This window comes from Sorghum bicolor, chromosome 2, assembly GCF_000003195.3.
Source record: "Sorghum bicolor cultivar BTx623 chromosome 2, Sorghum_bicolor_NCBIv3, whole genome shotgun sequence".
Taxonomy (NCBI): Eukaryota; Viridiplantae; Streptophyta; class Magnoliopsida; order Poales; family Poaceae; genus Sorghum; species Sorghum bicolor.
In genome coordinates, this window is record NC_012871.2 from 5,179,103 (window position 1) to 5,296,579 (window position 117,477).

At 43.6% G+C, this 117,477-nt stretch overlaps 12 protein-coding genes and 1 pseudogene across 17 annotated transcripts; 8 read left to right on the forward strand and 5 right to left on the reverse strand.

Moving 5' to 3' along the window:
- Positions 33,996-36,550, forward strand: LOC8056618 (ABC transporter F family member 4). The gene has a single exon (XM_002459384.2). It carries the CDS (start codon positions 34,194-34,196, stop codon positions 36,333-36,335), a length of 2,142 nt encoding a protein of 713 aa, XP_002459429.1. The 5' UTR covers positions 33,996-34,193; the 3' UTR covers positions 36,336-36,550.
- Positions 40,123-44,335, forward strand: LOC8060743 (pyruvate kinase isozyme A, chloroplastic). The gene is made up of 6 exons (XM_002459385.2): positions 40,123-40,822; positions 41,645-41,735; positions 41,814-42,007; positions 42,299-42,420; positions 43,027-43,505; positions 43,619-44,335. The coding sequence occupies exons 1-6, from the start codon at positions 40,259-40,261 to the stop codon at positions 43,918-43,920; spliced, it is 1,752 nt and encodes a 583-aa protein (XP_002459430.1). The 5' UTR covers positions 40,123-40,258; the 3' UTR covers positions 43,921-44,335.
- Positions 46,141-47,408, reverse strand: LOC8060744. Its single transcript, XM_002461503.2, has one exon. It carries the CDS (start codon positions 47,275-47,277, stop codon positions 46,198-46,200), a length of 1,080 nt encoding a protein of 359 aa, XP_002461548.1. The 5' UTR covers positions 47,278-47,408; the 3' UTR covers positions 46,141-46,197.
- LOC8056619 (transcription factor UNE12) lies at positions 50,036-53,142 on the reverse strand. Its single transcript, XM_002461504.2, has 7 exons — positions 52,849-53,142; positions 52,620-52,718; positions 52,384-52,503; positions 51,644-51,709; positions 51,199-51,264; positions 51,021-51,095; positions 50,036-50,509 (listed from the first exon to the last, which is right to left on the reverse strand). The coding sequence occupies exons 1-7, from the start codon at positions 53,020-53,022 to the stop codon at positions 50,276-50,278; spliced, it is 834 nt and encodes a 277-aa protein (XP_002461549.1). The 5' UTR covers positions 53,023-53,142; the 3' UTR covers positions 50,036-50,275.
- Positions 55,991-59,618, forward strand: LOC8056620 (tryptophan synthase alpha chain). The gene is made up of 8 exons (XM_002459386.2): positions 55,991-56,268; positions 56,922-57,068; positions 57,161-57,335; positions 57,580-57,656; positions 58,388-58,465; positions 58,964-59,041; positions 59,148-59,207; positions 59,305-59,618. Exons 1-8 carry the CDS (start codon positions 56,056-56,058, stop codon positions 59,437-59,439), a joined length of 963 nt encoding a protein of 320 aa, XP_002459431.1. The 5' UTR covers positions 55,991-56,055; the 3' UTR covers positions 59,440-59,618.
- Positions 63,807-68,265, forward strand: LOC8060745 (regulatory protein opaque-2). Of its 2 annotated transcripts, none has more exons than XM_021454259.1 (6): positions 63,807-64,765; positions 66,519-66,570; positions 66,701-66,896; positions 67,007-67,082; positions 67,195-67,320; positions 67,674-68,265. In XM_021454259.1, the coding sequence occupies exons 1-6, from the start codon at positions 64,283-64,285 to the stop codon at positions 68,079-68,081; spliced, it is 1,341 nt and encodes a 446-aa protein (XP_021309934.1). In that variant the 5' UTR covers positions 63,807-64,282; the 3' UTR covers positions 68,082-68,265. The 2 variants fall into 2 exon arrangements, with proteins under 2 accessions (XP_021309934.1, XP_002459432.1); XM_002459387.2 differs by having other exon boundaries at positions 63,809-64,765; positions 66,704-66,896.
- Positions 73,295-75,390, forward strand: LOC8060746 (annotated as a pseudogene).
- Positions 74,763-78,923, forward strand: LOC8060747 (regulatory protein opaque-2). The gene is made up of 6 exons (XM_021454260.1): positions 74,763-76,285; positions 77,372-77,423; positions 77,619-77,742; positions 77,852-77,927; positions 78,042-78,167; positions 78,334-78,923. Exons 1-6 carry the CDS (start codon positions 75,887-75,889, stop codon positions 78,739-78,741), a joined length of 1,185 nt encoding a protein of 394 aa, XP_021309935.1. The 5' UTR covers positions 74,763-75,886; the 3' UTR covers positions 78,742-78,923.
- On the reverse strand, positions 78,295-80,317 carry LOC110432953. Of its 2 annotated transcripts, XR_002450293.1 has the most exons (5): positions 80,240-80,317; positions 80,071-80,123; positions 79,742-79,951; positions 79,082-79,148; positions 78,295-78,963 (listed from the first exon to the last, which is right to left on the reverse strand). XR_002450293.1 is itself a non-coding variant. In XM_021454261.1 (4 exons), the coding sequence occupies exons 1-4, from the start codon at positions 80,249-80,251 to the stop codon at positions 79,100-79,102; spliced, it is 324 nt and encodes a 107-aa protein (XP_021309936.1). In that variant the 5' UTR covers positions 80,252-80,310; the 3' UTR covers positions 79,068-79,099. The 2 variants fall into 2 exon arrangements, 1 of the variants encoding a protein (XP_021309936.1); XM_021454261.1 differs by lacking the exon at positions 78,295-78,963 and having other exon boundaries at positions 79,068-79,148; positions 80,240-80,310.
- On the forward strand, positions 81,560-83,406 carry LOC8060748. 2 transcript variants are annotated; one of them, XR_002449931.1, is made up of 3 exons: positions 81,560-82,053; positions 82,982-83,141; positions 83,249-83,406. XR_002449931.1 is itself a non-coding variant. In XM_002459390.2 (2 exons), the coding sequence occupies exons 1-2, from the start codon at positions 81,925-81,927 to the stop codon at positions 83,081-83,083; spliced, it is 231 nt and encodes a 76-aa protein (XP_002459435.1). In that variant the 5' UTR covers positions 81,561-81,924; the 3' UTR covers positions 83,084-83,406. The 2 variants fall into 2 exon arrangements, 1 of the variants encoding a protein (XP_002459435.1); XM_002459390.2 differs by having other exon boundaries at positions 81,561-82,053; positions 82,982-83,406.
- LOC8060749 (guanylate-binding protein 1) lies at positions 86,024-93,249 on the reverse strand. The gene is made up of 17 exons (XM_002461505.2): positions 91,419-93,249; positions 90,227-90,329; positions 90,027-90,096; positions 89,901-89,939; positions 89,695-89,812; positions 89,542-89,599; positions 89,391-89,455; positions 89,288-89,294; positions 89,152-89,212; positions 88,567-88,626; positions 88,398-88,417; positions 88,245-88,310; positions 87,757-87,924; positions 87,410-87,667; positions 86,905-87,117; positions 86,447-86,718; positions 86,024-86,344 (listed from the first exon to the last, which is right to left on the reverse strand). The coding sequence occupies exons 1-17, from the start codon at positions 91,508-91,510 to the stop codon at positions 86,203-86,205; spliced, it is 1,812 nt and encodes a 603-aa protein (XP_002461550.2). The 5' UTR covers positions 91,511-93,249; the 3' UTR covers positions 86,024-86,202.
- LOC8056621 (pentatricopeptide repeat-containing protein At5g64320, mitochondrial) lies at positions 93,461-98,461 on the forward strand. Of its 2 annotated transcripts, none has more exons than XM_002459391.2 (4): positions 93,461-95,829; positions 96,250-96,448; positions 97,652-97,894; positions 97,993-98,461. In XM_002459391.2, exon 1 carries the CDS (start codon positions 93,648-93,650, stop codon positions 95,706-95,708), a length of 2,061 nt encoding a protein of 686 aa, XP_002459436.2. In that variant the 5' UTR covers positions 93,461-93,647; the 3' UTR covers positions 95,709-95,829; positions 96,250-96,448; positions 97,652-97,894; positions 97,993-98,461. The 2 variants fall into 2 exon arrangements, with proteins under 2 accessions (XP_002459436.2, XP_021308687.1); XM_021453012.1 differs by having other exon boundaries at positions 97,998-98,461.
- On the reverse strand, positions 102,589-105,833 carry LOC8060750. 2 transcript variants are annotated; one of them, XM_021454501.1, is made up of 3 exons: positions 105,746-105,833; positions 103,988-104,368; positions 102,589-103,859 (listed from the first exon to the last, which is right to left on the reverse strand). In XM_021454501.1, exons 2-3 carry the CDS (start codon positions 104,312-104,314, stop codon positions 103,065-103,067), a joined length of 1,122 nt encoding a protein of 373 aa, XP_021310176.1. In that variant the 5' UTR covers positions 104,315-104,368; positions 105,746-105,833; the 3' UTR covers positions 102,589-103,064. The 2 variants fall into 2 exon arrangements, with proteins under 2 accessions (XP_021310176.1, XP_002461551.1); XM_002461506.2 differs by lacking the exon at positions 105,746-105,833 and having other exon boundaries at positions 103,988-105,723.

Genomic DNA, 117,477 nt, shown 5'->3' on the forward strand with positions numbered 1-117,477 from the left:
TGACAGCAACTCAGTGGCTACTAGAGTGTTCTAGTGAACCATACGCTGTAAACACAAGCAACATTTGTTAGGAATTGCTGATAAAGCAGTTTACTAAACCATATGTAATTTAATGTGATTTGTTATAAACATGAGTTGCTGGTCTGTGAATGAATACAAGACGATTATAAAGCTGTTACACATTCTTGATAAACAGAATTGAGGGTTATTTGAGGGTTACACATCCGTTGAGGGTTCAAATAGCCCTAAAGTATCCAAACATGAGGATTAGATTGGGGTTATTTGTATCTAACCCACTCCAAAAAACTATCCCCCCAAAGAGATGCTTATTTGGGCTATTTAGAGCTATTTGAGGCGGGGCCCACAGAGAAAAGGATCGGCTGTGTCACACGGGATCCCTACTCGCGATGTATCCCAGCCACGACCCCTTCCGGTTACCAGCATGCCGCCTCCCAGCTCGCCTCGCCGCCGCCTCCCAACCGTGTAGCCGTCTTCCAACAATGGCAAACAGTCCGCAAGGTACCATATAGAGCAATGGCAAAATGGCCCACCGCTAGCAATGGCAAAACGACATGCAAGGTACTATATATGTGGAGCAATGTCATTTGTGAGCGGAGGGAGACCACATAACAGCCGGCCATACCAAATCTAGCTAGGAAGGAGCCAAATGAACGAAAAAGTACATTTATTATCAATCTAACCTCCAAATACCTCTTTGGTTAGAGTTAGTTGAGGGCTAGCCATGAGTTAGAAAATAACTCTAACCTCTAACTTAGTTAGAGTATCCAAACAGGGCCACGGCTGACCACTCAATCATAACTAACACGCTAACACCCCCTCAGTCTGTGCATTAGAGTGATGAATGCAGAGACTGTTTCCGAACTCTTGGAACAAAGACGTAGGCAATCCTTTAGGCCTTGTTTAGTTCACCCAAAAAAAACCAAAAACTTTTTAAGATTTTCCGTCACATCAAATCTTACGGCACATGCATGCAGCATTAAATATAGATAAAAACAAAAACTAATTATACAATTTGCCTGTAAATCGCAAGATGAATCTTTTGAGCTTAGTTAGTTCATAATTGGACAATATTTGCCAAAAAAATGAAAATACTACAGTAACAAAAAAAATGGAAATTGAACAAGGCCTTAGTTCCAATGAAAAAACCAAAAACTTTTCATCATATTAAAAATTGCGGCAGTTACACACATTGACTATAATTTACAAGACAAATCTTTTGAGTCTAGTTAGTCCATAATTAGACAATAATTACTAAATAAAAAATAAAATACTACAGTACCAAAAAATTTCCTCCCACCAACTGAACAAGGCCTTAGTCATGATGTCTACAATTTGATGTTGTGTGGGAATATGCAGAACTCTAAACTTAAGGATGAAAACGTTCGGTCGAAAAACTTCTAAACTGTTTTCTACTTTTATATATGAAATATGAAAACAAAAATGAAAACGACAAAGTCAGACACAAAAACAAACGCAGACTTACTAAATATCAAAAATTCCAAAAACGAACCAATTCGAGCGGATTTATATCGAACACGGTGGATATACGAAAACTCATTACAGAATACCGACCCGTAGTACCAAGTGCACGACTAAGTACATGCACGATCAAGTTCAAGTGCATATAATAATTAAAAAATACATGATATCCTTGTTCTTAGGTATTTAATACAATAACCTATATATAAATACAAGTCTAGAACAAGCAACTAATAGCTAGCAAGATAATAGAAATTAAAATTAGATGTAGCAACTAGCATACCATTTTTAAATATGAACTAAAATTAAATGTTATTGAAATATGAACTCAACTGAGAGAACAACACCTCATAAGGTCAAGGCAAATGAGATTGTGTGTTGTCCATAAAAGAGAGGACAACTTGCCACTAGTAGAAAGAACACAGCTGCATGATGAGTAGTCTGTACTGGGCTTTTTGATCATGCAGTTGGCTAAATTTGGTTTAAACCAAATTTTGAATTTGAAATATTTCAAATTAAAAGTAGAAAAGTAAAAAAATAGTCGAAAAATATCTAAACCGGTTTCTACTTTTACATTTAAAATACAAAATATCTAAAATACGAAATTGAAAACTGCAAAATCGAACAAGAAAATACGAATTCGATCAGATGAAATATAGGAAATGATACGGTTCGATTCAGGATATTCCGCTCTGTTTTCATCTTTATCTAAACTGACAAGTTACACTTTTTCTCCGGTAAAATGGATATCAAGGTCAATGTGTTTTGTCGGCTCTCAGAAACATATACGCACAAACATTGTCACAGTAGATGGTAGTGGCCTTGTCAATGGCGACATAAAGCTCATGGAGCAGATTGCGCAAAAAGTTTTCAAGATTTCCCGTCACATCGAATCTTGCTTCACATATATAAAGCATTAAATATAAACAAAAATAAAAACTAATTGTACACTGTAAATCGCGAGACGAATGAAAGGTCCAAGTGGCTAGAGAGGGGGTGAATAGTCTATTTAAAATTTCTACAAACTTCAACTAGACAAGTTGATTAGTAAAACAAAAGGCGACGCTATTCTAGCACTAGCACAACTAAGCTATGCAAGCCACCTACACAAGTCTAGCAAGAAAGCTAAACACAAGTTACAACAAGAAAGCACAACTACAAACTTGCTACACTCCTAAACAAGAAGACTAAACTAAACAAGCTAAACAACTAGCAAGATAAACAAGTAAGTAAAGAAGTGGAGAGTGATTGTTATACCAACGTTGTAGAGTAGAGATATATCCAACCAATCACTCACAATCACAAGAAAGACCTCGGCAAGAGATGACACAAGATTTTTTACCGAGGTTCACTTGCTTCCCGGCAAGCTACTCCTCGTTGTGGCGATACACCCACTTGATGGATCACGAGCTAATTGGCAATCCAAAGCCAAACCCTCAGCGGGTACCGCACATCCACTCACAAGATGGGGATCCTCCAAGCCACGAGCAATCCACTAGAGTAACCAATTTGCGATCTCCCGCGGGGAAGGCTCAAGAACCCCTCACAAATCACTTGGTGAGGCTCGAAATAATCTCCAATCACGAGCTCAACACCACCGCTGCTCCAAGCTATCTAGGGCGTCGGGAAACACCCAAGAGTAACAAGAAATCTGTAGCAAACTCAAGAATCAAGTGCCACTAAATGCAACTCTCAAAGCAATGCACTTGAATCTCACTCAATCTCACTAGGATTAGCAATCAAGCAAGGAGATGAGTGGAGGGAGTGTTCTCTAGCTCAAAGTATGCCTCAAGTAGTCAAATGTGCAAGAGAGAACCCCCAAAGCCGGCCACCAACTATTTATAAGCCCCTCAAAGAAACTATCCGTTGGTCACTTTCACTGGGCTGAAATCGGGGGCACCGGACGCTTGTAAGTGCAATCAAGCCTATTGTGGGTTTTGGCGTTGATGACCACTAAATTAGGGAACTAATGAGATTTGCTGAGATGACAAGCAGGGAATATAGCAAAGAGGTTGTTGAATACCATGGAGGATCCCCCATTTCTAAAGGATGGCTTTCCTAGCTCTAAAGGAGGTTTAATTCTTTTTCGGTTTGAATTTGAGTATAGGAAAAGCCGTACTATAAAGAGGGAATCCAAGGTTGTTAATCAAATTGTGAACCAAAGGCTCAAAAACTCATCAACATCCTCAGACCCAAGCCTAGCCAGCATATCTTTCTCTACACTTTGGTGTTTTCAGGCTGGTTCAGGCAAGGGCGGCACTGCCGCCCTACCCTGTGACAGTTGGAGAGGTGGGTATAAATACCCTTTCAGACCGTCTCAAACGGTAACCTGCTCGTCTTCCTCGCTTCCAACCGTTGCAAACAGACCAGAGCTCACTTCTCTCTCCCTCCATTGTTGCTCCTCAAGCCCCCAAGCCAATCCTTGATTCCAACCATCAAAACTTGAGGGAAAAGGCAGCAAACTTCGATTGGAGAGCAGATCCATTGATTTCCAGCGTCAAAAGAGCTTTTGGTTCATGTTTGGCCGGCAGCCTTGAGTTTATTACTCTTGGAGCTTGCTCCTAGCCGGCTAGGCGTCGCCCTAGAGCTTGCCAACTTGTGTGGCAGCCAAGGGAAGGTTTGTAAGGTTACCCTTGCAGCTAATACATTCTTCACTCTTTGCAAGGGGTAAAATCCTTGCTTTGAGAACGAGGAGAAGGTAAGCCTGTGTGGCTAAGCCAAGTCCTAGTGTGGGCGCCTCAACAACGTGGAGTAGGCCAAGCCTTGTTGTGGCAATAGCTGAACCACGGTAAAAATCGTGTGTCTTGTGTGCTTTCACTTGTGTATGAGATTGTGTTAGGATTTGAGGCCGATCTACTTGGTGGAAAGGCTCCAGCGGATTCTAGCTACATACTCGTGCTCTACTATCTTGCAGGAAGCTTGGAAATTTAGTCGATCTAAATTTCCCTGGGTAAATTTTGAATCAATTCAGTTAAGCTTCTGTTTTTTTTTCTGTTGAGGCTGGCAGTGCCGCCCTGGGAGGGCCTCACTGCCGCCCTTGCCTGTGTGACTGATAAACTTTGCTGAAAAAGCTTAAACGGGCCTATTCACCCCCCCTCTAGGCCACTTCCTGTACGTCCAGAGATCCTACAAGTGGTATCAAAGCTAAGTTGCTTCGTATACGCTTCACCGCGTGAAGTATGGAAGTTGCGAGAAGCTCGGGGGCGAAGGATAAGTTCATTCCAGCTGCACAAGCTGAGGATGTGCTGGTTGAGAGTGATAGCAGTGAGCTATCAGTCTCAACAGCCAGCAACTCCACCCTCAAGCCTGATGGTGGTATGACTACCGACCCCGAGAGAAGGCAAAGGAGGCAAGCAAGAAGAGAAGCTAAAGCAAAAAGAAAAGAAGATGAAAAGCTAGCTGCCAAGAAGAAGAGAAAAGAAGAAAGAAAAGCCAAAAGAGAAGAGCGAGCCAAAAGAAGGGCAGCAAAGAAAGAAGAAGAGAAGAAGAAAGAAAAGGAGGTGTATGATGCATCATCAAGTGAGCTATCATCTAGTACAGATGATGGTGATGATGATGAATCATATAACCGCTCCAAAAAGGGCAAATCAACGAAGGAGGACAACAGCAGCAAAAAGAAATACTCCGCTGTATCCTTTAACTATTCTTATTTGTCTAACCGAGACAAGAAGTGTCTTATCAACGTGCCCGTTGGCAAGTTGCCTCATTTCGATGGGACCGACTTTGCTAAGTGGAAGCATTTGATGAGTCGCTATCTTGGAGCTCTTCACCCCGGTCTTTGGGATGTTGCTTGTGATGGATTTCAGGAACCTGCAGATCCAGAGAATCCAACAAATGAAGAAATGATTGCTGTCCACTTCAATAATCAAGCCACAAGCATTCTCCTTAGTGCTCTCAATGGAAATGAGTACAACCGAGTGATGAATGTGAATGTGGCCAAGCAGATTTGGGATACTTTGGTTTTAGCTCATGAAGGTGTTGACAAAGTGAGGAAGGCCAAAATTGATTTGATGATGGCCAAGCTCAATAGGTTTGTGATTGTTGGTGATGAAGGGCCACAAGAAATGTTTGATAGGTTGATGGTGTTAGTTGGAAAAATTAGAGGCTATGGTGGTGACCTTGATGACCAAAAAGTTGTGAAAGTAATGTTGGAAGCATACTCACCAAGGAATGAGACCGTGGTCACTCTCATTAGGGACAAGAAGAATTTCGAGCACTTCACCCCAAGTGATGTGCTTGGAAGATTGTTGACATTTGACATGCAAAGAGAAGAGGCTAATGAGAGAAGAAAGCTTGGCGAGCTGCAAGCCAAGTTAGAAGGCATAAAGGTCAATGATATAGCACTCAAGGCAAAGCAATCAAACAAGCAAGGTGGCTGCAGCAAATCCAAGAGCAGCAAGCAAATATCAACAAGTCAGCCCAAGAAAGCAAAGCAAGTTCAAGAATGTGATCCATCTTCATCCTCTAGTGATAGTGATGGTAATGATGGTGATTATGAGAAGATAGATGATATTGCCCTCTTCATAAGCAAGCATAGACGGGGGCTGAAGCAACATGGATTTAAGTTCACTCCAAGGAAGTTCCAAAACAAGAAGAAGAGATTGTGCTTTAACTGTGGCAGCACTGAGCATCTTGTTGCAGAATGTCCAGAGGCAGAGAAAAAGAAGGAACAAAGGCATGACAACAAGAGAAATTACAAGAGGGTTGGAGAAGCACACATCGGGCATGAATGGGACTCAACTCAAGAGACCTCAAGTGAAGATGAGAAGGTGGCTACCATGGCTGTCCTCAAGTCAACATCTTCACCAAGGCTTTTCCATAACATGACCGATGATGAGCGAGATGGCAACCCCCACATTTGTCTTATGGCAAAAGGTGGGAAGGTACAAATCAAATCCAAATCTTCTCCAATCCCCAAAGAAATCTCTAGTAGTGAACTAAGTGACTCCTCTAGTGATGATGACTCTAGTGATGATGAATTTAATGAAATGACTAAAAAGTGTGACCATAAAACTAAAGTCTACATCTCTAGGCTAATGAAGGAAGTACTAGATCTCAATAATGAAATTGATTTAAGAAATGATGACATCAAGGAGCAAGCTAAGAAAAATCTGGCTCAAATTAAAGAAATTGACTCATTGGAGAGTGAGGTGGCTGCACTAAAGAAAAGTATAAAGAAAGAAAAAGAAAGCCACACTCTCACAAAGAAGGAAGTAGATGCACTCAAGCAAAAGTATTATGGCTTAGATGAAAAGCATAAAGGTCTTGAGCAGCAATACAATCTTCTTTGGGAGAGTACCTCACAGTCCTCTAAGTCAAATGAGACTAGTACTCACTCCACTAGTGAAAGTTGTGGAAAATGCAATAATCTTGACAAAAACATATATTCCACAAATCTTGCAAACATGGAGGCTATGAAAAAGGAGATCACGAGGCTCACACATCTGTTGAACACCAAGTGTGAGAACAAACCACAAGGTAAAGAAGTTCAGCAAAATAGGCCAAACTACAAGGATGGGAGAAATCCCAAAGTCAAGGATGGACTTGGTCACACAAAAGGAGGAAAAACCAATGGAAGAAACCTGGTGAATGGCATTGAGTGTGTTAAATTAACAAGCAAAGGTAAGGTTGGTGCAGAGCAGCCTGCACAGAAGGGGGCACAAAAGCAGCCCCGAGCCCACTGGCTAGCCAAGGGCGGCAGTGAGGCCCTGAAGGGCGGCAGTGCCGCCCTCCCCAGACAAAGGTAGGCTATCAACCTCAAACCTGAGCTTGTGAAAGCACAAAAGAAGGTATGCCAGCCTCAGGGGAAGTCCCAGCAACCCAGAAAGCAGAACAGAGGGACTCCAAAGAAAAGTTTCTATCAACCAAAGGCAAAGATACAAAGCCCAATTGTGAATACTTCCTTTGTGTTGAAAAATAATAGCAAAGGATAAGTGATTGCCAAATATGTTGGCAAGGGCAGAAATGTGTATCTTAACACTTCCATTTGGGTTCCTAAAATTTTTGTGACTAACATGCAAGGCCCCAAGAAAGATTGGGGACCTAAACCAAGGAACTAAACTTGTTTTGCAGGCATACTCCTCCGGTGGGTCAAGTTGGGTGCTTGACAGCGGCTGTACAAATCATATGACCGGAGAGAAGAGTATGTTCTCAACATATTCCCCAACTACAAATTCAAAAGAGTCTATCATATTTGGTGATAACTCCAAGGGGGAAGTCGTCGGTCTTGGTAAGGTTGCTATCACAACAAATTCTTCCATTTCAAATGTCTTGCATGTGGATCCGTTGGGATACAACTTGTTATCAGTTTCACAATTGTGTGAGACTGGTTACAATTGTCTCTTTACGGAGAAAGGTGTGGAAGTCTTTAAGAGGGAGGATTCCTCTATTGTCTTTACGGGTCGCTTGAAGGGCAAGCTTTACCTGGTTGATTTCAACAAAGGTAAGGCAAAGCTTGAGACTTGTTTAATGGCAAAATCTAGCATGGGCTGGTTATGGCATCGCCGTCTAGCACATGTTGGCATGAGGAACTTGGCCAAACTCCAAAAGGACAACCACATCATTGGACTAACAAATGTTGAATTTGAGAAAGACAGGATATGTGGTGCTTGCCAAGCCGGGAAACAAGTAGGTGTACCACACCCACCAAAGAGTATCATGACAACCACTCAACCATTGGAGTTGATACATATGGACCTCTTTGGACCGGTTGCCTACCTAAGCATCGGGGGTAACAAATATGGATTAGTTATTGTTGATGATTATTCTCGCTTCACTTGGGTATTCTTTGTCTTTGAGAAATCTCAGGTACAAGAGAAAGTAAAGATCTTTGTGAGAAGAGCACAAAGAGAGTTTGGGCTGCCCATCAAGAAAATAAGAAGTGATAATGGCAGCGAGTTCAAAAATACCCAAGTTGAAGAATTTCTTGATGATGAAGGCATCAAGCATGAGTTTTCAACTCCATACACCCCGCAACAAAATGGTGTGGTAGAGAGGAAGAATAGAACACTCATTGACATGGCAAGAACAATGCTTGATGAGTATAAGACTTCGGACCTATTTTGGTGCGAAGCAATCAACACCGCTTGCCATGTAATCAACCGCCTCTACCTACACAAGAAACTCAAGAAGACTTCATATGAGCTGCTAACCGGTAACAAACCAAAAGTGTCATACTTTAGAGTGTTTGGGTGCAAGTGTTTCATACTCAATAAAAGGCCCAAAACCTCTAAGTTTGCACCTAAAGTTGATGAAGGCATTCTTCTTGGTTATGGATCAAATGAGCATGCCTACCGCATCTACAACAAAACCTCTAGTAGAGTTGAAGTTGTTGTAGATGTCTTATTTGATGAGTCTAATGGCTCTCAAGTAGAGCATATTGATGAAAGTGTTGCAGGAAAGGAGAATCCACTATGTGAGGCAATCAAGCAATTGGCTCTTGGTGACATAAGGCCACAAGAAGAAAAAGTCACTGCTCAGGAGGATCCCCGAGATGCTGCTGACAAGTCTTCCGCTGATGCACTCGATGCAAACGTGTCAGCCACACCTGCTGCTCAGCAACAGAGCGGCAGTGAGGCTGTCCAGGGCGGCAGTGCCGCCCCTCCCTCTGCAGCAGCAACCTCCTCAACACCTCAAGGGCTGGATCTTGCACCAGTTTTTGAGCTTGAAGCTGATGAAGAGTTAGATGAAGAACAAGACGGTGTTGAGCATCCAAGACTACGTCAAACAATTCAAAGAGATCATCCTGCCGACAACATCCTTGGAAGTCTTCGAAAGGGAGTGTTGACACGTTCACATTTAGCAAGTTTCTGTCAACATTTCTCTTTTGTGTCTTCCATTGAACCAGATAAGGTAGAGAAGGCGTTGGCGGTTGAGGACTGGGTCTTGGCCATGCAAGAAGAGCTCAACAACTTCGAGAGAAACCAAGTGTGGACTCTCGTTGAAAGGCCTAATACCAATGTGATTGGCACCAAATGGGTCTTTCGCAACAAGCAAGATGAGAACAACGTGGTGACAAGGAACAAGGCAAGATTGGTGGCTCCAGGTTACACTCAAGTAGAGGGCTTGGACTTTGAAGAGACCTTTGCTCCAGTGGCAAGACTTGAAGCAATTCAAATGCTTTTAGCCTTTGCTGCCCATCATGACTTCAAGCTGTTCCAAATGGATGTCAAGAGTGCATTCCTCAACGGCCCTATACAAGAGTTGGTGTATGTCGAGCAGCCACCAGGTTTTGAAGATCCCAAGTTACCAAACCATGTCAATAAACTCCAAAAGGCGCTCTATGGGCTTAAGCAAGCACCAAGAGCATGGTATGAATGCCTTAAGGATTTCTTGCTCAAGAAAGGCTTTGAAATAGGCAAAGCTGATTCTACTCTCTTCACTCGTAAAATTGGCAATGATATATTTGTGTGCCAAATATATGTCGATGACATAATATTTGGTAGTACTAATCAAGTGTTTTGCGAGGAATTTAGTAGGATCATGACAAAGAGATTTGAGATGTCCATGATGGGTGAGCTGAAGTACTTCCTCGGGTTTCAAATCAAGCAATTGAAGGAAGGGACTTTCATAAGTCAAACCAAGTACACCCTTGATATGCTGAAGAAGTTTGACATGGAGAAAGCAAAGCCTATCAATACTCCCATGCCAACTTATGGACATCTTGATCTTGATGATAAAGGGAAGGCCGTGGACATCAAGGTATACCGCTCCATGATCGGCTCTTTACTTTATCTGTGCGCATCTAGGCCTGATATTATGCTTAGTGTGTGCATGTGTGCTAGATTTCAAGCTAATCCGAAAGAATGTCACTTAGTGGCTGTTAAGAGAATCTTGAGATATTTAGTACACACTCCTAACCTTGGCTTGTGGTATCCTAAGGGCTCCAAGTTCAATCTACTTGGCTATTCAGATTCTGATTATGCCGGTTGCAAAGTAGATAGAAAAAGCACTTCGGGGACATGTCAATTCCTTGGACGGTCCTTAGTGTCTTGGAGTTCTAAAAAGCAAAATTGTGTAGCCCTTTCCACAGCTGAGGCCGAGTATATTGCAGCCAGTGCATGCTGTGCTCAATTACTTTGGATGAGGCAAACCCTTCGTGATTTCGGATGTCAATTCACCAAAATCCCACTTTTGTGTGACAATGAAAGTGCCATAAAACTTGCAAACAACCCTGTAAGTCACTCAAGAACCAAGCACATAGACGTCCGACATCACTTCTTGAGAGACCACGAAGCCAAAGGAGATATCGAAATTCGCCATGTGAGCACCGAAAAGCAACTAGCCGATATCTTCACTAAGCCTCTAGACGAGACAAGGTTTTGTGCTTTGCGTAGTGAACTGAATATCTTGGATTCTCGTAACGTGGTTTGAACTCCAGCACACACCTTGTTTGATTAACTAGCATGCATAGGAGAAAATGCTTGAAAAGATTTAATTATGTCTTTCAAAACCTCTTAAAAATTTGTCTCAAATATCATGACTATAGTTTGATTGTTTCCTTGTGTCTAGTCATGGTGTTTGGGTTGTATGTGTTCATATCTAAAGCAATATAGAAGGTTTTTTCTTCTAATCCCTCTGCTGTCAAGGAGGGCGGCAGTGCCGCCTGTTGATATTTGGTAACGCAATTAGAAAATGATCCGCAAGCGCACGGATATCGGTGAGCATTTCACCCGGAAGGTTATCCAGAGTTATCGTATTTATATTTTTACCACTGGGAGAAAGGGTGCATCTGACTAACCAAATCTATCGCTACTATCCCTTTAGGCTACAAAGAATGTCTCTCGATGTGAGTGATGTATAGAGAAGACTGCAACCGTAGTCTCGTTCTAACCTTGGTAAGGATGATCTACTGTTCTATTGGGGAGGCTCACGGAATCTAGACAACACAAAGGATGTTCGACCCGCACCTATAAACCTACCCGTCCTGCTAACGAGATGTGATCTGCAAAGGTAACTCGGAAATGTCACGTTCCTCGCTACTACCACGGTCCAGCTAGTCAGGGGATATCTATGAGTACCCTAGCCTAAACACCACGTTTACGCTAACAAGTGATTACTCTAATACTCAACCGGAAGAGGATTAAAGTAAACTCATAAACCAAAGAACAATAAAACAAGAACTTACTAGTATTAGAAGTCGAATTACTGAAGAATCTTAGAAGCAAGCCTCGGGTTAGGAGACTTGATCCCGTAGGTACAACTCGAAGTAGACACCGACAGGCCGGCCTTCCTCCGATCCACACCTCCACTCTATCTCTCTCAATCTAGTAGAAACTAGAAGATCTATTTCTACTTTACATTGGTTGCTAAGCCTAAAAATAAATATTATTTAGAGAAGAGGTTTTCCTTCGAGGGCACCCCTCAATCTCTATGATGATTTCTTGTCTCCTCCAGGGCCAGAGGGGGTCTCCTTATATAGTCCTCCCCTTCTATGCGTTTTTGGGTCGATAGGCGAGGTGGTACTATGTTATTCTGGATCCAATAGGTCGGTGGAACGTCGTGTGCGAAGAGAGTCCGGAACGGAGTCCAGAGGGGGGCGGGCGCCCAGGTCCTCAGGGCGGGCGCCCTGGGCCTGGCCCCTTTCGGGCTCCGCTTCCTTCCCGTGGCTTCTGGAGTCTTCTAGATGGTAGAAAATTGCGCGGTGGGTTGATATCTCTATGTAATCCCGACATGTGGGCCTTTCTTCCTTATTTCCTGATAACCCCCTGCAGAAATAGACAAACACCAAAACTCGTGGAATTCTGTCAGATAAAACCCTAAGTCTAGATGTTGATTTCATTTGGATCCTTTTCTTTGTTTATTTGATAATTAAATTTGATACTTAAAGACCGTCAACAAACTCCCCCAAGCTTACCTCTTGCTCGTCCCTGAGCAAGGATGAACTCAAGAGTTTCTGCAGTGGTTTCATTTCTTAGAAGTACACACGCATTTAAGCAAGATCTCATCTTTGAGTTAGAATAAACTGTTAAGACTTAAAACTTACTTACTTTACCTACACCATAGGACTTGTAACCGTCACTTCTGTCTTGAGTGGTTAAAAGATAGAACAGTCTAGCCAAGTGTCATGTCTCTTATTCTTGATCAGCTATAGCTCTGGGGTTTTTGCATATTTTCAAATAAAACTCAGAAATTCCTTGTATGATTCTCTCAGGTCTCTCTTTTGTGGTATTTTTGGATCCTTACCAAGGCAGTGATGGTATATGCCTTCTCTCAAGATATGTAGTATTTGTGGTATGAAGCATAGTGACATTGTCTTCTCTCTCACCCTACTCTAATAAGGCTTTAATATCTGAAGCTCATAGGTGGGAGATAAAGTATACATACTTACAAGACATTTATTGCATAGTCAAACCATGGATCCAAAGAAACAAATCAATAAGCCAAATCAAGATGTGCATGTGTGGCGAATGAATGGTGTATGTTGATGATGGTGATAACAATGGTGGTGGAAGCCTAATTCTACTTTGCTCTTTGAGGGGATACATACCTTCCTTGCTTTTGAAACTTTATGAGGAGAATGAGATGCTCTTCTTTTTCTTTTCTTTCGAGGTTCCGAGCACTTGCTCCTTTTTATTTCCTCGTATCTTTTATTTTCTTTTTCTCTCTTTTTTTTAGAGCATTCATCTCTTGAGATAATATAGCAAGTGGTGGTAACAAGATAACTTGAGCATTTATTTCACAAGGGGAAACAGAAATATTTTTGGTTATTCTCTCCCGGATTAGGAGTAGAATACTTTTTGGTGGTTTTGGAGATGGAAATGAGTGGATATATGTGGATGGTACTTCCGGAGTAGAAGTAGCATGTATGAGTGAACGTGCAAGTGAATCTTGATTTAACCACATGACAAGCTCCTAAGGGTCTACACAGCTTGACCACACTCAATGCTCATAAGCAGTAAAAAGTAAATGTGTGGCTCAAAGTCTAGCAAGCATGTATATATGGCTGTGGAAGGAATTTAAACTCTCATCATACAGGAACTCATCATGTGTTATTTTAAAGATTTTTCAAAGATAAAATTCTCCAGAATTCTAGCATCTCTAGGAACAGATGAACAGCAGCTCAACCTTCCCATATCATATCCGTTAACAACTTAGACTTCAGATCAAGTTTTCATCCCACAAGTTTAGGTCTAGAGCAAGCCTTAAATTATAACAGTTATATCTAAACTTGAGAGAGAACTTCAAATTTGCAAATTAGGCAGAGCAACTATTCATCATATCCATGCTTAAGTTTTATTAGATACAGATTAGCATAGCCACTTTATTTATTTATTAAACACACTAAGCAAAATATATATAAGCATAAAATCTTTATTTGGTTTTTCATAGTTATGTGTATTTATATTCTAATATAGTATAAGTATAAAGATAGATAGAAATACTTATCGAGATAAATGGGGGTGCTCTCCCCCAAGCTGAATTTTGACGTAATTTCTCTTGATGTAGCTAGCAGGTGGCAGAGGTGTGTTTGAAAGTCAGCAGTATTTTGACAGCGATTAGAATGTCTTCCATCTGCTAGTCTTCTTGATTCTTAAATTCTGTGGAGCTCAAATAGACAACAAAGCTTGTGGAACTGGTTAAGTGTTAGCATAAATATCTAGCCTTTATCATGTTGAGACTCCTTAATAAATATTACTCCCTGTTTTTATATTTTTGTTTTTATAAAGCAGAAAAATATTTATTTTATTTTTATGCCACCACAGTGAATGTACTTATGGGTTTTATGCCACTCGTCTACTCACATGGGGCTTACAGTTTTTTTTCACATTTTTATTTTCTTTCTAGGATAATACGAACATGATTAACTAAGTAAACTATTTGAAATAATTAAAAAGGGAAGGATAACTACCAAGTTTACCTCTTGGCAAGGCGTTCGGTGTTTTTAAGTCCTCCGAACGGGACTCCTTGTGTTTTCAGTCGTCCTAGGATTCGCTAGGTGGCGTAGTCGGTGATTCCGGCGGCGCCTCTTCTTCGTGTGTAACTATATTCTCTCTCCACACCTGACTCGGTGCTATGGTCTCCTCAGGACAGTTATGTTCAAGTGGTATGTCTTCAGTCCTTATCACTTCTCCTTCGTAGTCTACCCATCCGTCCTTGATGATTTGCCTCCTCTGGTTGCGGTTGCGATGTCTTCTTCTTGTCCTGACCTGCTTAGAGTCTTCAACTATATAGTTAGGGTCAGTAAAACAGCGGCATACCTTCTCAGAGGAGAAGTGTATGTGGACTTCTCCGGTTCCAATATAGATGATGGCTTTGATAGTGCTGAGGAACTGTCTTCCAAGGATGGTGGGTGGATCATATTCATCTTCTCCCATGTCAATAACTTGAAAGTCATCTATAGCTGAATGTATATTGGTTGTAGGGGCATGGTTTCATGCAGGAGCTGATAAGTGACTACGGCCATTATGTTGACGTCAGATCCGGTGTCGTAGAGTGTCTTCTGAAAAGAGTATCTGTTGATTGTGCACTCAATGCTTAGAACACCAGGGTCGTCCTTCTTGATCAAGAAAGGTGACTTGAGTCGACGATCTTGACCTCCTTGAACTGCAGTGACCATCTTAGCTGACTCGGTCCACATTTGCTTGTTCCTGTTCCTCCTGTTGGTCCTCTTCCTTGGTTCATGTCGGGGTTGCTCTGAAGTTTGTGTAGTCTTGTTCTTGAAGAAAAGTCTCCTTCTTCCCCTTGATGTAGAGACTGATCTTGGCAGCATTAGCGTAGATGACAGCTCTAGTGTTTAGGAATGGCCTCCCTAAGATGATGGGTGCCCTCTCCTCAGTACCAGTCTCTATCACCATGAAGTCTGCTAGAGCATACAAGGTACCAACTCGGACGCAGAGGTTCTTCAATATTTCCTTTGGGAAACTGAGTGTCCGATCTGCAACCCTGGGCATAATGTTGACGCTGGAGCCAAAGTCGCAGAGTGCTTCTGGGAAGTCCACCATGCCGATGGAGATCGGGATGACGGGGCGTCCTAGATCACCTCTCTGAGTAATTAGGCCTCTGTTGATTCCAACCTTGATGTTGTTGAGGACGGTTGTAGTAATAGTTGTTATTGTTGTTGATGTAGTTCACGTCCTCAAGCATCTTAGGGCAGTGATTGCCTGAGCGTCCAGTATCTCCAGTGTGTTTATGCTCGTAGATCCTAGTTCTTCACTTGGTGGAATCTGGGAGTTGTAAAACTCCTTCATATTATGCTCAAAGTGTTCCTGCTCATAGAGACAAGGTAGAGATCAAGTGCATGGGCCCTGTTGGTGGAAAACACCAACAGAACCAAAAGTGTATTTGTTCTTCTCTAACCTTAAGCATAGTGAGCAAGACAAAGTTGATGGATCATGAGTGTAGCATTTGTCAGATCAGATGGCTCAACCTAATGGAAAGATAATCTATCTATATTTATGTTTTGTTTATATCTTCCAAAGATTGCATGTGCAATACTTTAGCTTATGTGGGGTCACGAAGGTAGTACTAAGAACAAAGATTAAAGGACTAAACATGTTGAATTAATTGAGTTGGTTAATTTGGAGTTATAAATCATACATGTTTGTCTCTTTATTTATGTGAATACCAGAACCAAGGAGGAGCTTATAAAAGTGTTAGTCAAGTACCTTAAGATGTTACCTTACTTGAAGAGTGATGGTATAGTATCACCTTGTGGAAGCTTTCCTTTTTTAGCGGTTGTGCATCGTGTTTGTGGCACCCTCCATGAATCATCTCTTATGAGCTACGTCTTTCTTGTGCAAATTGTTAAACTTCATGTGTCACTTTCTTCATCTCTAATGAGTTTGCATCTCAGGACTTCCCAGGTTGTTATTGAAAGTTTTTCTACAGGGGTTAGTCCAACAAAATATACCAATATCTACTCAAGCAGTTTTTAGTTCAGTAACCAAACTAGACTCCATGTCTAATCAGATTAAGGAAGGCTATTTAACCTAAGCACCACGCTTAATTTAAATGCCATTGGAAGTGTGACCAGTACTTCCAAACTAACACTTACAAGGATAAACAAAGGTAGCATGATGGCCTTTATAGAGATCTACTCAAGTGGAGATGAAGTAGTGTGATTAGTATTTAACAAATTGAGCATGTCTCAAAGGTAAGGACAACCAACATAGCAACATGGCAAAGGATGTTTTATGTAAAGTACTCCCCCAAGCTTGAATTTTGCAAAATTCAAGATTGAATGAATTTAATTTAATGTTGCATGATGATTGGTTGGGCATACCTTGCGCTTGTCATTCATCCGATCTTCTTGCTCCAATCCTAGAAAGGTTAGTGGCAAGAATACCCGAAGGAATATTTCTACAATTATCTTTATATGCTCAATACACAAGGCAATGTTGCAAATAATTAGAAGTGCTTGTTTTAGGACACTAAGCTTGTCCTTGGGGAACCATCAATTAACTCAATGAGATCTGCAATATTTATTATAGACATATGCATCGACAACCGCCCTTTTAAAGTTTTTATAAATAGAAAAGAAGAGGGGGTTGGAGATCTCAAATGTGGTATGGATGGAGAGACAAATTGATTGGAGAGATGTTTTATATGAGCAAGGACTAGGTGAGGTATTTATGAAATAACTTCCATGCTCACTGTTGTTTCTCTCATTCTCAAACTCCAAGGATGATTCTTCATGAATGTTTAAAATTCCTCTAGGATTGTCTCTCAAGTTTGTTTTATCTATCCATTCAATGGTGATAGCACATGGATTTTTAATGCCCTCTAGCCATTGATGTTGCTCTTCTCGATCCTCCTTCTTATGCATGGGATGTCTAGAAAGATTCATAGGATTATCGGGAGGTTCAAGAGGAAGAGCATAGTAGAAACTATTAAGCTCAAGGATGGGATGGATAGCCGAATCATGGGATTGAAATGTTTGGAAATCGGCTATTGAAACTTCCTTTCCTTGTCTGGGAGATGATTCCTTCTCTATCTCTAAGATTATTCTATGAAGGCTAGTACAAGAAGGATGTCCACAAATGAATACATACCTTCCTTTACTAATAGATAAAGAAAGAATGACTCTACCAAAGGTTATATGATTAAGACCAATTTGAATATATCTAGGAAAAACATGGTCTTGTAGGGCTAGGTCTAAACCAGAATTTATAAAAAGATTAAAAGATTCCCTAGGTGTAGCTAAAAGTGCATTATCTTCTTGATTAAAAGATAGGACCTCGGCTATAGAAAAGGGTTGGTTTTGACCTATTGCAATCAACTCCGGACACAGATCATAATTAGGGGCAGGACGTGTTGACTCCCATGGTCTATGGCTGGTCTCCGAAGGTGCAAAGAATTCAATAATAGGTATGGAATTTGAGTTATCCATAAAGATAGAAAAAATAAAAAGATAAAAGAATAAAAGTATAATACAAGATAATAGCAAGACTCAAAGTTATCTCAGCAAACCGTCTTTCTCCCCGGCAACGGCGCCAGAAATGCTTTTTGATATTTGGTAACGCAATTAGAAAATGATCCGCAAGCGCACGGATATCGGTGAGCATTTCACCCGGGAGGTTATCCAGAGTTATCGTATTTATATTTTTACCACTGGGAGAAAGGGTGCATCTGACTAACCAAATCTATCGCTACTATCCCTTTAGGCTACAAAGAATGTCTCTCGATGTGAGTGATGTATAGAGAAGACTGCAACCGTAGTCTCGTTCTAACCTTGGTAAGGATGATCTACTGTTCTATTGGGGAGGCTCACGGAATCTAGACAACACAAAGGATGTTCGACCCGCACCTATAAACCTACCCGTCCTGCTAACGAGATGTGATCTGCAAAGGTAACTCGGAAATGTCACGTTCCTCGCTACTACCACGGTCCAGCTAGTCAGGGGATATCTATGAGTACCCTAGCCTAAACACCACGTTTACGCTAACAAGTGATTACTCTAATACTCAACCAGAGGAGGATTAAAGTAAACTCATAAACCAAAGAACAATAAAACAAGAACTTACTAGTATTAGAAGTCGAATTACTGAAGAATCTTAGAAGCAAGCCTCGGGTTAGGAGACTTGATCCCGTAGGTACAACTCGGAGTAGACACCGACAGGCCGGCCTTCCTCCGATCCACACCTCCACTCTATCTCTCTCAATCTAGTAGAAACTAGAAGATCTATTTCTACTTTACATTGGTTGCTAAGCCTAAAAAGAAATATTATTTAGAGAAGAGGTTTTCCTTCGAGGGCACCCCTCAATCTCTATGATGATTTCTTGTCTCCTCCAGGGCCAGAGGGGGTCTCCTTATATAGTCCTCCCCTTCTATGCGTTTTTGGGTCGATAGGCGAGGTGGTACTATGTTATTCTGGATCCAATAGGTCGGTGGAACGTCGTGTGCGAAGAGAGTCCGGAACGGAGTCCAGAGGGGGGCGGGCGCCCAGGTCCTCAGGGCAGGCACCCTGGGCCTGGCCCCTTTCGGGCTCCGCTTCCTTCCCGTGGCTTCTGGAGTCTTCTAGATGGTAGAAAATTGCGCGGTGGGTTGATATCTCTATGTAATCCCGACATGTGGGCCTTTCTTCCTTATTTCCTGAAAACCCCCTGCAGAAATAGACAAACACCAAAACTCGTGGAATTCTGTCAGATAAAACCCTAAGTCTAGATGTTGATTTCATTTGGATCCTTTTCTTTGTTTATTTGATAATTAAATTTGATACTTAAAGACCGTCAACACCGCCCTTTAGGGCCGGCAGTGCCGCCCTAAGCGGTTCAGGCTAAATTGCCTAGGACTGGATCTCACGGGCCCACTTTTCTTTTCCTTCTAGTTGTGCCAGTGATCTCTCTCTCTTCTCCTCTTTGCGCCGCACCTCTCTCTCTCTCTCTCACGCACGGCTCCAGGGGACTTCTCCCCGTCGGCCTCCTCTCTGCCGTGAGGAAGAAGGAGAAGAGGGGAAGGCCTTCTCTGGTCATCTCCAGTGGTGCATTGGTGTCACACCCTGGCATTTAAAATAAGACCAGAGTCGTCATATGTGTGCCCAGGAAGTCCACACATACAACAAAAGACTAGAAATATCAGAAACAATGTTATATATAGCGGAAAACATATTTATAATAATACTTACAAACATCAGAGTACGCGGAAACAGTAGCTAGAACTTCTTAGGCTCCATTCTTCTCAGGGACGGTTGACTGGGGGCTCCGTACGCCAAGCACTTCTGATAAGCTTCTAGAAAACTCCATAGCATCTTTATCCTTCTTCTGAGCAGTACTTTACTACACACTGGGGTGTGCGGGAAATAGCAAGGGTGAGTTCATGTCGAACTCAACAAGTACAGGCGGAAAGTATATGACATGCAAGGCTCAATCAATGGAAGAGCTGACACTGTTTAACTGCAAGTGAGCTTTTAAGTTGGTACACTTTTATTACAATTCTTTTATTAAACAACCTATAACTAGTGGTGATTAGAATATCCCAACCCTTAATTAGATGGAAGTAGATTAACCATTTTATTAATCATCATCATCATTATTATTACCGAGGTAGCAACCTCAGATAGTAACTCGGGGTAGCAACCCCATTAAGGTCATGGGATAGCAATCCCAATTAAGAACACAGGATAGCAATCCTGCCAACACGGAATAGCCATTCCGCCAAAGCACGAGGTAGCAACCTCAACCAAGTTTCACCTCCAAGTTCCATGTGATTCCAATTTGCTCATCAAGTGAGGGTCTGGGCCGCTCGTGACCGTGAGCACGGCTGATATATCAGTTTTACACTCTGCAGAGGTGTGCACGTTCACTCCAAGTCGTGATTCCCATTTGCCCGGGGTCGCGACTCCCCAAAACACTGCCGAGGTGAGCAGGCAGGGTCTCACTACGAGACCTTTCACAGGGTCCAACTAATAGGATGCCACTCGCAAGTTTTCGCCGGGGCGCTCGACAGTCGATACCCATAGCCATGGCGTACAGATCAACCGACAACTTAATATTCATTACCCAAGTTACTTCCTCACGCCTACCCGGAAAGTAACACCCTACTAGTGGAGGTCCTGCTAATTAGTTAAGCCAGAGTCATATAGCTTGGAGCTGCACTGTATGTCCCAGGGGGCCGCTCCCTGACTAAGTCCTTATGGAGAGCAGAGACGGGTACGCCCGACAACCGGACCACCAACAGTACCCGCTCCCCCTGTCCTCAACCAAACCACGATGCTCGCAAGCACCGCAACATCTCCATCACCGAAGTGACCATTGTTCATCATTTAAACATTTATCATCATTGAAGAATTTATTAAGCAAGATCATTATTTTTATTATTATATAGATTAGATGAGTAGAGCAACTAAGCATATCTACTGTTCACTATACTACCCATGTATAAAACCCAGGAGTACAAGGAATATAGTAGAAGACTAGTCAGGTCCTTATGGTTTGCAGTATTAAGACACATGCAATGGAAAGTAAATGTATTTAAAGTTCATAGGTACAATATGATCAAAAGGTGCCTGCACTTGCCTTAATTCTTAGTGTATATCTGCTCAGAATTCTTTAGCTTCTTTCCTTCTGCTTCGACTGTCGGTCCTCAGCTCCTAGTCTTCACTGTTGACGAACCACACTTCTTCTACGCGTAGCAACCAAGCAACACAAATAGACAAACAAACAAACAACAGTCACGACTAAGAACAAGCATCAATCAAAAGTAAAGCTTTGAAAAGAAGAGCGCACTAAACGACACGGCTTGTGGCTACGATCGTGACAACCCAAGAACGGTTGAGAACGGAGCTATCGTTAAACAGACAGACTTTCGAGGTTCGAAGTGTAACGAAGAAGACCAACTATTCGCTTGATCTATTTTATTTGATGAAGAGAGGTGATAGACTTTTTAGAGAAACAACTCAAAAAGTGGAATTAAACAAATTATAATTATAAAAAGATGAAGTATAGTTCTAGTCATACTCTATTTATAAATAATTATAGAAATTATTTAAACTATTTTAGCATTCATAGCTTAGAGAATATAAAACGAGTGATAGCAACTTAATTAGAATCACTATTTATTTTCAAAGTTAAACAGAGCAAGTCATAACTAACAAGGCATTTATGTTGATATTATATAATTAATATGATTTATGAAAGATCGGAGATAAACCTAAACTACTTCAAATTCAAAAAGACATTGGATAACTACTAATTAAATTCATTTAAAACAACTTTATATGATCATATTTGAACAAGGCAAATTAATAATTGATAAATACACATTTAAGTTGACAAGTAATTATAAAAAGGTCAATTTTTTCATATGTTACTTTTATTTAGAAACAAATATGTGCAATCATTAATCAAATTATGTTGAATTATAAAAACCAGAGTTAAACTTTAGTTATATTTTAATTGTAGATGATTATATATCATTTAAGCCATTTACGTCTTTGTAATTTTAGAAACATAAAGCAAGTGAGAGCAACTAATCAAATCCTAACATGCTTCCATTTATACTAAACAAGTTATAATTAATAAAGAATCATTTAAGTTGATATTAATAATGTTATGATTTATTTATTTATAAAAGATCTAAATTTGAAACATAAGTTATTTTTAACCAAAAAGACATTAAATAAATATTAAAGAAATTAATTATATACTTTATGTCTAACTAAAAGAATTATAATTAATAAATATTTAAGTTAACATTAATCAAATTAATAGTAGATTATAAAAAAATACCGAAGTGTAAACCTAAATTGTTTTTTTTTTAATAATTAAAAAAATGGCACTCAATAAATATTAATTAAACTAATTATATTTATAAACATGGGACATGGAAAACAGTATCGCCAACAAGTCATTTTCGTTGCCACGATCACAAAACAATAGAAAACATGATTTTAACTGTATAGTGCTTTTAATTATAAAATTAAGTACATATATTAATTAATCTAATATTCAACTAAATATATATAAAAATATATGACGTAATAAAAGTTAGCACTACTGCGTAGAGCGCGACGTTACGAAACTAACGCAATTGAAACGGAATGAAACGGAGTTAGAACGATTAAATGGCGAAGGATTAATGACCAGTGGCAAACTTGTAATTACTTTCATCTTCTACCTTGAGCTTTCGTAGGAACGAAACCAGGGCTGCCTGCTGCTGTTTCGTGCATGAAGGGAAGCGGAATGGGCCTGGCCGGCCTACCAGCCAGCCAGAGGCTCGGCGTGGCAGCGCAAGGCCACCGCGGCGCGGACCCGCACGCGGGGTCAGCCTACCCGCACGTCCAAGGGGGGCGCCGCTGCCTGCGGCCGGCAGCCCTGCTCGATCTCGAGCAGGCACACGCGCACGAGGGCGGCGGGGCGCAGGAGGCGCAGGCGTGGATGGGGTTGGGCGTCGCAGGGCTGGAGCGCATGGGGCCGGCTGTAGGCGCGGGACGACCAGAGAACGTGAAGAAGACGGCTGCCCATGGAGTTCCTCGCCGGATAATGTAAAGAAGAGTTAGAGAAACGATTAAACGGTCATGGATTCGCGAAAAAGATGGCGTGCCGGTGTAGAGGAGATCGACACGAACCTCACGGTGGTGGCGGTTTTCGCAGAGGACGACGGAGATGGCCGGAAACGCTCGCCGAACGTTCGCCGGAAAAGTTCGTCGGGAACGAGATCCAAAACTTCGGCGATCGATCTACGGAGCTACGAGCGGCGGCTCGGAAAAAGGGTCGTACTTCTGAAATCAGCGCATCGAGGGCTACGCCGGCATATATATAGGTCTAGGGTTTGGAAAAGTTTCGGAATTTCTTAATTTCGGGATTTAAAATAAATCATTTTCAGTTCCAAAATAATTCCAGAAAAAGCTGAAATCATTTTAAATTTCTGAAAAATATTTCTAAAATTCCAAAATTTCAATAAAAACTAGTAGAGATAGATTAGGAGATTATGAACCAAAATAAAGTTTTTGGAGCCCATGGAAAAGTATTTTAGAGCATACAAAATTATATTTTTGTTTTAGGAAAATGGAAAAAAAGTCTCGAAAAGGTCCGAAAAATTCTCGGGAAAGATTGGACGACATCTAACGTGTTTTTTTTAAAATCTTAGCACACATAAAAATAATAAACTCAAGTAATAGACAAGCATCACATCAACAAAAGCTCGTTTAATTAATTCCAAAATATTTGAAAAGGACCATTTTTCTTTGATAAAAATATGTGGAAATCTAAACTATTGTTGGAAAATTTTATCCACATATTAAAACCATACATTTTTTTAATATTTTCTAATAACAACCCGAAATAGAAATTTTGGGGTGTTATAGGTGGGCTGTTCCCTCTCCAAGGAGGGACATTCTTCTCTCATCCCCTCAATCCAAGGAGGCAAAGCAAGGTGAAACCCTAACCTATCCCGATCTATGCAATGTCTACTTTTTGGGCAAAAGTTTCAGTTCCTAGGGGATGGATGATGAATTAGGAAGAGGTTTAGTGGATGGATTTAAATGGATTTGGTTTCTCTCAACATATTGAAAGATGCCCTCCGGTAGTGCCGGAGCTTAAGGTCGGCAGTGCCGGCCTTGGCAACTGCCTCTCTGCAGTTTCAATACGTTGAAGGGAAGGTGAATCGATTAAAGTTCATAGATTAAATCTATCCTAGTTTGTTTGTCCATCCTCTTTAAGCTCATGCTCATCTAGACTTAGTCTGCTTATGAACTGTATTGGAGATTGTATGATGGACAGCGGTGCACATGTGTGTAAGTTGAATAAGTGATGAAGTGTAGAGTAGGGACTGCAGAAACTCTACAGGGCGGCAGTGCCGCCCTCACCTGACCAGCTTGGTTAGGGGGAGTTCCCACAGTCCATATTCTACACATCTCACTTGATCAATTGACTCTACATATGTTCTACTATATGCCAGATGTACAGTTTCTGATTTGGCTCATTTTTGGCATAGATGGACCGAGGAAAGAGGAAAATAACCACCAAGCAACAAGTTCGCAGAGGCAGGGGAAGAGGGAGCAGCTCTGGAGTTTTCTTTGGAGATGATAGAGCAGCAAGGCAGCAGTATATTCAGCAGGAAGAAATGTTGCAGTAGGCTGGTTTCACCATCTCTCTCATAGGTTGTCCTAGCACTCTCCTGCACATTATAGAGTTTGATGACAGCTACATAAGGGACAACACTGATGAGTTTGAACTCAAGGCACCAAATGACACAGTGGATCATCCCTTAGTCAATTATGCAGCAAGCTGGAAAGCTGTGGAGGAAGCTAGAGAGATGGATCCCTATGCTCACAGCAAGATAAGTGGTGTTGATTATCGTTTCTGGAATGTTTTTCATTCAAATTTCTATGCCACTGCTATTCTACCAGCTAGAAAGGGAAAGATTTGTGAGATGCATTTCATTGACTTTGATGCTATGCAAGCAAAAGAGGAGCCTGATTTTGATGCTGCAATTAAAGTATGTGATAAGTTTGAGCTGTCCACTCTCATGTCCTTTAAAAATAACTGGAATAGAGAGATACTTGCCCAGTTTCATGCTACCTACTTCTGGAACAGAGACAATGATGAGGTTCATTGGATGATAGATGGCACGCATTATAGGATTGATTTCCTCACTTTCTGCAGGATATTGGGTTTTGGAAATGACCATAGAGCCTACTCTCGAATTCACAATGAGAGAAGGTTTGAGCCACATGAGGTGAGTTTTATGTGGGAAGATCCAACCCAAGTGAACAACAGTAGGACTGGGTTGAAGAGTTTCTATTATGTGATGAACAATCTTATCAAAATGACACTCAACCCAAAAGACAATGCCACTGACCTAAATGGCCATATTACTAATGTGCTGTCCAGATTTCCAGAAGGGGACAAATTTAATATCCCAAGGTTCATATGGGTAGAGCTGGCATATGCTATGGATGATGGGAGGTCACTTCCTTATGCTCCTTATCTGATGTTTATGATTGAGAGAGTGTCTGGAGTCAGATATCCTAAGGATTGTAGCCACACTGTGTATAACATCAAGAAAACTAAAGGTGGTAAAACAGCCCCACCTCCTGCAGTAGAGAGCTCATACCATAGTGAGGGAGGCCACAGTGTGCCACAGAGGAGAGATGGAAGGAAGAAGAAGCGCTTTCAGAAGTTGGCAGAATGGGTGAAGGCTATTTTTGGCACTTGTTCTTACATGGCACAAAATCAGTATGATGACATGATGGAGAGCAGGCATGCAATAAATGCAGCTAGAGAGGTTCAGGGTCTACCCCCTCTTCCACCCGTGGCTCCACCTCCTCAGTTCCCAGACCTTCCTCACCTATCTGACACGGAGTCTGATGAAGAACATGGCAGCTATGATGAGCACCAGGGATATGATGATGATCCAGATCTTCAGGAGACACTAGGCAGTGTCTATCGGCAGTTCAGGGATGATGCTAGACAGCGGCGGGCTAGCACTTCAGCGGCTGCTCCTTGACGTTCCACGCGTGCCTCTCGCTTCACAGCTACGACTCATAGGGCTGGTCGTGCCGTGGTTTCCAGTGACGATGATGACGATGATGAGTGAGTTGTTCTCTCTTCTTTCTCTCTTCTTTTCTCTTTTTGGTACTTGATGCCAAAGGGGGAGAAAATTAGAGAAATTAGAGGGGTCAATTCTTTTCGACTGGACTTCGTTACTCAGCTACAGATCTTCATGTTCAGATCCGATGAGAGTGTTAGTTGTTAGTTTGTGAGCATGAGTGCTTCTTCAAAAACTATTTTTAAGTTGTAATATTGCTACTTACTTATCTCTATTTGCTTCGGATGTGAACATGTACTTGTGAACTGCTTGTCAGGCTTAATTATTAGTTTAAATTCTGTTGGTTAACCTGTTTGTGTGGTGTAATGCTTTTTGAAATTTCTGTCAGCTTGCTGGTGTAGCAAGGGCGGCAGTGGCGCCCTACCAGGGCGGCAGTGAGGCCCTCTACTACAGCAGCATGTTGTCCTGCTTGTATAAGCTGTCATATGCATACACGGTTATTTTGTGACACAGTTTGTTGCACCCCACAGCGGTCATGGACATAGGGGGAGGTCCTCCATCACTTGCTAAATGTATGAAGCTTAAATTTCATGTCAAGTTTGAGTATTCAAAACTCCAATCATACATTTAGGGGGAGCTCCTATGCCCATGACCATTTAATTCTCAGTTATGATTATTATCTTTTGTAAGCTCTAATTTGGTTGTCATCAATCACCAAAAAGGGGGAGATTGTAAGTGCAATCAAGCCTATTGTGGGTTTTGGCGTTGATGACCACTGAATTAGGGAACTAATGAGATTTGCTGAGATGACAAGCAGGGAATATAGCAAAGAGGTTGTTGAATACCATGGAGGATCCCCCATTTCTAAAGGATGGCTTTCCTAGCTCCAAAGGAGGTTTAATTCTTTTTTGGTTTGAATTTGAGTATAGGAAAAGCCGTACTATAAAGAGGGACTCCAAGGTTGTTGATCAAATTGTGAACCAAAGGCTCAAAAGCTCATCAATATCCTCAGACCCAAGCTTAGCCAGCATATCTTTCTCTACACTTTGGTGTTTTCAGGCTGGTTCAGGCAAGGGCGGCACTGCCGCCCTACCCTGTGACAGTTGGAGAGGTGGGTATAAATACCCTTTCAGACCGTCTCAAACGGTAACCTGCTCGTCTTCCTCGCTTCCAACCGTTGCAAACAGACCAGAGCTCACTTCTCTCTCCCTCCATTGTTGCTCCTCAAGCCCCCAAGCCAATCCTTGATTCCAACCATCAAAACTTGAGGGAAAAGGCAGCAAACTTCGATTGGAGAGCAGATCCATTGATTCCCAGCATCAAAAGAGCTTTTGGTTCACGTTTGGCCGGCAGCCTTGAGTTTATTACTCTTGGAGCTTGCTCCTAGCCGGCTAGGCGTCGCCCTAGAGCTTGCCAACTTGTGTGGCAGCCAAGGGAAGGTTTGTAAGGTTACCCTTGCAGCTAATACATTCTTCACTCTTTGCAAGGGGTAAAATCCTTGCTTTGAGAACGAGGAGAAGGTAAGCCTGTGTGGCTAAGCCGGTCCTAGTGTGGGCGCCTCAACAACGTGGAGTAGGCCAAGCCTTGTTGTGGCAACAGCTGAACCACGGTAAAAATCGTGTGTCTTGTGTGCGTTCACTTGTGTATGAGATTGTGTTAGGATTTGAGGCCGATCTACTTGGTGGAAAGGCTCCAGCGGATTCTAGCTACATACTCGTGCTCTACTATCTTGCAGGAAGCTTGGAAATTTAGTCGATCTAAATTTCCCTAGGTAAACTTTGAATCAATTCAGTTAAGCTTCTGTTTGTTTTTCTGTTGAGGCCGGCAGTGCCGCCCTGGGAGGGCCTCACTGCCGCCCTTGCCTGTGTGACTAATAAACATTGCTGAAAAAGCTTGAACAGGCCTATTCACCCCCCCCCCTCTAGGCCACTTCCTGTACGTCCAGAGATCCTACAACGCTACTAAGTGATCACCGGACGCTCGACCCCCAGCGTCCGGTGCTCAGGGATAGGCCACGTGTCCTCTTTGAATCTCGCGTGTCAGATTCTAACGGTCACCAGCGGACCACCGGACGCTCTGCAAGTCCACACCGGACGCGTCCGGTGCTCACCGGACTCATGCGCAGAGAGTTTGTCAAACTCGCGACCTCACCGGACGCTGGGCACCGGACGGTCCGGTGCTCACCGGACTCGTGCGCAGAGAGGGTTGCAAAAACCCCTCACACCGGACGCTACCAGAGTGCGTCCGGTGCTCAACCCTAGCAGAGTCAAGCTCTGACAGCACACCGGACGCTCGGGCCAGCGTCCGGTGCCTCCGCACTGAGCGTCCGGTGAGTGTTTCCCACTGAGAAACACTTCCGCTACTTCTCCAAATTTCCCACCGGCGCAATAGAAAATATACACTTAATTTTCTCAAAAGCGCCGAATCCCGCCTCGCAAGCTCGGCGGGAGGGAGAGAGGAACCCACACCCCTCTCAACCCTAGGAACTCCACCTCCTTTGGAAATGTGCTAACACCAACAAGTGTCCACCACCAGAGTGCAAGTGTGTTAGCTTTTCACAAACATTTTCACCAAAGGAGTTAAGTTAGCACTTTACTAGATCCTAATGCATATGCTCAAGATATGGACCTAGTAGCACTTGATTCGAGAGATGACCGTGATTTCCCCTCTTGATAGTCGGCTATCTATCCTAAACCCGGTCAATCACTTCTCTACTCATCTTAGACCGGCAAAAGTGAAACCCTATGTTGATACCTTTGCCTTGTTCACTTTCTCTCTTGTCCGTCATCATGATCTCCACATCATGCTTCATCTCTTTGTAATCATGTGGCCACCTTTCCATGCCACCATGTACCTTCATCACATGTGTTGCTATGCCTAACTCAAATCACTTAAACACAAGGCATTAGCAACTTGGTGTCATTAATTACCAAAACCAAACTTGGGCTTTCAACGAATCTTTTGACCCTAGTTAGTCCATGATTGGACAATATTTTATAGTATCTGAAAACGTTTCATTTCGCCAACTAAACAAGGCCTTAGCTGCTGCATTTGCCACTCCTCTGTATTCGGCTTCTGCGTTTGAGCATGATACTATCTGTTGACGCTTGGATGACCATGAAATCAGTGACTCAACGAGGGACACACAATAGCTTGAGGTTGTCGTTCTGGTGTCAGGGCAGCCTCCTCAGTCGCCGTCCGAGTAGGCTGTCAGGTCAGTCGATGCCGACGCCGAGATCCAAAGGCCAGTGGCCAGTGCTGATCATGCCTGTGATGACATTGGCATGAGTTGGTTGGGGAACGAGCGTCCAGGTGTCATTGGCTTGAATGGCGTCAAACTCCTCCTTTTGCATGGCTGCCCGCCACTCCGGGTCACAGAGAGTAGCGCGAACAGGTAGTCGTAGGCGGTGGCGTCGGTGACGCAACAGCAGCGACGTTGACGTACTTCGGATTAGGCAAGTGGATGCCATCCCGCGCACGAGTGATCATGTGGTGATGTGGAGGGTTGTTGCGCGTTGGTGACGGGGGCGCATGCAGTTGTGGGCGTTGTTGGCGACGAAGTCGTTGGCGATGTTGGCACGCCTTGTGCCGAGGAAGTCAGGCCCGTCTAGCAGCATTTCATCTTTCCTTTTTCAATTACTACATTGTGATGTATGGCGAGGTCCATACATCACAATGTAGTAATTGAAAAGGGAAAGATGAAATGTTGCTAGACTCTTGAAACAGAAGCCTTACATGCTTGCCAAGATGACAAGCGTGGCATGTATGGCGACTGGACTGCGAGTAAGTAATGCGAGTAAGTAAAACTGATGGTGCCATAAAGGTGAAGAAGGGCATCCCGGTCCAGGTGACCAGGTCGAGCGTGCCACAGAGTTAGTCGAAGACAGGAGCGCCTGTGAGGACAAAGTTGAGCCAATTTCACAAGTAGGATGCAAGGGGTAGAGCTTACCCGAAGAATCACATTGAAGGAGCGCCATCTTGGTGCGAATGTCCTTAATGGAGAAACCCCATGGATCAAATTCAACGAACACAATTATCACGGGTTAGTGCTCGAACACATTTAGAGCATTAAATATAGATTAAAAAAAATAACTAATTGTACAATTTGTATGTAATTTATGAGACGAATATTTTAAGCCTAGTTAATCTATAGTTGGATAATATTTATCAAATATAAATGAAAGTGTTACCGTGTCCATTTTGTAAAAATATTTTTGCAACTAAAAGCAGTATGATCGCTGATAAACTGTACTAGCACCGGGTTTTAGGAAGAAAAACAAGCGTTGCTTTTAGAATATATTTTAACCCATTTGGAAACTGATTTGAAACATAATTGAATGTTTTTGAAAAGGGTAAAACCGTATTGCAGGCCTTATCGAACTTTTTTAAAAATTCATTCACTTTTTTGCACCAACTAAAATAATAAAAATCAACGATAATTTATAAAGCCATTTTCATTCATTTATCAAAAAATGAGAAGCACGCTAATTAATTAATTAATTAAAGCGTGGCAATTATACTATAAAAAAGAGTCATAAAATATTTTATTTTAATTTGTGTTTTTTTCTATTCTATTCACGGTCACAAACAGGACCTCATGTTGTACCAGTATACCAAAGCCGTGACGCTATGAGGAACCAGTAGATGGCGGTTTAGAGCGGGTTGGTCTGGGGGCTGGTTTCACCTGTTTTAGCGGTTTGAAAAACGTGTGGTGCAGTGCAGCATTCGCCTTGTTGCTGTTGCACCACAAATCACCACCTTTGCTCCCCCCAGGCGAGGCGCGCAGGCTGATTGCTGGCGACACCACCGTAGGGTGCGCCGGCAGGCTCTGAGCGCCACGCGCAAGGCCGACGGGGGATCGCCGTTGAGCATGTTCACAGTCGCTAGCTCTTCAAAATCAAACCACAAACCCCTTTTTTTTTCTTCTGACCGTGGCGGCTACACTACACCCTGAGTCGTCGTCGGTAACTATTCGCTCTGTTCATCTTTGGCATGCATGGATGCTCAAAATCAAATAAATCAACTTAAAAACTTCTAAAGCTTTGAGCAAAAAATACCGCACTAAAAACAGTGACACGAAGCAGCAGCCTGATTTTTGCGTGCAAGAAGTATGTTTTAAAATCAGATGGCTCTTCGTCGTAAGACCAAGGATCACGTCTTCTTGAACGCAAGAGTAGAAAAAACGAGGATACGATTTCTTCATCATCAAACAAACAAAAAAAAAAGGCTATTGATAAAAAAAAATAAAGCGTAAAGATACGGGCAGGTATAAAGATGGCCCTTATATTGAAAAGAGTCCCCTCATATTATATATCATCCACACACACAAAAAAAGTCAAATAGAGACTAGAGAGGAAAAAAAAGGAAAACACGGGGGAAAAGAAAAAAAAAGAAAGTGACATGGAAAACGAAAAAACACAGATTTACTTTGGAATATACGTGGTGGGACGCGATGATAGTTTGAAAAGTAAAAAAAAGTACGATGAAAGACGTGTAGTTTAGTAAGTATATAAGAGCAACTCCAAATAATAATGTTATTTAGACTATTTATAGATTTTTAAAGCAAAAATTAAAGCCTAACAGATGTGCTATCTGCTTTACTAAAATAATAAGTTTATTATCCCTTAGTGACAGAAATAGGATTTAAATTTTAGGTATTTCCTTACTAGTTTCTGGTGGGCCGTCACTCGGCTGTTGCCTCTAACCTCATGACCGACATGCACCCTCGCCTGTCGCCATGTAGGCGTATCATAGAGACATAGGCCGTGCCCACGCTACACGCTCCCCGCGCTAGGAGCTTAGGACACTTGGAACCAGCAGTGCCGCCACGTCATGCCTGGTCGGCTAGGGTTAAAGATTTAGAAATGAGGATTATGAAATTGCTTCCCACCCATGTCTCGTTCACTCACACAAAAAAATACTTTATTATACATATGACAAGTTGTCATATGCATATTCCGATTTATCTTAGAAAAGAGTTTGAAAATAAGATATAATTTGTACTAACATTTGGTGGCATGAGTCAATATGTATGTGGTATAGAGATAAATAATTAGGTTCTCATTTGCAGAAACAACAAAATAGAATAATTTCAGCACTCGAGCTAACATAGAACCTGTGTGAAAAAAAGGAATACAAGGATAGACTAAAAAGAATGAGAAAAATTTTATTTGCTAAAATGCTAATATATTAGATATACATATATATAAATATACCTATATATACTTAGTGTATAAAAAGTTGGGTATTCGTGGAATACCAGAAATACTCTTTGTATCCGCCCATGCTATCCTTAAACTTTCGCTTGTCATATATAACATGTCGTTCTTACTGGCTATCTTATACAAAGACTGTTGTGGAATTCTACGCTTTGAGTACATTTTCTATTTTATATAATGGTTAAATCTTGTAGTTTAGAATATAATTTTACCTAGTCTCTTGAAGATACTCTAAAAGAGCATATTGGAAAAAAAATTTACTCTCTGTTAATATTAATATTTATATTAGGTATAGAATGAGAGTATAAATAGATACAGAGAGTAGAAAGAGAGAGAGTATATATAAATGGAGTATATATAAATGGCAAAAACAAAAACCCCAGAGCGGAGGAACACGCACAATCAAAAACACACGAAAACATTACAACCACAAAAATTGAATCACACAAAAAGGTCAAAAAAAATACCACGTACACAAATAGAGGAATGGACAGAAACTAAAGTGGGAAAAATATGAGAAGGCGATGTGGATACATAAAAAAGGATGGGTGGAAAATTGTAAACGGGAATCACTGATCAAAAAGTGGCTACTGTATTTAAAGTAGAAATTAAATAAATCGACCACAAGGAGGGCGAATAGTTTTCATCGATAAATAGCCATTTGAAAAAAAAAACATAACTCGAGGGCGCATTGTGCCTGACAATTCGAGTGTAGATACATGAAGTGCATGTAGGTAGTATTCACATGTTTTTTGAAGACAACATTACGGCCTTGTTTACTTCAATTTTTTTTGCAAAACATGAACGATCGTTTATATTTAAGAAATATTGTCCAATCATGAACTAACTAGATTCAAAAGATTCGTCTCGCAAATTACAGATAAACTGTGTAATTAGTTATTTATTTTATCTATATTTAGTGCTCCATACATTTACCGCAAGATTCAATGTAATGAAAAATATGAAAAATTTTGTAAAATATTTTGAGAACTAAACAAGGTCTACAAACGGCCAAGGCGCGGAGTTCAGATCAAAAGATCAAAAGCGTACGTCCAAGCGTCCGCGGTCTTTTCAAATACGCGTCGTGCTGCCGTTCTGCGCCTTTATATTTCTTTGTGCGATTGCTATCTTCGTATTCTTTGTTGAGTTGTGCTTTATAAAATTTAATGTACCAAACGATAACGACAGCAGGTCAGCGACAGGTGTCGGATAGCGAGCAGCCATAGCCTGCTCCTTTAGTCACATTTCTTTTTTTTTTCCCTCTTCCCAAGCTAGAGAATAAGCAAATTAGCCTTAACTCAAGTAGAGTGCATCAGCTATTGCTGGTGGCCACTAGGCGATAATAAGTGACACCGATTCAGACGTCTAGAGATCACAAGCCACAAGATACGCAAAATCTTTGTTATTAAATTATGGCCTTGTTTAGTTTGTAAAAGTTTTTAAGATTTCTCGTCATATTGAATTTTTAGTCGTATGCATAGAGCATTAAATATAGACGAAAATAAAAACTAATTACACAATTTAACTGTAATTTATGAGATGAATATTTTGAGTCTAGTTTCTCTATGATTGGATAATGTTTGTCAAATAAAAACGAACGTGCTATAGTAGCCAAAAATCAAATTTTTTGCGAACTAAACAAGGCCTGTATAATTAAAAATGCACGATCGCATTGAAATATTTAGTTAATTGTGTTTTTAATATATACTTGTATACCGACATGTTAAATTTCGTTAATAAAAGTTTAGACAAAGCTACAAATCCTGGCTACTGCAACAACGGCCGACTGAAAACAGAAACGGCCCGGACACGAAACCCCAGCGGACACGGGGCTGGGTCTGGGTCTGGGTAATCCAGTTCCAACCCGAGTGGAATCTGAGCCGGAGACGGCCCGGACCGGACCATCTCTCCTGCTCCTTCCCCTCCTCCAGTCCACAAAAAATCCCCGATCTATTCTACTCCCCCCTGGCCCTAAGCCAAACCCAAATTCCCCACCCACGACGACGCCGCCGCCGCCGCCACCGCCACCACCACCTCCTCCTCCATGGGAAGAAAAGACACCTCATCCTCCTCCGCGGCCGCCGGCGGCGGGAAAAAGGACAAACCTATGTCAGTATCCGCCATGCTCGCCTCCATGGACGCCCCCGCAGCGAAGCCCAACAAGTCGTCCAAGTCGGCGGCGCCGTCCAAGGCCAAGGCGAAGCCCTCCAAGGCGCCGGCGTCGTCCTACATGGGCGACATCGACCTGCCCCCTTCCGACGACGAGGACGAGGAGGAGGCCGCCCAGCGCGCCGCAGCCAAGCCCAAGGCGGCCCGCGCCGCAGTGGTCGACCTCAGCGCCGGCGCCGCGCCGTCGCAGAAGGACGCCAAGAAGAAGGACAAGCGCGAGGCCGTGGCGGCCGCGGCCGCCGAGGCCGCCAGGCAGGAGGCGCTCCGCGACGACCGCGACGCCTTCTCCGTCGTCATCGGCGCGCGCGTCACCGGCGACGACGGCGGCGGCGGCGTCGACGACAACGTCAGGGACATCGTGCTCGAGAACTTCTCCGTCTCCGCGGGCGGGAAGGAGCTGCTCAAGAGCGCCTCCCTCCGGATCTCGCACGGCCGCAGGTACGGCCTCGTCGGCCCCAACGGCATGGGCAAGTCCACGCTGCTCAAGCTCCTGGCATGGCGCCAGGTCCCCGTGCCACGGAACATCGATGTCCTGCTCGTCGAGCAGGAGATCATCGGTGACGACCGCTCGGCCCTTGAGGCTGTGGTTGCCGCTGATGAGGAGCTCACCGCCCTCCGGGCCGAGCAGGCGAGGCTTGAGGCCTCTAATGATGCTGATGATAACGAGCGGCTCGTGGAGGTCTATGAGAAGCTGAATCTCCGGGACTCTGATGCTGCCCGGGCCAGAGCGTCCAAGATTCTTGCGGGGCTGGGGTTCGATCAGGCGATGCAGGCTAGATCCACAAAGTCCTTCAGTGGTGGATGGAGGATGCGTATTTCGCTTGCCCGTGCGCTCTTCATGCAGCCAACGCTGCTGCTCCTCGATGAGCCGACTAACCACCTGGATCTAAGAGCTGTGCTATGGCTGGAGGAATACTTGTGCTCGCAGTGGAAGAAGACATTGATTGTTGTGTCCCATGACCGTGACTTTCTGAATACAGTGTGCAATGAGATCATACACTTGCATGATAAAAGTCTTCATGTCTATCGTGGAAACTTTGATGATTTTGAGAGTGGGTATGAGCAGAAGAGGAAGGAGATGAACAAGAAGTTTGTGATGTATGAAAAGCAGATGAAAGCAGCCAGGAAGTCTGGGAGCAAGGCCGCGCAGGATAAGGTTAAGGGCCAGGCGCTGTCAAAGGCTGCTAAAGAGGCCGCCAAGAACAAGGGGAAGGGGAAGAGTGCTGCAGATGACGACGATGACCAGAAACAGGTGGCTGTGCCACAGAAGTGGCGTGACTACAGTGTTGAATTCCATTTCCCAGAGCCTACAGAGCTCACACCACCTCTCCTTCAGCTCATTGAGGTAGGGTTCAGTTACCCTGGTAGGCCAGACTTCAAGCTCTCAGGTGTTGATGTTGGCATTGATATGGGAACACGTGTAGCTATTGTTGGGCCGAATGGAGCTGGAAAGTCTACTCTGCTTAATTTACTTGCTGGTGATCTTACCCCAACTGAAGGGGAGGTAAGGAGGAGCCAGAAGCTGAGAATTGGACGATACTCACAGCATTTTGTTGACTTATTGACAATGGAGGAAAATCCAGTTCAATATTTGTTGAGGCTTCACCCAGATCAGGAGGGAATGAGCAAAGCAGAGACTGTCCGTGCTAAGCTTGGGAAGTTTGGGTTACCTGGACACAACCATCTGACTCCAATTGTTAAATTATCTGGTGGGCAGAAGGCCCGAGTTGTGTTCACTTCTATATCAATGTCTCAACCTCACATACTCCTGCTTGACGAGCCAACGAATCACTTGGACATGCAAAGTATTGATGCATTGGCAGACGCACTGGACGAATTCACTGGAGGTGTCGTCTTGGTTAGCCACGACTCACGGTTAATATCTCGTGTTTGTGAGGATGAGCAAAGGAGTGAGATATGGGTTGTGGAGGATGGGACTGTGAATAGATATGACGGCACATTTGAGGATTACAAGGATGAACTCATGGAAGAAATAAAGAAGGAAGTTGAAGAATAATGCTGCTCCAAGTTAGTTGTGCTTTGCTGTTCTTTTATAGAACAGGCTGTTTTCTTGAACTAAAATTGCATGTACTATTAGTGAGTTTTCTTTACTCTGGTTTGCAGAGTATTCATATGGTTACAACTCTGGAACAATATGAGACATGCTTGTTTTATGTTATACAAGAGAACCTGAGAATATGGTATTATTTGTTTGTATGTTTTGTTCTGACATATATGTGACTGGACTGGAGTGGTACTTCTTAATCTGCTCTCAAGACTATAGAAGCTGAACAATGAGAAATGAAGATATGACAACCAAATGCCCTTTTCTTTACCTTTAGCATAGCGCTACTCTAGCAGTAAGCTTCTTAGAGTAAGAGTCAGCAGAAGCTGTGTCCATCTGGCAAGGCCTGTTTTTTTTCCCTTGTGGTGTGAGCAGCTTTAGGCTTGCCCTCTTGTGAAGTTGGCAAACTAGCTTTTTATTGGGTAGACTAGCTATCTAAATTCTAGTTTTCGACCAAATTATCTGCAGTCTCATCAACTAAATTTTTTGAGTAAAAGGTTGAACTTCTTGCCTTTTTAATATTCTACTTTATTGTGGCTTGTTTGTAAGATGACTGAGACGATTTGCTTTTCTCAGAACTGAAATTCGTTAAATTGCCACCTGAACTCTGCATAAATACTTTGCTCAGCTTCTTATTTATTCCTTATACAATAATGACATAATGTCTCAGATCCGGTGCTGCTGCTTTCTATGAAGTTGAAAATCCAATAGGCTTCAATAATGCACCAGTTTGACTTAGCAGCACTAAAGGTTCCCTTTCTGGTTCAAATTTGTGTTTCTGTACAGTATCAACTTATATTTATCTAGCTGCAAAATCAGCTTGTGTCACTTGGCACATGAGAACATACCTCTTAGTTTTCCATAAACTAGTAGGTTGTGGACATGAAGCTTATAGAGGTTCTGTTCATTTGTTCGTCACATCTTTTTTGCTCAAATATGAATGTACTATTAGTTCTTGTCATTATGTTTCACCCGCCTGAGTTTCTTGGATGAGTGCTACCACTAGTCTATTTGATGCTGAATCTGTAAACAGAAATTAGTAATGTATTAAGGAATTAGTAATATATTGATATAAGATCAATCAACAATTCAACATGCAAGATACACAAGTTGTTCCATATTCCCTTTGTTTATTTTCATTAATGATTGGAATGTGCGAGCAGTTCATCAAGATTCAAGAATCACTAGAAATACTTGGGGATTCTTTCCTATTATATCACAACTGAACATGTTTTTAGCGAATCACTAGAAATACTTGGGGATTCTTTCCTATTATATCACAACTGAACATGTTTTTAGCAAATAACAGCATCAGCATGAGGGCATGCTAATCAAGAAGCAAAACTCTATTTCCGATGCAGCTTGTGCCAAACTAACCTGCATTAACGATCTTGTGCTACTCTTACTACTAGTCTAAATAATCTTGTGGTGCTCTTACTGCTTGTCCAATATATATTTTTTTATTATAACATTGACATGGTCTCTCTAAGGTTTGATACAACTGTGCATTTCTATTAAAATGTATTATTTCTGATGAAAAGACATCTGTGAAAGAATTTCATGATATAGATGGTAACATCAATTTTATGTCAACAGCGTATGCATTCTAATATATTGATACACTAAAGTATATTTTTTTTACTAACATGAACCAGAGGGATTACATACAATGGTTTCACAAGCTACAGCCCATTTCAGCTCTTTATGATTTGAACTGCTGAGCTATCTATAGCTAACTTTGTACAGAAACATGCACACCTTTTGACCTTTGTATACCTTATTTATCACCACCACCAACACTTCATAAACATTGGTCAGTCATGCTTGTTCCAGGTGCTAAGCCATATCTGTCGACTGTTGTTTCTATTTGCTAGTTTGCTTGCTGCTGGCTGCTTCAACGAAGTCCTGAACTACTACTTCTAGTTTCAGTCTTATGTGGTGGTTCTGCCCAAGTTGGGCTGGTCCTGCTAGAGTGCTACCGGATAGTGGATACTGCTTACTGGAGTCTGAACTTATGTTTTCTGTTGTCCTCGGTCTAAACTTATATCAATTGTGATGTCTGAACTTTGTGTCATTTGACTTTGTGAGACTAAGCTGTTATGTACTTATGCCTGAATTCTGTTATTTACTCTTATCTGGTGAACTTCTGTCACTTCACAGTTCGCACAGACACTATGATGCAAATATGCAATACTCCGTATACTGTATTTGTCTGGCTAGGCTAAACCACAGAAGTGCAGGCGTGCAGCTGACCTGCTCCCTGCGATCTGCCTGTCTATGCCTCCAATCAGGTTGGTCTGGCAAAATTTCTGTTCACAGATTCCATATACACCTTTAGAAGCAAAAGACATGAAGTCTGAGTTCCACACCTATAAGAAGGGGGCTAGTCTATTTTTCAATACACAAATGACATGGTTATATATTTGAACAAGCAAAAGACATGAAGATACTGCTATATCCCTATCCAAAAAAAAAAAGATACTGCTATGTGTCTTGAAGAAACGATGAAGTCTCAAAACTAACTTTAACTAAAGTGAATTTTTCTATTTTGGCCGAGCAAAGGATTGCCAATATCAATATTCATTATTCTTTTTTTGCCTTACGTTACATATGCATTGGAGAGTGATTGAAGATAGATTTGAAAAGAGGTTACATGGCTGGAAAGAAAAACAGTAATCTGTTGGTTGTGGAGACTAGGCTTGATTAATTGGGTTCTATCTACCCTACCTATATATGTTTTACTTTTTTAACCCCTAAATGTATCTTATCATCTCTCTACTCCCATAAAACTTTTGCTATCTCTCTCTTTATCAATATAATATCATATCATCATATTGAATACTTCTAAAACTATCATGACACCCCTGTTGTGATTGACTTGTTAAATTTCAAGAAGATAATCATTGTAAAATGTGTAAATAATGTGCTTACATTTTGAGTTGCAATGGAACTTTTATGTAGTTTTATTTATCCACTATTCGGTGTGCACTATTATGCAACTTAATAATAAGATTAGACTAGGCCTTGTTTAGTTCACGAAAATTTTTAGGTTCAGGCTTCTGTAGCACTTCCGTTTGAATTTGGCTATAAGTGTTCAACTATAGATTAAGTAGGCTTAAAAGATTCATCTTGCGAAGTACAGACAAATTGTACAGTTAATTATTTTTTATCTATATTTAATACTCTATGTATGCGTGTCCAAAGATTCAATATAATAAAAAACTTTTTTTTGAAACTAAAGTTTTCTTTCATTCACTGTAAACAAAGAACCTTCATGGGCGCTTCCAAATCTCGGCCTTGTTTAGTTCCAAAAATTTTTACAAAATAGGAATAGTACCACTTTTGTTTATATTTGACAAATATTATCTAATCATGGACTAACTAGACTCAAAAGATTCGTCTCGTCAATTCCGACCAAACTATGCAATTAGTTTTTATTTTTATCTATATTTAATACTTCATACATACGTCTAAATATTTGATGTGACGGAGAATCTAAAAAATTTTGTAAATTTTTTTGGAACTAAACAAGGCCCTCATGTGGCCAAAACAAACCAAACTGAGTCTTGAATTTGGCACTTCTTCTGGTATACCAACAAAATTTATTGTTCATGGCGAACATGTACAACGACTCCGTCGCTGTCTCGCCATTTGCGTTTCATAGGACAAAAAGTGACCACGATACGCCGTCACGTGCTGCCCACAACACAACACACCCCGCCACGTCACCCTCCCACGCCCAACTCCGAGCAGCGAGCCCGCCTCGCCTCGCAATCTCCGCCGCCACCGCACCATCAAAAAAAGTTCTGCCACCGTCCCCACCCCACCGCACCGCATCTCCCTTCCACTCCCATTTCCCCGCCACCGCCGTCGCCATGGCCGCCGCCGCCGCCGCCGCCAGCTCCCTCCTGCACGTACCGGCGGCCCGCAGGGCGTCCGCCGCCGCCGCCCGCTCGCCGCTCTCCCAACCTCCCGCGCCCACTCCTCTCTTCATCCGTCTCCGCGCTCGGCGCCCTCACCGCCTGCCCCTCCGCCTCCGCTCCACCTCCCCGACCGCCGCGTCCGACCTCACCGCGTTCCCTCCGCCGAGCCCGACCGGGATCTTCGCGTCCGACCCGCACCCGCCCATCGACGTGGACGCCGCCACGGAGGCGGAGCTGCGGGAGAACGGGTTCCGGAGCACGCGCCGCACCAAGCTCGTCTGCACCGTGGGGCCCGCAACCTCGTCGCCCGACCAGCTCGAGGCGCTCGCCGTCGGCGGGATGAACGTGGCCCGCCTCAACATGTGCCACGGGGACAGGGAGTGGCACCGGGACGCCATCCGCGCCGTCAGGAGGCTCAATGACGAGAAGGGATTCGCCGTCGCCGTCATGATGGACACCGAGGGCAGCGAGATCCACATGGGCGACCTCGGCGGCGCGTCCTCCGTCAAGGCGGAGGTGAGCTGCTCTGCTTATCTTCGGTTTGTTTGGCCTTTGGGCGGTGCAGTCTTGAACGTATTCCATGGAATGGAAGGAAACTGTGCTCCCCAATGTTGATGAAGGAGAGTGTTCGCCCGTTCGTCAATTTCTACATTGTAGTAATTCATACTTGTATCTAACCTGGCAAACCCAAATTCACTGGAGTTCTCTCTTCAACGAAAATGGTTCAGTTGATCTACATTTTCCGCTCAGGCTTGAAACCATTATAGAAGGGAAAACAATGCACCTTTGTTATGAGACATTCGATACTGAAACTGGAAGAATATTTCAGGGCTTTCAAAACTAACTGAAACATAATGCATTGTAAAAACCACCATGTATTCACTTTCTTTGCATGTCATTGCCAAGACTCTAGTAAAAGTGACAGGCAGTGAGCTTCTGAAAGTAGTTTTCTAGATCATAGGTCTAAGCCTCGGCCCTCAGGTAGATTCTTGTACATAGTTAATGTTGATGTCCACATAGAAATGTAACTGGATGGTTGCATCTGGTGATACCGTGATAGTTATGTTTTACATAATACATTCCTACAAAGAAACTAAACTGCTTCTATAATTGCCAGCTGATATCAGTGCTCAGGTCACTACCCCAAAAAAGGAGATTATCTTACTCTGCAGCTGTTTTTTTTAAGTTATTAACCGTACAGTTAGAAGCTGACCGTGTGCCTATGCAAAATTCCTTGTTTTCTTCAGCCACGTTATTTTCCAATTGATTCCATTTTCGTAGTATCAAAATGTTCCTGAAGTAATTAACAAGTACTGTCACATTTGTTGTATTCCACAGGATGGAGAAGTATGGACGTTTAGCGTTAGATCATTTGAATTGCCTCTCCCAGAACGGACTATTAATGTGAACTATGATGGATTTGCTGAAGGTATTTAAGCTAGACTATTTGTTGATATTGTTTGTAGTTCTGTTCTTTAGCGTAACGTTGCATCTAAATCCTACACAGATGTGAGAGTTGGTGATGAGCTTCTTGTGGATGGTGGAATGGCTCGGTTTGAGGTGATTGAGAAGATAGGACCAGATGTTAAGTGCCGTTGCACAGATCCTGGTTTATTGTTGCCACGTGCCAATCTTACATTCTGGCGTGACGGCAGTATTGTCCGTGAGAGGAATGCTATGCTTCCTACAATTTCATCAAAGGTAAATCCACTAGCATAATAAATGTCTTGCTGTAATTACCAAAAGGCTGTAAAGCAAAACCCTATAAATCTAGACCATTGCTCATGTTACAATGGATTTACAACTGCTTTTTCGATCGATACCATGATCAGTTCAACACATTGTGCACTGAAACTCATCTCTGGATAATTTATCAGCTATTTCTAAAGAAGGCTGCTATCAACTAGAGTTGTTTAGTTGAGAAATGGAATCTTCTAGTAGTAGATATTAATATATAACAATGCTGCTCCTTTTCTTGTGACAACTTGTCAGGATTGGCTTGACATAGACTTTGGAATTGCCGAAGGTGTTGATTTCATCGCTGTTTCGTTTGTCAAGTCTGCAGAAGTAATTAAACACTTGAAAAGCTACATAGCTGCAAGGGGCCGTGGCAGGTACCAAGCGTATAGTATTATATATTAATTTAAGTTTGTGCTTATTCAGAAGACTTCATTCAGCATTGTTAAACTGATGATGGATGTTCCTAGAACTTTTCTGGATGCTTAGCCATTGTTGCTGGTTGCTTCCTGGTCACTTGTCAGTCCTGAATGATTATATTGGTAGCCATTTGATGGGGTGTATTCAAATAATTTTGGTCAACAATGTGATTCACATTCTTAGAACTGTTTAAAATTGCATGACCAACCTCAACCATAACTTGGTGTCATCTCAGCCCTATAATTCTTCTGCATGCATTAAAAAACTGTCAGTATGTGTCCCCTGTTTTTATTTGATGCGCTACAGTCAGTTTGCCGTTGTACATCCATCTCATGTTCTGTGGTTAGTTAGTGACACTGCACAAGGTTACCTAGCTTAAAACCTTGAAAAGGCCCCAACTCCCCAAAAATGTCAAACTTACTGTGTTTTCTTTACGCTTTAATTAATTAGAACTTGCAAACATTCTCTCTCTAGAAATGCCATAATGTTGTATTTCTGACATGTTTCTTTCATTTCATCAATATTTGTTGCTTGCTTACTTTGCTTACTTTGTATATGATCAGTGATTTAGCAGTCATTGCAAAAATTGAGAGCATTGACTCTTTAAAGAACCTGGAGGAGATCATCCGAGCATCAGATGGTGCCATGGTAGCGCGAGGGGATATGGGTGCACAGGTTCCCTTGGAGCAGGTCCCCTCAATACAACAAAAGATAGTTCAACTGTGCAGGCAGCTCAACAAGCCAGTCATTGTTGCTTCTCAGCTTCTCGAATCGATGATAGAGTATCCCACACCCACCAGGGCTGAAGTTGCAGATGTTTCTGAAGCTGTCCGCCAGCGAGCTGATGCTCTAATGCTTTCTGGCGAGTCAGCAATGGGGAGGTACCCGGATAAGGCTCTTAGTGTTCTAAGGAGTGTTAGCCTAAGGATTGAAAAGTGGTGGAGGGAGGAGAAGCGTCATGAGGCACTGGAACTTCAAAGTGTTTCATCTTCTTTCTCTGACAAGATATCAGAAGAGATATGCAACTCAGCAGCTAAAATGGGTATTTCCTGCCATCTTCCTTTAGTTGCATATTCCTATTATTTGTGTTTACTGACAGAACGTTTCATTCCATTGCTCTTAGATATATCTAAACAAAACTGATTTCATTTGCAGCTAATGGCTTGGGAGTAGATGCCGTTTTTGTTTTCACGAAGACTGGGCACATGGCCTCCCTTCTCTCGCGGTGCCGTCCCGACTGCCCAGTTTTCGCCTTCACAACCTCAACGTCTGTCAGGAGACGGCTGAACCTCCAGTGGGGCCTGATCCCCTTCCGCCTCAGCTTCTCCGACGACATGGAGAGCAACCTGAACCGCACCTTCTCCCTGCTCAAGGCCAGGGGCATGATCCAATCTGGGGACCTCGTGATTGCGCTCTCAGACATGCTGCAGTCCATCCAGGTGATGAATGTACCCTAAGATCGAGCCTGATCTCCATGTCGCACGATCCTGTATCAGATGGAACACGCACATTATCGGCACCTTGAAGGACAGTTCCTTGCGCCTATGCTACTATGCTAGGCCTAGTCTGGCCCAGGGAACTGTTCCAATAATTTGTGGCTTTCAGGCTGTTGTAGAACCCTTATATTACTTACAGTATAGGCTTAGGTGACGTTTAATGTGCAAGTAGTTGTTTCTGATGTTTTTGCGTGATAAAAGCGGTTTCCAGCTATGCTCTCTCGTGATGTTGCACGATGATGCCTGCAGCTAATCTGCTTAAACTTTAGTTAGTGACATCTGTATACTTGGCACATTGGAATGGTGTGTAGATTTTTGTCTAGAAAAATAACTTTAGTTAGCGTCGTAATTTTGATGTTAACTTTAGTTAGCGTCATCATTTTGATTAAACTGATTATTAGATAGACTGGGCAGGCAGAAATGAGCCGATGGACTTGCGACCAATGTGGAATTTACGATCGTTGAATTTGACTTTGTGAATGTTAAGTTGATTTTAACTTGTCAAACTAACGGTGATGGGCGTTATAGTAGAGTTATTACTCTCATACTAGTGATGTAAAGAACTTTGAATCTTATACTAGTATAACAAATCTGGATCTTTTGATGCCAAACAATAAGGCCTTGTTTAGTTCCCACCGAAATCCAAAAAATTTTCAAGATTTCCTGTCACATCGAATCTTGTGGCACATGCATAAAAGCACTAAATATAGACGAAAATAAAAACTAATTACACAGTTTGTTGTAAATCATGAGACGAATCTTTTGATCCTAGTTAGTCTATGATTGGACAATATTTACCACAAACAAACGAAAGTGCTACAGTAGCGAAATCCGAAATTTTTTCAGAAGTAAACAAGGCCTAAGGGTTTGTTTGGCACAACTCAACTTCACTAGTAAAGCTGTTTTTTTTAGAAAATAGCTTCATGAGTGACTTTTTAGATGAAGCTGAGCTGTTTTGGAGAAAGTGTTTGGCAAAATAGTTTCACCAACTACTTCATGCATAGTTGAGAGAGAGAAATGAGGGAGAAGCTGCAATAAGCTACTTTTTTCTAGCTTCATCTAACTTATGTCTCTGTGAGAGAAGGAAAAAAACAGCTTCACTCATGAAGCTATTTTAGAAATAAATGTTTGGAAAAAAACAGTTTCAACAGCTCATGAAGCTGTTGTGAGGTGTACCGGCCTAAGTAAAACCACCAGAGGGCTCCGCGCCGGCCTCCAGCGCTGCTCTTTGCCGCTGCCGCTGAGGGTTAGGATCTCGCATGACTGCTTGGTCTCGCCGGAGCCGGCGGTGTAGACGTGGAGCACCTTGTGCTCCCCCATCGCGGGGGACGTGCCCGAACACGAACGCCGACGAGGTCTTGTTGCCGGTCGCGTACGCCGGCCAGGATGCTGGTGACGTCGCCGGTGGCCGGGTCGAGCATGCCGACGGCCGCCAAGCTGCGCCAGTGCCGACGAGACACAGGAGGCCGCTGGTGACGTCGAAGTGGCCGTTGCCTTGGCGGTCCAGCCGGGCGACCGTCGCTCCGGAGGCCAGGTCCACGAGCTTGAGCTTGATTTTTTATTTCTAGAAAATAATTAGTAGATGTGGCTGTATTTCGAACTAGCTCTATATACTCAGATTTCGAGCCACCTCACAAAGTAGATTTCGAGAAGAGGCTCAGATTTCGGGAACATGAAATGATTCCTATTTTTGTAGAAAATGAGTTGTAGATGCAACCATATTTTGAGATTGTCACTCAATTTATATGAGTGACTATATTTATAGTTGTCCCTAAAAATCTATTTATGCTCTTATTTTTCAACTGTCTCTATAAATCGATTTGTATAAACAGTTTTCTAGCCGCCTCTACAAGACTTGTATAGGAACTGAAAAACTGTCTCTACAAAATATTGATGTGTAGAGATGAAAAAACAGCCACCTTTGCAAATAATGTTTTACGTAGTACTACAGCCGATTTAGTTATTAGTTGTTTGACGTTTGAACTTTTAAGAGGGAAATCGCTAAATGCTGGCTGTTACTCTTAATGATGTATAGAGCGTTCAATATAACTAGTAGTACATCGATTCAGAATCTTTTGATGGCAACAATAAACCGTGGATCGATCATTTGATATAACCAACACTCTTATTTATATAACTATATATGATAGGGAACAAAAAACATGAGCACGTAGACTTGAACCGATCATTTAAAAACAAACAAACAAAAAAAATACAGACTCGCCATGCCCTACTATACTAGTACTGGTTGAGCCCCAAGAGGTCTCCCCGGTACAACCCAACAATACTAGTCAATTTTCCGAAATCCACCGTCTCCTCGCACTCGCCGGTCCGTGGATTGTACACCCGCACCACGTTGTACGGTGCTCTCACCCAGAAGACAATGCGTCCATCCTCCAGCACCATCAACGGCCGCGCCATGATTTCTTGCTTGTTGCGCAGAATCTTGCCTAGAGGAAGAGACTCCACCCTCACCCATGCCGGGCCCTTCTCCAGGTCCACCAGCAACCACATGTCCATGGCGTAGGCCCGGTAGTCCGGGTGCACAAACGCCAGGCACCCGTTGAGCTCCACCAGGCTCAGGCTGCTGCTGTGGCAGTGCCTCTTCGCCTTGGGGAGCGGGCACCGGAGGAGCGACGGCCGCCACTGCTCCGTCGCCAAATCGAACGACACGATCACGTCGTACTCCGCCCTCTGAGGGACCAAGAAGTGCGCCACCCCGCCGGTGACCGCCCGGTGCCGGGGGTCCAACGTGTCCACGGGCACCGGAGGGCTCGGCGCCGGCCTCCACCGCTGCTGCTCGCCGTCGTCGCCGCTGACGACGGTGAGGACCTCGCACGGCTGCCTGATGGTCCTCCCGTCGTACACGGCGGTGAAGACGCGGAGCACCTTGTGGTCCCCCGTCGCGGCGGGGACGTGCCCGAACACGTACGCCGACGAGGTCATGTCGCCCGTCGCGTACGCCGGGATGTTGGTGACGTCGCCGGTGGCCGGGTCGAGCACGCTGACGGCGGCCGTGCCGGCGTCGCCGACGACGCAGAGGAGGCCGCCGGTGACGCCGAAGTGGCCGTTGCCTTGGCGGTCCATCCGGGCGACCGTCTCGCCGGACGCCACGTCCAGGAGCTTGAGGTCGACGCGGGAGATGGTGGGGCCGTCGGCGGTGAAGATGGCGGCGACGAGGAGCGGGTCGGTCTTGCTGGTTGGCCGGCCGACGGTGCGGAGGCAGCCGAGGAGCTTGGTAGGCGGCTGCAGCAGCAGCTGCCCGCCGTTGTTGTTGGGCGGTGGTGTTAGCTGATGATGATGTGCCGTCGACGACATTGATTGATTATTACCGTACCTGCTGCTAGCTAATAAGCGGCGAATATGGAGATGGAACGAACGAAGCTACGGATTTTGAGTCGTGTGATGAAGTGGTAATAATCTGGTCTGCGTCGTCCGCTGCTCCTCTCGATCGATCGCTTATAAAGAGACGGGCTTGCGCTTGCGACCCTGGACTGGACATGGATCCGAATCGAATAGCTGATCCGGCCGCGTCTCACGTTGCTCGGTCGTTTATAAAGAAGACGACGACGACGTTCGTCTCGCCATATTCGCGTCGGAGTCGGCGCCGGATTTGGCGTTGGCGCGACGCCAGGACTCGGACTCGGACTCGGACTCGGACTCGGACTCGGACAGCGCGCGTCGCGGCCAGGGGAGGCGTGCAGTGGAGGCGCGCTCACGGCTCAGGAGCCCCCCCCGTCGTCGGCCGTCGGGGATGGCGGCCGCGCTGGACGGGTCCTCCTGGGCTTGGCCCAATACACCAAGCATGGAGATTGGAGGTGGCCTGTGCAGTCGGGCGGGCCGGGCCTTATCTTGAATCAGCAATTCAGCAGCCTCTAGGCTGGGCCTCACCCCCTCCCCTAAAAATAAATAAATAAAAAAGAGGCAGCCTCTACCCTCTAGGCATCGTCTTCTTCGGTAGAGTCACTGTGTTGGGAAGCCGTGACCGGTGACCATGAGTTTCATAACATCCGATCAATCAAATAATTAAGAACGCAAACTACATAATGAAAAAAAGTCTACTTTGACTCTCTCAACTATAGCAAAGATTAGCTTTTTCCTCCCTGAACTAAAAACCAGACATGACTTCTCTCTCATATTTTCAAACTGGACATATGATCTCCCTGGCTGTTTCTCTAGGTGTTTTTTTTTTCTTTTATATTTATTTTAGTTGAATCTTTGAAAATTATAGTAAATTATAGAAAAAATCATAAAATAAAAGGTAAACATATGATATGGTACAGTAATCATTTTTTTACTTTAGCTTTAGATGCTACTCCGAAATTTATCGGCTGGATGCGCTTGGGATGTCAAACATCTTCAGTCAGGTTTATATATATATATATATATATATATATATATATATAATTGTGTGTCTGTGCATATAAGATTCTTTTACTTATCTCATCTATTTGTAGTGCTTAGATATGTGTTCGCTAGCTTGGTTTCGCTTTTTTAAGCTTTATGAAAACAGCTGATGGTTGAAACTGTAATAAAGATCGGTTAGGTGTAAACCTCTTACAAAGACCAGAATAAAAAAATATTTTTTCTAAAAAAATGATCTCACAATTCTGAGAGGCGGCCTTGTTGAAAAGAGATGACTTCTCTCATCCTCTCTACAAACAGCATCTCGCAGATGTGGCTATTTACGACACACGGCTGATGCGCGACTTTTGTCCGTGCCTTCACATCACATTGTTATCATGCACGCCAAAAAGCCCAAGAGAAATCGCGAAGTAAAACAGATGGGCAAAGATGCCAAAACGATAGCAGCAGCAAGATTGCAAGAACAATGATGAATGGAACATTTTGGATCAACCACCAACCGCACTAGCTAGCTGGAACCGGGAACACACTGCTACTTTCTCCAGCAGAATCCAAAACAAGTTCGTGACGGCGGATGCAGATAATATTCCTGCAAAGCGCAGAGAAGACACCAGTATATTTCCATTCCGTGGGATGGGAAACATTCTCTCACAACACGCAGTACTTTGTAACAATGCAATCCAACTAGTGCAAATAATTGTGCCAAACAATTGACACTTTCTGTAAAGCAAGTGGTAATGTATTCATTCACACACACACACAAAAGGGACTCACCATATTAATAAAACTGACTTGACTTTATCTTGATTTCGAGGGAAAAAAAATTGTCCCTTTGTATCACTTGCCAATGATCCTTTCAGTAGTGGATTCCATGTAGTAGGCAAGATAAGCTACTCCAAGTCCGAATTAAAACCTTTGCTGTCAACAAGTAGTCAACAACAGGTGAGGGTGAACCTGACACAAGTGTCAAGCATCCATGAGACCATGACTGCTGACTGGTGACCATAAATCAGATTAGCAGTGACAGCAGGGTGGAAAGGAAAACTAAACCCTGCCGTCCAGGGCGATGAACAGTGTGATGAAAACAGCTGTTATCCACACACACACACACTCCTCCAACATAAAAGGTGGCATGGCAGCATGCATGAATCCTGATCACATGTTAAGTCAGCCTAGTAGAGGAAGAATATACATAGCTCCGTGGCTCCGTGAATGAACCAGTAGTAGTACACAGAAAGGGGGCCAAAACTTTAGCAGGCAGTTCTTATCAAGACGGCGACTTGTAGGCAGGAAAAGTTCGCCCAGGAGGAGCACGCTCCCACTAGCGGCGAGCCGATCATCGCACGCTCGGCCTCCATTGACCGAGACCTCCGCTCCTCCCACACTTCAAAAAAAATTTAGACAATGCAAGCTATCACCCCCCCACCACTCAGCCATAGGCATCCATCACCTTCCATTCCATCTGAACATTCTTTCAAATTTCGTCAACCATTTGCTCAGACTTGTACAACACATACATCAGCATTCAGCAGGCCTCTTTTCATTAGTCCAAACATCCACTACCAAAAGGGCGACCACCGGCCCTACCACCATAAGTGTATGGCTAGTGCACTACAGACCCAAAAGGAAGTAAACAGCATGAGAGCAGGCCAGACTCTCTGGTACCTCTACCCATCACTTGCACTCATAGGCGCATTGAAAGATGTATGCATGAGCATGAGCATGAGCAGAATATATTGAGCTTACCATATATCCTTGCAACCAAGGCTGCTTTGATTTGAAATAAAATAGGGAAAGGGGAGGCTACATCATATACCAATTTAAGGTCCTTTCCTATCTCACGGTTAGCACATTGGAACGCTCCGTATATCATACACTTTTTTTTTTTGGATATATCGGTGCCTAATAGTATTAGGGGGTTGAAATGCACGCTAGGGTTGATGTTACTATACTACGAGGATGTGTTGGGCTCAGGCTTCATCAGTGAGTGGCCATCCTGGGAATGTTGGGTGTCGTAGATTGCCATTGCAAGCGAGATCGGCATCATGCATAGCGCTTTGGATTGAAGGAACTGCATCGCTGCCCCGATGTCTTCTTCCATCAGCTTCGCTACCTGCTTTTCTGTGCCATCAGTTGACCACTTTTCCCATATGTGCTGTGTGCTCCCACTGTCGCTTGCCTCACCCTAGTTGTTCAAGCAAGAATTTGTTTAGAGTGTAAGAGCATGAATGAAGACACAAAAGAAAAATACCATGAATCTGGACATGGTTATTGTTAATCAAGAAAGCACTGCCATACTATCATTCACCACTATCAGTGCATCCATGCTCTGAGGGTAACAAAAATGACAATATATCTGTTTAATTGCAGCAGAAAGGTCAGACCACAGTGAAAGCAGGCCTGGCCACATAGTTGGCAAGTCCTTGATAAACGTGGAAAATATAAGCATGACTAGTCAACCCACTAGGAAACAAAGAACATTCCTTTGTAACAAACAGTAATAGATGTGGTTATTGCTGAACAAGAAAAGCCAAGAGGAACTCATGATATGAATGATTATACCACTGTTATGTTCTATGTAAGCTAAAGGGGTTGAAAAATTTGTGGAAATGAACCACAATTTCAATCAATCAAAATAATTTCATAATGAGCTGCTAGCCTGCTAGTCTAAAACCATATATTCTTGTTAGTGTTACCTTAACTGAGAGTGGAATATCAGCAACCAGCTGTGCAACTGCACCAGCACCACCAAGTCTGCTCATACTCAAAACCTGAAATTTAAGTATAGCGATCCATATTAAATAGATAAAGAAGACATTGGGTGCTCACTGCTGCTTATGGTGTTAAGACAACACTGCATTTTAAAAAGCATACCTTTACTTGAAGCCTAAGAAACTTCACGTAATCAAGGATCTCATCTAGCATAGCTGCCCTATCTGTCTGCACATTTATAAGCAATACATCAATCTTGCTATTCATCTTTTTAGGATTAACAGATGGAAGCTCAATATCCAGTTGATACGGTATCATTTATCGTTCGCAGTAATAATCGCATAATTATTGAACTGAGCAACATGTGGTATTCATATTATTTCAAGCGGCCTGCAAAATACTGTTGGTGGACACGGTTATGTACTTATGAGGAGACAACAATTGTCATCTCTGCAGATAATCATGTTCATAAGACAAAAAGAGCTAGACGCACTATGATAAACCCTACTGTCAGGTCATCATAAACCTGGACCACTTTCTGAAAATTCCATGGTAGGCATGTCAAACACGCAAGTATGACATCCGGAAATATGGCATGAATTATTACCTTGTTTGTGTTGGGGACCAATTCCTGCAATGCCCTCATCCTTTCTGCAATTCTCTCTCTCCTTAGCTGCACCAGAACATATGGAGGTTTAAAAGAAAAAAAACTGATAAGAAGTCCTATAAAATTCACAAAAGCTTCAGTGTAAAATAGAAGTTCAGCTAAAAGAAAGGATGTGGAAGTTAACACAAGTAAAAGACAAGCAACATGCCAGTCTTTCCATTTTAAAAGGCTACTGTAATGCATTACCTAATTAACAAGTGGCTTACACCTTGAAACACAATCATTAGATACTTCTCTAATCATAGCACACTCAGTAGAAAACAAGTTTCCAGTTTGATGTATGAACTATCCAAAAGGAGGGTGACTTCCAATACAATGCAACATCATGGGTATGCTGCAAGTAGCTCATGATGCTTAAACAGCACGCCATATGCCTCCACCACATCGTCCACCCGACAGCAAAGATACAGCAAGATACGAAAGCAACGTTTCCCTTAAACACATCCAGTTACTTGCACCGCTTCACCCGCTAATCTAGCTTACACCCGAGAGATAGAGAAGCACGGGAGCAAGCAAGTTACTGATAACAGAAAACGTCTTGACCTGAAACCTCGTGGGCCACTACTGGCTACTACAGCAACCACAGATTGCGCAAGCAAGCGTCTGCACCCGAGACGACGAAACTGCGGTCTAAATTGCGATTACTGTACATGCAAGGGTGGGGCTCATCGGGTATTTACCCTCTCCGCGATACTGTGGGGATCGGTGGCCTGCCCCCGCCGCGCGCGCACCTTGGGCCGTGGGGCTGGCGGCTGCGGCGCCATGCCTCCCTCGCCCGGCTTCGGCTGCGCCTGGAACATCTGCGTGGAACCGGGAAGAATCAGCAGCAGCAGTCTCGAAAATTCCAAGAGAGAAGAAAAAGGAGGGGAGCATAGCATTCGGCGGGGACACAAAATTGGTCATGCGGCTGGGGTACCTGCGGAGGCGGTGGGCCGCGGAGGTGCGGTTGCTGCACGCCGCCGGCGCCAGCGAACACCGGCGGGAAGAGGCCGGCGAGCTGCACGGGGTCACGGTCCTGCGAAAGGCACCCACACACACACACACACTCAGTCAGGCACTCAGCAGGCGTGAAGCAGTCCACTTGGACGACTAGTAGCACAGCAGAAGCAAGCACTCCCGTGGGGGCTTGGGGCTTGGGAGCTCACCGGCTTGGGCTCGGCGGCGGCGTCGAGGCTGAGGGCGAGGGGGAAGGGGTGGTCCCCGCCGGCACCGGCGCCCGCGTGTCCCCCGGCGGCGGCGGAGGCCGCGGAGGGGAAGGCGAAGAAGTGCTCGAGGAAGTCGTCCTCGGAGCCCCCGGGCGGCGGCGGCTGCCCCGCCATGCCCGGCGACGCGGGGGCGGGGGCGGGCGCGGTCGGGGCCCACGCGTCAGGGCCCGAAGCTTCGGGCGGCTCGCGACAAGCGGTTGGTCTGCTCTGCTCTGCTGGGGAAGGGGAAGTGGTGAAGCTGGCTGGGCGTTTTCCTTCTTTAGTAGAGGCCGCGGGGGGAGGGGAAGAGGCGAGGGGATATGGGCCGTGGGCCATATGATCCTGAGGTAGGAACAGAATACGGAGTTGGGCCTCACGAAAAAGGTGGCCCGCGTTCGGCTGCCGTAACGGCTGTCTGGGCTAGAGCACTGGAGCGCCCGTGACAACATATATCAATGGGACATCTATAGATGGCCATCGGGCCGTGCCGTCGTGCCGGTCAGGCCGTGCCATTACCGTGCCTCGTGCCGGAAGTATGGCCCAAGGCACGGCCCGTGGGCCGTCGGGCCGGCCCGAAGGCACGACGGGCCACCGGACAAAGGTCGTGCTAGGCCAGTAGCAGGCCGATATTTTTTTTTTAGAATTAGCAGACTATATTTCTTAACAGACTAATCAGAATGGATGGATGGACCAACTGACCTATATTTTCCTTTTTCAGAATTAAAAAAACTATATTTTTTATGGGCCATTAAGCATCGGGCCGTCGGGCCGTGCCTGAGCCGTGCCACGGGTCATGGTGGCGGCCCAGGCACGGCCTGGTGCCTCGGGCTGTGCCGTGCCGTGCCCAGTATTTGTCAGGCCGGGCCAAAATGTTGGGCTGCATGGCCAACTATAGGGACATCAATGATCCATCACATCAATGGGACACAAGTTCACCAAACCAAATCATGCGGAATATGCATAGAGTATTAAATATAAATAACAATTAATTATACAGTTTGTCTGCAAATCACAAATTGAATCTTTTAAGCATAGTTAGTTTATAATTAAACAATATTTGTTAAATAAAAATGAAAATGTTGTAGTATCTAAAACCAAAAATATTTCTAAACTTTTATTGGAATAGTAGTCCCTGGCCGTAAAGCCGTAACGACAACCATGGGCGACCGAGCGTCGCATTGCATCGCACCAGTCGTCCTCTCTGCCGACCGAGAAGACCAAAAAAAAAAAAACTTCATTCCTTGCCTAAAAAAGCGCTTCCATTTCTCTCAATCACAGTCACAGCACAGCACAGTACAGGAGCCTAAAGAAAAAGTTGCACTAGCAACGCGCGCTCGGTCGCTGTTGAAACATGCCACGACACGAGGATATGCATCATCGACAGAGCGCATTGGGGGCACGGCGTAGCTCGTACGTCGCCGCTGCCGTGTTGCTTCCTCTATATATCACCGATCTCCTCGTACTACCTCGTCGTAAGCGGAGGCCAAGGACCGGCGTCTGTCCATGCGAGCAGAGAACCTCAAATCCATCCACCCTGCCTACCGAATACCGATAGTGATCTGGCACGGGCCCACAGTCACACCTTGCTTAGTTACATTCAAAATTTATTTTTTTTAAAGATTTTTTATCACATCGAAACTTTAGAAACATCCACGAAGTATTAATTAAATATAAAATATAGATAAACAATAATTAATTGTATAGATTATTTGTAATTTGCGAGATGAATCTTTCGAGCCTAGTTAATTAAGAGTTGAACAATAATTATAAAATATAAACAAAAATCCCTAATACCATGGACTAAACAAGGCCTCATTTCTCTTGTGTTCACGAGGCATCTTGGGGGTACTGGACAGTGGGTTCTTCTTTTAAGGGGTTGAAAATTTTTGATTTTTTTTAAAGATTTTCTGTTACACTAAATCTTAAGACATATGTATAGAATATTAAATATAGATAAAAAATAATTAATTAACTAATTGTATAATTTGTTTTTAATTTATGAGATGAATTTTTAAGTCAATTTAATCCACAATTAGACAATAATTATTAAATACAAACGAATAACTAAAATAAAAAATTTTCGGTAGACTCCCTCAGATCATTCAAATCCAACGTCACGTCATGACATGAGCGAGCCCGCGCGCGTATGACAAGCCAGGGTACACACCTCGGCAACTTGCATTGTTTAACGGTGGAAGATGACGCACACGCACGCATACTAGTGTGTTGATGAGTAGTACATATACTCCAGACTCCAGAGTATACAAATTGTGGCGTGATAATTTACTTGTGCTTATTATTAACTAGGAGTATACCCCACGCTTCGCTATAGGATTTTCTTAAAAATAACTGTTATATAAATACAAGTAAATTATCACAAAACTGTCACAGTTGTATACTATTACTATATGGTGTATATATATTAAAAATTGAGGGGATACTAAAAATTACATTCTTTTTTTTGAACCGAGGGGATGTATACAACGTTAAGTATTAAATTCTAATATTCCTATATAAGAGAAACAGTTCATGTAACTATCTAGTCATTCAAACCAAAAAGGGAAATTGTTTTATCCTGTACATCCGGTGAACACAAAACAACTTGGGTATAAGGATGTGATGATGATATATTCTTCGCATGCATCTAAATCTGAATTTAACCCTCACTAAACACATTCTCGTGGAACAAAGAATTTACATGGTTAGAAAAAAAAAGGAATCAATATTTTTTTTTGACAACTAAAAATTAACAAGGTTGGAAAGCCTGGTGCGCCCTTGTTCGAAAGAAAAAATATTAGAGCTTATTTGGTTCCCTTTACTAAATTTTAGCTAGCTAAAATTATTTTAGCTACTCTTGAGTGACTAATAAAACTAAATTATTTTAGTCAATGTATTTATAACTTTAGCTACTAAAGTGACTAACGTTTAACTAACTAAAATTAGCAAGGGAACCATGGCCATAGAGCACAGTGTGTGTGTGTGCACCTGTCCACTTGCGCAGGTGGCCCACAGGCGCCCGTGCGATTCATCCATCTCGGCCCACCAACTCCCCCGGGGCCCTTACTAATACGGGCACGGGCACGGGCACGGGCAGCCCTTTATCCACGGACACGGCGTCGAACACCCTGCGCTCGCTCCACCCAGTCAGCGCCACCACATCCGCCAGCCATGGCGTTCGCGCTCAAGGCCGCCGCCACGGGGTCGGCGTCGTTCTCCGCCGCGGGGCCGAGGCGGGGCGCCGCCTCCGCCACGGGGAGGGTCTCGTTCCGGGGCGCCGCGCCCGCGGTCGCCGTCAGGGCCGCGGCGGCTGCCGCCGCCGCTGTTGCGGAGGACAAGCGCAGCATCTCCGGCACCTTCGCCGAGCTCAGGGAGCAGGGGAAGGTACACTCCCTCGACAAAATCCTTCACTTTTCCTTTTGAGAGAGAGAGAGAGAGAGAGAGAGAGAGAGAGAGAGGGAGGAGAAAAAAACAAACAAACAAACAAATCAGTGCGCCGTGTGATGCGCGTATCCGCGTTTATCGTGGTCCGTATATACTCTGATCCTACAGAGTAGACACGGTTTTGCGCTGAGGTAAGGTTCTGTGGGTTGGCATTAGGATAGGAGGCGTCACGGATTCTATGCGCTGACTGACTGGTAACTGGTTACCGGATTGTGTCGTGTTGAAGATCGGGAGAACCAGGGCTGTCCATTTCTGCCTCGGTCATGTTAGTGTTACATTCTGGCGCGTAATTCTCAATGCTGCCGATAGATTTCATTTCCTAATGTCACAAAACATATGTATTGTTCTTAGTAGTTGGTACTACCATATAGTGCGGAGGAAAGAAACATGGCAGTTGATAGAGGAAAGAAACATGGCAATTGATGAATCCATCCAGCACTGGTTATTTTGTAGTACAGTAGTTCTCAAACTACTGAGATTATGGGACATTTATAGTTCTAGATCAGCATTGAAATTTTGCACTACATTATTTCCCCCCTTTTATATTGTTTACTTTGAGCTCACTACTATTAGTACTGTTTGAAAATCTTCAGACTGCCTTCGTCCCCTTCATCACTGCTGGTGACCCTGACTTGTCCACCACAGCAAAAGCACTCAAGATCCTTGATGCGTGTGGTTCGGATGTCATTGAATTGGGTGTGCCTTACTCTGATCCATTGGCTGACGGCCCTGTTATTCAGGTTGGTCGGTATGCCTCTACTAGTTTGTTCGTATGCTATGTTGGTTATGTATGCCTCTGCTTATTCCTGTGTTTTGGTTTGCACCATTTCAGGCCTCTGCGACACGCGCGCTAGCAAAGGGCACCACATTTGAGGATGTCATCTCCATGGTAAAGGGGGTCATACCTGAGCTGTCCTGCCCTGTAGCACTTTTCACATATTACAACCCGATTCTGAAGCGTGGCATCCCGAAGTTCATGAGTATTGTTAAAGAAGCTGGTGTACATGGTAATATATATTTAATCACATCATTCTCGTAATGTTCAATCCCATTAAAATACCATAATTGGCAAATGCTTATTACATTAAATAACTAAAGTGTTAGTTCCTCCATTGTATCTTAATCTGGCTAACACATAGCACTGTTCAGATAATAATATTGACAAATCTTCCCAATAGAAAACCTGTACAAGAGTTGGATTAGCTTGTAAGAATTCATGAATGTGATAATCAATGTATTGCTATCATTCAGGTCTTGTGGTACCAGATGTTCCTTTGGAGGAGACAGATGTTCTAAGGAGTGAGGCTGCCAAAAACAACCTAGAGCTGGTAGGCCCCCTCTTATACTATGATGTACACCCGAATCCTATAGATTTTAGTGTCTGTTTTGTCTGGCCATTTTTTTGCGCCCCACCGAGCTCTCTATTTGTTTAAAGAGAGGCCCACATTAGATGCTTGTTATTTAAATGCTGATACAAAATTATACTGCCTCTGATCCCAATGTAAGTCCATCTAGCCACTCTCTAACTTCACCAAATATAAGTCCATCTAGCATCTCTCTAACTTCACCAAATATAAGTGCATCTAGCTCCTCTAATTTCACTAGATATAAGTCTAACTTGAAGACACCTATTAATCTCTCTATCCTGTTTTGTGCTTATTTAATTGTGCACATTCAGAAGTAAGAATATGGAGACTACATGTATATTTGAATAGTTCCTAAGCTGTGTGATTATATTTTCCCCTCTATTTTTCTTTTAAGCTACAATATTTAACTATTGATTTTTAGTTTTTTTTAACTGAAAACAGTAAGGGAGGGCATACCTGAATGTATATCTGTGTATAATAAGCATAATGTAGAGAAGTTCAAAAGTACAGGATCTATCCTGAGCTCAGAACTCATGACCATGTCCATAATAATGCCATATATCGGTTACTCTCTCCTCCATGCTGATTATGGGCGAATAAGAATAACAATTACTCTTTCTTCTATGCGGTTTGAGGTAACATTTTTTTACACTAGCTATTTAATAGGGTTCATTTTGCATGAATATATGCAGGTGCTACTGACAACACCGACTACACCAAATGAAAGAATGGAGAAAATTGCACAGGCTTCAGAAGGATTTATTTATCTTGTAAGTTTTAGCCTCTGTAGCTACTTCTAAAAAGTCTGTTTTGTTACAGCATACCTCTGTTCCTAATACATAATTGGCATTTTAGAACAGTCCAACTCAACTACTATACATAAGATTCGAGAAGATCAATTGCAGTGCACAATAGACCTATTACACATTGAGTCTACAAACATTTTGAACAACCTATGCCATTTCAAGTTAGCAGCTTAAACCTAGAGAACACATGTTTCTGCTCTGGCATACTTCCCTGGAACTTTACTCTCAGCCACTGAGAAGATATCTTGGTGATAGTTGTGCTGACATTCTTGGACTGTGAAAAATATAACGGTGTAGCAATGAAGCAACTTTACTACTATTGCATATATTTTAATACATTTGATGATCCTCTTCTTAATGCAATAACCTGGGGAGTTGGATGAAGTCGTGTCCCTTGGGATCGAGTTTTTGATAGTCAACTGGATGGATGATGAGTCAGTTGCTAACATATGTGTTATTCAGGTAAGCACTGTTGGAGTTACTGGTACACGTGCGAACGTGAGTGGCAAGGTGCAATCTCTTCTTCAGGATATCAAGAAGGTTTGCATTGCATCATCCTTATTTAATGCTATTAAGTGAAGTAGTGTTACTGCCTATGTACTGTCCGGAGGACAAAGTGCTAATACAAAATATGTTGCTTTTATAGGTGACAGAAAAACCTGTGGCGGTTGGCTTTGGTGTGTCGACTCCAGAGCATGTCCAGCAGGTAAACCATAATTGCCATCTTTCTTGCATCTAGGGTTGTTTCTTACTCAATGCAGATCCTTTTGACAACCTTGTTGCTTCGTTTATTTGCTATTCAGATTGCAGGATGGGGCGCAGATGGTGTGATCGTTGGTAGCGCAATGGTGAGGCTATTGGGGGAAGCTGCTTCTCCAGAAGAAGGATTGAAGAAGCTAGAAGAGTTAGCCAAGAACCTGAAGGCTGCATTGCCATGAACCAGCCATTTTAATTAGCAAAGAAATTAAGATTTTTCTTTTCCAATTTTGGCTTGCAGGGTTGCTGTTGTGTAGTGAAAATAATTATGTGTCCTTATTTGAATGCTCAAATGAATAAATCAAGGCCCCACAATGTTCATATGTTTTGCACGGAGGAGCATAATCACCCTTAGTAAGCATACTTAAGGTCACGGTGACTGACTGAATTTCTCATTGGATTACGTCATTTGAACAGATGTGCCCCCGTTGTGTCTGGATGAGGCATCATCGTGTTTCTGAATGGCTGGCTATTCTTTGTTTAACCCAACGTTTGAACGAGTCAACATGAGATCGAGTGCTTTGTATTGAACGCCTGCAATGAGTAAAATGTAGAAGTATCGGGTACCTCTTTCAGAAGGACAGCTAGCCTTATATTACATTATACTTTAGGAAAAGAGATTAGTACAACACAATTATGTAATAAATTCGAGACTAGTTATGCGTTAAGTACAATGTGGTGCCTAGTATAAAGTTAGAAAAAGTTGTTTTTATTTTTTTCTCTTTTACATGAATTTATATTATTTAATATATGGACGAACATATATTCGTCGGCATCGAAAAGGCAGGAACTTACAATGCCAGCATAACTATTTGTATCTTAGTAGCAGATACATACAAATCTTGTTAACATTTTTCTTTTTGGATTTGGAAAGCTTTGCATCGTCATCATAGCACCTAACTTGTGTCAGTATTTTCCATTTCTTGTACGTTTCAAGATATAATAAACAAAACTAGCAGGTAATAACCCGGTCATAAAATGGCAAGCATAGATAAGCCATACTGCCTAGCATGAAGCTAGTTCAATAGTTTGGTAAAACTTACTTATCAAATCTTGTGATTTGACAAATTGCTAAAACATATGGCAAGCGGGATTTTTTTCTATCTCTAACAGTTTGCCAATTAGATTTGGTAAACTTAAAAAGAAGACCCACAGCCAACATGCGCGGGAGAAAAAGCAGCCACTGCATGTACTGAACACCTACATGTGCGCCCGATGGCAAGTCACTCGGTTGCGTGTAAATATGCGCGCGCGGTGCTGCTTGATGGCAAGTTGTTAAAAGATGGCAACCCATTTGCCAAACTGTTGGAGTGCCTATTTTCTAGTTTTGCCAAATAAACAAGGAATAACAAGTTCATTTAGGAAACTGTTGAAGATGCTCATGCTCACTTCACTCCAAATTATAAGTTGCTTTGATTTTTTTACACATAGAATTTGCTATGTACCTAGACATACATATATCTAGATATATAGCAGAATAAATATATCAAAAATTCAAACTGACTTATAATTTGGAACGGAGAGAGTATTTTTAGTAGGGAAATTTTTGCTACAGGGCACTGGTCGTTCATAGAATTGGTTGCAGGGCACTGTACTTTTTTCTCTTTGCTTATACTGGTCGACGGTATCCTACAACAAAGAAATTAGTGTTCTACAACCAAGAAAAAATATTTCAATGTCCCACAACTTTACATAAGTGGAGTGTCCCACAACAAAATGTTCCATTTTATTATGTACTTTGAAACATAAAAATGTGACTGGTTTTCTATGAGTTCATATTATTATGTGTGTGAAAGTGTATGCATAAATTTAGTCTATAATAATGTCACTATAAATACCATACTTTATTAGGAGTATAAATTAGTGGAAAGATATATGGGCTTTACTATATGGCCTACGTGCGTGGGTGCATACGACTTCGTCCCCATGTCTTCTCTTTTTCCCGTGCGCATCCCCTTCTTTCTCCTACGATGCATGACCCGTTGTTGGGCGAGCGTGCGACCCTCCCGGCCACCGCCCACCCAATGTCGTGCCCGCAGTGGCATCCTTCTTCCCCTCCTCCGCTACAGCCATGGCCATGGGCGCCCTCGTCCTGACCTGGCCTGGCCGCCTCCTATGCCGCCATAACCCTAACATTGTCCTCGTGCCGTTCCCACCACCTGGTCGGCCTACCTTTCTCGAACCCCTTCTAGGCCATCGGAGTTGGAGAAGAAGAAAGGGAGAGATGACACGGAGTCGCATCGTCGCAATACCACACGACCTTCTTATCTGGTGGCGGTAGTGGCAGCAGGTGAGTTCCACCGTTCTTCCTCATCCACGCATTGGACAACCCAAACCCCAAACCTAGAGAGCATCCGACATCCGAGAAGATGTGTGTGTCGCACGACGCAAATATGCTCAAAAAGAAGCATCCCCAAATATATATACATGTCGGTAAGGTAGGTACCATAGTGCAAAGTGAGTAATTAAGTATATGTTTTCCTGTGCACATTTCATGATAAGAAAGTTACATGTCCGCCGACCACGTCCGCGGCTCATATACAAGCTTCTTGTCTGGGCAAGGACGGCGAAAGGAGAACTGGCCGGGGTTCCTACAGTCGTGTGCAGCGTTGGGTGGCCATCTAAGGCTAGGACTGCAACCTACTTGCAGCTTGACAACCCTTCTCTTCTCCAAACGCTGTCGGATGGCGAAAATGTCCTTTCATGTGGACCATTAGGAGGCCGCGACGAGACCTCGCCACTGCATCCAGTGCCCTGTTTCCTGCCAAAGTTGAAAGGGAAATGCCTCAACTGCCTCTCATCATCGAACAGGGTGGCAACATGCAGGCTGCCACAGTGCTACCTGCATTGCAAGGGCTTCCGCCATAGTGCCCATGACTGCAAGATGTGGGCGATAGGTTTGGCAAGGACCGTCGTTCTTACTAACTTGGATGCCCTACCTCGACGCTCTGCCTAGGGTCACCTTAACCCCTTAGCATTCAAGGCGACATGTTGGGCTTAGTTGGAGCTGCGCCAAGTGCGGCTAGGTACGGCGGTGGAAGGCGTCGATGTCGGAGACGCTAGAGATGTCGACAATGGTCGAGGAGGATGGCACCGCTACGACATTGACCTCCACTGCCACCACCAACATTGCTGCCCAGGAAGGTCACGGTGAGCCAACCAGCAAGACACGCCATATATGGGGCCTCTCCGAGCTCAATCCATCGTTCCTCTCACCATACCCGGATGCCATGCATGCCACACGCAAAGTCTTGGAGGACCTGATGCTGGAGGAGGTGCAGCCACCGGTACGTGCACGGCACCTGTGCCACTTCTATGATGGCCTCCCACCCTACTCAATTGGCAGCAGACTAAATTCCACTGCCACTTGAGCACGGTCGGTCTCAGGTCACACCGTCTCAGGCCGCACAGACCACCTCAAGAGTTGACATGCCTATGTAGGACGAGGTGGGTGGTCCGCCTCGCTTGGATCCAATCGAGCTTGCGGTGGTTGCAAACATGTTCAGTATACCGCTTCGGGAGGACCGCACGATCGATGTCAACGACAGCTCTGCCACACGCCGCCTTAAGAGCTTCACTAGGCGCGTGCTGAAGAAGGTCGACTCTCCGCTTATTCGTTAGCCTCTCAAGTAGCCTCCTGCTAAGCCGGTGTTGCCGTTGCGGAGCAGACGGTTGGCGGTTTAGAGCATCTGCCAAGTATTTGCTTTCATACGAGGTGAGGTTCTGATCATGTAGGGTATGTGATATACCTAAGGTCCATCAACGCCATCCATGTCGGAGCTAGAAGCCTTTGACAAGATCTTCGACGGCAACCTGATTGCATCCAACGTCGAAGCACTGGACGCGCTCTTCCTAGACGGTGAAAAGAGCTCGTCTAGGAAACCGTGGAGACGCAGGGCCCTTCCTAGGTTGCAACTATACGTCGTTTTGGTTGTTTTCCATTTATATAATATTGACACTAGAGGTCTTTTTGTTAGGATAGTGTAGCTACGACTATTTTAGGTCGACTTTCTTCAGCGCTCGATAGAGACACGTTGTCTGTATATTTAAATTCTTCTTCTTAATACAATGATACAAAATTCGAGAAAAAAACAAAGCTAGCTGTAGCGGACAAGTGCAGCTTGTTGGCTAATCAGTGATAAGAAATGTTGTAATGGATAAGCGTCGTGTGTTGGATATAATTAGTCTACATTACTCTAAAATGTAGCAAGTCACATGAAAAAACAAAATCTTAAATCCATACTATGCCATATCCCATATCATCATGTATAGCATGTATGAGATTTCTGGGGTTAGCTTTCCGTCCATTTGCTGGACAGATTACTTGCACGCATTTTCATTATCACAATAAAAGTGAAGATTGCGTACTCTTTTTGTGTGTGTTTCTTGGAGTTCCTCCACATGAACCTCAAAGTTATGATCTAGGTAGAACAGAAAGTGCAATACATGTTTGGTAAGGCATGGTATCTAGTGCAAAGTCAGTATAACATGTTATCCAATCCAAGGATATAAAGTTAGAACACACGGACATGCATGGCCAGCAGTTTGATCCACTGTGCACGCTTGGCTTATTAGTAACAGACGTGTTATTGAAGAGTTAAAATGAAACAAAATATATACATAGCGTCACGATAAAACCCATAACAACTTTGTAGCACAGCTAACTTTGTTTTCAGTTAGCCTTTTCCGTTCCCTTCCAAACAAATTTACTTGTCCTATTTGCCATGGTCACATTGAACACAGCAGGCTACTTGGTTCACAATGAGTGCAAGGGCAATGCACTACTACTTTTGCCTCTCCAGAAATTTCTGCAGACACAGCCCAACACTAGATAAATAGGGGGGAAGAACACCCTTCAAGCCCCAACTCACCCAAGCAACATAACTCAATCATGGGTGCATAGAAATATGCCAACCCATATCTATGGGGTCCTTCCCTTGAACTGCTTCTCCATCCTCTCCAAAGCCAACCTGATCTAGCGCTTGTTTTCCATTCCTTGAAATCACTGATAGTTACTTGTTGGACATGGATCATGTCTTCTCAATGGAGGAGATCCTCGGACCCTTTTGGGACCTGCCACTGCCACCAACACCACCAGAGCAGCAGCCTCTGGTGGTGACCGGCACCGACAGTGTCATCGTAGATGGTGTTGTTACTCATGTTGGTGATGGAGAGGGTGAGCAGCAGCCTCTGGTGACTGGCACAGACAGTGTCGTCATAGATGGTGTTGTTACTCATGGTGGTGATGGGGAGGGTGGTGACATGCTGGATCAGATTCAGAACACCACAGAGTGGACCTTTGAGAGATTATTGGAAGAGGAGCTTCTAACTAACACAACAACTGTGGCAAACTCTAGTTGCCCAGCCCTAAATGTTGATCCACTGGTGGAGGTGGACCACGGAACGATGGCGCCTGCAGAGGTGAGCGCCGTAGGTGACCCCATGGAGTACAATGCCATACTGAAGAGAAAGCTGGATGAGGACCTCATGGCCTTCAAAATGTGGAGGGTACTGCTCTTCCCTGCCTTTCTCTAATGTTTCTTGAACTGTACTCTATGGGTTGTAGGTTTAGCTGGGCGTAAAATACTTGAAATCGATTGGTTAGTGCTTTTTCAGAAATAATACTAAGCTTATATAACACATCTAGTGCATCCAAACACCTTAAAAGTGCTGTGGATAGGTAATCCATGATATAGAGATATGATGTTACAATTTGTTGAGATCTATGCTCTATTTGGATCTCTCTAGTAGTTTTTAAGAATATGGCTTTTTAGAAACGGGGTGACATTGAAACATGCTAGTTTTTGCTGTTTTGTGCCAAAATTTTAAAACCAGGAAGCTATTGATATCTAGCTTTTTTCAGTCTCGTACCCATAGAGCAATAAACGAAGTAAGATTTTTTTAAACTAGGATATTCAAACACTCTCATCAGTTTTTGCTCAGAATCTATATTTTAGAAACTAAAGACAAAAACAGTTTTTAAAGAATCTAAAACTGAACTACTCCCTCCTCCTGCAAAAAACGCAATTCAGCTTTGAACTTTTTTTTTGAGCAACAATTCTAGCTTTGAACCTGGACAGGTAGGAACTAGATAGATCCAAAGAGACTACTATTTGGAGTCAGTTTGTGCCAGATTCTTAAAACCAGGAAGCCATTAATACCTAGCTTTTGCCAGTTTTTCATACCCATGGAGCAATAAATGAAGTCGGATTTTTTAAAACTAGGACATCCAAACACCCCAACTAGTTTTTTTAGAATCTATTTTAGAAACTAAAGACAAAAACTGTTTTTTAAGAATCTAAAACTAATCTACTCCATCTGTCCTAAAAAAATGTAATTCTAGCTTTGAACCTGGTCAGGTAAAAGCTGGGTGGGATCCAAACAGGCTAATTTTTGTTGTCAATTTGTGCCAGATTCTTAAAATCAAGAAGCTATTGATACACAACTTTGTCAGTTTCTCGGTACCCATAGAGTAATAAATGAAGTCAGATTTTTTAAAACTGGGACATCCAAACACCCCACCAGTTTTTGCTCAGAATCTATATTTTAGAAACTAAAGACAAAAAATGTTTTTTAAGAATCTAAAACTGATCTACTCCCTCCACCCCACCCGAAAAAAAAACAGAATTCTAGCTTTGAACCTGGACATGTAAAACTGGGTGGGATCTAAACAGGCTAGTTTTTGCTGTCAATTTGTGTCAAATTCGTAAAAGTAGGAAGCTATTGATATCCAACTTTTGCTAGTTTCTCGTACTCACAGGGCAATAAATGAAGTCAGATTTTTTAAAACTGGGACATCCAAACACCCCCAAAAGTTTTTGTTTAGAATCTATATTTTAGAAAGTAAAGGCAAAACTGTTTTTTAAGAATCTAAAACTGACTTACACCCTCTATGTCCAGGTTCAAAACTAGAATTGTGTTTCTTTTGGGCTGGAGGGAGTACACAGGACCTATGATGAGCTTATGCCATGTTTGTCTATGCAAACCGACAAACAATAATATGCCACATCACAGGTCACTGTTCTTGTTTTATATGGAGCTAGTGCCACGAGATTTGTGATATTGGATTGAGCTATGGCATGTGTGGGTATACAAACAACTAATAACAATCCATTATAGGCAATATTTACAAATGGGCTCTTTACAAACTTAATGGTTCCATAATCTACCGTGCTTTTTGGACGTTCCCACTCAGCAATTTTTGTTGAATGTTTCTTTTTTCTAATGTTTTAACTTCAAATTTTGGAATACCCATCCACAGGCCTCTACTAGTGGTGTGAACTCTGAAGGCTCAAACAATGAAAATGGAGGAGGTACTATCTACTATGTGCCCTGTTACATTGTACAGGAATATATGACGGAATAATAATAATGTTAAAACGCAAAGCTAATTAATTATTATGTACAAGGCGTACTTTTTTCATTCCTCTTTAACTCATTTAGCAGGTAGCAAGAATCTGGTGCAGAACAAGCTCAATAGTGCAGATCCAACCAATAATCATGCACAAAATGCAGATCTTCGTGTGAGGTTTGCTACTAGCTCTTCCTCAAGGGATCCTTCACCATCAGATGAGGATATGGATGGTGAAGTAGAGATTCTGGGATTTAAGATGCCTACTGAAGAAAGAGTGAGAAAAAGGTAACATTAATTTGCAAGACATGGTTTTACCTTGCATCATCCTTTCAATATCAACAAAAGATATCTCCCATGTGAGACTTCTGAACTTATTTGTTGTTACTTAACTTTAGAAAGGAATCTAATAGAGAATCAGCCAGGCGCTCAAGATATAGAAAAGCCGCTCACTTAAAGGACCTGGAGGACCAGGTGTGGTATCGCAAATTATATTGTTATTATAATACAGTTTTCATTTGCCTAATGAAAAAGGAATCAAGAGTTTGTGAGTAATTAATGAGTGTAAAATGGTGTTTAATTACAGGTAGAAAAATTAAAAGCTGAGAATTCTTGTTTGCTGAGGCGCCTTGCTGCTATGAACCGAAAGTACAATGAAGCTAATGTTGACAACAGGGTACTGAAAGCAGACATGGAGACCCTAAGAGCTAAGGTATGATATGCTGTAGTAACCGTGTTTTTTTTTATGCTTTAACACATCAAAAATCATTGAATCCTGAAGTGCCCTCTTGCAAATAATGCTCTCCATGCATAGTTTTCTTTTAAGGGACGACAAGATTTTCCTGCAAATTTTATTAGATGGAAGAAAATAAAAAAAATATGTCTGTAGTTTTTTTTTGACAAGCACAGACGCAGACGCTTAATATGCATGCATATTCACCCCTATCAACATAAATACGCAAACACTACCCATATGAGCACCTCTAAAAGATTATGTCGGCATATCTTGAAATTAACGAAGTCAGCACAAACGCGTCGCTCACATGGTATAAAATCTGGTTGCAGGTGAAAATGGGAGAGGACTCCCTAAAGCGCGTTATAGAGATGAGCTCACTGACCTCCATACCCATTCCAGAGCTTCCCAGCAGCTCTGATGTTCCAGTGCCTATCCACGAGGAGATCGTCAACTATTTCACTACCACCCCAGCAGACGATGCTTTGGCTGACAACAGCTTCATGCCCATGCCAGAGCCATTGGCATTGCAACTCCAAGCTGAAGAGCCAACCATCAATGGAGCTCTAAATGCCACAGAGATGAACCAAATCGCTACGCACTGCGCGGCAGGGAGCCAACCATCAATGGAGCTTATCCAGGAGACAATGGGAGCCATGATGCCGACCTCCCCCGGATCAACTCTCCAGGAATCTGAGCTGCTGGGTCCAAACGAGACCATAAACATGCATACGTATTAGGCATTGCAAGTTTTGTAATCTCGTTTGTAGTGATCACCTGTGCTTGCACTGCGTGGGCGGACTTGTGGTTTCTTCTTTATGTCGTGGAATCCCTGGGAACATTTGCAGCTGTCGCTGAATAACTGAATAAGGCTCATTGTCTCCCTTGACATTTCAAATAAATTGAGAACCATGAGTGTTTTTTTTTTCCAGGTACCAAAAGATTGGTAGATAGGGATTGGGAGTTGTTGGAGATGTGTTTTTCAATCTTGCCAAAAATCAAAGGATGGGGAGAGTGTTTTGGAAACTCTTGGACATGCTCTGACTTTCCATTCAGAACAACTCTTAGTGTCAACCACCTAGACTTACAGTGTTTGTGATGGCCCCCGGATAATCTTTGTGACCATTTGATCATGAAATTTCTGCATATTATACTGCCAGTTCCCATCCAACCACACTTCATGCAATGCTCCTGCTCGTCTATTTCTACTAGACCATACTCATATCCGTGACATACTTAGTACACTTAACAACTAATCTAAATGTGTTGCCGGGATCAATCATGATAGGCCTTGTTTAGTTCCTGAAGCGAAAAATTTCACGACATTGTAACATTTTCGTTTGTTTGTGGTAATTATTGTCTAATCATGGACTGACTAGGTTCAAAAGATTCGTCTCGTCAATTCCAACCAAACTGTGCAATTAGTTTTTATTTTCGTCTATATTCAATACTCCATGCATGCGTCTAAAGATTCGATGTGACAGAGAATCTTGAAAATTTTTGGGTTTTTGGGTGGAAGCAAACAATGCCATAGAATGAATCAAGATAACAAAATCAAGGAGTTAAACAATACCCTACACGACACGTTTCCTAAACCAAGAAAACTACCATTTTCGTAGTAGTTGGAGATTCAACTTACCAAATACGCCAACCACTCGAATCTATATTGCTTCACCAACTACACATAAGCTGCCTACAAAGCAAAGAAGAACAAAACCCGAATCAAATTGAAGAACCCTAACCTTAGTCCTCATCCAACAATATATTGTAATGCAGACCACAAAAAAGGGTCAGATGTAGCCACATACCTTTTCTCCATCACAATAGTAGTCCTGCGAAACAACGCTACAAGGAGGGGGGCAGGGGCTTGTGGGCGAGGGCGCCAGGCGGGCAAGCCCTAGGTTGTGCGGAGCAGAAAAAGAAGGGGACATGAGAGGCGAGTGGGCCACACGACAGGGGAGTATATGTAGAAAGATGTTGAGGGCCAGGGAGGTCATTTCACAGGGGTTGCTGACTAGGATCCACGCAAGGGTGAGGTGCCAATGTACCACGTGAACAAAAGTGACAATTTTGTATCAAGTTTCTGCCTCTATTGCCAAAAACATAGTGGCAACTAGTAAGAGTGCTATGTTAGGAGGTGTCGTCCGCTATATATTGGTAAAAAGTCAACTCTCTCTGCTAGATCTAAGCAAATTGAGCCCAGCCTGACCCAAGCCTGAAGGGTTTTGGCCCACCCACAAACCATAGTAGACAGGGCATAGGCACAAATCTTGTTGTCCAAAAAAATTTACTAGGCCGAAATACTGTTTTAGATATTTTACACTATAAAATACACGGATGGCCCACCTAGGCCCATTGAAAGCCCTAGTTTGGTTTTGGATAATTGATGAAACCCTAGTACTAACCTCTATGCTAAGTGTGTGTAGACTTAATGAGGTTGGTACATGCCAAGTGATGGAGCAAGTGATGATCATGGTGTTGATGGTGATAACCACAAGATGATCAAGTGCTCAACTTGGAAAAGAAGAAAGAGAAAAACAAAACCCTATGGAGTTCAAGGCAAAGGTATTGCTTAGGGTTTTGGTTTTGGTGATCAAGATACCATAGAGGGTGTGATCACATTTAGGATAGATAGCCGTACTATAAAGAGGAGAATTCTTTGGCTAAACGGTTATCAAGTGCCACTAGGTGTCATTGTTCATGTGCATGCATTTAGAACCTAGTGAGCTAACTTAACTCCCTCAAAGAAAATGATTGTGAAAATGCTAACACACGTGCACTTGTTGGTACACACTTTGTGGTGTTGGCACACTTTGAGAGGGAGTTGGAGTTTGAAGGGTAGAGAGAGGATGGGTTCCTCAAGCTCGGCGGGATTCGGCGCTTTTCGAGAAAATGAAGTGCATATTTTCTATTGCGCCGGTGGGAAATTTGGAGAAGTCGCGGGAGTGTTTCTTGCTGAGAAAACACTCACCGGACGCTGGCTTCTGGAGCACCGGACGCTGCGTCTGAGCGTCCGGTGCAGATAGTGCCTGGCCCAGCTAGGGTAAGGCACCGGACGATAGGCACCGGACGCTGGCTTGAGCGTCCGGTGGTTAGCGTCCGGTGTGCGGGCGTTTTGCGACCCTCTCTGCGCATGGGTCCGGTGAGCACCGGACGCTGAGGGTGCGTCCGGTGGCTTGCGTCCGGTGAACCTGCGAGTTTGCGGAACTCTCTGCGCATGAGTCCGGTGTGCACCGGACGCGTCCGGTGCCAACTTGCTCAGCGTCCGGTGCTCTGCAGGTTACCGTTAGACTCTGACACGCGACTGACGTTGAAGCACCGGACGCTGGTGTTGAGCGTCCGGTGCCCCTTTAAGAGCGTCCGGTGACCCCGCGTTTTGCCCAGTGAAAGAGCCAACGGCTCTATTTGTTTGAGGGGCTATAAATACGTGTTTGGCCGGCTTGGGGCTCACTCTCTTGGCATTCTAACATACTTGACTTCCTTGTGAGCCTAAGCAAACCTCTCCCACTCATCTCCTTCATAGATTAAATATCTTTGTGAGATTGGGAGTGATTCCAAGTGCATTTGCTTGAGTGATTGCATCTAGTGGCACTTGGGGATCGATTTGGCTGCGGTTTTCTTATTACTCTTGGTGGTTGCCGCCACCTAGACGGCTTGGAGCGGCGGAGGAGCTTTGGCACGAGTTGGTGATTGTTCGTGGCCATCTCCCGGTGATTGTGAGGGGTCTTGTACCTTCCCCGGCGGAGAGCCGAAAGGTAACTCTAGTGGATTGCTCGTGTCATTGAGTTACCTCACTTGTGGGTGGGTTCTTGTGGTGTCCTAGTGAGGACGAGGTTTGTGCTACACCTCTTAGCCACCGAACCACCAAGTGTTGGTCGACATAACGGGGACGTAGCGTGCCGGCAAGCACGTGAACCTCGGGAGAAAATTGTGTGTCTCCATTGTGATTGTTCATTGGATTTCTCCCGGTGATTGGACTTCATATTATTGATTGGTTCATCCCCTCCACGCGGTGGTATAAAGTTCAAACTATCTCTCTTACTTTCTTGCAAACTAGAGTAGCTTACATACTTGTATAGAAACTTTAGGTAGCTCTCTAGTGTAAGTAGAGACTTAGCTCTTGTGTGCCTAGTGATCATATCAACTAAAATTGTTGGATAGGTGGCTTGCAAACACCCCTTTAGAGCTAGAGCAAAAGGCTTCGCTTTGTTATTTACTAACCTCTTGCTCTAGCGTTTTTGTAGAATTTTTAAATAGGCTATTCACCCCCCTCTAGCCATATTAGGACCTTTCACCCATGATAAACCCAAAAAATTAGGCCTGACTTTCGTAGTGAGATATTCACGGACATGACTTTTTTGGCCCGATCCAAACCCGGCCTAGCCGACAAAATGCCCAGGTCTGCTCCCCGCAAACGCACCACTCCTCTTCTCTCTTCCCCCCCCCCTCACCTCAAGGGAGATTTATATTTTTACCATTATTACAAATGGCACTCATCCTAACATCATCTTTAAAATGACACTTACAAATTTACAAGATGGGACACGTTTTAACATCAGATTTGTCATTTTTGCACATGTGACACGCCATGCCAACCCAATACACTAGCACCGAGTTAGCACAGGCGGCAAAATATCCTTGCTACCCCTACCCTGCTCCTCTCTTCCTTCTCCAATAGCTGAGTCCCACAACTCCTCTCATGGCTAGGTGAGGCCCACTCGTCAGCTTCATCTTCTTTCTCTAGCACCTCTGTGTGGAGGCAACAGATGAGTTGGTGGCCTTAGAGCCTAGAGACCGGAGCCAGCCGAGGCCGAGCTCACCCGTGGCCAGGGCACCTGCTACGATTGTGCCTAGAAGCTAGGGTGAACAACTATGGGCGCTCACTAGCCATGGTCGCAGCTGCATCCAAGCAGCGGATGGACGACATCAGGAGAAACGTCGGCAGTAGGGAGCTTTGTGGCTGTCTGTGCGCTTCGACGCTGAGCGAGGAAGGTAGTGACAACAAGGGTAGTGTGAGTGAGGTTGTCTACGACCAGGGCCACCGGTGCCTCTAGGGCTGTGCTCAATCATGGCTACACCCGTGCTGCTAGGACCGAGCTCCACCGCCTGTGGCTAGGGCACCCCACATTGTCGTCAGGGCCAAGCTCACCTGCACTTAAGCTGAGCTTGCCCCCCGCACATGGTGCCTTACTCGTCATCCTCGGGCGCTCGGTAGCATGAGGGACGAAGCTGGAGGTGCGTGTCGGAGGAAGAAGATAAAGCTAACGAGTAAGATCCACTTAGCAGTGAGAGAAGCTGTGGGACCTAACTATCGGAGAAGAGAAGAGAGGAGCAGGGTAGACACAACAAGGACATTTAACCACCTGTGCTTGATGGAGGATTTGTTTAGATCTAAAAAGTTTTTTGTTTTTGACACTGTAGCACTTTCGTTTTTACTTGATTAACATTGTCCAATCATAGAGTAACTAAGCTTAAAAGATCCGTCTCGTAATTTACAGACAAATTGTGCAATTAATTTTTGTTTTTATCTATATTTAATGCTTTATATATATGCTACAAGATTCGATATGACGCGAAATCTTAATTTTTTTTTTGGTTTTTCGGTGAGCTAAACAAGGCCTGAGTGCCAACATATCAGGCTGCGGTGGTGTCCGGTGTTCCACGCAGGGATGAAAACGGATCGAATACGAACGGATATCACTGATATCATATTTGTTTTCATATTTTTGGTCGGATTCGGATTCGAATATGGATAATGTCAACAATATTGGATAAAATACGATTGGATGTCGACATCATAAAGATATGATTTAAGTATTCGGATACGGATACGATATCGGATATTAAACATTCAGACTCGATACGTACAGATCTCAACCTCTCTAAACGAATTCGGTCTCGAATACGGTCGGAAAATATCCGTACCATTTTCATCCCTAGTTCCACGTGTAAAAAAATGGTAAATCTGATGCTAAACTTCTCTTCTCTACTAAATTTGCATTCTACGATTGCTATTGGTAATAATGGTAAAAATGTAAATCTCCCCGTCGGTTTCAAGAGAAAAAACTTCGCCGCCGCCGCTCGGTTGCTCTCCGCCGGCGCCCCTTCCTCTTCCTCCTCCTCTCCAGTCGCGCCGTCCCCCCGCTCCCCTTCCTCCTCGCCGTCACGACCGTGCGGCCCGTGCTCCGCCTCGCCGTCGCCGCCGCCGCCAAGAAAAGAGAGACAGGGAGGGGAAACCAACGGTGGCGTGGTGAGGAGGGAATCAAGCGGAGGAAGTAAGGAAGGGAGTGGGGCTGCGGTCACCGGGCCGCCGGCGGACTGCCATGTCGTCTCTGGGGACGTCCAAGGGGATCCTGGAGAACGCCAAGTTCGGCGTCTACGGCTCCGTGCCCGTCGCGCTCACCTATCTCGTCGCCACCGGATCCAAGGACCTCAAGAAGCTCATGGGCCTCGTGCGTTCCTTCACTTCTCATTCCCTCCCCCCTCTCGCTCCCTGTCAGGCGAATTTAGCTGCTGATTGTGTCAATAGGGTTTAAGACCGATTGGGGTTCTGTGGTTCAGTGCTACCTGCCTGCGCCACATATTTTGGCTGCTAGGGTTTCAGCTGATTTGGACTTGGATGGTATGGTGCGACACCATTTCAGTCTGCCACTCAGCGGTGCTAGTTCATTTAGGCAAAATTCGATTGGGTTTAGATGCAACATTCTTATTATCCTTCGTTTTTTTTTTCTGTTAGAATAGAATGTTGAGGAGAAGTGCGTATCATTTGCATTAGGAAGAAAAGTTAAGCTTTGGTTGCTGAATGCCTGACTGCACAAATCATATTACCAGAAACGGAGTCATGGTTCTGTCACTAAGATGCCAAACGCCTGCTTGTATTCCAGTCCTTGAGGTTTGGGTGCTTTTCTTCTTCGTAGTGAAAATTTAATCTATATTCTTATATATATTCTTGTTTGGATTCCTAATGAACATTCTTATTGACCTAGCATGCATATGGCAGTTTGTTCTACTGTTAATGCTAAGTAACACGGTTGTGGTATGGTTTGTTGACAGATGATCAGACGTTTCTTTATGTTCATCGATGAACATTTCTGACAATTGATTGATCCATTGGGTCACAAACTTGAAAAAGATGAATTCATTACCTCCTTGTGTTGATATACCCTGATTTACATCAAGATTAAACTGCCTGTGTACCCCTTTGCAGCGTCCTTATGTGGTTTATCTGCCTGAAGGTCGGCCCACGCCCTCCACCACCAGAAGAACTGTGTGAAAGGGCATGGGAGATTGCTCGGAAGAGGCAGCAGAGTTGAATTGATGGTGGTTTCTCCAGGCGTCTGTCCAGGGATGAAGAGAGGGAGAGAGAAGGCACCGGATTGCGTCGTCGTGATGCAGCACGGCGGCGGCGGCAGCAGGTGAGTTCCACCCTTCTTCTTCACCCGTGCATCGGACGACCCAAACCCCAAACCCGGAGAGCATCAGACGTCTGAGAAGGTGTGCGTGCCACATGACGCGAGTGCACGTGCTCGGAAAGAACTATTCCTGAAAATATATACATGTTGGTAATTAAGGTAGCATAGTGCATATTGTGTAAGTTTATGTTTTCCTGTGCACATTTCATTGATAATAAGAAAGCTAGCTGTAACGTACAAGTGCAGCTTGTTGGCTAATCTGTGATAAGAAATGTTATAAATGGATAAGCATCGTTTATCCATTTGCTCTAAAATGTAGCAAGTCACATGAAAAAACAAAAACTTAAATCTAAACTATACCATATCCCATATCATCGTATATAGCATGTAGTTGAGATTTCTCTTTAGCTTTCCTTCCATTTGCTGGACAGATTACTTGTACGCATTTTCATTATCACAATAAAAGTGAAGATTGTGTACTTTTTTTTGTGTTTCTTGTAGATCCTCCACATGAACCTCAAAGATATGATCTAGGTAGAACAGAAAGTGCAATACATGTTTGGTAAGGCGTGGTATCCAGCACAAAGTACAACATGTTATCCAATCCAAGGATATAAAGTTAGAACACACGGACATGGCCAGCAGTTTGATCCACTGCACACGTTTGGATTGTCACTAACACACGTGTTATTGAAGAGTTAAAAATGAAGCAAAATATATACATAGCGTCACGATAAAACCCATAATAACCTTGTAGCGCACCTAACTTTGTTTTCTGTTAGCCTTTTCCATTCCCTTCCAAACAAAATTACTTGTCCTATTTGCCATGGTCACATTGAACACAGCAGGCTACTTGGTTCACATTGAGTGCAAGGGCAGTGCACTACTTTTGCCTCTCCAGAAATTTCTGCAGACACAGCCCAACACTAGATAAATAGGGGGGAAGAACACCCTTCAAGCCCCAACTCACCCAAGCAACATAACTCAATCATGGGTGCATAGAAATATGCCAACCCATATCTATGGGGTCCTTCCCTTGAACTGCTTCTCCATCCTCTCCAAAGCCACCTTGACCTAGTGCTTGTTTTCTTCCTTGATCTTCCCTTGAAATCATTGATAGTTACTTGTTGGACATGGAGCCTGTCTTCTCAATGGAGGAGATCCTCGGACCCTTTTGGGACCTGCCATCACCACCACCACCAGAGCAGCAGCCTCTGGTGATCGGCACCAGCAGTGTCGTCATAGATGGTGTTGTTACTCATGGTGGTAATGGGGAGGGTAGCAACATGATGGATCAGATTCAGAACACCACGGAGTGGACCTTTGAGAGGTTACTGGAAGAGGAGCTTCTAACTGACACAACACCAGTGGCAAACTCTAGTTGCCCAGCCCTAAATGTTGACCCGGTGGTAGAGGTGGACCAGGGAGCGATGGCGCCTGAGGCGGTGAGTGCCGTAGGTGATCCCATGGAGTACAATGCCATACTGAAGAGGAAGCTGGAGGAGGACCTGATGGCCTTCAAAATGTGGAGGGTACTGCTCTTCCCTGTCTTTCTCTAATGTTTCTTGAACTGTACTCTATGGGTTGTAGGTTTTGTAGTGTCCTTAGCTGGGCGTGCAGTAATTGAAATCGATCGGTTAGTGCTTTTTGTGGAAGTAATACTAAGTTTATATATATCACATCTAGTGCATCCAAACACCTTTTAAAAGTGATGTGGATAGGTAATTCATGATCTAGAGATTTGGTGTTACAATTTGTTGAGATCTATGGCCCTATTTGGATCTCTCCAGTTTTTGATAGTTTTTAAGAATCTGGCTTTTAGAAACTAGGTGGGATCCAAACAGGCTATAGTTTTTGCTGTCACTTTTTGCCAGATTCTTAAAAACCAGGAAGATATTGATACCCAGCTTTTGCCAGTTTCTTGTAACCAATAGAGCAATAAATGAAGTCAGATTTTTAAAAACTAGGAGATCCAAACACCCCAGTTTTTGCTCAGAATCTAGATTGTAGAAACTAAAGACAAACTGTTTTTTAAGAATCTGAAACTGATCTAAACATGACCTATGATGAGCTATTGCCATGTTTGTCAATACAAACTGAAACAATAATGCCACATCACAGGTCACTGTTCTTGTTTTATATGGAGCTAGTGCCACGAGATTTGTGATGTTGAGTTGAGCTATGGCATGTGTGGCTATACAAACTAACAATCCATTCTTACTAGTTTTTTAAAAACTAGATTAAGGACTATTTACAAACGAGCTCTTTACAAACTTAATGGTTGCGTAACTAAATTAGGGAAACAGTACTATTTTTATTTATGAGAAAGGTCAGATATGATCAAATTAGGATGTGGCAACTCCAATTCGATGCCTACATTTGCAATATCTATATAAATATTCTATAAAGTCACATAAGGTATTTAAGATATGATCGCACCATTTCATTTGCTAATTATATTATTGGTAACTACACAAATTATTATAATGAAATTAGTTGACTTTGCATGTGCATATGTATGTTCCATTCTACCTTGCTTTCTGGACGTCCCCACTCAGCAATCTTGTTGAATGTTTTTCTAATGTTTTAACTTCAAATTTTGGAATACCCATCCACAGGCCTCTACTAGTGGTGTGAACTCTGAAGGCTCAAACAATGAAAATGGAGGAGGTACTATCTACTATGTGCCCTGTTACATTGTTTTCAGGAATATATGACTGAATAATATGTGAAAAGGCAAAGTTAATTATTATGTGTAAGGCGTACTTTTCTCCTTCCACTTTGCCTGATTTAGCAGTAGCAAGAATCTGGTGCAGACCAAGCTCAACGGTGAAGATCTAATCAATAATCATGCTCAAAATGCAGATCTTCATGTGAGGCTTACTACTAGCTCTTCCTCAAGGGATCCTTCACCATCAGATGAGGATATGGATGGTGAAGTAGAGATTCTGGGATTTAAGATGCCTACTGAGGAAAGAGTGAGGAAAAGGTAACATTAATTTGCAACATATGGTTTTACTTTGCATCCTTTCAATATCAACAAAAGATAACCGCCTTCCCATGTGAGACATCTGAACTTATTTGTTACTTAATTTCAGAAAGGAATCTAATAGAGAATCAGCCAGACGCTCAAGATATAGAAAAGCCGCTCACTTGAAGGATCTGGAGGACCAGGTGTGGTATCGCAAATTACACTGTTATATAGTTTTCATTTGCCTGTCTACTGAAAAAGGAATCAAGAGTTTGTGCGTAATTAATGAGTGTAAAATGGTGCTTGATCAATTACAGGTAGACAAACTAAAAGCTGAGAATTCTTGTCTATTGAGGCGGCTTGCTGCTTTGAACCAGAAGTACAATGATGCTACTGTTGACAACAGGGTACTGAAAGCAGACATGGAGACCCTAAGAGCTAAGGTATGGTATGGTAACTGTGTTTTTTTATGCTTCAATGCATCAAATTTATTGCACATATCCTTGCATCGTGCCAACATTTAATTATCAATTTCCCATTGCTTGTACTACACTACGAGTAATAAAGCTATGTCTGTGTAGTTAACATGGTTATAAAATCTGGTTGCAGGTGAAGATGGGAGAGGACTCCCTAAAGCGGATCATAGAGATGACCTCACTGACCTCCATACCCATTCCAGAGCTTCCCAGCAGCTCTGATGTTCCAGTGCATATCCAAGACAACATCGTCAACTATTTCACTACCACCCCAGCAGGCGATGCTTTGGCTGACAACAGCTTCATGCCCATGCCAGACCCATTGCCATTGCAACTGCAAGCTGAAGAGCCAACCATCAATGGAGCTCTGAATGCCACAGAGATGAACCAAATCGCTACGCACTGCGCGGCAGGGAGCCAACCATCAATGCAGCTTATCCAGGAGACAATGGGAGCCATGATGCCGACCTCCTCCGGATCAACTCTCCAGGAATCTGAGCTGTTGGGTCCAAACGAGACCATAAACATGCATATGTATTAGGCATTGCAAGTTTCGTAGTCTCGTGTTGTAGTTATCGCCTGTGCTTGCACTGCAGGCGGACTTGTGGTTTCTTCTTTATTGGTGTCGTGGAATCGCTGGGAACATTTGCAGCTGTCGCTGAATAAGGCTGGTTGTCTCCCTTGACATTTCGAATAATTTGACAACCATGAGTGTTTTGTTTTGATCCCAGCACTTTGGAAGGCCTACCTGCAAGCAGACTTGCTGCAGATTTTATACCAATCAAATTAGATAAAAAAATATAGCTAATAAATAAGAAGCTAGGGTTATTTGGATCACACATCTTATTACGTAGACAAAAAATGTCCATAATACTCCGTACCTTTGCTATTTTAATTTTTTATTTTCTTTCTTTTTTTGATTTCTCCTTCCTCAGGTCCTCATCCGAACTGCAAATGGGGGAAATTAACTTCTTACCATTATAATGAGATAGCACTTTTGTCGTGTCTTCGTGAATCTCGAGATCCATGCTGACGTGAGGTGCTCATGTGTCACAAGCAAAAGTGGCACTTTTGTATGGACTCTCATCCCCTTTTCTCTCTCCTCAATGAACCTAGGTCTCGCCCGCTCATCACCGTCCCACAACCCTCCCCCCCTCCTGCAGAGCCATGGCTCATCTCATCTATCATTTATCAACTGATAAAAATGTTCATCTCTTCTAACTTTTAATTCAGAACCACTTAGTGTCAACCACCCATACTTTACATTGTTTTTATAGTGGCCCCTAGATGATCTTTGCAACCATTTCATCATGAAAATTCTAGACTATACTGCCGATTCCCATCCAACCACAGGTCATGCTCTTGCTTGGCCATTTCTACTAGACTATAGCACACTTAACAACTAATCTAAACGCATTGCCAGGATCAATTTTGACAGAATGAATCAAGAAAACAGAATCAAGGAGCTAGACCATATCCTACACGACACGTTTCCTAAACCAAGAACTACCATTCTGTGTGCAGTTAGAGATTCAACTTACCAGCGAACTGACCATGGATCAGTTGGTTGGATTCCTTGTGGTAGAACCTGTCCACCCGGGTTCAAGTCACTGACTTGGCACAGGTGCTCGCATTTTCCTAGATTTATTCTAGGATTTATCAACGTTATGCTTTCAGTGGTAGGCGATGTCTCCGTCGACAGCGAAGCGCCTGTCGTGTCTTCGTGAATCTCGAGATCTGTCGGCTCAGCCCTTCGGAGGTGCTCAGAGGGATAGGGTTAGCATACTTGTATTTTATAGATTGAGGTGCATGCATGTTGTGGGCGTGTGTGTTGTATCGTATAATTCTAAAAAAAAGATACTCAACTTACCAGATAGGGCAACCACTCGAATACATTGCTTCACCAACTACTACATCAGCTGCCTATGAAGCAACGAGGGACAAAAACCCGAATCAAATTGAAGAACCCTAACATTAGTCCTCATCCAACAACATATTGCGATGCAAACCCCAGAAAAGGCTTGAATGTAGCCACATACCTTTTTCTCCATTGCGATAGCAGCAGACGGGTAAGACCTAGGCCATGTGGAGTAGAGAAAGAAGAGGACAGGAGAGGCGACTGGCCTGGCCATGCGAGGGAGTATATATAGAAAGACGTTGGGCAGGGCGGTCATTTCACAGGGGCTGCTGACTCGGATCCACGCAAGGGTGAGGTGCCAGTGCGTCACGTGAACAAAAGTGATAATTTTGTATTGAGTTTCTGTCTGTATTGCAAAAAATATAACGGCAACGGTAAGAGTACTATGTCAAGAAACGTCATATGTTATAATGGTAAAATATTAATTTTCTTTGTTAGATTTAAGCAAATTGAGCCTGGCTCGAGGCTGATAAGTTTTGGCCTGCCCAGCGCCCACGGATCTTAGGCCTTGTTTAGTTGCGAAAAGTTTTTAGATTTTGATACTGTAGCATTTTCGTTTGTTTGTGGCAAATATTATTCAATCATGGACTAATTAGGATTAAAAGATTCGTCTCGCGATTTTACAGGCAAACTGCTAAATTAGTCTTTGTTTTCATCTATATTTAGTGCTTCATGCATGCCGCAAGATTCGATGTAACGAGGAATCTTCAAAACTGTTTTAGTTTTGGGATGAACTAAACAAGGCCTTACTGCAAGGCCTTGGCACAGATCCTGCTGCCTAGAAAAAATTATTTTGACTTGAGTCCAAGGCGAACACTAGTTTTATCTATTTTATACACTATAAAATGTATGAAAAATTAGGTTCGACTTATCCGCTAAGGGCCTGTTTGGAACATGGGAATATAAAACAGAGGAAAGGAAAAAAATATAGGAATATGATAGATGTGTAGTAGCAAAACAGAGGAATGAAAAACAAAGGAAAACTTGCCAAAAATGTGTTTGGAACGGAGGAATTCTAAACATAGGAAAACTAGATCAATGTGGGTCTCATGAGTGTATAGACTTAAAACAAAATTGCATGTGTATGCTACTAACACATTTGACCCACCAAACAACTGGTCTGAGAAGCTTCATGTGACATCGTTCAACTGCATCGTTCTCTCATCTGTCATCCAGAGCGAAGGGAAATCAATTGGCCATGAGCTGCAGCTGATAGAATGCATCTTTTCTCCTCAATCGCCTCGGGCTTCCGCAAAACTACGGTTCGGAGTGGATGTTATTTTTCCCATGTTTTGTGAAGCAAGCAATTCCTTTCCTCTGGAATGGTTGGCTGCTTTCCTCCATTCCAAACGGTGTATGATGTCAGCAAAACAAAGGAATGGAATTCCTTTGAAAATCATCTAATCCAAACAGGCCCTAAAATGGTCATGACCAGGACCTTTTTTTTTTTGCCCGAAATAACCGGATTTTCTTTGGCATGGTCGACTCCCCGCAAACGCACTCAGGTCCCCTCGTCATCTCCATCGCGGCCAGGACAACCTCCGCCGCCGCCGCTCGGCTGCTCTCCGCCGGCGCCCCTTACTCTTTCTCCTCCTCTCCAGTCGCTCCATCCCCCCGCGACCCTTCCTCCTCGCCGTCGCGGCCGCGCGTCCCGTGCTCCGCCTCGCCGTCGCCGCCGCCGCCGCCGCCCAAGGAAAGAGAGACAGGGAGGGGGAGGAACCAACGGTGGCGTGGTGAGGAGGGAATCAAGCGGAGTAAGTAAGGAAGGGAGTGGGGCTGCGGTCACCGGGCCGTCGCCGGACTGCCATGTCGTCTCTGGGGACGTCCAAGGGGATCCTGGAGATCGCCAAGTTCGGCGTCTACGTCTCCGTGCCCGTCGCGCTTACCTACCTCGTCGCCACCGACTCCAAGACCCTCAAGAAGCTCATGGGCCTCGTGCGTTCCTTCTATACTTCTCATTCCCTCCCCCCTCTCGCTCCCTGCCAGGCGAATTAGCTGCTGCTGCTTGTGTGACTAGGGTCTAGGGCTTGAGACCGATTGGGGATCTGTGGTTCAGTGGTGCGACACCATTTTCCACGTTTAGTCTGCTACTCAGCTGTACTAGTTTATTTAAGCAAATTCAATCGGATTTAGGGCCTGTTTGATACACATGGCTAGCTACTAATTGGGGCTAGAAAGTTAGTCGAAATTATCTGTGTTTGCCTAACAACTAGTCGAAGATTTAGCTTAAAAAGTTAGCCCACCTATTAGCCCTTCTGTTTGGATGCATTGGAGCTAATTAGAACTGAAAAATAGCTAGCTAACAATTAGCCCATGGTATCCAAACATGGCCTTAAATGCAACATTCTTAGTATCATTCGTTTTTATCTATTAGAATGTTGAGGAGAAGTGCATATCATTTGCATTAGAAAGAAAAATTTGGCTTTGGTACAATGGTATGCAGCTGATGCCTGGCTCCACAAATCCTATTAGAAGAAACAGAATCATGGTTCTGTCACTAAGGTGCCAAACACCTGCTTGTATCCTGGTCCTTGAAGTTTGGATGCTTTTCTTATTCATAGTGAAAATTTTATCTATATTCTTATAGGTATTTTTGTTTGGATTGATGGATTCCTAGTGAACATTCTTATGGACGTAGCATGCATATGGCAGTTTGTTCTATTGCTAAGTGAGATGGTTGTGGTATGGTTCGTTGACAGATGCTCAGATGTTTCTTTTTGTTCATCAATGTAAATTTCTCACAATTGATCGATCCATTGGATCACAAACTTGCAAAAGATGAATTCATTACCTGTATGTGTTGATATACCCTGGACTAGATAGATTTACATCAAGATTAAACTGCCTGTGTACCCCTCTGCAGCGTCCTTATGTGGTTTATCCGCCTGAAGGCCCACGCCCTCCACCACCAGAAGAACTGCGTGAAAGGGCACGGGAGATTGCTCGGAAGAGGCAGCAGAGTTGAATGGATGGTGATTTCTCTAGGCATCTGTGTCCAGGGAAAAAGATGATGGATCCATCTCGTAAGAACTTGCATAACTTCGACATGTTACTCTGGTTGTTGGTATGGAAGTGGAACAGCCCTGGTCTTTAACAACCTTTTACTCCTGTGTTACAATAAAATCCACAGGAGGATTGTTGCCATGCCTGATGTTTTGAGCCGTGAGATACTGAAAAGTGAGAATCAATTTGATGTATTTCTTTTTGGGAGCCAGGTCATATGGTCCGCTTGACTTCCAACTGTGTTGTTGAAATGGTGAAGAATAAAAGGAAGTTTTTCTTTTTTCATTTTCTGTATTTCATACTAGTAAAAATGCCCGTGCGTTGCAACGGGAGCATGAGACATATAATTTATTGTTTTCTCTTAAAATTTGGAGATGAGTTAATTTATATACCGGACAATATTACTTACTTTAACAATGTTTAAACAAATCTTTAACTATAATAGGAAATTATAAGCACTGAAAATAAATTAAATTGAGACTTTGTTTGCTTATTTTAATATGAATCTTGAAAATAGATCTTTATGGCCTTTCGGCCTGTAGAACGGCAGCAAAGGTCTTAAGCATGGTTACCAGGGCCTGGGCCATACACCCACACTGGGTCACGTAGGTCCACTGGCCTGATAAGGCTTGGCTTAGGCTCCCCAAAATCTTAGCTCTTTTATTTTCTTTTTCCTTCGTGTTTCTCGCACCAGTCGCCAGAGAGAGGAGCACCGGCACTGGTGGTCACCGTCGGCTTCGAGGCACGTGGGACCGGAGTGGCATTCGGGCTTCTCGGCGGTCAGGAGCGGCGAGACCGGGTGCTTCGGCGGCCATGTGGCCCGCATCCCTGGTGGCCACACAGGAGGCTTCGTCGAGCTGCCCTACAATGGCACTCAAGCGTCCTGGCGATCGAGTGGCCGCGTCCCTCATGGTCGCATGCACCCCACGGATCCATGCCAGCTCGCGTGTAGCGATGGTCACATGCGGCTCCATCGAGGCACCCTACAAGTGACAATTAGGAATCCCGCGGTCGCGAACGAGGAGCTCAAGTGCTCTGGCAACCGCGTGGGCCGCGTCCCTCGTGGCTGCACGGGCGGCGAGCCTCCCTGCTCAAGATGGCAATACACACCTGAAACCCGAGTAACGGATACATTTTACCCAATAAGAACGCGGGTATGGAATGATATCATCACCCATGGGTCTTATAATAGGCAAAAATCTCTACCTGTTAGATAAGCGGGTGCGGGCATGACTACATATTACCCCCTTCATACCATTTCTGTTAGATTTAACTCTAACGGTGTCAAACCGCGAGTGTGAAAAGTCAAAAATTTCTATAAGTTTTGTATAAAAATTATTTTCATTGAATTCCATACAAAAAGTATATGAATTGATATGATTAATATGTCTTAAAAATATATTTTGTATAAATTAAATAAAAATATTTTTTACATAAATATTGTAGATTTTGACGAGATCTACAACTGTCTAGTGCTAACGCTACAGTTAAACCACCAATACAAGTATGACTCGAGACATTATATTATAGACAGAACTTGACAAAACAAATCACCAAAGAGAGTATACAATGAATTTCATAACAAAATAATTAAAGGTTGATTCTACAGTGGTATCTACCAGTTTAGACATGTGTAAGCGTACACTTGATAAAAATCCAATTTATTAAAGTTGTCTCATCAAGTGCCAACCCATCTGCATTGGCGATACCCGGACCAAGAGATCCTGCAGAACAACCATATGGAAACCAAAACTTTCAGTGTTAAAATACAGCAGGGAAACTTGCAAGTGTTAGCTCAGACCAGAGGTAATTTTAACTCCAAGAGTCTCAAAGTTTTCAGGGTAGCCCGCTGTGCTGCTTGCCCATTGCCTGAACTGCTCCAAGTCCTTCTCCTGCAGCACTACTAGCCAGTAAAACAAATTCAGTCGTACAAGAGGTAATGTACATGTTCCATATGAAACAGCAAGCAGCTCAGCACTTTATCTAGGTAATAATGAACACAATGTAGCTTTCAAAGAACATTCTACCTCTGAAAAAATCAGAAACTTCAGATTAAGATGTTTACTTACATGTCAAAGAACTCCGCTTCAGCTGCTGATATGATGTGGTTGAGAATCGCATCAGCTGTTGATATGATGCAGAACCGGGAAAGTATCTTCATAACAGGAATCCATGATCTTTTGTTGAAAGCTAATAAAAGTGAATTAGGCATCTTATTTACATCCTCCCAATTGTTCTCGAAAACAAGCATAAATTCTTCAAGCCAGGATTCAGTATCCTCGTATCATCGAAGTGCTTGACAACCAGAGTGACCTATTATTAATAAAACAGAACCCACTGCTGCTTGTTCGTGCGTTAGCCAGCGCCTGCTACTCTTCTCCGATCTAGAGACCAGAGTCTGCAACTCCAGGCCCAGACTACTGCTATTGATGCCTTCATCTTTAAGCTACCGCCGCAGGCAAGCGCAGGGCCAGGAGGAGCAGGCGGTAGAGACGGACTCGGACTGCGCCTTCTGCCTCTCCGTGGTCCGCGACGGCGAGGAGGTGCGTGAGCTGCAGTGCCACCACTTCTTCCACCGCGCCTGCATCGACGCCTGGCTCGTTCGCCCGCGCACCACCTGCCCGCTCTGTTGCGATCGACTCCTCCCCGCTCACCAGCAAGAGCAGCTACGACCGCCTCTCCTTGTCGGCCTCCGCCTACGCCCACGGTGGCGCGATCTGGCACATGACGTGAGCGCCTTACGGCGGCAGGTGCCCACCAACCAACCCGAGGCGTCGGTTCAGGCGGGGCCATGGGCCTAGGCTCGCGCAGGGAGGATCTATACACGATGGGAGAGGAGCAGGCAGAAAAATAGTAGGTATAGATAACTCTAATTCCTACCATCTGAGTTTTGACTCATAAGTGAAGAATGCAGTTGTTGGAAATGAGCATGATAGACCTTTGCGGTTTGAGCATAGATAATCACTCTATTTGGGTTTCATATTTACAGCAGAAGTTCATGGATAATCATGGCCACCAACATATGGATTATGTACAATTGTGTGCATGCTAATGGTGTGTTTGTGCATGTAGTTTGAGGGATCAGTCTGTTCTTGTACGACTGGAGCTTCTGTAAGACCCGTTATACAGAGGTAGCAGTGACCGGGCAATTCCTCTCCTTCCACCAAGGCAACGCCAATAAAATGCCAGAAAAAACAGAACTGCACCGATTGGGAATGCCCATCTGTTCAAGTAGATCAGCATCATATAAGAGTAATATCACAGCATAGCAAGCAGTAGAGATGCCATGGCCAACGTTAGAGTTGAAGGGAGGAAGCTTACTGACCTGTCAAGATCAAGAACAGGGCTGTAGACGATGGTTTCCCACGAAGAGACGATCATGTGCCAGACGGGGTTGTAGTACAGGGACTCTGATGACCAAAACAGCCTCGTGTATGTCTCCAGGAAGGCAAACATCACCCACGCAGCGATTTCAAGCAGGAAGAACTTGATCAAGAAGCGTCCAATGACAACCATGACCAGGGAGAATATGACCAGCCAGTTGAAGAGTTTGTTGTTGTACTCCTTGATGAAAAGAGCTCGGGACCTTGCCAGCATCTGGGAGCATGCATAGGAGGTAAAACTAGATTCAGTTTAACATTGTCAGGAAAGGGGATGCAGCCTAAAGGTCATTTTATATTTTTGTTACTGGGCGAACATAGAGCCTAGAGGACACCCAAGCTATAGTTATAGTCATCATCCTCATGGAAAGCTATCTGAACTCGTAAGTGAAATGAGAGAAACCTTTGACATTCGGCGTTGATAGCTTTCCTTGGCTGGCCCCACGCAATCCATTTCAAAGCTTTGATTGCAGAGAAGAAATCCGGCATCAAATTTTGCCATGGATGGAAGCTTCAAGACTTGAAGGTGTTCCATTTTATCTTCACACTCTGAGAACCGTGCTTCGCACAGCTTTGATGACTGATACTCATTAGCTTGACCGAAGTTTCTGTAGACCTAAAACGAATACCAGGTTAGGTATGCTGAAGATATTATCCATATTGCATAGGCTGCAGGGCACACGATATTAAAATAAAAATGGTTCTTTCTCTAAAAGCCATGAAAAAACAAAATGTAGTGGTACACACGAAACACTACACTTTCATACTTAATCGGCTCTGAAAAAATATACATAAAACTTAGAACTCTGTAGCAAGCAATGGAAACCTTCATGACTAAAAGAAAATGCAAAAGATAAGATTTTATTATTATGGACTGAATAAAATAATGAACAAAATGTGTGGAAAACCTTTTTAATCTCTTCATCAAGCTTGAAGATGGACTGAGCAGCATGATGTTTACCGAAATGCTGCTTGTCGAAAAGCCTTTTAGCTTCATCTTTTGCCAGGTCATGGAACTGCTGAAGTTTATCCACTGACACTGGTAGACCTGCTCTGCCCATTCTTTCATTGTACACCTTCAAGCAACGTTCAAGAATGGCCTTATTGAAAATTTCAACAAGCGATCCGGTTGATGGAATTTCACCTTTATTCAAAGCCTCAAGTATCTAAACAAAGAGAGATAGTTTTAGATAATACTTTGCAATGATATATCAATAAACTCAGTACCAGCAACAAACTCTCCAAGAGGTATTACCTGCCCTAGGAAGGATACAAACTCTGTCCCATTCAGAATTCTACCCTGCACAATTTTTGGTTTTATCATGGATGCAACAACTTCTTTCAATTGATCCCTCTTCTTTACATACAATGGATCAAGTTCTTGGTCCTCCATATCACATAACTTTGTCCTTTGCAAATGAGGCTGGAAAAGAATAAGTTCAATCTCACCTACTGATGATGCCAAAGGAAACCATAGTGTATAATCGCATTGGAGTATAGGACAGTATTGAAGAATTGTAATATTGTTCTCATATATGTATCTTGACGAAAGAACAAAGACAAGAATGTGTTTCCTCCCAAAAAAAAATCATGTTTTCCAATTTTGGTAAAACTACATAAATTTTATGCTCATAGGCTCATAGCATAATGTTTACTGAACTGGCGTATTTGAGATCCAACAATTCACAGCCATCAATTCTTCTAATTGCATTGCAGAGCATGAAAAATCTAAGGTTGTCTCACCTGTGGTAAGCTAAAAGCTGTACTGTTATCTCCCATAACCGCCAAAGAGTCTCTGATTTGGTTGAGCTGATGTAACACAAACATTATTTTCTTCAACCAGAATTGCATATCATATCTTCGAGTTAATAATATATATGGCTAAAAAAACATTACCTCATCAATATTTTTGTCTCCTGCAGCAATATAAAAGAGGGGGTAAGTTGAGTTCAAATTGCTGATAAAAAAATATCCAGATCTGCAAAGTGCAAAGGAAAATGCTTCCATAGAAAATTAAACACATACTAAAAATAGTTTGTAAGATATCTTTAAGACTTGAACTAACCGTTGTTGTTAGGTACCCGTAGCAGAGCTTCATCAACCATCTGCTGAACAGATTTTCCTTCTGGTTCATGGAAGTTACCAACATCAGAGGAAGTTTGATAAACTATGGCATACGGGTATATACTACTGTTGCTGCTGCTACAAGTCTACAACACATGTTGATTACTAATTAATTAAGTACCTTTCGAAAATGTAGGTACCTAACAAGAGCATCAACCAGTTACTGTAACAAAATGAACTTTATGAACTCCATGACAATAATATGATAAAAAAGATGAGGTAACAAAGTATTCAAAATATTAAGACCAACTCCTTCAAAAGACTAATTTATACATATACTATTGTAGAACAGAAAAGAAACAGTAACGACTGATTATTTGAAGAATTGGCACTATTTCTGTATCCAAAAAGCTGTTAAGGTCAAGCATACCCCTAAAGTTTTTGAGCAGATTCAACATTTTCAATGCTAGGAGATCAAGGGAATATGCCTTATAATGACAATTATGATGATCTGATCTGTGTCCGGTTACCATTTTTTCTGCATTCTAACAAAAATGCCCATATGTGTTACAGGAAAGCAACTTACGGAGGAAATCTCTCTGGATCAACCACAGAAGTTTTGCTGGCTCAAAAGCAACATCTTGCCCCTGCAGAGCCGACAACATGATTTTGATGTACTTTTCCATTTCATAACTCTAAGACGTAGGTTAATGAAGTTTTACCTTGACTCTAATTACCACAAGTCAGAAGGGAAAATGGAGATATGTTAGAATATGATGCACTTGTTAAATCAAAAGCTCGAATCAGAAATAGCAGGAAGCAAACCTTCCATAGAATTCTTCAGCAATTTCGACAGCAAATGAAAGCCTAGATATATCAGCTTCACGAATCTGTCGCCCAAAGTAAGTAAATTTAATTACTATCAAATGAACGAGTGCTGCTGTAAGCCCTGAGGCATCATGAGAGAGGAACTCACTGTTTCAGGAAGATTGTAGATCAGAACAGAACTTAAAACAGTTGCCAGAGCAAATATCCTGTCACAAGCAGAAAGTCCAACATGTTTGTAGCCACATCCAAACCAAAATACTATAATTCAGAATTATGTACATCTTATATGTAGGCAACAAACCTATCATCATATACATTTGATTTTCCAACACTCTCAAATCCTTCAGTGTCCAGGTATAGGACAGACACTTTGGAGCCACCAATATCCACCTCAACAGGGGAACCCCATACCCATATACCTGTGTAGTGTGGATCAGTCTGTCGATATCCTTCAATAAGGATATTACAAGAGTACACTACATTGGTATAATTGTCATGCCACCTTACCTTTTGTTTTGGTATCCCGCATGTGTCCAACTCCAAAACCTGTGCAAAAAAATTATTTATTTATCATCTCTCCAGTTCAAAATCCAAGTGTTTGATTTTTCTGAAGCATGCACAAGCTCAGCGTACCTTTGTCACATGATAGAGAGAGAAGTTGGTTGAGAAGAAAAGATTTTCCAGACCGATAGGGACCAATAACCTGATTTTATAATAAACGACACAGAACTTGGTATGTAAAAGGCAGCAGGTTTGTGTTTGTTATGAAAAATAACTACCCATTATTCATTTGAAGCAATATAAGCCATTGGACTAATAAAGTTCGAACATACAGAGACAGCAGCGATTGGAGTTCTGATCCTTTGAATTGCTTCCAAACCTTCTTTTGCGAGACGAAGTTTCGTATGCCCATAGTCTGGCTCCACTATTGGAAACCTGCGTAACTATCTCTGATCAAAAGTTTGACAACTAAAATGAACTTTTCTACAGGCTATAACTTGTTTAAATGACCTATGTTTCCATCTCAATTTTTTTTTGGTCATCTGACTTAAATGTAGAAATAAACAGAAAAAGACTACTGCAGACATGTTTTACTCCCATTCGCTCACGCTCTGCTAATAAAGAATTCTGAAGATGGATTCACCATCCATCCAAACAGCAAAATGCTTCGTTTGGTTAGACCACTGTCTGTGGATAAGATAAGATAAGATGGACAAGTGCTCAATTCCATAAAATTGACATCCATTCACGTACAAAGCATATATATATAAGTACTGATCAGTCCTGATTACCTCAAAGTGCTAGTACCTACTCCACGTTTCACATGAATATACCCACTCGGTTTCAGCCCCATGCACTCCCCTCACTGTCTCTCGTTTCACATGTGCCAGAATTACAAACCGGAATTCAGGGTTATGCTTGTGCCTACTCCCTTTACCGTCTTGGGTTTCATTTCAATTTTGCCAACATTACAAATTGGAATTCATGACTATGCCCGTGAGGGATTCCAGAATTATTTTAAGAAGAAAAACTGAGTCCAGTCCAAGCTCCAGATGTTTTGTAACATTCACACATACTCCCTCCGTCCATGAAACAATCAATTCCTAGAGTTGTCCTAAGTCAAAATTTTTAAACTTTGACCAAATTTCTAGAAAAAATGCTAAGAGTTACGGAATCAAATTAGTAGCATTACATTTATCATAGAATATATTTTTATAAGATGTGCGTTTTATATTATAGATGTTGTTACTCTTTTATATAAAAGTTTGACTGACACAGATTCTAAAATTGATTTTTTTCATGGACAGAGGGAGTTATCATACATACATAAACATCGCATCGTATGCTTTGGGCAACGAAATGATTGATCCAAATGAGAAATGTCAATCTCAACCCGACGCTACAGTATGAATTGCAACGACGAACAATTCAATGCACACAATCGCAGCAACGACCAATTGAATGCACACGGAATCTGACATGTAAACAACGGGCTACAGAATCGCCAAGTAATTCTGCACTTACGCGCGCTCAAGGCCGCCGGGATCGGCAACCCCTGCCGCCACCGCAGCAGCAAGCAGCCACAGCGCGGCCCACATCGCCGGGGCACACCCCATCTCTGCGACGCCGCAGCCGCCCCCTGGTCAGGCTCACAGCGGAGCGCCAAACACCAAGCGCGATCGCCCCCCTTACGGCTGCAACGGCAACGGGTTCTCCTGTGGCCGGGGAGGAGGCTTGAAGGTTGGAGGCGAGGGAAGGGAAGGGAGAGGTCCCGCGCCAGTAGCGGGCGTGCGTGATAAAGGTCCCGGCGGCGGTGACCTTTGCTTGGCGAGAGAGAGGAAGGAGACGTCAAGGCGAGGCGAGGTGGAGGTGGTGGTCGGCGAGCGGAAGCGGAAGACGCGACGAGAGGGGAAGCCGGATTCTTATAGTTTCGTTATTTAACAAAATCTGGTTCAAATTTTTGAGCAGCCGCGGTTTAAAACTTTTTTTATTAAAATTAAAATCTAATTCATCCACGTGTCGGACAACGGGGCCCGCGTGTTGGCAGGATGTGGACCGTGGGCCGAGTAGTCGTGGGCTATGTCACTTCTCATTGGGGATTTGGGCCTCATCCACGAGAAGCGCGGAGAGCATCAGTCTTCAAAAGTAGAAGCAGCCCTTTTCGGTTGATCATTTCTACGGCTGATATGACGCTGAAGATATATGCTGATTTGTTGCGACAAAGAACAATTCCAACACTGCTCAAGTGAGCACTGTTCACATAGCCGGTTATTTGTGCATCACCTAACTAATTGTTAGTTCAACTAAGGCTGCCAGCTAAGACTCGTTTTTTTCCGTTCATCTTCAAATGGGATGCAGTTTAGTTTCATTCGTCTTCAGATTGGTTGATTGAACCCTGAGAGCATCATTCATCTTCAGCTAAGACTCGTTTTTTTCCGTTCATCTTCAAATGGGATGCAGTTTCATCCGTGTTTAGATTGGTAGTTTCATTCGTCTTCAGATTGGTTGTTTGAAACCTGAGAGCATCATTCATCTTCACACATTTGACTGGCGGTGGCGGCAAGAATGGCTTCAGTTTTGGAAACTGCTTGTTTCTCTGTTTGGCCTCACAATTAATTTTTCGGCAACTGCTCCCATTCCTAGTGTGATCTGATTGTTATAAAATTGTCAATATTAACAAAAATAATTACTATAAGTTTTCCTGCCAAAAATCATCACAAATGCAGAGTATCAGACTCAAAAGTGGTTTCTCTGTTTGGCCTCAGAATTAATTGCAGTGTGACAGCATGGCTCAGAGAGCCAATCAGCCCCGAAAGATGGTGTATTTTATTGCAGAGTTTCATCACCGGCCATCATCAGATACTCAAATCCACCCTCTACAATGCAGCATAAGTGTATAATCTCGTTGCAAAACAAAAAAAAAATCATAACTCATGGAGAAGCACAAATCCTCTAGACGAAAAAAAAGAGACGCGAAAGATCTGCTGGCTGTCATGGGGACATCAGAATTGCAGAGTTGGCAGCATGGCTCGTAACGAGCCGATCAGCCCCGAAAGATGGTGTGTTTTCATTGCGTTTTTCATCACAGTCCACCAAGCTCTCAATCACGAGAAGAAAAACAAGAACAGAAAAAATCCTAGTATCTCAAGGGGCGACCGGAAAATTCCTATGTCGCAACGGGGTAACCACAGAGAAATTCTTATCTACACAAGAAAGCAAAAAAAATAACGATGACCAACCACGATGTAGAGAAAAAAAACCGACGGCGCGACGGTCGACGGCAGCGGCGGCGGCGGCGGCGAAAACGGAAAGCAGAAACCCTAGCTCGCCGCCAGGTGATATGTTTGAGCGGCCGGGGAGGTGGTCTGTTTATAAAGGAGCTGCGGTGTTGCCCCAGCCGTTGGATTTTCACGAGGACGATGTGACGATGAGGGTTTGCTTATTCCGCTTAATGGGCCCCAAATTCAAGGAGAAGGAGTTTCGGCCCATGATTTGTCAAAAAAAAACATTGAGGGCATGACGGCCCACATACCAAAAGACCAGCCCAAGCCGTTAGCCTGGACGGGTGGTGGGCATCCACTAGCCTGAACTGAACGCGGCTGCTGCTCCTCCCCCGACGGTGCTCCCGAGCTCGGCAAATGTTGTCTCCGGGGCGGCGGCGGCCTGACGAAGCGCGACGGCTAGGACAACCGCGGCGACCTTTAGTGCCGTCGGTGGCGGCGTCGGGAAACTCACTCCACGCCACGCGCTGACATGGACGAGCCCCCGCCCCCGCGGCCCGCGCTCAACTCCGCCGCGGCGACGTCATGGCCGGAGCTGCTGGCGCCGTTCGACCTGTCCCGCCTGCGCGCCACGCTGTCCTCCCACCCGCTCACCCCGCGGCGCCTGGCGCGCCTCCTCGCGCTCCCGCTCTCCCCAGCCACATCCCTGCTCCTCCTCGACTGGTACGCCTCCTCCCACCCGGCGCTCTCGCTCTCCTCGCTCCCGCTCCGCCCCATCCTCGCTTCTGTCGGGGCCGCCGGGGACCCGGACCGCGCGCTCGCGCTCCTCGACTCCCTCCCGCGCTCCTCCCGCCTGCCGCCGCTCCGCGAGTCGCTCCTGCTGCCGCTGCTCCGCTCCCTGCCCCCGGGCCGCGCGCTCCACCTGCTCGACCAGATGCCCCGCCGCTTCGCCGTGACCCCGTCCTTCCGCTCTTACAACGCCGTGCTCTCCACGCTGGCCAGGGCCGACTGCCACGCCGACGCGCTGCTCCTGTACCGCCGGATGCTCCGGGACCGCGTGCCGCCCACCACCTTCACCTTCGGCGTCGCCGCGCGCGCGCTCTGCCGACTCGGCCGCGCGCGCGACGCGCTCGCGCTGCTCCGCGGGATGGCGCGCCACGGGTGCGTGCCCGACGCCGTGCTCTACCAGACCGTCATCCACGCCCTGGTCGCACAGGGCGGGGTCGCCGAGGCTGCCACGCTCCTCGACGAGATGCTGCTCATGGGCTGTGCGGCGGATGTGAACACCTTCAACGACGTTGTGCTCGGGCTGTGCGGGCTCGGCCATGTGCGGGAGGCGGCCAGGCTCGTGGACAGGATGATGATGCATGGATGCACGCCGAGTGTGGTGACATATGGGTTCCTCCTGCGGGGGCTGTGCCGAACAAGGCAGGCGGACGAGGCATACGCGATGCTGGGGAGGGTGCCGGAGGTGAACGTGGTGATGCTTAACACAGTGATCCGTGGATGTCTGGCGGAGGGGAAGCTGGCCAGGGCGACAGAGTTGTATGAGATGATGGGTTCAAAAGGATGCCCACCGGATGTGCACACGTACAATATATTGATGCATGGCCTTTGCAAGCTTGGGAGGTGTGGTTCAGCAGTCCGGATGCTTGATGAGATGGAGGAGAAGGGCTGTGCACCAAACATCGTGACCTACTCTACCTTGCTGCATTCGTTTTGCAGGAATGGCATGTGGGATGACGCAAGAGCAATGCTGGATCAGATGTCAGCCAAGGGCTTTAGTATGAACTCCCAGGGATACAATGGTATCATATATGCCTTAGGCAAGGATGGCAAGCTTGATGAAGCAATGAGGCTTGTCCAAGAGATGAAGAGTCAGGGATGCAAGCCTGATATTTGCACATACAACACAATAATTTATCATTTGTGCAACAATGACCAGATGGATGAGGCAGAACATATTTTCGGAAACTTACTTGAAGAGGGTGTTGTCGCCAATGGAATAACCTATAACACTCTCATTCATGCACTTCTGCACAGCGGAAGGTGGCAGGAAGGCCTAAGACTTGCAAATGAAATGGTACTTCATGGTTGCCCGCTAGATGTTGTTAGCTACAATGGCCTGATTAAAGCCCTCTGCAAAGAGGGGAATGTTGATCGGAGTATGATGTTGCTTGAGGAAATGATGACAAAGGGAATTAAGCCAAATAATTTCTCGTATAACATGCTGATCAATGAACTCTGCAAGGCAGGAAAGGTGCGTGATGCATTGGAGCTCTCAAAGGAGATGCTGAATCAAGGACTGACACCAGACATTGTGACTTACAATACTCTCATAAATGGGTTATGCAAAGTGGGATGGACACATGCTGCTTTAAATCTCCTAGAGAAGCTGCCCAACGAAAATGTGCACCCTGACATTGTCACATACAACATTCTCATTAGTTGGCACTGCAAAGTCAGATTGCTTGATGATGCGTCTATGCTTCTAGACAAAGCAGTAAGTGGGGGAATAGTTCCTAATGAGCGAACATGGGGAATGATGGTGCAAAATTTTGTCAGACAGCCAGTCAATCCCGACGGTTACTAGAAGGATTTATTGTATATGTTGTATGTCATAATGGTTTTGGGACTCTGCAGCTCGATGTGCTTTTACATCAATATGGGTGCATTTAACTTCCAGCATAGTGACTGTCGCGCATGTTGATCTGGTAAATATTTCTTCTCTGTTACAACTTGTGCAGAGTAATAATGGATATAATAGTACTAAATTTTGAGTTGTACTCACAAGTACATGTAAATTTAAAAAGCTAACAACTTCTTATGAAATGTGCTTGTTGCAATTGCTGATGTTTGTAGCATATAAGCATATTTTCTTTATGTAGTAGAATTTTTTATTCTTTTGAAAATCTTGACCCAACCATGTTCTGTGAACTATAGAATTTAGAGAACCTATTATAGGCATTCACAAACTGTATGTGCATACCTGTTTGGTTGTCATTATGGCAAACAAGGGCAACTACCCAACTGAAACAATGGAATTCTTCATTTTAGCACTGATGTAATATGATTGGTAAATCAGTTGATTGCATGAAGTGTAGCTTGATGACATATAATGCTGAGCTTTGCAGGACTATTGGAGCCCTTTTTCTCTTAGATTACTGATTAAGCACCAAAGCAAATGGCCATTGACAGAATTCAACCAGAGTCTTGGCTGAAAATGCTTGAACGGGAAGGGAAGATCCCTGGTAGCATGGTGGTCATCTCATATAATGGACCTTTCTACTATTCCAGCTGCACATCCTACCTGCAGTATTGAACTGCCCTAAGGTACAGAAATCCTAGGAGGCAAGAAAAATCTGTTAACTGGACATACAGCACTTGCTTACATAATCTTTTTTCAATTTGGAAAAGCAGCATATAGTATGACCCAGCTGGACACAACTGCACCCCAAATACTATTTCATTGTTTGTTTTCTTAAAGTATGACCCAACTTGCTTATAGTCATACAGTGTTCTTCAGAATATGACAACTTCAATTGAGGTGCCAAAGGGTAGTTCCAGTGTCTACTTTAAAAGAAAAAGGGGTAGCTTGAGGGAACATAATAGTTTGATGGTTCTGGAGTAGCTAATGAACTTGAGGTTTAATCTGAATTTTTTGGCACAACCAGTCCATTATTGTGCGCTCTTATTGGAATCTCTAGGTTAGCAATATCAGAAGAGATTGTGAAATTGCTGTTGAGATTGTGATGGGATCCTGTAAGTTACTGGAAATAGAATTGGTAAATATCATAAACTAGAGATAGATTTTTCTCTTGATTTTCGAAAGACAGAGCTGTATTGGTAGACTCCATTATCAGCACTATGATAACTGTGTGGGTTTCCTAATTACAGGAATCCCTTTGGTACAGGATCGAGACCTTGATACTTCATATAGATGAAAATTTCGTGTTATGTTACTTCTTTATCTGTGGGATCTGTATTCTGTAAAACTGATGGGTTTTTTCATATAGATGAAGTTTTTGTGTTATGTTACTTCTTTATCTGTGGGATCTGTATTCTGTAAAACTGATAGTTTTATTTGTGTGTGTGGTGTCTGTTTGTGAAGTAAAGTAGTAGTACCAGCATTGAGAAGGGACAATATATAGATGAATGCCAATGCTGATTTTAAACATGAAATACTACGGTTTAACGAAAACTTAATTATTAAACTTAAGCTTATTGTATTGCATTGGTATTGGCTAACTAATGTAATGTATAGTGTATTAGTGTGGCCTTCATGAGGCTCTGCCCCTGTGGGTGGCTGCATTATTCTAGCACTACTGATCTGGATCTTGGATGGATTCACGATTTTTCGTGGAAACAGGCATGTTTATTAAGCTTTTCACTCATTCATTTATCTGGATATTACCATAAAACTTGAAGTCATGCAGTTTGATCTACTGTACCGTTTCCTACAGAGATGCGATTTGTTTCATTTGGTGACTGTAAGCTAACTTTTAATACTTCCCCCTTTTGTCCTGGCTTGTGCAGTGGCAGTGTTGAATACCTATGAAGCCTGAACCATGGGATGGTTGGCACTGGTCGTGAACTTGTGATGCTGTCTGTGGTCAGCAATTCCACGGCAGTTAAGGTCAACATTTGGTCTCTCCTGAGAGATTCTGACATGTGCTCTTTTCAAGAACACTCCCATCATGGTGAACCCAAGCGCTTCGATTTGATGAAGAGCTGATAAATCATGCTTGTGGCACAGGAAAGCATGGCAAGTCCTCTCAGGTTGGAGTACTACATACAGTACTATCTTGTAAGATTGTGTGGCTATTTCCAGTCTGTTGAAGTACGGTATTATTCTAAACAAGCATTTCCTAATGCAGTGCAGCACACAATATATTGGGTGGCATCCTGACCCAGGAGCTTTTCCTCTGCTCCCAGCATCGCAGAGGCGTTCACCGACTGAATAACCTTTTTAGTCTTTGTGGTCCGGTCGATATTTGTTGCCGGACTGCTGGCATCCTGCAGTTTCCATGTAGCACTTGCCACTTGCCAGGCCCAAGGCAAGGCAAGCGACCCAGCAGCGTCGTGTGTCTCCGGCGCACTCCCCACCGCCTCCAACCTGCAGCCCCAGCGACCAGCGTGCGCAGCGGCTCGGCCGCAGATGCACGACGTCGTGGTCGTGGTCGTCGCTTCCGAGGCTTTCCCCAAAGCACGATGCGTCCATGGCCATGGCCAAGGCGGCCGACCATATGTGTGTGCGTGCGTGGGAGCAAGAGCAAACTGGATGGGTCATGGGAGTTGTTACCGTTCGTCGCGTGTTACTAGGAAATTTTATTCACCCTTGGATTCTGCGGCTGTCTGCTCGAAGATGCTGTAGATGGCTTTGGCCTGCTCCGAGTACGACGGGCGAGAGATCAGAGATCCCTGAGCGGCAGGGAAGCCGAAGCTGGTACTACGTGTCTGCGGTCCAGTCCAGCCGGCCAAGGCGTTCGGTTGGCTGGTTAAGATTTTCTGTTGGGCGATCGATGAATGCTGCTGCCTGCTGTGTGACTGCTGAGGAGCAGTAGTGCCGTGGTGTGCCAAAGGCGGTGAGCCGTGACTCGTGAGGGGAGAGGGGGCTGCGACGTTAGGGGTTTTTTTTTGGAGCACGACCACGGCGTGCGTGCGTGTATGGCCGTAAGCATTTGCGCGCCGCGTGGCCGCGACGCACGCGCCGCAGCCGTCGAGACACCAGGGGCGTAGCGCAGACCTGCACGCACGCACACGCTCGCTCAGGCCTTGTTTACTTTCAAAATTTTTTGCAAAATATGAATAGTGACACTTTCGTTTGTATTTAACAAATATTGTCCAATCATGGACTAACTAGGGTCAAAAGATTCATCTTGTCAATTTCGACCAAACTGTGCAATTAGTTTTTATTTTTGTCTATATTTAATACTCTATGCATGCGTTTAAAGATTCGATGTGACGAGGAATCTGAAAAAATTTGCAAAATTTTTTTAGGAAGGCCTCAGTGACGAGGTTTCTTTCGCTGCACACACGCCGAGGCCGGGGGCTTCCTTTCGCTGCACCACCACCTGGCCGGCATGGCCGTCGCAGTACTACGAGAGCACGACCAGCGCAGCGTTGGGCTGCCCACACGGTCAATGGCGCTGGCCCCACACGGCTGACGGCACGGTAACCCTATCCCTTGTTGTTCTCTCGGTCAAAATGGATGTACCACCACCACTCGTGCGCAGCGCACTGCTAGGAGCTCAGGCGAGTACCTGCTCTGTCCTCCCGATGCTTCTCCAGTGCTCGCTTGGACGCTTACCGGGTGGAAATTAGGCCTTGTTTAGATATGCCTAAAATCCAAAAAAAAAAATCAAGATTCTTTATCACATCAAATATTGCAGCACAAGTACAGTACATTAAATATAAATAATATTTATTAAATGAAAATAAAAATACTATAATATAAAAAAAAACTTTTCACCGGGAACTAAACATGGCCTTACTTGCGGCAAAATGACAAGGGCACACCAAACTAGCAGCAAACGATGACCTCCATAATAATATAATAAGCAGGTTTTTATTAACGGCCTCTTGCCAAATTCTAAATATGACTAGGGATGCTGACGTGCCAAGTCACACAGTCATGACTATTTGTGGAGAGAATTAAATGCATGCCCTGTATAGATCTAAACATAGTTTGGTTGTAAAATCACGAGACGAAATTTTTAAACCTCACTAGTCCATAATTAATTATATTGCTACAGTAACCAATATGTACTAATGGTAGATTAATTAGGCTTAATTGGTTGTGTAGTTCGTTTTTTGATTAGTCTATAATCTATATTTAATACTTTAAATGTGTATCGGCAATCTGATGTGGCACCCAAAAATTTTCTTTTCACAAACTAAACAAGGCCATAGTCCCCAATCCTATGTGAAATACTCCAACTAAGCGGAAGCTAAACAAGAGAGAGGGGAAAACAGATCTACAGCAGTAGTAGCCAACCTAGCAACCAAACCATGCCTTGCACACTTTCCACATAGAAGAGGGCTCATCTTGCCCATTAGGCGGCACCGGCGGTTGCGACCTTCTAATGTTCGTCCTCACTTTTGAAAGACATTACCATCAAACTGGCTGAGCGCATCATGGACGACAACAACATCAACTGCTACATGGCTTGAGGAAGGTATCCTTGAAGGCTCCTTCCGCCCATTCACAATCAGCTAAGTCTTTGCATATTACTGCATGACCATCCACTATCATGAACTATACCAAATGATCTGCCGGAGGGGGGGGCACCCCCTATGAACATTAATTTTCACTAAATTTTTAAGTTTAGATAAATTTTAAAAATCTAACACTATTGCCACTCCCCCCCCCCCAACCAGCGTTCAAAAAATCAACTTCCTGGCTCCACCCCTAAACACAAGAACCTCTCAAATACAAGAAAAATACAGGATTCAAATGCCATAGCACTTTAAGTCCCCACAAGATTTTATTATAAACTAACAAAAGTTTAGGAAAAAAACTTTTGAAAACAACATAAGAAGCAAACACAATAAGACTAAGCCTCATGCTTAGTTTCCTTCAAAGTTCTCTTCGGATTGCTAGGACTTGGACCATCTAAAATTTCTACTATGTTTTTTTCCCTCCGCTCCAACAAGCCCTAAACCGTGTTGTGTCGTAGACCACCAACGCAACAAAGCGAGTCCTAATATAGCGTTTTTCTACGTCGCTTCTTCGTTGAACCGGTCTTATTCGGTTGGCTGATAAGTCATAACGCAAAGTACTTTTACTTCTTTAACTATGCACCCGTGTACCGTAACAAATTTTTCGATAAGCAGTGCTGTGGTGGCAGCACTGCCTTCCTTGGGTTGGGGTTGAGTTGCCTTTTCCATTTATTTTTTTTTACTTTTACCGCGGTGTGGAAAAGAGGGCAAGTGGTGGGAGAACCCACGCCGTCGCTGTGGGCACACGCGCAGTCACGCACACGCGCACGCGTCGGGCTCGTGGCCTCGTCGCCGGCCACGGACGCGTCTCTCGAGACGCCACGAGCGCAGCGCAGACCTCCACTCCACTGCACCTGCACTTCTGCACGTACTACGACGACTGGCGGGTCATAATATCCTCGCAGTGCTGCGGTCAATGACGCTAGGGCCCCACGCTCGAGGTAAACCGCGCTCATCTCGCGCCTGCCTACGAGTACTGTCCGGTGTCCGTTGCTGCTTCTTCGGCCAGCCCAGCACAGTAAAACTACGGAGTAGCGGTAAATGATGACCCAGTCAACAACAAAAGCTGTTCACAACAGAGCTGACGTGCGATGACCTTGCACTGCTCCATAGTGTTTTGTTTTGGCCTTGTTTAGGGTCTGTTTAGATTGGGGATGAAAATTTTTTGGGTGTCACATCGAATGTGTCGGAAGGATGTCGGGAGGGATTTTTACAAACTAATAAAAAAACAAATTACATAGCTCGTCAGGAAACGGCAAGACAAATTTATTAAGCATAATTAATCTGTCATTAGCATATGTAGGTTACTGTAGCACTTAAGGCTAATCATGGCTTAAAAGATTCGTCTCGCGATTCTCAACTAAACTGTGTAATTAGTTTATTTTTTTATCTATATTTAATGTTTCATGCATATGTCCAAAGATTCGATGGGATGGATGAAAAAATTTTTGGTGGGGAACTAAACAGGGCCTTAGTTCCGAAAAGTAAAAAATTTTCGGTACTGTAGCACTTTCGTTTGTTTGTGACAAATATTATCCAATCATAGACTAACTAGGATCAAAAGATTCGTCTCGTAATTTACAGCTAAACTGTATAATTAGTTTTTATTTTCGTCTATATTTAATATTTCATGCATGTGCCACAAGATTCGATATGACGGAAAATCTTGAAAATTTTTTGTTTTCAGGGTGAACTAAACAAGACCTTTGACAAGTTGCTCCATAGTGTTGGAGTACTAGCAGTGTTGGATCCACAGTCATTTCAAAAATTTGGATAAAAGAAAATCTCGAAGTCTTTTTAATTTAACTTATGTTAATGTTTATATGAAAATGTTAATATAAGATAAAAACATCGTTCGAAAAGTACTGTTAAAGTACAAACAGGACGCATGAACCTCGTCTAAACAGCTTAGGAATCACAGAATTCGAAAAAACATCAGAGATAATTTTAGGCTTGTTTACTTCCACCCAAAATCCAAAAACTTTTCAAGATTCCTCGTCACATCGAATCTTTAGACACATGCATGGAGTATTAAATATAAATAAAAATAAAAACTAATTGCACAGTTTGATCGAAATTTACGAGAGGAATCTTTTAAGCCTAGTTAGTCCATAATTGAACTATAATTACAACAAACCAACGAAAGTGCTACGGTACTGCGAAAAAATTTCGCTCAGGAACTAAACAAGGCCTTAATCCAAAATCCAGATTTTGAAACCTCATCCAAACATGTCCGAAAGAAAAGCGCAAGAAACAAACAAAACCGGTGGTTGCAGAGTATAATTATAGCACTTTTCTTCTACCAGTACCTCTTCAATTGAAGTCACAAGACTGACATGAGCTGATGAACACGATACAGTACTGCGAAGCAGCTCCACATCACACCAGCGACGCTTCAGTTCGACAGTTCCTCCCATGAACAGGAGGACACAAGAAGGAACCCAAAACCGCCCGGGATTCCTTCCGTTCCCCCGGCCGCGGACAACTGAATTTTTTGTTTGTTTTTTCGCAGGAACAAAAAACCGACGGAAAAGGAGGGAAAAAAAAGGAGGCGTTTTTGTTTTCTCTCACTGTTCCAAGAGCCGGAAAACCGCTAAAACACCTGGAGCCGGCCCTCGGACGGATCGACAAAACGCAAGGGAAAATCTTCTGAGTTCTGATGAACTGGAAAAAAAAAATGGAGCCGGAGAGGCAGAGTGTCTCTGTTCTTCTTCTTGGCTTGATCAGCTCAGCTGGCGAGCAGCAGCAGGGACGCCAGCCCGGTGACCACCTTCATCTTGGCCTGCGGCGGCTGCGGGCTCAGCCTCAGCTTGCCAGCCGCCCCGGGGTCCTCCGGCGTCGGCGACACCACGACCGTGATCTTCTTGTCTTCTTCTCCGCCGGCGGGAATGTCCGCGGCGGATGCCTTTGGCTTGTCGTCGAACCGCAGCTCGAACTCGCCGGAGAAGGTGGCGACGGATATCGGCGTGGCGAGCGCCGGAGCCGGCGTCTTGTCCGGGTTGCCGCTGCGGGAGTGCGGGGAGAGCCACTTTGCGCGCATGTACTCGTGGTTGCGCCACGGCGGGAAGTGGAGCCCGCGCTTGCGGAGGCTCTGCCGCGCGGCCTCCGTCACGACGGCCACGATCCGGCCCAGACGGTCGGGAGTGCCCACGAACAGCGGCGGCAGCGCCTGCAGCGCCAAGCGGTACGCCTTGGTGGGCCGCGCCACCTCGAACTCCGACCGGAAGTCCACCTCCACCACGAGCCGGCCGGCGCCGGAGCCGGAACCGGACCCGGACTCAACCACCAGCGCGTCGATGTACTCGTGCTCGCCGGCCGGGTGGGAGGGGGTCTTCTCCCACCGCGACGTGCACACCGCCGCGTCGTACCCGAGCGCGCGGAGCCCGTCCGCCACGGCGCGGCGGACGTCCGCCTTCTTCCGCCCGCAGCCGGAGCCGTAGCCGCCCTTGCGGCAGCGCTCCGCGATCCGCGACGCGTCCGCCAGGAGGTTCCGCTCCGCCGTGCTCGCGCACTGCACCAGGCCCTGCGAGAAGGAACGGGAAGGGGAACAAAATAGAAAGAAAGAAATGGAAATCAATTCCTTGACCACTCGACGACGATCGACTTCGGAGGCGGCAACGACAAGAACCGAATCGGGACAAAAGACGGTACCTTGAGGAGCTCCAAGGCGTCGCCGGCCGCGGCCGGCGGCGCGGCGGGGTGGGAGGCGGATGGGAGGAAGTCGAAGTCCTCGTCGTCGCTGATGCCGTCCTGGTTGCCGTTAAAGCAGTTGCCGCATCGCCCGCGCGGCGGCCGCTCCACGGCCGCCGAGGACTCCTCCATGAAGCTGATCACCATCTTGTCAAGCGCCACCGACCCGACATCCGCCTCCGCTCCAGCGCCGCCGGTTGCCGGCGCCTTCTCGTCCTTGTCTCTCTCCTTGCCGTCTCCGACCAGCCGCTCGGCCGGGGTCACCCGCACCAACAGCCTCCGTAACATCGACACCCTCCCAGGCGCAGCCGGCGGCCTTCCCTCTATCGTACCCTGCTGGTTCTTCACCGGGAACAGAAACGTCATCGACGGCCGCCACTTACCACCGCCGCACCCTCCCCTTCCCCGCTCCACCCAACCACAACCACCGTCGTCCTCACTTGGCAACCGAAACAAGAAGAATGGCGCGTGCAGCGTGCCCTGCCTATTACAACCAAACGACCGCTACAGTCTACGCCGTCTTACTTGTGGCCCAAAGGAGGCTCGCCGCCGGCGTCCATCTCCGGTGGTTCGTGCTCAGTTCTTCTCTTCGGAGGCGAGGACGGAGGAGTGGGACAGTGAGGTGCCCCGCAAGGTCTTATAAAGAGGGACGGCGGAGGGGGGTTGGTGACGTGGACGGTTGGTGGGCCCACAAAGTACGTGGCGTAGTGGGTGTAGGAGGACGACGTTGACAGGTGGGCCCGAGCGGTGGGTCACGGTGTTGTTGCCGTTGTTGGGAGGGGGACGGAGGACTCCGTGGGCGCGGAGGGAAATGGCGGGTTTGCCCCTAGCAGTTGGGGTAAGCCATGTTCAACTGCGGCATAGAGAGGGGTAGATCTGTAGTTTTCGTAGGAAAGGTCTATTTGAGTATGGAATGGCAAGTTTGGCCCCCTTTTTGGAGTTTACCCTTGTTTTGTGCTGCCCACGGTTTTGTGCAATTAGTGTGTGTACTTTGTTGTAGTTAGTTTTAGCATTACGTTTTCAACCATAATCAACTTATATAGAAGTTCAAATAAAATCAACTTATATAGGACCTCGGCCATCTATTTATTGAATAGAGAAATTTATAAAATACATTGTGTTTATGATATTGGTAGATGAAAAGCTTCACAAGAAGAAAGTATAATCATAACACTTCTATTATAGAGTTTGCAAATTAATGCGAATAGATGGTTTGATATTGGTATATAGGCAAATCGTAAAAAGTTTAATACTAATTGACATTTCATTTAATGTAGTAATAGATTGATTCCTCTATGTTCGGTTCCTTCCCGTATTCAATAAGCCATCTCGTATTTATTGTTAGAAATAGGTTGCTTGACTAATAGGGTTGGCGCAACAAAAAATCTCTCGCCACAGCGGGCACTCTAATAGTAGTCTCAACGCGTTGAGTAGCATAGTTTCTATGACATTAACTACTCTGCCATATACTCCACACTGATGTGGTGGCAGGGCTATCAGAAGAGAGAGAGAAATTACTTCTCCACAAAGAAATCGTCTCGACAATCCTATAAGGAATGAAGAAATCACACAAGATACGCGTTGGGTGCGAAGCATGGTTTGCTTCATGTGTTTTGTGAGGTCTACCATCAAGACCATCGCCCTAACTCGTCGTTGCTAGTGGCGCGCCAGATCTATCACAAAAGAGACTAAGAAAAAGGAGATAGACTCACCACTGACCTCACTCCATCGTCGTTGAATCTGCCAAAGGAGGTCTTTGGGAGAAGAGGGGTTGCATCACTTGACCTCACCAGCACAGATCCAGGCCTCACCGCGCCAGCCCGAGCCTCGCGCACCACGCCCCAGCGTCCAAGCACCGAATGAGTGTGCGAGAGAAGATGTATATATAGAGAGAAATGGGTTGGGCTGCAGAGAAAGCGATTTATTGAATTTATTGGAGGTGCCACGTATAGATACCTTGCATATTAAGTGATGTGGTCTCTAATATAAAAATCTTAATCTTAGTGATGTGATAAGTATAAAAGAGTCTCTGTTGGTAAAGAGAAATTGCAATAAGATGCGTGTCAAGTCGAGGATGGACCCTTCAGTATTACTGTGAAATGCCATGGTTTGCGAGGCCATGGCTGTGATGATGTTCCTTGTGTTCGCTTACGTTGGGCTTCACGAGGTCTCCACCGCAGTGCCATTTTTAGTTACTAGTTGTTTCTCATCATTAGTTGCTTCTCTTAATACGTTGCTTTGCGTAGTTATGAATTATTTTCATATGATTAGTTGTCATTGGACTTCGTTGATGATCCTTAATCTTGTATGGATCGTATTGGTCTTGATAAATTTAAATTTGCTACGAATGGGTATTAAACCTTTTCTTTCGCCTAAAAAAACTACTCCCTCCATTTCAAATTATAAGATGTCTTGCCTTTTTCTAGATACATATCTTTTACTACGTACTTAGATATACACTATGTCTAGATACATAGTAAAAGAAATATATCTAAAAAAAGCAAAAATGTTTTATAGTTTAAAATAGAGTGTACTGGCCCAATACACTTGTGTTGACCTAAAGCGGGGAAGGAAAACCCCATTGGGTATTAAATTTTTTTCTTTGTCTTAAAAAACTACCTTCATTCTAAATTATGAGATGTTTTCACTTTTTCTATATAAATAGCTTTTACTACGTACTTAAATATATACTATGTCTAAATATATAGTAAAAAAATATATCTAAAAGAAATAAAAATGTCTTATAATTTAAAATAGAATAGAATACCAAGATACAATCGTAAAGAAAAAAAATCAGCGCTGGCGCTAGAAACTTGTTCTGTGCCTAATAAAAAAAACCGGAAGCCGTAAATGGGGCAAAAACGAGAAAGGCCCGTACGTAAACCCACTGGCGACCGGGTCCTGCCCACGCAGGAGGAGCCCCAGCCCCCCCGGACGTTGATGGGGACACGCGGCGCGCGCACCGTGGCCCCGGGCGCGGGGGGATGACAGCGACGGCCACAGGCGCGTCACGCAGGGGATGATGCCTTCCGTGCACTGTGCGTAAACCGCCGAGCCCACCACGGACAAGGCAAGCGCGACGTGCCCCACGGGATCTCGTGTGGCTGCGCCGGCATGTGCTCCAATTTTCTTTTTCTTCCGGCTTTTTTTTTTTGCCCCTGGCGCCTACCGCCTATATATGACGAATGACATGAGGTGATGCTAGTTATGATTTCCTTTTTTTGCCTTGCCTTGTTTTTTTGGCAAAATAAACACTATAGCGCTTTTGTTTGTATTTGATAAACATTGTCCAATTATAAACTAAATGAGCTTAAAAGATTTGTCTCACAAATTACAGACAAACTGTATAATTAGTTTTTATTTTTATCTATATTTAATGCTTCATACATGTGCTGCAAGATTTGATGTGACGGAAAATTTTAAAAAAAATTATAAAATTTTTTGGAAACTAAACAAGCTCTGGTCCGGCTCCGGCCGGGCAGTGGGCAGCGGCTGGATTGGTTGTGACTTGTGAGGATGGTCTTGGCCTGTTGCAGGCTTACAGCTACATAGGAGGCCTTAAATATATGCAGGAGGATGAAAGGGTTTTTGCTCTTTTGTTTCCACCTCTTGCTAGAGAGTAGAGACCAAAAGATTGAGGATGTGTACAAAGTACAAATTAGATGATGAGAGGTGGACTATGGTTTGCTGAGCATCGAATTTTTTTTATGTTTCTATGGTTAGTATTTTATTCTAGAAGTAGTTATAAAAAAATATTTTGATCTAGAAGTCTATGACAAAAGAAACCGCATGTATAGTGAAAAGGAAATATGATTGTCCCATGCATATAATTTATGTTACCGTTTTTTACTCTTGTCTTGAGAGCTAGTATTAGTTTCTGTGTTTGTGATTTTATTTTAGTTTTATTGAATAAATTACAAGCAGAATTAATTGTGTAAGCTTTCACTGGCTAGTGTATAACATTTGTCCTTTTCTACTTTATTGTTCTATGTGGACTTTGGGTAACCATTTGTGTGTGTGTGTGAGAGAGAGAGAGAGAGAATGAGTGTATAACATTGTACCATGACTTTTTATTTGCCCTATAAAACTTGACTAGCTAATATGTTTTCAATATAAACTATGAGCATTTTCTTAAGATAAGCCGATAAATCTCAAGATTTATAAAGTCACCACAAACGCCTCATTGTTGAGAGAAACATCGCCTTCCATTTAAAGCACAACACCGTTAAATCGTGGAAAATTTCATCCCCACAAGGAGTCGAATTCAGGACCTAGGTGTTACTGAGACTCTTGTAACCACTATACGAATCTTTTATATTCTAGAATTCACATTGTAACCACTCATTTCACATAGAATATACGTACCCGGGCTAAATAAATAGTGTACACTATTGTATTATTTGAGATAAAACTTTTCTCGTGTAACAAAGGACGAAATGATGCGGTTTGGAAATAATTTTGGAGTAACCAATAGGGCATGACAAAAGGTTTTGTAACATATGGGCATTTCTAGGAAAGAAAATTCATTTCCAAAAACCATTTTAAGGATGTTTAGATAAACTGTTTATCATCTGTGCACATTCAAATATGTAATTTCCACGATGTTACAACTTACAAAAATACAAAATACCATAGGTTTCTAAAAGCATATATATGTCCCCTTCTACTGTACATAAAGACTACCAAGTACGAAAAACCTCTACAGGTAACTAGGCATACCAGTATATAATTAATTAAGACAAAACGAACATGTCATATGATATTATGGATACGTTGCGGATCCCACAGATAGGAACTGAATTAATTCCGGGTGTCCACCAAATGCAAGTTTAACAAGTGAGAATAGCAGATCATGATCCTTTAGTTTTGTGTTTGTGAGAAGGGACCTGCCGCCTCTAATGAGTGGTTATTTGTTCCTATCCATTGGTGTAACGACTTGATTCTTCCTTGACACTGTCCCCTAACCACTATTCTCTGCCCCCATTAACAACTGACGGATACACCTTACGCAGCTGGTTTCCTGATGGATGGATGGATGGATGGATTTTTTTTTTTTGACAATTATGGATGGATGGATTAGTATCTCATATCTCATATAGTATATGCAAGATGATGCAGAGTGTGTACTGAGCCAACTAACCCACCTAGTCTGATCATCACAACTCTATCCTTTTTGAGAAATTCTTAGATCACACACAATGTGTATATATATGCTTGCCTTATTTTGATGGTTTGCACTTTTTGACCTTTCTATCTTGACTTTCGGCTCTAAAAGGTAGGCAACATGGTTTCAGTACCGTGTTGAAACTGAATGAGAGAGAGTGTGTGTATCCCTTTTTCTTCAGAAAAAATAGGTGCCACTCATTTTTTTTGTCTCCATCAAACGAGGTGGGGTGACAAGTTTAACATTTAATTTGTCTCTCTATATATTTAATCTGCAGCTCTTCCGTGATCAAATATTTTGCGACACTTTCTCATGTATATGACGCAGGTCTAACATTTTTCTTTTGGCCAAATATATAACATTTCTGAGTTGAAACCACATCTTACTATAGAATTTGGCAGATAAAATGCAACTACCTCTGGTCAGTAGTAGTCTGAAGCTCCGTTCCCGTTTCAAATTATAAGACGTTTTGATCTTTCTAGATTTAGAACTTTTTTCTATGCGTTTAGATATAGTTATATCTAAATACGTAGTAAAATTTATGTATCTAGAAATATCAAAATATCTTATAATTTGGAATTGATGGAGTACGTTTTAACCGACAGTGATGTCCAAAATTAGCATGTAATTGAACTTAAAGTAGTTTGTGTCACCATTGCTGCGTAGAACAGACTCAACAGCTCTTGGGTATGGAAGAGATGTCCCGAGGAGGAGCCAAATTATTGCTCTCTAGAACACCTCCCATGCCACTTCGTTTTCAGATGACTCCACTGTGGATAAGCCAAAGGCACAATGATTTAGTTTGAACAACTGGCTTGATGACGTGCTTAACTATTGTCCGACTGATATGCTTAATCACTTAATTTGATCTGGAAGGAAGCCACAAATTAATATCCACATTAAGTTGCTGGGTATGTGCACGGTCTATTTATTTTCACGCAAAAGCACAATAATGGATTATTGAGGAACTAGAAACTAATGTAATCTACTACTTTTGCAGACTTGGCCACTTGGGTTGTAACCAGACTTATATGGTTAATATTATTGTTGCACATCCCTTTCAGTGCGTGCCTTACCGACGTATTCAGGCCTTGTTTAGTTCCTAAAAAATTTTACAAAATTTTTCAGATTTCCCGTCACATTAAATCTTTAGACGTATGCATAGAATATTAAATATAGACGAAAATAAAAACTAATTGCACAGTTTGGTCGGAATTAACGAGATGAATCTTTTAAGCCTAGTTAGTCCATGATTGGACAATATTTGTCAAATACAAACGAAAGTGCTACAGTGTCGATTTCCCAAAAAAATTAGAACTAAACAAGGCCTCAATCCGTATATCCAAAGTTCAGTTTACATATCTTTCTGGAACCGTGTCTCGGGATTGGATAATGGTGTTCTTGTCCCTGCTATGAATACCAATTGTGAAATCACAGTTGAGCTTGCAAACAGGAGCAAGAATACGGAGCCCCAAGTTTAGAGCATCTCCAACAGTTATATGCAATTGGAATTTGCCATTTGTTGAAGTTTGTCAAGTCCCTAAACGTTTTGCCAAAGGAAAAATAAGTTCATCTCCAAGTGTTTGGCATTTTTGACTTGGCATTTCCCAAAATAGTGGACCTAACTATTTTTGTCCGGAAATCTTTCATCTTCGCGGGAAAATCTCTCGTGCGTCGCGGGGCGCTTTCTTTTCCGCGCGCAATTCCTTCGTCCGTCGCCGCCAATTTTCTCGCATGTCGCGCGGCCGTGTTCATCCCGTAAGTCCACGTCGCCGCTTGGTCCAGGTCGTCGAGTTCCGATCTCGTCGCTGCGATCGATCTCCTAGCCTCGCGTCGCTGCAACAAAACGAGGCGGTGATGGATCTCCTACCTGGCGTAGCGTCGCGTGAAGGAAGGAGAGGAGGCGGTGATGGATCTCCTAGCCTCGCGTCGCTGCAAGAAAAGGAGGCGGCGATGGATCTCCTTCGTCCCCGCACGAAGAAAGGAGGCGGCGCGCGGGGGAAAGAAAAGAGTCACGCGCGGGGATGAGTCGTATCGCGGGAAACTACCGCGACGTGGGGAGTAAGGGCACGACAAAGAGTCCAAGATTCTCGGGATATCAAAATTGCCAAGCCATTGTGCCTATGCAATAATGCCAAGTTTAGTCCATCAAATGCCAAGTTTGCCAAAATGCATAAGTCAAATGTAAAACTGTTGTAGAGCAATTTTTAAGGTTTTTGGCAAATTTTAAGAATGCAAAGTCCAATTGCATAACTGTTGGAGATGCTATGTATAAATCTAAAACTACTTATATCTACGATCAGAGGGAGCATGTGTGCCTCTTTTTTGGGAAGGCTCAGGACAGCTTAAATTTTCGCTAGATTTTAATGAAGCCATCAATTATTATGGAAACCACTGCATGCAAGAACTTGACTATATACTCCTATGCGTTCAGTCTGTCTTGTTGTTCGTTTTTGAGCATTTATACTTCATCTTTTTTTGAGACCACGCCGAAGAGCATTTATACTTCATCAACGGCTTGATCAACCGTTGGTCAATACTTTGGCAGCTGGTAAAGGTAAGTAACTTTTTTTTCTCTCTTCGTAATTTATTTCAATCCTCGTCTCGACGATAATTTGCTATCCCTTGCGTTTAGAATTAATGACTCAGTCACTCAGCATTTTGATGCTAAATTGTTTGCTGGTTTCCCAAAGCAAAATAAAATAAAATAAAACATAGCCAGGAACTACAAAATGAAAAATTGTAGAATCTGATCATAGGCAACCAATACAAATATTGCTACACTTTTACACTACCGCACGCATGAATGCAGCTCTTCAAGTGTTCTAAGCACTAGCTGCATTAGGATCTAGCTAGGAGAGAGGCACATCGAAACCAAACCATAATGTTGTGAGACAGAACCTTGTCATGCAGTCTATGTGCATAGCAATCAAAAGAACCATACATGCTTATAGTATAGTCCCTAGCTACCAAAATAACAAGCACCTTGAAAAGCTCACATCAGCTACTGCTCAATCAATTCAAGGATTGATAGGAAGAGATGAGGCTGAACTGAACTATCTTCTCACCAGCAATAGTGCTGTACTGCTGTTCTCAGCAAGATTTAAGTCAGTTTAACTAATCTCTGGGAAACAAGCAACAAGGGAATTTCATTTGTTTTTTCAATTAGTCTGTTTGTAGTCTAAGTGATCTAACATTCAGAGTTGATGAGAAGTTTAGTTGGTATACATGAGTCCAAACTCTCCCAGTTGGTTATTACTGTAATAATGAATGTTAATTTGGTCTCAGACTCTCAGTGGTTGAAGAATGCCTTTCCTATGGTCAAGCCCTACAAGGCTACATCAACCAAGTGCACAAGGTGATGATTGGTTGGGAAATTATTACACTAACCATGTATATATACAAAGGCAAAACAAAAGAAAAAACAAGGGTAGGACGATTTGGTAGGGAAATCATGGAGGATGCATGCATGATTTGCTCCCAGGCCCTTTTCAAATGAAAGAACAGCAGCAGCACAAAAGTCACCCAGTATTGATCACTTTCATGTGCACTCATTCAATTGTGGGCTCTCTATGACTGTGACACGTGTACTGGTCCCCACATGCAGAGGCAGGGCAGAAAGGGACTTGCCCGAAGCATCATATAGACTGAGCTCCCCACCAGGCAGATGAGACTGAAAACTGAATAGCCTTAGCTCTAAAGAATGCTCCCTGCTTTTCTTCTAGCTAGACTAGATAGGCTTTATCACCTGCCCTTTTGTCATTAATCTTTATTTTACTTGTGCTAATTATTATGTTGCACTGATAACAAATCCCTGTATGAAACCATGAGGAAAAAAATTAGTTGTGGATCTTATGAATAGCTGAATATTCATTACTGCACATTTCACTTGTTCAGAACAGTGTGCAGACTTGTGAATGTGATGACAGCACATTTCTCTTAGATGTATGATGCCCCAACTTTGATGTAGTAAGGTGATATATGTTGCAATGAGGAATGGTATGAAGAAGTCCAGTTAAAAAATCTTTCTTCAAGAAAAGAAAGAAAGAAAAAGTTCAGTTCAAAAATCAATGGTCTGGTTACAGCATATACAGAGGAATATGCTGGTGCTGCACTCTCTGATTTGAAGTTTATTTATCTGGATCTTTGGTTTCGATTAAGATAGTTACCCCATTTACTGTTGTACATACATGTAGGGTTCAACAATTTGGTGACTTTTTCACCATGGGAATATATGCAAGGACATTCTAGAAAGGGGGGAGCACAGTGGCCCCACCAACCTGCCCCACAAAAATGTAAAAAGAATTTTTCACACTCTCCCTCCATGAAAGCGAACCCTTTTGGACCCTTTGTTTACCACAAAGCAGGTGTCACGTCTATTTGCCCCATACTAAGCGTCTGATAGGGATAGAGGTGATGATGATTCCTATAGGAGAGGATAATGAGAGGTTTTCTATGATGGTTTGGTTTGGTTGGACAGAGACCATTATATTGTGCAAAATCAAAGTGTGTGCTGTTCATGTCTTTTTGCGAGTTTTTTTAGTTTGTGAATTTTTTATTAGGCGAATTAAGGCTTGATTTCCTAGGTCAGTTGCTTGGCTGGGAATTAAGAGAGCGGTTTTGTGTGGTTGGGTTTATGCCAAGGGGCAACGGGGCTGACTGATAGGTGTCATCATCGTCCTCTACAAAATTCCGTATCCTTCCAAATATGTCTCTGTATCACGCACAAACCTCGTATATCTATATATTGTGTACATAAAAATGTTCTTGTTTTCTTTAGGAGGATATGATAAATTTCTAATAAGGCAAATTATGCTGACAAACGTCCAACAGGGCAAATACTGAAACACACATAGGAAACTGTGATTAATTTTTCTTGTCTGAGTTGTAAATACATATAGAAGAGTAAATCCACAAGATATTTTCAACATTCCTCGGAGAAACTGACGAGTATTTTTCCTGTGAGTTATAGCCAAAAATGACAGGTTGTTTAATTGGTTCCTTGTGAGCCTTTGTGTTACTAAAATAATCTGACCTGTAAGTAAATTCCAGTTTCGAGCTGGCAGTGTCACAACCTGAAATTTGTTTAATGTTTATTGCAGATGATCCTAATTATCCTAAAATTAAATAAATTATCACACACACACACACACACACACACACACACACACACACACACACACACACACACACACACACACACACACACACACACACACACACACACACACACACACACACACACACACACACACACACACACAGATATATATATATATATATATATATATATATATATATATATATATATATATATATATATATATATATATATATATATATATATATATATATATATATATAATCACTTATCATTCAACAACTCTACTCAATCACCTAGTGGAGTTAGAGTAGCTGCTGTAAGGTTTTCTGAGGGGATACTGTTGCCCTAAAAAAGGTTTTGGAGGAATGTGGCTGAAGCAACTGTTAGTTAATTTAATTAACCACCTGCAGAGCAGAGAGATATGTAGCATGCATTCATTTATTTATAGACGTTGAAACGAGACTGGTAGCTTGAAGAAGCAACCCTTGTCATGTTATAACAAGCAGAAGCAGTGGGCGGCTAATGCTTTCTCAAACTGCGCCAGCTCGTGAATCACGTCTGAAACTGCACATAACCCATACGCGTTACTATGTCTGATGTGTAGCAACGTCGTCCTCAAGTCTCTCATGTTTTTTTTTAAGAAAGGGCGGCAAAAGCTTGCCGCATTTTGTATTAGACGATGAAAAGGAAAAAAAATGCACAACACTAATTGGAGAATGGAGATTAAATAGTCCTAGCCACACACCACCCTCAACAGTCCTAGCACTCGGGGAAGCCTGTGACACTTGGGAAATTTTAATTTTCCCGTAGTGATAGAACTAAAGATGCCAACTCTTCCTAGCTACGGGGTCACACGTGTCTCATCGCTTCCACGTGCGCGAAATCGATCGAGTTGCATCCATCATCCATGCCGATAAGGACGAATGAAGTTGCTGGGATGCAATGCATCCACAGCACAGCTCGTCAGCTCCTCCATGCAAATGCAATGCAGGTACGGTAGGAAAAGGAAACACCACCGGAGGTCAAGACTCAAGAGTCTCAGACTGCTAGCAGCATGCGTATCACGACTGAGGAAGAGGATCTCTCTCTCTGAATGGTCAGTCTAACAAATCATTAATTACTACCAGATTAAATTAAAAGAGCGAGTGCTGTATAGTCAGAGTGTGCAGTGGCATGCTCAGCAACCGTTCCGGCCGTTCAATGGAGCTGGAGCCTGGAGACGACCGTTCCAGTGAGCACAGCCGTACCACTGCATGCACGATGCAGTGGACGTGAACGCGACGTACGATGACAGGACGATGCACTGCTCCAAGGCCGTATTCGCTTGAACTTATCAACCAGAATTTTACGACGTCAGTGACGTCGTATAGTGGTGCTCTACCTGGCCTGATCCCGATCCACACAGCATTTTTTTCCTTGTAATTTCAATCTAGTTTGTCGTTGGCGCGCGTGTCCGATCCTGTGGAGTGTGGACGGTGTCCCGTCCCGATGGATATGGATGCATGTGTCGCTCGCATTCGCAAGAGTGAGCAGCTGCAGGAAAGAAAGGAAAACTGCATGCCGAGTGTGGCTGTGTGGGTGGCTAGCTACAAGCCATACATAGCCAGGGCGAGTCTCTCTGAATCCATCCACATCCAGGTCGTTGTTGTACGTGCTTCTGCACTGCTGGCTACCTCTTGTTAGTTGTTGTTACTACACGGCATGTCCTGCACTGTCAGACGCCCTATGGTTAATTAACAACCAACAGTAACAGAGGTAGCTACTTCACGTACGGCGCACAGGGTCCAACTATATATACGCCTAACACATAAATATGTACTACAAAACAAGGCCTAAACGACAGTAGAGTTTCTATCTGCATCTTGTCACAGGCAGCAGGCTATAGTAATCTGAATGCGGCGAACTATTGCTATAGTTGATTAGTTGTCCAATCCATGTGTCTAATTTACATCAGAAGAAGGAATAAGTCTCACTTTCAGTTTCAGTACAATGAATGAATCGTCCCTCCTGTTGGCAATCAATTAAGGCGGTGTCCCGGCTCAGACAGGGATCGCATGACACGGGAGATATTGGTGCTGCTCGTCACCGGCCTGGATGGGCTGCAACAGCTGCAGCACGTCGATCGGTCACCCAGCTCACTCAGATCAGATCAGTTCGCCGGCCTGTGGGCCATGAGAAAACTCCGACGATGAGGGCACATCGGATGCCGGTTCAAGTCGTCTCCTGACCTGCTGTGAGTACTGTACCGGTCATCTTATATGTCTGTCTCGGAGAAGCGAGAGGTTCGGAGACATCTTCTTCAGTAGTTCAGAGTTAAGATTGGAGCTTCAGAAAGCATTAGAGCATCTTGTATACGGACTACTTCTCTAAGTACAACAATCCTTTACTATGGGTGATATATGATAGTATGATAATGGTTCTCAATAAGGCATTGTTTGGATGTTGTCGGATTCACCTCAATCCACATGTGTTGAAGTAGATTGGGGTGAAATTTAGGCCTTGTTTGGATGTAGTCGGATTCACATCAATCCACATGTGTTGGAGTGGATTGGGGTGGAATTTAGTTCAAATTCCACTCCAACCCACACCAACACATGTGGATTGAGGTGAATCCGACTACATCCAAACAAGGCCTTAGTTCAAGTTACACTCCAACCCACCCCAATACATGTGGATTGATATGAATCCGACTATATCCAAACAAGACCTAATTCATATATATCAGCATGGAAGCATATCAGTTACCAAATGCTAGTTGTTAAAGTGCACTACATTTTTTTCTCACTGACTACCAATATCCTTGGTAGAACTTGCATGAATAATGTTATCACTTGTAAAACATGACAAGTATATGTATATGGGAACCTAGCTTCTGTCCACAAATTTCCTTTGATGAAGACGCACAGATTCATCATAGCCATGTTGATGAGGGCAGTATACTGTATACAGCAATGGAGGCCATGGGATTTTGTTATCTTTTAATTCTGCTGGTTTATTACTCAAATCTTAGATTGTTCATTCAAGGGCGGCTTCCCAGCACAGTGATTCTGCATCAAAGACTAGATTGAAGAAGACGAGGCCCAGGCTTCTGAATTGCGGATACAAGGCCCGGCCCGTTCCACTGCAATGTTTGGGCCAAGCCCAGGCCCAGGAGGGAGGCCTAATATAATAATGGAAACCTAT

Excerpts from the sequence above, each read along its gene's own strand:
- LOC8056618 (XM_002459384.2), top strand. The coding sequence starts at position 34,194 with ATGGGAAGAAAAGACACCTCATCCTCCTCCGCGGCCGCCGGCGGCGGG.
- LOC8060743 (XM_002459385.2), top strand. The coding sequence starts at position 40,259 with ATGGCCGCCGCCGCCGCCGCCGCCAGCTCCCTCCTGCACGTACCGGCG. Across the intron at positions 41,736-41,813 it reads CTATGATGGATTTGCTGAAG|ATGTGAGAGTTGGTGATGAG; the intron begins GTATTTAAGCTA and ends AATCCTACACAG. Across the intron at positions 42,421-43,026 it reads GCTGCAAGGGGCCGTGGCAG|TGATTTAGCAGTCATTGCAA; the intron begins GTACCAAGCGTA and ends GTATATGATCAG.
- LOC8060744 (XM_002461503.2), bottom strand. The coding sequence starts at position 47,277 with ATGTCGTCGACGGCACATCATCATCAGCTAACACCACCGCCCAACAAC.
- LOC8056619 (XM_002461504.2), bottom strand. The coding sequence starts at position 53,022 with ATGGCGGGGCAGCCGCCGCCGCCCGGGGGCTCCGAGGACGACTTCCTC. Across the intron at positions 51,265-51,643 it reads TGGTCCCCAACACAAACAAG|ACAGATAGGGCAGCTATGCT; the intron begins GTAATAATTCAT and ends ATAAATGTGCAG. Across the intron at positions 51,096-51,198 it reads TTCTTAGGCTTCAAGTAAAG|GTTTTGAGTATGAGCAGACT; the intron begins GTATGCTTTTTA and ends CTTAAATTTCAG.
- LOC8056620 (XM_002459386.2), top strand. The coding sequence starts at position 56,056 with ATGGCGTTCGCGCTCAAGGCCGCCGCCACGGGGTCGGCGTCGTTCTCC. Across the intron at positions 57,657-58,387 it reads CCAAAAACAACCTAGAGCTG|GTGCTACTGACAACACCGAC; the intron begins GTAGGCCCCCTC and ends GAATATATGCAG. Across the intron at positions 59,042-59,147 it reads TTCTTCAGGATATCAAGAAG|GTGACAGAAAAACCTGTGGC; the intron begins GTTTGCATTGCA and ends TTGCTTTTATAG.
- LOC8060745 (XM_021454259.1), top strand. The coding sequence starts at position 64,283 with ATGGATCATGTCTTCTCAATGGAGGAGATCCTCGGACCCTTTTGGGAC. Across the intron at positions 64,766-66,518 it reads TGGCCTTCAAAATGTGGAGG|GCCTCTACTAGTGGTGTGAA; the intron begins GTACTGCTCTTC and ends ACCCATCCACAG. Across the intron at positions 67,321-67,673 it reads TGGAGACCCTAAGAGCTAAG|GTGAAAATGGGAGAGGACTC; the intron begins GTATGATATGCT and ends ATCTGGTTGCAG.
- LOC8060747 (XM_021454260.1), top strand. The coding sequence starts at position 75,887 with ATGGAGCCTGTCTTCTCAATGGAGGAGATCCTCGGACCCTTTTGGGAC. Across the intron at positions 76,286-77,371 it reads TGGCCTTCAAAATGTGGAGG|GCCTCTACTAGTGGTGTGAA; the intron begins GTACTGCTCTTC and ends ACCCATCCACAG. Across the intron at positions 77,743-77,851 it reads GAGGAAAGAGTGAGGAAAAG|AAAGGAATCTAATAGAGAAT; the intron begins GTAACATTAATT and ends ACTTAATTTCAG.
- LOC110432953 (XM_021454261.1), bottom strand. Across the intron at positions 79,952-80,070 it reads TCGAGTGGTTGCCCTATCTG|GGCTGAGCCGACAGATCTCG; the intron begins GTAAGTTGAGTA and ends GCACCTCCGAAG. Across the intron at positions 79,149-79,741 it reads GATCCATGGTCAGTTCGCTG|TTCGGATGAGGACCTGAGGA; the intron begins GTAAGTTGAATC and ends CCCCATTTGCAG.
- LOC8060748 (XM_002459390.2), top strand. The coding sequence starts at position 81,925 with ATGTCGTCTCTGGGGACGTCCAAGGGGATCCTGGAGATCGCCAAGTTC. Across the intron at positions 82,054-82,981 it reads TCAAGAAGCTCATGGGCCTC|CGTCCTTATGTGGTTTATCC; the intron begins GTGCGTTCCTTC and ends ACCCCTCTGCAG.
- LOC8060749 (XM_002461505.2), bottom strand. The coding sequence starts at position 91,510 with ATGGGGTGTGCCCCGGCGATGTGGGCCGCGCTGTGGCTGCTTGCTGCT. Across the intron at positions 90,097-90,226 it reads CTCCAATCGCTGCTGTCTCT|GTTATTGGTCCCTATCGGTC; the intron begins GTATGTTCGAAC and ends TTATAAAATCAG. Across the intron at positions 87,668-87,756 it reads TTGTATCCTTCCTAGGGCAG|ATACTTGAGGCTTTGAATAA; the intron begins GTAATACCTCTT and ends CTCTTTGTTTAG.
- LOC8056621 (XM_002459391.2), top strand. The coding sequence starts at position 93,648 with ATGGACGAGCCCCCGCCCCCGCGGCCCGCGCTCAACTCCGCCGCGGCG.
- LOC8060750 (XM_002461506.2), bottom strand. The coding sequence starts at position 104,392 with ATGACGTTTCTGTTCCCGGTGAAGAACCAGCAGGGTACGATAGAGGGA. Across the intron at positions 103,860-103,987 it reads ACGCCTTGGAGCTCCTCAAG|GGCCTGGTGCAGTGCGCGAG; the intron begins GTACCGTCTTTT and ends TCCTTCTCGCAG.